General features: G+C 50.7%; 1 protein-coding gene, 1 non-coding gene and 1 pseudogene across 2 annotated transcripts; 2 read left to right on the top strand and 1 right to left on the bottom strand.

The window, feature by feature from the left end:
- Nucleotides 1–3,960: 3,960 nt before the first annotated feature.
- LOC124512079 (GTP cyclohydrolase 1 feedback regulatory protein-like) lies at nt 3,961–4,263 on the bottom strand (annotated as a pseudogene).
- An 11,453-nt stretch (nt 4,264–15,716) lies between these two features.
- Nucleotides 15,717–106,134, top strand: GALNT16 (polypeptide N-acetylgalactosaminyltransferase 16). Its single transcript, XM_047079881.1, has 15 exons — nt 15,717–15,893; nt 75,130–75,287; nt 78,913–79,011; nt 79,940–80,007; nt 80,717–80,782; nt 82,111–82,232; nt 84,473–84,560; nt 86,546–86,630; nt 86,928–87,031; nt 93,155–93,281; nt 94,553–94,645; nt 96,287–96,370; nt 101,575–101,716; nt 102,417–102,539; nt 105,997–106,134. Exons 1-15 carry the CDS (start codon nt 15,717–15,719, stop codon nt 106,132–106,134), a joined length of 1,674 nt encoding a protein of 557 aa, XP_046935837.1.
- On the top strand, nt 91,008–91,080 carry TRNAQ-CUG (transfer RNA glutamine (anticodon CUG)). Its single transcript has one exon. It is a non-coding gene; the product is annotated as a tRNA-Gln (tRNA).
- Nucleotides 106,135–118,669: the final 12,535 nt, after the last annotated feature.

Genomic DNA, 118,669 nt, shown 5'->3' with positions numbered 1-118,669 from the left:
AGAGAGAGGGAGACACAGAATCGGAAACAGGCTCCAGGCTCCGAGCTGTCAGCACAGAGCCCGACGTGGGGCTTGAACTCACGGACCACGAGATCATGACCTGAGCCGAAGTCGGACGCTTAACCGACCGAGCCACCCAGGCGCCCCAAGATTATTACATATTTTAAAAGGATCCTTCTTTCTGATCTTTTGTCTTTTCTGTTGAGTAGTGGCCATTTTTAGAGTACCTAATCCTTTGGGAATACAGTGAGAATCAGTCTTTCTTGGATGAAATAAGCTGAAAGAGGATGTAAGAATGACCTTGTTATGATTGAACTCTTGGTCCAAATAACATACACATAATGCATAGTCCCCTGAATACTTTTGCTTTGGAATTCTGTGATACACTGTATGTATTCACCAAGTTGTCTCCTCGTGCTGGAGCCTCATACCTTCTGCTTGTCCCCAGTCTTGCAGCGGTTTCACGTCAGGTGATGGAGCAGGGCTTATATACAGCCAGATAGCTTACTTGTTCAAATTACCTATCCTGCCAGCCTCCTAGGAGATGTGTTAGTCACCCCCTTTGCTTGAGGCACTAAGGCCCTTGCTTTAATGCCAGGATGTTATTTGGGAGGGTGAGAAGCACATTAGACTGTTATTTCCATCTAACTGGCTCTGTCTGTGCCCCACTGTTGTTGGAGGACCCTGGATACGGTGGGTTACTGGACCAAGTGGGTAATCATTTGGGGGATAGTCAAGAACTGACTTCCTTTGCATCGGAATAGGGAATGTCAGAGGACCTAGTTCACCTATCCTAGGTTGAATCCTCTTCTAATGTAGTGCACGCTGCCTTAAAAGGTCATTCTCTGCTCTGAATGGAAGTAGTTAATCTCCTACCCTCCAGACTGAACTCAGAGCATTTGCTTTCCTTCTGACTTCCTTATTCATTACCCGTTCTTCCATTTTCCTCTTGCGAAATGGGTAGTCTGTTGCCTTTCTGCCTGCATAAGCTCCAAAAGTTGCTGAGTTTGAAGTCAGCATTATTATAAGCATGATGTGTGGTCCAGAATATTCCTGAGTTAGAGAGGCTAGTTATATTCTATTCTAGCTTCCCAAAGATCTTCCTTTTCAGGCTTCAACATGCTGGGGCAGAGTTGTGATTCTGACTATTCAGGCCACCAGAGTATCCATTAAGTCCTGGATAAGAACCAGACATTTGAGCTTAGTAAGCTAACAGCTGAAAAGAAATGGGAGATTAAGACATGGCCAGATTTAAAAGAAGTATGTTTATTTGGTTAGTGGGTTGATGGGGGTGTATCCCATGGACTTAACTTTCTCTTTTGCTTTTCCCTGTACTCAGTTCTGTCGTGCGTTGGCAGGATCAGAAGAGTGGGCTGGTGACCTGGGGTTGGGTTCTGGCCATTAGCCATGTATCTTTGGACTAATCGCTGAACTTTTCTGGACTCCTTTCTTTGCCAATAAAGTTAGGAATTGAAATTATATGTGCTGTAAGGACCCTCCTCACTGTAGCATCCTGTAACACATCCCCCGTTTCTTATGTGGTACTTTCCCTTGGGAGCTGTGTACCTTCTCCTTCGTTGCACACCCTCATCTTGCCCCTAGCTCTGGAAATGGAGACTGTGCATGGAAGGGGGGGGGGGCGGGATGAGGAAAGCAGGATGCTACGCCGTGTCCTCCTGGCCTCACTGACTAGAGAGAAGCCCGCTTCCTCCATCTGGTGCTCCCCCCTGGAGCTGAAATACGTTTCTCACCAGAGATGTGCTGTGTGCAGCCTTAGGGAACTCACATTTCTACTTAGTTCACTATTTAACAATAAAGAAAGAAGAGAAAGCTTTATCTTCAGTCGCATTGCTAGTGCTGTAAAGTTTAATAAGAGATAAGCACAGAATGGAAACGAGGCAACTTCGTCAGGTATCGTAGATGGAAAGATAGTGAGAAAAAAGGAGTGAGTGCTTCTCATTTTAAGGATGGGAGAAATTAAGGCTATACTGTAGAGGATTGAATAGAATTAAGTACTTTAAAAGGCAAACATTAAACCAATAAGTTAAAAATATTCTCTCTTTTTTTATGTTGTCATGACTGCCTAAGAAAATTTGAGGGATCCAAAATGTTAACACATTGTTATCCTTCTGTACGTCCTAAGACATGATCAACTCACGGGGAGACTGCAGAGTTTCTGGGGCCTGAATCTTGTATAACCTGACTTGCCTTGGACTTTGTCCCTCTTACCTCTGCCTGGCCATCAGCAAGACAGACATCTGCAAAATGTGAAGTTTATATTTAATAAGCTTCTGGAAGACATTTCTCTATATATACGTTCCCTATGACCTGGCAGAAAATATATTTCCCAGTTCATCCTTAGTGCTTAGTTTCAGTCCCAAAGAGGGTGTTGATATATTGGCTTTTCTTTGTGTAGCACAGATTTGGACCAAATATGTTAGACTTGCTCTTTTTACAATAATCACCCAGATATAGACATGAACCCCCATGTTTCTACCAAATTAGGGTTATTTTGCTGTTGTGGTTCTGGAAAAAGCAACCAGATGGGAGGCAAAAGTATATTTCTCTGCCCTGATGAGCCCTAACTTTATCTAAAATTCTGACATCTTTTGTTATATCCCACAGAGCCAACTAGAGTCCCAGTCTGCCAGCTTCATTTGTTTGCTTTTATTTTATTTTATTTTATTTTATTTTATTTTATTTTATTTTATTTCTTTCAATATTTTATTTACTTATTTTTTAAATTTACATCCAAGTTAGTTAGCATATAGTGCAATAATGATTTCGGGAGTAGAATCCAGTGTCTCATCACCTACATATAACACCCAGTGCTCATCCCAACAAGTGCCCTCCTCAATGCCCCTTGCCCAGCCCACCCCCACCCAACACCCCTCCAGCAACCCTCGGTTTGTTCTCTGTATTTAAGAGTTCTTAGTCTTTTTTTTAACCAAAGTATGTATTTCTGGCCCTAGGGTTCGGTTGGCCTGAGCTGTAGCCACATACGGCTTCCTCTGAGTGCTTGGATACAATGAGCAGGACTAATGTTGGCTTGGAAAAGGAGCAGGAGATGGCTTGGGGTTCGTTTTTCTTTTTTAAATGTTATACAAGTGCAGAGCAGTTGGCTGCCGTCCCCCTCTCAAACCATCAGCAGAGCTTGACCTTGGCCAAGATTGTGCCTCATCCTCTCGGCATTTTAGCATAGAGTTGCGTTTCAGCCCTGGAATGCTTAACCAAAAGCACATGCTGTAGTGATGGTTTCCAAAGAACGAGTTTTTACAAAAGGTCTACATCATGTTGTCTTCTCAAAACAACAGTTTTCTCTGAACCACCAACCCAATAAACCCCCAAATGGTGATTCTTTGACTCATTTGTTCACAAGGGCTATGGGGTTTTGTTGTTGTTAATAATACTTTATTGAAGTGCAGCATGATGAACATACAATAAAATACAAATCTTAGGAGTAGAGCTCATGAATTACGACAAATTGTATGCACCCATGTAACCCTCCCCTCCCTTCCCTTCACCTCCCCTCTATTCCCTCCCCTCCCTGTCCTATCCCTTCCATTCCCTTCTTTCTCTTCCCCTCCCTTCCAACTTCCTTTCTTTCTCCTTTTCTTTTGTTGAGCAACAACTCATCACAGCCCTTTACTGGCTTGAATTAGCTAAGCAGGACCATCCTGCCCAGACTTGGGGCCATGTTGCTTGGGGACTCCCTGTTCCTGGCCAGGGACAGCCTGGCTCTTGTGGGCCCCTCAGCCTGCCCACAGAACATGATCTCCTCTAGGGCCCTTGGCCAGGCCTGAAGCTGGAGGGGCAGCTGGAAGCACCAGGGCAAGGGCCCTGCCCTCTCCCGCTGGCTGAGGCAAGTTTCAGAAAAGGCCGTTCACTGCTCAGTGATGCTGGGCTAAAGGAAAGTGATGAGTTGGGAAGAGAGGAGCCAGGCAACGAGTGAACGGGGGACTCGGGATTGGAAACCACTCGTAAAAGGAGAGCCCCATCTCCTCCTCAGTGTGAGTCACTTAGTGTGCAGACACCACATCAGTGTCTGGCCCACCTCTGTCATGCTCAGCACATGGGAGCCTTTGCATTCCAGCTTGTCCAGGGCTGTGTGAGGAGGGTCATTGATGAAGTACTCACAAAAGTTGTTTCCCAAGATGCTTTTCTTTGAGGCCCCCAGATCAGCTCTGGATCACAGTGCTCATTGCCCACCATAGTGGGGCCCACCTCCATGTGGATCGGGGTGCTGATGAGCAGGTGGGGCATGGGGTGCGAGTCTGGGCCAGGGTCCCACCCAGGGCTTTGGGCTCAGCGCCGGTGCCAACCCCTGAGGCTCCCGGACTGTGACTCCCGTCGCCCCCCCTCAACCCCTCCCCCAAGTCCAGTTACTCCAGCTCTCAGGACTGGGGTTTCTTGTATCACATGGAACATCTATTCTGACGATGTACAGCCTGGGATTGGAAGGTTGTGCATTCATCTACCTCAGCAAATTACTATAAGACAGCAAATCCAGGTCAAAATGAGATAAAGACTTGGCATCTGAGTCTGGGCAGTTTGTTGTCACATCTACTTGATGTGGTTACTGTAAAGCTTCACGATACTTGTTTTTTACAAGTTACTTTTGAAAATAGGTGATATGTGCACATAGTACAACAAACATTTTTTTTTAATGTGTAATGAAAAGGGAATCTCTCCATCATCCTTTCCCTCCGTGAAGGTAACCACTGTACCTGTTCAGCCTGAGGGTGGAGGCTAGAGCGGGGTGGGGGGTGGTATTTTTTAAGTCCCAGCTCTCTTATTTGGTTGTTAACCAAGAATATGTTTCTCTGCCTTCTCTTTATACTCTAGGCTCTGATGTAGGGCATTTATGCAGAAACTTGGACCTACAGCTTCAGGACGACTAATCCTGTTTGTCCTGTCCTGTTAAGTTCATTCTCTGTATCTGCCATCTGGCTCAGAAGTCCAAGTTTCTCACCGGATTGGCCATGAGCTGATGATTGTTGGAGCTGGGTTTTTTAATATTAGGCTTGCTTCTTTTAAAATACATATTTGAGATTTTCCATAATCAATTTTTTTTAAATTTGTATTTCTTTAGCAGTGGCTCCTGCAACACGTTTATCTACGTGTTTTTTGTTTGTTTGAAAGTAATGTTTAATCGCAACCTACAAGCAGACTATAGGTGGATCTCTAGACAGTCACCCCCACCCCACAGCCACCCAAATCAGACACTGACAATTCTAAGGTTACAAACATGAACTGGAGTAATTATTCACCTTCACAAGCCATTCTTTTCTTTAAACATAGGATTGACCTCAGATTTATTTTGAAAAGCCAGCTTCTCTGGCAGGCAAAATGTGACTTGATTTGTACACTAAATTTTTCAAGAATATAAATGTCATGCAGAGCAGAGAACTTATATTCAGCCTGGAACAGTATTTTACACAATTTACGGGCGCAAGCGCCAGGGAGGGAAGACTTCTCGTTCCCAACCCTCTCAATTGGAGAGAAACCAAAGCTTGATGGATGGATGGCTTTCCTTAGCCAGTTTTAGCTCCCAGCCTTATTTTGTATTCCTCTGTGGCAGGTGGATGAGAAGTCAGGTCTTCCCCAGATTAGAGCTTCCCAAAGATACACAGTCCAGGGAAAGGAGCGAGGCTGTTGGTGTTTTCCAATTCAAGTCCCATATGGTTTCCCTGGGGCCATTTTATCTTTGACATCCTTTGGTGCTCTCTTCTTTGTCTTGCTGCTATCCAGTCACCCAAGGCCTCTTCAGTCCCCGTTGCGACTGTTCCCGCTGGTCAGGGAGCTCCCTGGGAGCAGCCCTTTAGAGCAGCTGTCACAGTTGAGCCGCATCTGCTTTCTGACAAGCTTGAAGACAGAATGAAGGAAGTCATTGAGACTTTCCCAGTGGAAGCGGAGCACACAAGCAGGCTTTGGGACATGGATCAATATGCTGTGCATTTAGGGGGCCTGGCAGCTTGTGTCAGGGGAGAGGGGGCTGATTCCCAGAGGGGGCAAGGATCTCATGGTCTCAGCTCTGTCGTCATGCAGGGTCCTAATGCCGGAATGGTTCCCGGAGCCTTTGGCTCCAGCCTTTCCTGGACAGGGAAACAGACCAAGGCAAAATGCCTGCTGTGTCTTAAATAGATTCTGCTCGCTGCAGCCAATAAGCCCAACAGCTTGGGTGGTGAACGAGCCTTCCCGAGAGATTTCTGTTGCACCATTCCTCCTGCCTCCTGCCCCTCACATACTGCCCCCTCCCAGCCCTCCTGCTCCTCCTCTCTGACCTGATTCTTCTCACAGTTCTCCTGGTGGTTTCTTTTCAGGCCTGTCTGGTTTTGGTATTCATTACACTTTTATTGGTTTTCGATCTCTGCTTTTTCCTTCCCTGAAGCTGTTTTTCCTCATACTCTGTATCTTTTCATCTCTTGTGTCCACTCTGTCAAGTGCACGTCTCCATCTGCTGCTCTTGTCTGACTCTGCCATGGCTTCTCCATTGTCCTCTTGCCTGCACCTTCCCGTGGCCTGCTGGCTGACAGCCTGCCCTCACCAGGGCTTCGTTGACCCCGGAGAGAAGTCGGGTGCAGGGATTTTGAATGGACGGTGGAGGAGCCTACCTTGAGCAATCCCAGTTACGGGGCAGGTGACACCGCCAGTCTGGGTAGTGGACCTCAAAGATGGTGGCCGTTGCTGGGCAGCGTGGCAGTGAAATAGGTAAGTCAGAAGAGGGGAGGTAGGGGACACAGGAGTGACGGCCTGCACCCATCGAAGGTGATAAGAACAGGAGATAGAAGAAGAAGGCCGGGTGGTAGCTAGACGTCACAAGGGAAAGCTGAGCAGGAGCTACACTAGGGGAGAAAACCAGGGGAGCGAGACCAGTGAGAGAGGCCAGCTCTGCCAAACAGAGGCCAGCAGCATGAGGGTGGGGCCAGGAGAAAGGGGAGCCTTAAAGACCCTTCTCCCCATGCATCTCTGGTCCTTTTGTTCTTTTTCCTTTCATGTTCCTGCCCTCATGTTATATCGGCAGAAAACAAAACAAAAAGCAGTCTGTCTTTGAAAGGGAATGGCAAGAGCTGGAGAATTTAAAGCTGGATTCTTGCACTTCCCCGTTTACTGGACTCTTGGGCCCCTTTGCGCATCAGGCTGCTGGAGCCATGAGAGCCAGCCCCTTACTGGAACCCCTTGAATGGAGTCCCTATACCAGCCCGACAACCCAGCCAGAGTGGCGGCAGCAAGGGCAGCCAGCTGTGGTGCGCACCCACAGAACCCTTCCACGCGCATGGGGCAGCCGGGGGGGCAGGGCTGTCGGCCAACCCAGCTGGAGGGCTGGGACTTGGTGTTGGGCAGGGCCTGGGCTGAGGGGTGGCTCTTCCAGGGCATGACGCCGGTCCGTCATGGTCTCCTCTACGCCCAGGAACTAAGCTGCAAAGAGGCCTGTGGTAGAAGAAAGAGAAAGGAAGACTCTTGCTTTAAAAAAAATGTTAAAACTGAAGAGGTAATAAATGCATGTGGCAAAAAATGCAAAAGATACAAAAGAACGTGTGATGAAAAGTCTCCCACTTCTGAAGTTCCCTCTTCGGGCATCCTGGATGTTCCAATTTCTTGCACATTCTTCTAACTTCTCCTTTTTAGGTCTGCTGTTAATCTAGTAGTTTTTAGATTTTTGATCCAATGGAACATTTGAAACTGGATGTATATGTATGTAATGTGTGTGGAGGGACTAAACGATAATAAAGAAAATTGTATCTCGGTTTATGGCCAATAATTCTTGCTGGGGCAGGAATGGTTTAAAATATTCAAATAACTGGGGCGCCTGGGTGGCTCAGTCGGGTAAGCATCTGACTTCGGCTCAGGTCATGGTCTCGCTCAGAGCCTGGAGCCTGCTTCAGATTCTCTGTCTCCCTTTCTCTCTACCCCTCCCCCACTCATGCTCTGTCTCTCTCAAAAGTACATACACATTAAAAAATAATAATAGAGTCTTAAAATGCTAGCACTAGAAAGGACCTTCCAAGACCCTTTGTACCAAAGCCTCACTTCAAACATGAGAAGAGGTCCAGAAAGTGACTTCTCCAGGGTTACCAAGTGAGCTAATGGCACTTTTTAGGTAGTGGCCTCTGGAAAGATACGGATTCCGAAATGAAAGACAAATGGTGGGGCACGGATCTAGAAATTTCCTCTATTGGACACAAATGTAGGGAAAGAAATCAGTCCTTTCCGGGAAAACCCCAAAGTCCAATTTCACACTGAAAAATAGCACGCATATGTGCATGCACGTGTACACACACACACACACACACACACACACAGGCATTGGCAGCAGACAGAAAACAAAAGTCTGCAAAGTCTACTGTCTGTTGTCTGTCCCGCTGAGCTGGGCAGAGGCTGTGAGGGACAGCGTGACCTGGCTCCTCTACTGAGGAACCTACATCCCTTGGACCTCGTGTCATCGAGCTGGAGCCAGAGGCAGAGGCAGAGGCAGGCACTTTTTGTTGGGCAAGAGGGAGGCCTGCCCACCCAGAGTCGAATAAGAGGACAGCCCGTGCACGGACCCCAGGTCGGAGACGCCAAGGGGCGTGCGGAGGTGTGCCTGGCCATGCCACTATGGCGCTCTGGCACCACTGGATCCGTGAGCACAGACAGTCCTACTGTTTACCCCGCCTCCCAGGAAGAGACGCCCCAAGATGTATATGCTGACAAAAGGGCAGCATAATTTTTAAAAATACTCTCTGCTTTGACATTCGCTCCAGACATTGTGAACGATTTCAGTGTCCAAGCCAGATTGATGGGCCTTTTGATGGCTTCAGAGAGAGGGGACATGTATGACTGTAAACACTGGCAGTAAAAACCCTCAATTGCTTTGAAATGGTAAATTTCCAGGCAATGTGGATCTGATGTTACACGCCTCCTGCATTAACAGCTTTTTCTTCCTGTTCAATTATTTTGGCTGGTAAGGGAGTGGAAATTACACTTCAAAATATATCGATGGATATTTTCAGCCTTGCTGAGAGCTTCAAAATATGTACCAATCCCAGGAACATTCCCTTAATTTCCACCCCCCACTCCCCCCCCCTACCCCCAGTTTCCCAGGGAAAATGGAGGTATCAACAGCAGGCACAATTAGACTAAAGAAGCTGCAGGAGCAGGGCTTTTTCACTTCAAATTCTCTCTGGTCTTAGTGCGTAATCTTTGAGCCAAATTTTGCTCCAGCCCTAAGTCTAGGGGTCCATCCTAATATCCACCAGGTGATGGGGTTCTTGAAAAAGAAATGAGCATTCCCAAGAGCTTGGGCCCGGGGTCTTGAAACAGGGCATCCAACGGAAGCAGAAAAAACTGCCAGTTCTCCGTGGCATCATTTTCACCCGAGGGATCCAGAAGTCCTAATCTCACGCACATGGTCCTCTCCTATGCCTAGGTGCCGGGCACATGGGCAGCCACCCAGCAATGCCCCAGTTGTGTTTCTGGCTTTCTCCTCTTTCACTCTTCTTCCTAAGCACCAGACCTGGATTTACGGCTGCCTTTCTGGGCAGACCACAGAGAAATCAAGTTCAGTTGAACATACCTCCCAAATCTGCTCCTCCCACACTGCCCATTTCAGTTAATGGTTGGTTACCTTACACCAAAGCACTTGGCTCCTACACTAGAAATGTACATGCTGTTCTTAATTTCTTTCTCTATCCCCACTTCTAGCTGATCTCCAAATCCTTTTGAGTCTCTCCTCCAGGGTTTCTGCCCTAGTCCAGGCCCACAGCACTGCTTGCTTGGACTATTGCAGTATCATTGTGACCCCGTGCCACTAGTCTCCAGCCTCCTCACTAAAATGTATACCTGATCATGTCACTCCCTGTTTTAGAATCTTGGATGGTTCCCCACAGCTTACCAGAGTAAGTTCAAATTTCCTATAAAGACCTGGAAGACGTCTGTTAACTGGTCAACGCCTACCCCTCTAACCTCATTGCCATCACCACCCCCTCCCCCGTACACCCAACCCCCTCACAATTTCCTGTGCTGCCATTCACTTGCACATCTTAGCGCCCTTCGTTTGCCTCTTCCTCTTCCCAGAATGCTCTTCCACCTCTTGCCTACCTGCCTGTCCTTGAACACAGCTCTCAGATGACTTCTTACTTGAAGAAACCCCCTTTGGGCTTCTATAGAGTTCCATTATATCGTCTTGTGACGATCTATGTGTATCTCCCCATGGTCAGTTACTGGGCTCCTTGGAAGCTGTGATCAGCTTTTGTTCATTTTTGTATCCCTGGAACGTAGAATTGCCTGGCATGGTGAGCCCTCAAGCAGGAAAGGAAGGGACTGGGAACACCCCCGCGCCCCCCGCAGTGGGTAAACAGGCTTTACCGTGGAGCAGGCTTATTGCATTTTCGTGCGACAGAAGGGGGAGTAGCAGCAGCCGGCCACCCTAGGTATTTATTCACTCCTTCGCTCACTGCACAAATATTCAGGGAGTGCTGCCGTGATGCCCAAATACTGTGCTAGAAACTGGTGACACAAAAGAAGGCTGCCAGGCCCTGCTCAGAGGAATTCCCATTCAAGGGTGAGAGACGGGCATGTGACAAGGACTGCCCTGGCATTTGGGGCCATCTGTTCTGCTCTGAGGACCTTTGCCACTCATCTCCCTGGAAGCCGTGCAGAGAGAGAAGGACTGAAGGAGAACATGATAAGAGATGGGGAAGGTCAGGGAAGCCTTGGAAAGGGCTCTGCCCCCGGGACCAATTCTGCTGACCAACTGGCTTTACTTCTGCATCTCTCCTTTGTAGAAATTCCTTGCTGTTAAGAAAAAGCATCTGACACATTTCTAATTAGCCCTCAGCCTCTGCAATCTTATTATTCCCAAATGCAACAGCTGGCTCATTCCATGATCAGTAATAATATTCGGAGTTCCTGCAGTTATCCCCCAGAACCAGGGTCACTCCTCCCAGCTTCTGATGGAACCACAGAGGAGCTCTCACCCCTCCATCCCGGCGCAGCAGCGTTCGGCCCCCATCACCGTGATTGCAGGGTGGGGCAGCACTCCCGAGGAAGCCCTGTTGGGCAGCCCAGGTTACTCACTCCGCTGGCCCGCACTGACCCCAGCCAAGTCGCTTCCTTTCTCTGGGCTCTAGTCCTGCATCGTCTCTCAGGTGCCGGACTCAAGAGAGAACTGCAGGCTGCATCCAGCTACTACGTCCCTCCCTCCCATCAACCCATACTTAATAAGCGTGTACGTGCGGCTATGTGCCAAGTACTGTTCTAAGAGCTGGGGAGACCATGGTGAACAGGACGAGGACTCCTGCCCTCATGCAGCTTACGGTCCAGTGGCAGAAAACACAGTGAAAAGCCAAACAGGAGAATGATGATGGAGTTCCTCTCAAACAGCCAGGTCCTCTCCTTGATGGTTTATGGAGACTTAGAAATAACATTCCCTCAGGTACAGTGGTGCCTTGAGTGTGGCCAGCTGGCAGTGGGCAGCACATGTGCCACTGATCGCTGGGTGACCTCCGAAGGCACCGGCCCAAAGATGGTCCCGCCTTCCTCGTGGGGTCATTGTGAGTTTTCTGCGATCGGGCTTCGGCACCGTGCCTGTTGCATGGTCACACACGTTCTGTCCCCTGTCTCTGCCTCCTTTCCTGCTTAGAGCAGACACGGGGGTCTAACCAGTCTCCCTCACCCACCGTCTGAGTCCCCGCTGTAGCTGTAGACAGGGCAAGAGGCTTCTAAGCCCACTGACTCTCAAGGATACTGGGTATGCTGGTGAGAATGGACGCAGGTGGGGCCCTGCACTCGGCCTCTCCAGGCCGCTCAGCACAGGCTTGGAAGAGGTGGGCAGGCACGCGCTGGTGGGGCAGGACGGTCATCGTTGTTCGGCCTCTCTGGGGTCTGTTCTTCATAGCCCTGCTGAGCAATCTCCTGCACGAGCCCCTCGCCCCAGCAGCCAGCAGCAGTGCCTAAGGGCGGGGGGGCGGTGGGCTGGGGTAAGAGTTTGCCCAAGCCACTCTCCTAATATGTGACAGAACCGGCATTTGAATGCAGGTTGTCTGACTCCAGAGCTAGGCTCTCACCTGAACTCTACTCCCTTTCCCCACTCTGTTATCCACCCCGACATCAAATGTACACGGGCAGAGTTCCCTGGGGCCTCTGGGAGCGCCAGGGGCACACGGCTTTCCCAGCTTACCTGAATGCTGGCTTTGCCCGCTTTCAAAGAGACGGGGACCATGCCGGAGAGTAATGCCACAAGGGAGAAACTGTCCAAAGAACGAGAAGTCCAAAAAGGGCACAGTTAGAGGGACCTCAGAGGTCATCTCCCCGCACGCCTCCTTTTCCGGAGGAGAAAATGGAGGCCCCAGCGGGGAAGTAAGGTCCCTGCGTACAGAACTTCTGACCACCCTACAGACTCCCCAGTGTGCTCAGAAGCCCTGTACTGGGACCCAGGCAGTAGCATGGAGAATGGACTCAAACCCAGCCCCACCTCTTACCTGCTGTATGGCCCTTTGGCAATCGAGAGTGTCACCAAGTCCCGGCATGCGGGTTGTGGGTGCTCCAGAGATCACGTGTGTGAGGGGCCGGCACCTGGTGGGTACCCAGTGAACTGCAGCTATCATTATCACTCTTGTTTTCCAAGTTCAGTGCGTGTTGGGCAACACCAAGTCTCTTAGGTGTTGCTTTGATTCTAGGGTTCTGTTGGAATCCATTCCTAGGACCAGAGAGGAAACAATGCTTACTGTTATCTCTGAACACTGAAATCCATCTCATGGAGGGCTGAGCCTCGGCCCGCACCTATTTAGGATCCAGATCTGGAAGAAAGACCACGGGCTGTAGCTGAGGTGGCAGGTGCTAGCTCCCGGCCCTTCCCAGTGTGCTGTGGCTTCCGGCCCATCACTTAGCCTCCGCCTACGTCAAATTTCTGTTGGCCAAATGAGCGTGGTCGTGACCGGCCTCCCTATCCCCCACCCCACCCGCCCCACCACCGTGGGAAGTTTATTATGTCCATCTAAGGAAGGGCTGGCTCTGAAGTCTAACATCACCCAGAGAGGCGATGTCTCTATGGGGTTTTCCTGGTGGTGGGTGGAGCAGGGGTGGGGGGCAGGGAAACAGCCTTCTTTTTGGGACAGAGCTACAAGTGACAATTGCTTCAGAGGTGTAGCATCCTCACCACTGACCCCTGGAGAGGAAGAGGTGAGACATGTAGAAATCCTGCCAAATTCTGCATCCTCCTTGCCTCCCTCTCCTCATACAGCCCTCCTTCTAGAGCCATCAGAAACCCCATCCGCCTGATTCTGGGTTCTAGCTTCATTCCCCAGGCCTAGGCGTGAGTTTGGAGCTTCTCACTAGGGGTTGGTGCGATGTCTTTGGATCCCACATCCTCTCACCTGGTTTTCTCAAGACCGAAGGCAACTAGACATGCACAGGCCAGGCTGGGCTGAGGGAGGCAGCCTATGGCAGCAGAGGGCCATTGCCCAAGTCTTTGCACCTGGTTGACCTGAGAGCCTGTGTGGAAGCGGGGACACCAGAAGGGCAGTTTCCTTATGTTTTCTTGTTGTTTGGAGATGCCCGTGGGCCTGACCCTTAAGCAACAAACTTTTCTTGGCTTCCCACAGAGGACATGACTACCGGGTCAACCCCATGGCTCCCATGGAAACCGGGCTATGGCTTGGCAGTGGATAATGCTATGGCATTATCTGTGGAAATGGATCCTGGCCCCTAGTGCAACCTAATTAAACTCCCCAGGCGAGACACCTGACAGCAAGGCTGGCCCACTGCTCCAGGGCCAGTGGCCCCTTCACACCCACCTCCTGTTGTCCCTGACTGCTGCGTGGCTTGGGCCTCAGACTCCCTGCTACTCTTTGTGGGACTCTCTTTGTACATTCTCTTTCCAGGGTCATATTCTTGGTAGGGCCATTTTTGGACTTGTGTATGTGTCCTCGTGGTTAGTTTTCTGAGTCAGGAGGTGGGCACTGCAGTTGCAACGATGATCTTTCTGCAGCAAAAAACTAATTAGGGTTTTCTTTCTTCATTTTACTTCATTCCAACAGAAATGCACTAAGCATCTATTACATGCAGGGTTCAGTCCCGCACACTGGAGAAACAGGGGAAAATGAGTGGTGCTGATGACGGGTGGTTGGGGGAAGGCATGAGCTGTCTGACCTCCCCTTTCCTAAGGCAGCTTCATTTAGAGGCCAGGACCTTAAGTGGGTCAGGACCCTATGTGGGAGCCAGTGTCCAGTAGCATAGGCAAGAACTAAACCCCCTGCTAACTCTGACCGTGGCATTCAAGCGCCCAGCCTGCCCAAAGTCGACTCCCACCAGGCCCTTTCCAGCATCCTGGCCCCAGCGATACCAAGCAGCTCTTGTCCTTGAATGCATCAAGGACTGCCATCCTCTGGACATTTGCTCTGGCTGTTCATGAATCTAATACCTCGCCCTGCCCTCCCCCTGCCCTCCCTCTTCAGAATTTATTCAAAAGTTTATCCAACTTCTATGAAAAGCCTTCTCTAAGACCCCCCCTTGGAATACAATATTTCTTCCTCCGTGATCCCTGCTTGGTTTAGGCAACATCTATTCATTGCGAGTCTGCTCTGTGCCCGACACTGTGCTGATCTCCTAGCCCACCTTTCCTTCTGCTCTGGACAAGAGCATTCCACCCGGGATTCTCAATGCCTCCAGGCCTGGGGTAAAATCTCAGTGATGTCTGTGTCCTGTCTCACCACGGTGTTGGCACTTCGTGGAAAGTGCAAACGGAGAGACGGCTTCTAGACTGGGCTCTGACCACTAATTAGTCGCGTGGCCTCTGGCCAATCTTCCAGCCTCTCTGGCCTCCTTTCTTCCTGGTGAAATAGTGGTAATGATATCTCACGGTTGCCCAGGGGACAGGGGAAGGGTCTGGAGGGAAGCCTTATGAAAGCTGGGAGCCCCAGGCCAATGGAAGATGTGGAGGGGTTGTACCCCCATTCCTCTTTCGCTGGCTGTGAAGCAGAGTCGAGTCCCCTTCGCTCTCCTCGAATGTCAAGCGCACCAGCTTCCAATCCCTCCTCGGGGCCGGCCCTCGCGCGGCTCGGAATCCCAGGCTGCGGAGGATTCCCGTGCAAACTCCACTCTCCTCCCGCCCAGCCATCCCTTCCCAAGGCCCCGCCGAACACACCTTAAGCCCCGCGCCAGAGCGCAGTTCGGAGCGCAGCCCAGAACCGCAGCTTCGCGGCGCGGGCCCGGGCCGGGGTCGCGCATCTCCAGCCGGTGACTCAGGGCCGCTCGGGCGGGGGGTGGGTGGAGGTAGGCGGGACCGACCAGGGCCGCGCGGGGGCAGCCGCCGGGCGCTCGGGCGCTGAGCGGTGGGAGCAGAGGCTGTCTCTGGCCCGTCGCCATTCCACCGCAGGCGTCTGGCTCGCCGGGCCTCGCTCTCGCGCCGCTTCGCACCCGCCGCGCTCCCCTGCCGGTGCGCCGCGGCCCGGGCAGCCGGAGGGGACTGGAGCGCGGGGCGGGCTCTGCGCGCCAATGAATGGGCGCCCGGGGGACGCGCGCGCTCGGGGCTGAAGGGCATTAGGACCGTGAGGATCGCTCCGCGCTCCTGTCTCTCCCTATCACCCCCCACCCCCCACCTCTCTCCCTTTTCTGCTCTGCAGGACTGAGCAGCCAGGCGCGAGCGAAAACAAACAGCTGGGGCTGCGAGCGCCCTCACCCCGGCCCCGAGAGCAAGCCGGCCGGGCCCCCCCACTCGGGGCGCCCGCCCGCCCACCATGAGGAAGATCCGCGCCAATGCCATCGCCATCCTGACCGTAGCCTGGATCCTGGGCACTTTCTACTACTTATGGCAGGACAACCGAGCCCACGCAGCATCCTCCGGCGGCCGGGGCGCTCAGAGGGCCGGCGGGAGGCCAGAGCAGCTCCGCGAGGACCGCACCATCCCGCTCATTGTGAGTACGCCCTGCGCGCCGGGCGACCGGCCGGGGAGCCGCGGCGCGCGTCCTTAGCCCCGCGCGGCTGCAGAGGGCGCGGGGCCGGGGGCGGCGTGCCCGCCGCGCCCTGCCGGCTTTGTATCTGTTGGAGCATTCCTGCCCGTTGTTATGGCAACCTCTGTCGGGCCAGCGGGGCCAGGGCGCACGGATGGAGGGAGGGTGACAGCGGGTGGGGGCTGGGAGAAAGTGCTGCAAGTTTGGTGGGCCCGGTGTGCGCGCGCGACTGGGAACGTGGCTCTCTCGGCACTGCGCCGCCGGAGCCGGGGGCCAGGGGTCGGGGACTGTCTGCACCTCGCCGGCCCCGGAAAGGCGGCTGGACCATGCGCGCAGAGAGCCGGCAGCGGGAACCTCGTGTGGCTGAGCGCGTAGGTGGCCGTGCGCACCCCTTCTCCAGTCTCCTGGGGGCAAAGGACGTGGGGTGGGGGCGCTGGGTAAGGCAGGGTGTCTAGGGGCGCAGGGGGCTTTGCGCCCTCTTTTCAACAAAGGATCAACTTGAAACTTGCTTCTTTGGCACGGAAGACTCCCCACTAACACCCGCGGCGTTCTCAGGGTCCGGGAAAGGTCTCTGTACGCGCCCCTCACCCCAACACGAGGGTCCATCACGATGCGTTTGCTGGCAGCGTGTGCTCTAGGTCTGGGAGAGTCCCTCTCTCTAGGTCAGCCCCGCGACATCAGAGCGAGCAGGGAAACAAAGGTGGCGGAGCACGGCGGGGGCCTCCGCGGCGCTGCCGGGGCCCTAGGCGCTCGGGGGACTTAGGCTAAGGCGTGCGGAGCCCCCGCCGCCCTGCAGGGGGCGTGCCTGTCGCCGCCTCCGCCCGGGCCCCGGGTGACAGCTCGGTGTGGAAGGGGCACCTGTTGAGGCGGGAGGCTCTGGGACCCGCGGAGAGGCTCCGTCGGGCGGGCCGCGTTCTTCCGACCGGGCCGGTGGTGGGCGAGAGACTTGGACGACCCCCGGGACGAGCGGCTGGGCTGGGGCAGCTTGGCCAGAAGAGGAGCCGGGGGAGGGAGAGCAAAGTGCGGGGCTGAGGGTGGGTGGCCTTTCTGATGGGAAATATCTGGGCCTGGGGAGGGAGGGGTGTGGAACTCCTCCGGGAGGTGCAGGTTCAGGAGGGCGAAGGCTTGCGTGGACTAGAATCTGGGATATTTGTGCAAAGGCAGCTGAGCCCCAGGAATATGGTGGAGGCGGGTGTTAGTGTGGAAGTGTTCTCATATTCCCATCCTGCCCCAGTTGCCGTGTCTTGTTACCCACCCGGGAAGAAGTAAAAATCTCCTGCAAAGGAACCATATTTCCCAGCTTTGCCTGAGGAGACCTTGGGGTTTATGGGTTTTCCAGCCCCCGCCCTCAATTCCCAGATCCCTGTCGGCTTGAACTCTCTGGGGGTGAGTCTGATTAGGTGGAGGGTTCCCTTCTAGGCTGAGGGTCCCTGTCACTAAGAACTGTTTCCGAAGGACTTGAGGATGTTTGGGCCAAAAGGCTGATGAGGATAAAGCCTCCAGTGTAAAGACCCCAGAGTGTTGGGATCTGGGCAGACTGACAGGCTGGAGTGGGAAGTGACCAAATCGGTAGTGGCCCCAGACCTGCAGGGAGCTTGCACAGCACTGACCCACATAAGCTGCCCCGTTCTCACACCCGGGGAGGGCCAGCCCTGGTCTCAGGGTAGGTGGGCTTGGAGCACCAGGGGAGAAGCAGGCTGGCCGGATGTTCTGTCCTTTGCTATGGTGATGTGTTGGGAGGAGGGTCTGAGCTGGAGGGGGAGGGTCTGACTTGGCAGGGGGAGGAGGAGGGAAGAAGGGAGAGGAGGGGGAACCGAAGGGAAGAAACTGCTGCTGGAGCAGAACCTGAGGCTGGGTCTTCTCACCTTTGTCTCCACTTCAGAATCCTGACCTTGCTCTTGGACCTCTCCCCACTCCTCCTTGCCTTCTGAGATCAGCCTGGAAGGCCGCTCAGACTGAGAGCCCTGGGCTCTGTGCTGGGCTCTGCTGGGGGCACATGGCACTTGTTTTGAGGGGTGGAAATTGGAGGTCATGGGGGGCTCCGGTGAATATCCCCTCCGGCCCTCTCCTTGTTCTCTTGGGGTTTGTTTTGCTGCAGATTAGGAAAGGGCAGTGAACTGGAAGCTAAGTTTCAAGTGTGAAGGGTTATCAGGTAGATCCCAGGGATCCAGGGAGTAGGGGTGCAAGAAGAGAGGGAGAATGGGGGTTTCCCGGGAGTGAGCCACAGACCGTTCTCTGGCCACCTACAGGCATGGCCAGCTACCTCTCTGTTCTTACATTTTAGCCCTGGGTGTCCGTTTTGTAGGCCTTGGTCCCCAGTCACACACCTCCCTGGACACAGCCTTGCATTTTCTTCCTACCTTCCGAGCTGTTTCACTCCAGGGGGGTTCTTAGTCATATATGCCATCATGCAGGGACTATGCTGGAAGCTTCTTACATCCCGGCATCGATGCACACAGCAAGATTTAAGTACTTGTTAGGCAAATCAAGTAGGATTTCTGCCCATCTCTGGGAGCAGCCAAGCCTCACACCCCCCCACCCCGCCAATATTTTGTCCCGAGCTCCAATCTGACTATACCTAAGGAGATGGGGGAATGCGTGTTCATCTATGAACCCTATGTCCAGCCTGAAAGGGGCAGGTGCAGCTGAGGATTACTCTCCCCCCCCCCCCGCCCCCCGAACACTGTGGTGAACCTCTCACAGGTCTTCCTGCCATTCTAAAACATGTCTCTGTGTACTTGGGCCAGGACGCTGCATGTGGATTTTCAAATTCTTAGCGGATGATGTGGCCAGCCCTGCCGACAGAGGCTGAGAAAATTCAGACAAACGTCATCATCACTCCCCTGGGGAACAGAGAGCAGAGCTGGGAAAGGGAGGGTCTGCATAACAGCCTGGGCCAGGGGGTAGTTCTGCCTTTACAACGCCCGGGCTATTCCAAGCCAGCCAAGTTGTTTCTGGACCTTGGAGGCGCTGTTTGGCATTGTGGGGTGTCGGCATGGCAACCGTATGGCCCGGATTTCTCCAGGAGGTCCTGATTTTTAATATTCTGTCCTGCTGTCAGCCCATGTGTCACAAATTGTGATGTGAAAAATTGGTAATGGAATGTGTAAAACTATAGGGAGATACTGACTCCATCCCTCAGTGGCTGCTTGCAATGTGGCTGGGTTTGTGATTTCTTCATGCTGTGTTTTATGGGCAAGGCAGTGGATTTGAGGAAATCCACTCGAATCTGCATTGATGCAGGCTGGCATTGGGCGGCAGCTAAAAAGCAGGCGGTGGAGCAGACACGGCTGGCCTTCAGTCTTCAGACCTCACGGTCAGGAAGAACGGTTGTGATTGACTTGGCACCTAGGTGTTCCATATGCCAGTTCTCCAAGAAGCCTGGGTAGGATGCTAAGGTGTTACACGGAATGTCACTTTACAGACATACGTTTTAAAGGCTGTCCGTTATGAATATTTTCAGGGTAGGGGTACTCATTTGCGACATGTCCTGTTTGGAACCCTGGAAGTTTTAGGCAAGAGTTTTCTTAAACTGGAGTTTCTCACCCTACACTTGGAATACTGCTGATGACCGTGGACAAAGTCCTTCTACCTCTGGACCTTGATTATTTTATGTTAAATTGGGGTTAAATGATTCGTAAGGTTTGTTGATCCTTAGATAAGCTGATGAGAGCCTCATCTCTAGAAGCAGACGAATGGCTTTAGGGGAATTTTCCTGATGCGTGTTGTGAGGTTTCTTGCTTGTGGACGGACGTGGCCCTGTCCGGAGGAGGTCCCGCGGTAACCCTGAGGCCTCGCAGGGATCCCTGCTTACCTAGCGGGAGGGGACACATATGATGGCCGTTCTGGTGCCGTTCCCTGAGAGCAGAGGCTTCAGTCAGATCTGGAGGAGTTTATATTTTATTTATAATGTGTGCATTTTGGAACTTTGGGAATACGGTTTGCCTAAATCACAGAAAAGGATTTTATATTTCATTCATCTAGGTGCCACACACAAGGAAGAGGTTGAGGAGGGAGACGCACAAATACCCACAATTCCCTTTGCCAAAATGTTCAGATTGGAAGGGCCTGGTTTCCTGCCCCTGGGGTCCCATCCTGGGTCATGTTGAGACCTGCTCATAGGACTTGGGGACAGCATAGAGGCACCAAGACTGGTAAGGGCCTGACAGCCCAAGGGTCACCTCCCTGGGAGGCCTGAGGCTTGAGGTCCCAGGATTTGTAGTAGGGAGCTGCTCACTCTCCTAGTGGGCCCCATGTTTCTGTGTGGCATCAGTAGTTCCCCCACTGGCTGCTCCAGGCATCGGGCCTGGCTTCCTTCTCTGGTGGTTTATCAGCTCTGTGAGCAGACGAAGCCCTCAGGTCTGGAAATGCCATTTAAGTAGACATGGAGGGGCACTGATAGGCAAGGCGGGGCTGAATTGCCCAGGGAACTGTCTTGCAGTAATGGAGGAAACCGCCCTGGGGTCAGAGGTGAGCCTGTATCCGAGCAGTTCATTACAGTTAGAAGATTGAAGATTTATCCCCTGTCGGCTTCTGGAGGAGACCTGAAACCTTCCCTGTGACCGGAGGGCAAAGACACAAGGAGGCTAAGTAGACAGGAAACCGAGGGCTTCTGAAAGGAGCGGGGAGCAGATGATGTCAATGATGATCACACTTGGGCAGCGGTTCCATTCACTGAATCAGACAATTTAGTACACTCGCAGATGGTGTGCGACTAGCTCTGGAAACAGTTTCCAGGGGCTTGATCTCTCTCCTCTAAACGGACACTTGTGGTCTTCGATATGTACCCGACTGGCCTCTGTAATGCCCCTTACCTCCGTATGATATTTATAGACGCTCCATTCATTGGACCCTTCGACACTGTGTTAGATGTCTCCCAAACTTTAACTTTTCTGACTCCCCTCAACAACCTAATAAGTGGGTGCTGTTATCAGGTCCACTTAACATCTGAGTAAACTGAGGCTTACTTACCGATGATCAGGCAACTAGGAAGTGCCTTTAAAATTAGGTGTTTCTCGGGGCACCTGGGCGGCTCAGTTGGTTAATTAAGCATCTGACTTCGGCTCAGGTCATGATCTCATGGTTCGTGGGTTCGAGCCCTGTGTTGGGCCCTGTACTGACACTTCAGGGCCCGGAGCTTGCTTCAGATTCTGTGTCTTTCTCTCTCTCTCTCTCTCTCTCTCTCAAAAATAAATAAAAAATGTGTAAAAATTAAAAAAAAAACCTAGGTGTTTCTAGGGGTGCCTGTGTGGCTCATTCAGTTAAGCTTCTGAGTCTTGATTTTGGCTCAGGTCATGATCTCACAGTTCATGAGTTCAAGCCCCGCATCGGGCTCTGTGCTGACAGTGGGGAGCCTCCTTGGGATTCTCTCTCTCCCTCTCTCTCTGCCCCTCCCTCATGCTCTCTCAAAAATAAATAAATAAACATAAACCTAAAAAAAACAAAAAAACAAAAAAACACCAAACCCTAGGTGTTTCTGCCTCTGAGGCTCATGCTGTATCTTCTTTCCCCTGAAGCATCTTTAGGGCAAGATTCAAGTCTGATGCATCCATCGGTGTGTCTTTCCAGGAGCACCTAGGTCAGCACCATGCATTGTGTTTACTCCTTAAATATTTGTTGGGGGAAGAATGCAAAAACCATATAGAACAAAATGTTAGCGGTAGGCAAGTAGGATTATGAGTAATCCCCCCATCTGTCTTTTGGGTTTTTCTACATTTTTTATAATGAACATCTATTAACATTATAATAACAAAGCCCATCAGGATAGTTATTTTAAAAAGTATTCAGGGGCTGAATAAAATCACTGTGGACCCCTCAATGAAAGTAAACATCTTAAGCATGTCTCGCACTTCTGAATCTCCCATCAGTGCTTAGTGTTGAGCCAACAGAAAGGGCACGAGACACAAGCGTATCGAGGAATAGAACTGGGGCCAGTGGGTAGAAGTTGCAGGGGGAGAGAAGAAGGAAGACTTTGTCACTGAACCGTCCATCATTGGAATAGTCCAAAGGCTGACCACACCCCTCTTCAACTGGTCAGCGCTTTCTTCCCGCGGCAGTTGTGAGGGGGTGAGAAAAGGCTTGTTGTCTAGCCTGTCTCCTAAGATGTCAGGCAGTTCCGTAACCGGATTCGAAATAGGCTCCAATTAGTGCGCCACAAGAGACCTGGCGCCCTGGGAAGCAGGGCTGGCTGAGCACACGGAGGCCAAGGAAGAGGATGACTAAAGGACCCATAACTGCCGCTGTGTTGTCCCCTCCCTGTTCCTTTGAAGCCGCCAAGCAGGGAGGGAGAGGGCGCCAAGGCTGGTCAGAGGCAAAGCTGCGGAGTAGGAAACGCTCCTCTGTAGTGTCTTTTCTGCTCCTCAGAACGAGGCTCCCACCAAGGTTTCCTGCCTGCCTGAAGCCCAGGCCTGCCTGTGTCCCCCACACCCTGAATTTCAGCTACACCCTGTAACAGTATCTGCCTGGAGACAGTGAGGCCACCCCGGAGGACTTCTGTGAACATATCAGAACACATAGGCGTGGCAGGCTGGGGTATTTTGAAACAGAGGAGCAAATGGAAGAAACTTTTCGGTTATACTTCTTAGGCAGGATAAGGCTCAGGCCACCTTTGGGGAGACATTAGGGCAAGAGTGCCTCAGATGTAGCCTTTCTACTTTCTTGCACCCATCAGGAAGAGCTTCAAGTGTAGCTCAAGGGCACGGGTGCCTCTTTCCTGCCATTCTATGAAGCGAGGTGTGGCTCAGGGTACATCAGGCACAACATGGTCGCCGAGCTCAAAGGTGGGTGGCATCTCTTAACATGCTGAGTGTGAGACTTGCCATTATGGGCCCTAGCAGGGCCAGGACCGAGCAGGACAGAGTGGCCCAGGATGGAGACAGATGTTGGCTGCCAGGGATCAAGGTGTGAGGGGATGGGGAGAGGATGTAGAATGAAAACCAAGCGACCCGCATCTAGCCCTGCCCCCGAGGGGCTGTGTTTTCTCGGGCGAGTCACTTCCGCTCTCCGAGCCTTAGTTCCTCATCTGTCGGATGAGGGTTGAACTATAGCATCTCCGAGGTGCCTCCCAACTGAAACCATCTTTGACTTTGTTGACCCACTTCTGTACCAGTGAGGTGGCCCCAAGCCAGGGCTCAAGGTCTGATGGTGCTTAGATGAAGGAGAGTAAGGCTGGGGGCTGAGGTGTGCAAAAACCCAGACCACTTGTGTGCAAAAGAGTGTGAAACCTTTAACTTCTCACAGGGAATAAACCGGACCTACCCACCCCCCCCACCCCCCCCACCCCCGTTCTCTTCTCTTAAAACACTGTCGGACGGAGCTATGGGGCTCTCCTTCTGCTAAATCGGAAGTCTGAGGTATTTGTGAGCGTGTCTGGGGATGCTCACAGACACCTATGTAGGAGTGTCCAGTGGGTGGACTTCAGACATCTCAACAATCTGGGAAGATCAGAAGGAAGCCACAGAGAGCCCTGAGCAGAGAATTAATAGTCAAGCGCCCTTGGACGTGACTCCGAAGACAGGCATGGAATTGCCCTGAGGCCGCAGCCTGGAAATGATCATTGTTGGCGATAAAAATCAGTTTAAAGAGTTCGGGAGGTTGGCCTTCTCCCACAACCTTCCGCTTTTCCTGGGTTACAAATACAACAGATTAGAAGCAGCAGGATGAGAGAATTGCTAGGAGCCTGCCACTGCACTGAGAGGTGACAGTTGGCAGCAAAGGACCAACCAGGAAGGGGCGTGGGAGATTGGAGCAACCCCCTCCCCCAACAAGCACACACTGGTCCTCAGTGCTGACAGCATCATTTGTTCCTTCGCTTGACAGTTATTTCCTGAGCGCTTACTATGTGCCCGGACTGTTCCAGGCCCCGGAGATCACAGAACAGGTTAAAAGCCCTGCTCTTGAGGACCATGCATCCTAGTGGGAGAGACAGACCACAAACAGATAAATACACAGTGCATTAGGTGGGGGCGAGTCCCATGAAAATCAAATAAAGCCACAAGAGGGGACAGAAAGATGAGAGAAGGGGGGCCAGGAAAGGCCTCTCCGATTAAATGGCATTTGAGCTGCCGTGTGAATGGAAAGGATGAACCAGACAGGCATCTAGGGGGAGACTGTTCCAGACAGCCAAGGCCCAGGGCACAATGTCCACAGGGCGTGTGCTCGGTGCGCTTGGCTGGGGCAGACCCAGCAAGGGTAAGAGTGACCCGAGGTGAAAGTCCAGATCGTTAGGCCTGTGGGCCGTGGTGAAGAGGGCTCAGAAACATGTCCCTGAGTCATCAGGAAGTGATAAATTACATTCAGTGTACGGGCTTGGTACGTCAGCGGACCGTCAGTCAGTTCAGAACATTTTCCAGAAATATGATCAAATGTAATAGGAAGTGTTGATTCTTAAAGAGGTAAACCTAAGATACTCTTCGGCTGGAACGCTTCATTTCTTTATAATGTGAGATCAGTGAGGTACTTGTGTGTGTGTGTGTGTGTGTGTGTGTGTGTGTGTGTGTGTGTGTCTTATGTGAGAGGGAATGGAGGGTGCTGGTGCCTGAAGAGATTTAAAAGACAAAAGATAATGGGGCCCTTGTTGAAATACTGGAGGGAAGCAGAGTGGGGGAGGGCTCTGTCTCCAGAGAGAGAGTTCTGTGTGGGAAGGAGAATTCCTCCATACGGTGGTCCCTGATCAAGTCCCCCTTTGTTGTTGCCCGGTTCATCGCGTCCTCCTCAGGTGCATTTGGGACTCTGGAAAGGAAGCCTTCTGGCAATGCAGGAACTTGGAAGTCTTGTCCTTCTGTGCAAGCGGTTCCCCTTCTGCCCTCAGTCGGCAGGTTCCCCTTCTGTACAACAGAGCCCCGAAGGCAGAAGCATCCAGGCCCTTCCCCCCAGGCACAGAGGTGGGAGGTGGGCACTGGAGGCCTGGCAGGATCAAGGACCCTGCACAGCTTTTTTTCAGGCAGGCAGTGGATGAAAGGGGCTGCCTTCAGGAGCAAGATGGCTGTGCCGGGGCCTGCCTGAGACCGTGCCCACTGCTGTTCAGCTGGCTTGCCCGTGCCCCGGTGACGGGGACCACATGGCTTCGTGTGTCCCCGGAAAGCTGCCGCTGCTCTCTCTTTGTGGTTCAGGTCACACGCGCTCAATTCCAGACCGCTGTCAGTCATGCCCTTTTAGATGCTGCTTTTCAGAGTTCACATTTTCATCCCTTTATCTTCTCACAGCAGCCCTGGCTCTTAGTTTCTTTCAACCAACTGTTGGGGAGTACTTCTGACATTTCAAGGCCTTTCATTTCACGGGGGTCTGGCCCCGGGAGGCCACAGCCAGAGGGGACCCGAGTTGCCAAGAATGCAGTCAGTTTGGGGGCGGGGGTGGGGGGGTAGCTTCTGGCGTCTCACAAGTCTGTGACCAGATTCTTGGCTTAGAAGCCAAATCTTTCCCCCTCCATGTGAAATTCCTCACTGGGGGGTGGGACTGGAAGAGGCTGAGGGGAGTGGGGGAGGTGGGGGGCATTATCCCAGGGCTTGAGGTAGAAGAACACTGCCTGAGGCTCCGGAGACAGAACGAGTGATCCGGTTAGTGATGTCTGCGGTGGTGTGGGTGCCTTGGAGGAGTGAATTAATAGGAATGAGCCACAGCCCCCAGATAGTTCACCAACCCGAGGCGAGAGGGAGAAAGGGAATCAAGGGACGGAGAACACACACTGCATGGATCAGGGACGGTGATGGGGGGCTTTTTGGAGGCATCAGCCAAAAGGCATTTGCCAGGTAGAGAGCAGAAGCTGCCCATGGTAATGTGTTATTATAGCCTTGGTGCCACCTTGTGGGGGCACGAAAATGGCAGGGGCCTTCTCCCAAAACATGGAGAGAAAATGTCTTGCCCCTGGGTGCTCCCCAATGTTGCCAACCCTTGTTTTTTTGTTTTTTGGTTTTTTGGGGGGGGTTGTCTGCATAGCAGAGAATGAAGCATCACCCACTCAGCCCTTCCAGTCCAGCAGGGTCCCTGAACCATGCCTGGGTGGGCTGGCCTGAGAACCGCAAAGCACGGAGCCCAGGGAAGCTGAAGGCTGATCTGACCAAGTCGGGGGGCAAACCACGCAGAGAGGGTCAGAAAGGGCCTGGGCCTGGTCAGAGAGAGAAACTGGTTGTGAGGTGACAGTTCTGAAGAGCCGGGCCAACAGGTACCCTGAGCGTCATCACAGGGGCTCTGGTGGAGGATGGCACCTGCCCACGGGTAGGGAGAGCCCTGCAAGGCCCAGACGGGCGGTGACCGATACGTGGCCACCAGCCACACGTGCCACGAGCGCTTGAAGTGTGGCCAGTGCAACAGGAGGAGCTGGGCTTTTCGTTTAGTTTCAATTTAACTGATTGAAATTTAAAAGCAGACACTCATTGCAACTCTCGGTAAACTGTTGGGAGTGTTTAAAAGAACACTCTGTGTGTGGAATCTGCGTTTTCAACTGTAAGTTTTATGAAGTCTCAATACAAATCAGGTATTTCTGGTGAAAATTTCGTGTCTAAATTGAAGCGTGCTGTAAATGTAAAATGCACACTGCATTTCAAAGACTTAGTACAAGAGAAAAACAATGAAAAAATCTCACAAATATTTGAAAATATTGACTGTGTTTTGAAATGGTAATACTTGGACGTATTGGGCTAAATAAAATACATTACTGAAATTAATTTTGCCTGTTTCTTTTTCCTTTTTGAATGTGGCTACTAGAAATTTGGAAATTCCTTATGTGGCTTGCATTCCATTTCTTTGGGCTGTGCTGGTCCTTATGTGTGTTCGTGACCCCTCTCCAAAGGGCTACAAGGTTGTAGGCAGAAGGTTTTATATAAAGTAAAGAATATGGCTACATTCCCAGTTTACCTTGACTTTGGGGTAAGTCCTCTTCGGTCCAGCTGCCGCTGAGGCGTTGGTTCCTAACGCACCATCGTCTACGGGCACGGGACACCTCCCAGCATGGGCCTTTGTCCTCGCACCATCATTAAAGCCAAGGTCAATGTTTTCTTGCAGCCTCTTCTCTTTTCAAAATCCCTTCTAAGCTCTCGCTGTGATGAAAATGGGTTTTGGGGTAGGAGGGGTAGGAGGGGCAGGAGCCCTGGATGCAGGGAGCCTTTTACTCCCTTGGAAAGTAGAGGGATTAGTTCTGGTCTGTTGCTTTTGGTGTTTCGTCTTTATCCTGTTAGAGCCAGAATGATAAATAGGTCTCAGCTCTACTGGCAGCCCAGAACCTGTGGAAGTGGCAGCCTGCAGCACTGTGGATTCCCAAGCTGTGTGCAGACTGAGCGGGAAAGAGGAGATCGATTAGCCACGTCTGTAAAGGGCACGGGCTGGGACTGTAGAACACGGGCTTTGTATAGAGTGATCCTGCCCTGATGAAGTTGTCTTCTTTGAGAATTCCACACCCCCCCCCCCCTTTCAAGACCTGATATGTTTTAAGAAGTTGGCCACTTTGAAGAAGCAGGGAGGAGGCTTGCACGGTGTCAGGAGATGTACGGAGGGGAAGCTGGTCATCTCGGTGGAGCAGAACCCTAACCAAGGGAATGGGACAAGAGCTTTAAACCACTGTGCAAACGTTCAGTGGCACTTTTTCACTTACTCAGTAGAGCTGGGTCGGCTCCGGTCTGGGACCAGTCTACTGGCAGCAAAGAGACAGGGCTGTAAACCCAAGGAGCAGGGTAGAAACCTGGAGGGTCTGAGGGAAGAGAAGAGGGTTGGCTCTTTTCCTTTTCCTCTCCATCTTCCCTCCCTTCACAGTGGGCTCTGTGAACTTTGGAACCTTTCCTGCTTCTTGGTGCCACATTCCTGGTTGTGGCTTTGCTCAGGACGCAGCTGGAGAGAGGTCAGGGGCATAGCCACTGGAGCCAGAGTGTCAGCGTTCATGTTCCAGCTCTGCCCCTTACTAGCAAGTTATTGAAACATGCCGTGCCTCAGTTTTCTCATATGTAAAATGGAGCCATTCATATGGCTGCTTGCTCTGAAGGTTAAATGAGTTAATCCCCATAAAGTGTGTACAATCATGCCTTGCACATAGTAAGTGCTATACGAGTGTTAGTACACGAGTTAGTAATGACACTGTAAGTTCTCATCATTTGTTCGTTTGTATGTTACTAATTAATGCTGCATATCAAATCACCCTAAAACCTATTGGCCGAAAACAACAATAATCGTTTGTTCTCTCCCGTTGTTTCTGTGGGTCAGGTATTTGGAAGTGGCCTGGCTCGGGGTTTCTCGGTGAGGTTGTAACCAGATGTCAGCCACCGTCATCCAGGGGAGCGAGGGTGGCTCTCTCCTGTGGCTGGCCGGCTGGTGCTGGCCGTAGGCAGGAGGCCTTGGTTCTTCTCCGTATGGGGGTCTCCCCATGTCTGCTTGAGTGTTTTCACGGTATGGTGGCTGGCTCCCCCTGTGGCAAGCAATCCAGGAGACCAAGGTGGATATGGCAGAGACTTCCTGACCTCACCTGGGAAGTCACACAAGCAAAGAAGTGATGTGCTCTGTCTTACATATTGAGAGACCGCTGTGGCTGCTGGTTTGAGAAGAGACAGGAGGTCTGAACGGGAGGCTTTGGCAAGGGCGGAAGCACTTTTGACCGCCTGGCATGTGCCAGAAACCTGCCAGTTGGGTTTCATATACTTTTCCCTTCATCCGTCACAGCAGGCTGGTGGCCCGAGTGTTACAACCCCCCTTTTACAGGTAGGGAACCTGACTCAGAGAGGGCAGGTTATCTGCCAACAGAGCCAGGATTCACCCAGGGTTGCCTGGCACCAAAGCCTGGGGAGACGCACAACCTCTCAGGACGCCCACCTCACGAAGGGACGGCTTACGAGGGAAAACAGACTTTGTGAGGGATCTTAATTCCTGTATTTCTCGAAGTCAGGATGGGGAACCCAAGAAAGCCAAGAAACATTCACAGGTCAGACAAGGGAGAGGAGCAGGACCCTCTCAGCACCTGCCAGCGTTGGGGGGAAGATCAAAGGGCTGGGGCAAGGTTTGGAGGGTTGGCTGGACCAAAAGGTATGGGCTGGGGAGATTCCCTGCACTTGGCTCAGGATCTCCAAATTAACAGAACTTCTGAGGTCAAGGGAAGCCTTCGTGTTACCTGAGCCCTCGAGAGTTCCATGCGGAGGGATCAGGCCCACCCACCTGGAATGGAGTACCTGGGAGTAGTAAAATAAATGAACTAGATCAATGTGTATCTGCACAAATGGTGTTTAAAACCATGATGTTAGAGGGGGATTGCAGAGGATTCTGTAGGATGCAGTTGTGCAAATTCGAAGAATATAGTTGTGTCTATTGTTCCTGGATGTATGTGTGTATGTGTGCGTGTGTATCTCAAAGTGTAACAACCGACCAAAGAGGATACACAGCACACTTAGAGCAGTGAGCGTTCCTGGAGAGAGACGGAGGAGGGGACCAACAGGGAGTTTGACTTTATTGGCAACATTTTATTTCGGTTGTTTTTTGAAAAGAGAGGCTTGCAGCCAATCTGACAAAATGTTAACAAGTTGTTAATTCTGGTAGCAGGGCAGGTGATTCCTAGTCTTTGTACTTTCTGGAATTGAAAAAAAAAAACAAAAAAAACCAAACAAACCTTGAATCTAAAAACATTTTAAAAGGAAAGGAAAGAAACAGCTGGTCCCCCAAAGTCGATGAGTCTCAGCTGCATGAAGAAGGAGAAGAGGGCTGCCTGGGTGGCTCAGCCCTCCCACACGTGCGCTCTCTCTCTCTCTCTCTCTCTCTCTCTCAAAATAAATAAATAAACATTTATTTATTTAAAAAAATTTTTTTTAATGTTTATTTATTTTTGAGACAGAGAGAGACAGAGCATGAACGGGGGAGGGTCAGAGAGAGAGGGAGACACAGAATCGGAAGCAGGCTCCAGGCTCTGAGCTGTCAGCACAGAGCCCGACGCGGGGCTCGAACTCACGGACCGCAAGATCATGACCTGAGCCGAAGTCGGCCGCTTAACCGACTGAGCCACCCAGGCGCCCCAATAAACATTTTTTTAAAAAGATGGAGGAGGGTAGTGGAAGACTGAAGGCAAGATTCCTGCCCCCGCCCCCCCCCCCCCAGGCCCCCAGAAAGCCTGTCACCCATGCAGCGCTGTTTTCACTTGCCTGGAGGACAGCAAAGTGATTCTCAATCCTCTGTGCTCAGGCGTGTCTTCTGTACCTGAAGATCAGCGGAGGAGGGGCTGGCAGTGAAGGCGGCGGTGGTGGAGACAGCACGTTCTCCAACAAAGCCCGAGTGTTGAGGGTGCAAGGGCCGGAGGAAAAGAAGGGTCAGGTGCCGGGAGCCCAGGCCAGGAGGACTGAGAGCCAGAGCCTGGAAGTTCCATCTGTGAAAGGACATGACTAGTAAAATGGGTGTCTCTCACCCTCTGTCAGGGGTGAAGGGATTGGAAAAGTCTTTTGATAGGAAGGTATGAGACCAAAGGTATGAGGTTTTTCTTCATTATTCTTTTTTCTCCCTTTAGACATAGTACATGGTTAATATACAAAAGACAGGAAATTGAAAAGGAGATGAAAATCACCCCAAATCATACCATTATTAACATCTTGGTGAATAATCAATTCAGATCTTTTTTGGTGGATTTTTGAAAATAAAATCATGCATTTTATGCTGTTTTGTAACTGGTTCTTTTTTTTTTTTTTAATGTTTATTTATTTTTGAGAGAGACAGAGACAGAATGTGAGTGGGTTAGGGGCAGAGAGAGAGAGGGAGACGCAGAATCCGAAGCAGGCTCCAGGCTCCGAGCTGTTGGCACAGAGCCCGACGCGGGGCTCGAACTCATGAGCTGTGACATCATGACCTGAGCTGAAGTTGGACGCTCCACCGACTGAGCCACCCAGGCGCCCCTGTAACTGGTTCTTTTAACACTGTATCATGAACACCTTTCTATGTCATCGTCTTCCAAATATTTTTTAATGGCTGCCTAGATTTTCGATGGGTGAATATTCCATAGATTATATATACCATCACAGTTCATGGACTCTGAAGATTAGATTGCATAGGATAATATGAAATTGGATTGTTTTGGGGTCAAAAATGGTCACTATTGGAAGTTTCATAGGGTTCAACTAAATATGTTTTCCAGTTTTTCATTTTTATAAACAACACAACAATGGACCCTTTGTAGGTGCACCTTTACACATAGCCTTGATTAATTCCTTAGATAAATCCTGGCAATGGAATTGTTGAACACAGTATCAAAAATTCCAATAAAGACAGAATCGGATAGGGCTGGGATTAGGGAGAGGTGAGTGGAGTGAGTGGTGTAAGTCAGGGCCAGATCTGTCTGTATCTCAGATGTTAGTTTCTGTTCATTCTGGATACTTTGCATTAATTTTGATTTTTCAGAATATGTCTTTAAAATATCTATTTTGGGGCACCTGACTGGCTCAGTCAGTACAGCCTGCAGCTCTCGATCTTGGGATTGTGAGTTCACGCCCCACACTGGGTGTAGACATTACTTAAAAAAAAAAAATCTGTCTCGATTTCTGAGTTTGTTTGGTGCCCCCTTACATTTTGCACCCAACATGAGTGCCTCAGTCCTTCCCCCTGCTCCTGGCCTGGGATAGCACTAGTGTTTCCCTCAAGGAATTGTCGTGGTGAGTGAGGCCTGTAAACCACTCAGAACGTCATCCAGAATAAGTGTGCTCAATAAGTATTATGTTTATCTCCTCTCAGAAAACATTTGTCGGCCAGCACGTGACAGGTGCTAAGCTAACAGCTGGGATGCCAGGGTGAGTAAGACCCGGTCCCTGTGCTCGAGCTGCTTGGGCATGTCAGGACGCCCGCCAGCGTTGGGGAAGGTGGAGGGTGCCGTCGCAGGGCACGTCCTTCCTGGGTACAGTGAAGTCTTTGCCTTGTGCACTGGAGGGATGATAATGTGGCCTGAAGTCGTTAATACGAGCACATGCTGGTCCCACAGGAAGCAAAAGGGACATCAGGCAGGAGGTGTGGCCTGAGCCAAGATGCAGTGTGGGAGGCCCAGCTCCAAGTCTTTCTGTTAGTATGGGAGGAGGACTGGGCCAAGGACGGGTGGCAGCTGGGGATCCTGCTGGGCCAAGAACGGGTGGCAACAGGGGAGACACGGGGATCCTGCCCTGAGCCCCATGTCCGCTTGTTCCCAAGCCACGCTGACTGCAGGAAGGCCAGCCTGCGACGGTCCATTCACACTTCCAGGGGTGCTACCTTCCTGTGTAACGTCAATCGTGACGTTGATGCCTAATGTTGATTTCTTTTTGTTGTCTTATTTTTAATCATGGCAAAATATACATAACACGAATTTTACCGCATTAACTATTTTTTTACTGATGCTTTTTTTTTTTTTTAAGTTTATGTATTTTGAGAGAGTGTGAGAGTGCATAAGCATTGGGAGGGGCAGAAAGAGAGGGAGAGAGAGAATCCCAAGCAGGCTCTGCACTGTCAACTCAGAGCCCGACACAGGGCTCGATCCCACAAACCCTGAGATCGTGACCTGAGCCGAAATCAAGAGTGGGATGCTCAACCAACTGAGCTACCGAGGCACCCCTTTATTAACTATTTTAATGGTACACAGTGTCATTAAGTAGCATTAACCCTCACACTGTTGTGCAGCTTACCCCCACCATCCATCTCCAGAACTTTTTCATCCCCACTATTCTACTTCCTGTCTCTCTGAATGTATCTATTCTGGGTGCCTCACAGAAGTGGGATCATACAGTACTTGTCTTTTTGTGACTGGCTTGCTTCGCTTAGCTTGATGGCCTCAAGGTTCATCCGTGTGGTAGCAGGTGTCAGAATTCCCTCCCCTTTTGAGGCTAGATAATAGTCCATTGTATGCCTAGACCACATTGTGTTTATCAGTTCATTCATGGACGGACGCTTGGGTTGCTTCCAAAGTTTAGCTATTGTGAACAATGCAGCTATGAACACGGGTGTACAAATATCTGTTTGAGACCCTGCTTTCAATTCCTTTGGGTATATTCCCTGAAGTAGAATTGCTGGGCCATAGGGTCATTCCATTTTTAATATTTTGAGGAACCACCATACTGTTTTCCTAGTCTTATTATTTTTATTTTTTTCATTTATTTTTTATTTTTTTAAATGTTTATTTACTTATTTTTGAGAGAGCGTGAGTGGGGGAGGGGCAGAGAGACAGGGAGACACAGAATCCCAAGCAGGCTCCGGGCTCCAAGCTGTCAACACGGAGCCCGCTATGGGGCTCGAACCCGTGACCCGTGAGGTCATGACCTGAGCCCAAGTCGGAGGCTTAACCGAGGCACCTGGGCCAGTGCCTGCCCCTAGTGAACCCTGGTTGCCTGGATGAGGCTCCTGGAGGTTGAGTAACTTGCCCAACATCCCACAGCTGGAGGGGAGGTGAGGGGAGGTAGAACACATTCGAACCCAGGCGCCAATCCCAGGGGCCAAAGACTTTATCTCTGGGCTGTACGTGCTCTCCGAGATGGCCTGGCTCCCATCAGTCCTGGGAGAAGTCTCACCATCCCTACCCTTCCCTTCCCTCCTCTTGGGGTAGAAGCTGAGGATACGGCCCTTCGGGAGCCCCACCCCACCCCCCAGCTTCACAACAATCGGTTGCAAAAATTGCCAGTGACAGTCATGACTCTTAAGAAAAGAAAGGGGCAGACAGATCCAATTTCGGTCACCCAAGTTCAGGAGGAAATACCAGCTTGGGCAGCTCATGACAAATAAAAAACTGGGAGTGTTAGGGGCGCCTGGGTGGCTCCATCAGTTAAGCGTCCAACTCTTGATCTCAGCTCGCTCAGGTCATGATCTTATGACAGTGCGGAGCCTGCTTCGGATTCTCTCTCTCCGTGTCCCTCTGACCCTCCCCTGTGCATCTCTCTCTCTCAAAAAATAAAAAAATCAAAAGTAAATAAATAGACATTAAAAAACAAAACAAAACTGGGAGCGTTCGCCACAGGCCAACCCTACTCCCTGAGTGCGGGGACAGCTGCTGCTGTGTCTCAGCCCAGCTGCGCTCTAGATTGCTTTTCTTTAGCTGTTCCTTGCACGCCAGGGGACAGGGTCATCATTTGTACCTGACCTCTGCAGTGTCTGCTCCACGGTGAGCACTCAGGGACTCTGTGATGGTTGAGCCTACAGGGCCTGGAAGACCTTGGATTTAACTCTGTGAGCCACGGACTGTTGACATCTCCATTTGACAGATGAAGAAACTGAGGCTCTGAGAGTGAGTGACTTATTGATGTTTTCAGCCAAACAGTCACAGTGCTGGGATAAGAAGCAGGCGCTGGGCTCATCTAAGGAGAGGGAAATCCAGAAATCCATTTCAGGTCCAGACCTGGTCAGGTTTTTGAGGCTGCCCTGAGGGCACCTACTTGGCTCCCTGGAGTGGGAGGGAGGAGACATGCGAGAGGAAACGGGGCAGTTCCAAAGCCAGTGGACCCCAGCGCCCCCCGCTTGTCTGCCCTCCCAGTTTTTCAACCTTTTGTGAGCTCTGGCGGTGGAAATCCCTCTCCTTTGTTGCCAGCCAACGGGGCTGTGTGGTCATGACAGCAACCCAGCCCTCCATCCCCCTGGGCCGCACGTGCTCATGGGACCCGGCAGAGACGTGGCTTGCTTAGGAACACTGACATCACTCTCCCTTCTCCCAGGACACTGGCCTGTGGCGTTCGCGACACCTGGTGTTTTTCATGCCTGAGGACCGACATAGTCTCCCTTCACTCCAGATACAGTCCTCTGCCCAGGCGTGGGGGGCCTGGGTAGGAGCTGAGCCTGTCCAAACCCCACACCGCTACGATGGTCATTGGAAAAACGATATTCATTCTGAAATTACTTCCCGCCGGTGACTGCTTGCATACAACGAGCACTTCAAAGACCAAGTGTTTGGACTATAACTTTTCATAAGTTAGGTGTTGGGATTTGCCCCAAAGGACCTCTGAGAGGTGTCAGAATTGACAAAGATCTGCCCTAGCCGATTTGTTTTTTCTTCACATGTGGACAACTCAAGCTGCAGGGTGAGGTTTTATACCCTCTAGAGGGCCTTGGAACCCCAGACCGCCCTTGTCCTCTAGAGATGAATTCTGCGAGGTTCCCTTGCACCCTGCCTGCTGTGCATCGGAGCACACGATCGGGCCAGGTTCGAGACCCCCACTTTACTGGTCTCTTTGGTTCCCTCTGTTCGCTGTGCCCCAGCCACACTGCCCTCCTGTCTTTCCGTGGGCGCATCAAGCTGTCCTGCCCCAGGCCCGCAGGCTCTCCTCTGTCCGGGGCCCCCCGCTCCCAAGCTGACCACGGCCGGCTCCTCTCTGCAGCCCTCTCCAGCCCTTTACCTTGTGTCATTGCCTTCCACACAGTTGCCAGTCCAGGAGATGACCTTGCTCTTTGCTATTCTCCATCTCACCTCCTCCCCTGGCCCGTGCAGCCCATGAGAGGAGGGACGATGTGGGGTGCACCTCCCTACACTAGATGGCTGTCAGTATGTATAGTTACCACGGGACAAGTGACCCGACCTCTCGAGCCTCTGTGTCTTCGTCTGTGCAGTGGGCATCATTAGTCCTGAAAGCCACATTAAAAGAGCCCTACCATACACATGGCTTGTGGCACAGAGTAGTCACATCACCAATGACAGATCACTAATGTCATTCCTCCGGGGCTCCTGGAGAGCCAAGAACATGTCTGCCTTGTTGTGCCGGTGACTGGCACCTAATGGATAGGCAGCAAATGTTGACGGACTTGGAGGGAGGCTGACCATTTTGGGGATGGCTGCTGTTTCTTTGCTCACGACATGGCCCTTGTGGGCTGCACCTTGTGTCTGGGTTGCCAGGACGTCAGCGTGTTTGCTAGGTTCACACTTGGCCTCAGGCAGGTGAGGAACTCGGCCTAATATGCCAGGAAGCTTTTCCAGGGGAGGAAAGATAGGGTGATGGGAATCACAGGAGCTAAGACCACGGACTCTGCCAGGGTTCAAATCTAGCTCCACTGCTTACAAGCTGTGTGATCTTGGGCAAGTTACTTAACCTGTCTGAGCCTCAGTACCTGCCTCACAGGGTGGTTATGAGGATTTGATTACTCACTGTGAGTGTTCTCTTAGAATGCCACCTTACTTTTGTTATTATTATCCCTTTGCTTTCTCGGCTTCCCCATGTCATGTCTTCGTTCATTTAAGATATATTCATTAAGCACCTACTGTGTGTCACCAATTGTGCAGGGTGCCAAGGAATCAAAGGTGAACAAGACATCCTGGCCTCTGTCCTCCAGGTGTGGGAATAGGTGGTGACAGGGGCCTGGAGAAATGCCAGAGAAGGACATACTAAGAAGGATTCAGCTCAGCCGTGTTGCCGCTCCTGCTTTGGAAAAATGGGTTCCTGCCTTGGGGTGCTCACTCTTGCCCTGCTGAACGATCTCTGTGGCCTTTTCCTGGGACTAGAATCATCCCGACTTCTCGGAGCTGGCAGGGGCCCTGGAGACCCCGCACCTCTTTCTTATCTTCCACCCCAAACACCTGCTGTGGTTCCTCCAGGAAGGGGTGCCTGCTCTTCAGCCACAGGGAACAGGGGGCTAGTCCTCTTTGATGCTAGCAGTGTCGCTGTCCTGTCACCATCCAGCGTCAAGGGGTCCCCGGGCCTGTCACCATCAGCGAGGACAGATAAACACAGCTGTCCCGGGGAGGGGGTGGAGTGGCAGTGCTGTTCTGGCAGGCACGGTGACACACGATGGGCATAACCGAGGGAGGCCCAGCCCTGGCTCGGCTCCTGGGCGGTGGGGAGCTCTGCTTCCACAGCTCACAGTGAACTTGGGCAAATTATGTGTCCGTCCTGTATCTGTTTCCTCAACTGCAAAATGGGGACAGTGAAAGCAGAGTGCCTCTACTTGAAGAAGACTGCTTTGAGGGGCGCCTGGATGGCTCAGTCGGTTAAGCATCTGACTTTGGCTCAGGTCATGATCTCGTGGTTCCGGAGTTGGAGCCCTGCATCAGGCTCTGTGCTGACAGCAGGGGGCCTGCTTGGGATTCTCTCTCTCTCTGTCTCCCTCTGCCCCTCTCCCACTTGTGCTGTCTCCCTCTCTCTCAAAAAAAAAAAAAAAAAAAGAAGAAGATTGATGTGACGATCAGATGGGATTACACATTAAAACCTGTCCTATTGGACTTGGTTTTATTATCACTTATTATCCTGCTGTCATTTACTATTGTTGTTATCATTTTTAGGGACATTTAGGTCATACCTACAGCCCATGCCACACAGAAATAGAATGGCTGTCATGTAAGAAAGATCCCTCATTTCTTTTTTTTTTTAATTTTTTTAACGTTTATTCATTTTTGAGAGACAGAGACAGAGTGTGAGCAGGGGAGGGGCAGAGAGAGAGGGAGACACAGAATCTGAAGCAGGCTCCAGGCTCTGAGCTGTCAGCACAGAGCCCGACACAAGCCTCGAACTCACGAACCACAAGATCGTGATCTGAGCCGAAGTTGGATGCTCAACGGACTGAGCCACCCGGGCACCCCAAGATCCCTCATTTTCAAAACAAACCATTTTAATATATCATCATTTGCATTCCTCTTTCAGGGGTTCTGTTGTAGTTGCACAGAGAGACCCATCCAGGTTTCCTCAGACACTGGAGACCTGAAGGAAACTGAGGCCTTCCCTCCGGTCCCTCCCTTAGGGACTATGTTGTCCTTTACACAGAGGGTCTGTGTCTCCTGGGTACACACCCCGTGTTCCTCACTAGCCCTGCCTTCTCTGTACTTCTGCTGGCATGTGGCTCATGACCATTGTGACTCTAGCCCCAGATCTACCTTAAGCTCCGTGTCTTTGCCCGGCCAAGGTAGCCTCAGTTTCCCACCTCCTGAGAGAGACTCTGATTGGACCAGGTCGTCCTGCTAAACCTGGCCACAGAGGTTAAAGGTCACTAGGTAACACCCAGATGGACTGCATTTGGGTCAGGTGCCCACCCTGGGCAAATGGCGTCATCAAAGAGCTCAGATTCCCAGGGCACAGAACACACAGATCAAGGCAGTAGGGGATATGGGGATGGAGTGGAGAGAAGGCAGAGTCCTTTAGGAAGGGGTGGACAGGGGTGCCTGGGTGGCTCAGTTGGTTAAGCATCCAGCTTCGGCTCAGGTCATGATGTCATGGTTCGTGAGTTCGAGCCCTGTGTTGGGCTCTGTGCTCTCAGTTCAGAGCCTGGAGCGTGCTTCGGATTCTGTGTCTCGCTCTCTCTCTCTGCCCCTTCCCCACTCACACTCTGTCTCTCGAGAAATGAATAAATGTCAAAAAAAATTTTTTTTAAGGGGGTGGACAAAGGAACTCTCTGGAGTGATACTGATGTTCTGTTTCTTGGTAAAGATGTGGATTACACAGGTGTATGCATTTATCAAAATTCACTTAAAGCTATTCTTAAGATTTTACATCCACACACACACAACCTTACACAAATGTGAACTCTAGTGAATGATAGGCGTGCTGGAAGTATTTAGGGCTGAAATATACTGAAGTGTACAGCTTCCTTTGAATTCACCAAACCATGAAGATGGACTGATTGACAGATGAAAGGCTGGATGGAAGGACAGTTATATGATGAAGCTAATCTAGCAAAATGCTGATGGTGGAAACCAGTTGGTGGGTGTGTGAGTGTTCACTATACAATTTTTTCAGCTTTTCGGGACGTTTAAAAAAATTTTTTTAATGTTTATTTATTTTGAGAGAGAGAAAAAGCACGAGCAGGGAAGGGGAAGAGAGAGAGAGAGAGAGAGAGAGAGAGAGAGAGAGAGAGAGAGAGAGAGAGAATCTCAAGCAGGTTCTATGCTGTCAGCACAGACAGTGTAGGAGCTCACTGAACCAGGGCAGGAACTCACGAACTATGAGATCATGGCCTGAAATGAAGTCAAGAGTTGGACGCTTAACTGAATGAACCACTCAGGTGCCCCACGTCTAAAAATTTTTATGATGAACTGTAGAGTCTTATTTATTTTATTTATTTATTAAACGTTTATTTATTTTTGAGACAGAGAGAGACAGAGCATGAACAGGGGAGGGGCAGAGAGAGAGGGAGACACAGAATCGGAAGCAGGCTTCAGGCTCTGAGCCATCAGCCCAGAGCCTGACGCGGGGCTTGAACTCACGGACCGCGAGATCGTGACCTGAGCTGAAGTCGGACGCTTAACCGACTGAGTCACCCAGGCACCCCATTATTTATTTATTTGAGAGAGAGAGAGAGAAAGAGAGCATGAGTGGGGGAGAGGGAGAAAGAGAGAATCTTTAAGCAGGCTCCACACTCAGCAACGCGGAGCCTGGCTCGATCCCGGGATGCTGGGATCGTGTCCTGAAATCAAGAGTCAGACACTGAACCGACTGAGCCACCCAGGCGCCCCAGATGTAAAAGCTTTAATAGAGAAAGGAAAGGAGCATGAGCAACCAGGCCCTGCCTGGCATCTCAACACAATTTGCTCCTCCTCCAGGGCACTTGTGCCCCAGGCCTGCTACAGAAGGCTCAGCATCACTTAACCAGCACCTCACTCCTGTCAGAAGCTGAGAGGAGTTGCTAATTGAGAGAGTCCCTAGGACATGTGTGAGTCACCCACCACTCCTGGTTTTCCAGACCAGGCCCACATCAAGCCAAGTCCCTGGAAAGGGACATCCCTGGAGGTGATTGGGGATCTTGCTCCCTGTTGGCATTACAGCTCTGTGCCACACCCTCAGTTTTACGGTGAGCATCTTTTGTGCCATCACTGTTGACATCATTGCCGTATTTCCATTGTGTGAGAGTCCCCGAGATAAAATCCTCCCTGTCTCCAGGGTCTCCGGTCTGATTACTTTTGGAGGCCCAGCGCAGTGAGCTCTCCCAGCTGCTCAGTAAATGTTTACTGGTTACATGCAAGGATGGGTGAATAGTAGAATTCAGTGCAGGAAAGAGGCGTCTCTCTGCTGACTGATGGGTAAGCTTTCTTTTAGCAAACAGTGACGACTAAGCAGCTCCTAGTGCTTCCCTTTTGGTGTGGCTAGAAATTCAATACAATGACAGCTGTTCTGGTGGCCTGGGGTCCCTCACTGGGAGTGGGAGGGCTACCCACTCCCTCCCTCAGCGACTCTGGATTTTTTGCGTTCCTATGTCAAATGCTGCAGGGAATACGTAATAAATGAATAAAATCAAGTTCAGTTCTTTCATTTTGCTGTTGAGGAAAATGATGCAGAGAGGTTAAGTGACTTGCCTGAAGGCAAACAGCAATCTGCCGCGCAGCACAGCCAACACAGACCCCCTTCTCCTGCCTCCACAGTTCTTTCTCCTGGACCACCCTGCCTCTTGTGCTCGGGTCTGAGGCGAAGCCACAGCTTGGAAATGATGGGACTGCCTCTGAGCGAGAGGTGCTAACCAAATCTCCTAACTGCAGGGCCCAAATCCAATAGAAAAGTCTCCACTTAATCCTTGCCTGGGTATTGAGTAAATAATTCTGAGGACTCAGACAAAGCCCTCCATAGTACGCGGAGCTCTGAATGGTCCCTGAAGCTTCCTGAGTCCTGAAAGACTCTGGTGCTAAGAAACCAAAATGTTCCTTGGAATTAGTGACCCTGCGAGTCCAAAGCAAACTAGCCGAAGTATCTGCCACTGCCCCTCCCAAGTCCTGGCACCCTGTTTTCCAGTAGGGACTGGAAGAAGGGTCAGTAGGAGGATCTGAGGGAATGACCTGGAAGGCCACCTAGTGATGTGATTTACAGGGGAGGAAACGAAGAGGGTCCCCTGTTTAAAGTCACACAGCTTGTTTGGGTAGACGAGGGCTGGGATCCAGGCCTCCCAGCCTGTGGCCACAACTCTTCCCACTACACCAGGCTGCCTCTTTAGAAAGCCACGGGACAGTTGTTCTGCATTAGGCCAAACCAGAAGGCAGTTGGAACGGGTTGACAGCCAGCTGCAGAGAAACCTCTGAGGCAATTGCTGGTGAACGGATTCAGCAGAGATGCTACAAACCCAACCCACACTAGCATGTCAGGCCCTCGAGACCGTGGCATCCTGCCAGTAACCCTTGCACCAGAGTGTCCCCAAGGCCCAGCAGGGCCAGCGGCACTGCCTCCATTACTTCTGCATTTAATGAACTCCTAGCCTGGCCCAGTGAGTGTGGCCCCAGGAGTTACCCAGACATGATGGGATTCGTAGGCCTTTCACAGGCTACATCCTCCAGGACCAGAAGTTTCCAGTGGGTTTCCACCAACACAGAACTTATGGATTGGAAGACAGTCAGTCTCTACAGCATCAGAAACTTAAAAACTCATCCCAGGGTCTGGGAAAGTCAACACCTAGAGAGTGAAAGAATGCATGGGTGACCCAGGCTCGTGGCTGGGTCTGATGTTGACATGGGCTTTCTTCTCGGCCAGTGGACAGGGGTCTTTAATTACTTTTCCTTTGGGGCCTCCGAGGGATGCTGAGGTGCTGGAGGCCTTGGAGAGGCTGAGAGTGTCTGAGCCCGTGTGGAAGTCATTGCTTTGATGGGAGCGCCGTTTTGGAGTCTCTGGTGGTAAGCATGACAGACTTAAGTCATGGGGGATGTATTGCTAGGATACGTGGAAGGCTGGGAACCAGCCATAGCAGGTGGTCAAAACCTCTGAAGGCTTCACCCTGCTAGAAGACTCACACTACAATTATATCGTTGTGGGGCTTATGTCCTGTGGTTACCCTTTGGCAGGAAGAAGTGGGATGTCTCCAAAAGAGCCTGCAAGGACCCCTTGGGTTTCCGTGGTGATGTTGGAGAGGGGAGGGGAAAAGACCCTTGGATTTACCCTCCCGGTGAGGTTGCGCTCAGAGACAAGAAGCAATTCCTTACAAGGAAACCAGAGACCTCTTCAAAAGGGGAAGTGGATACTGGCCTCCCCAAACAGAGACTGTCTTCCACGCCCAGTGTAGAAATTGTTCTGAGCTATTTTTGTGAATTAACTCAATTGACCATATGCTTTGTTGGCCAGTGTCAATGATGTAATATGTCGCATTCTTAAAAGTGAGAGACGTGCCACAGTGCTAATTATTGTTGCATGCACATACGTGCATCTTTATTGTCAGAACTCACAGCTGCAGGTGCTCTCAAGTTCATGCTTTGACCCACCCCATCTCGCTCGATCTTTGCAAGGTTCTTGGGAGGCAGCTGTTTTATTGCACCCAGTCCTCCCAGGAGAAGGACGCTTTGCCTCGGGAAACCAACATTTTGGATGGCCTTGCAGGCAAACAGGAAGGTGGGGGAAGAGGAAACTGTCCCAGGACATCAGCAAGGAACCCAGGCGGCCTGTGCTGGGATCAGCTCGGCAGGGGTGGACTCCACAATCATCTGTCTTTGGTGCCTCCCCAGAGGAGCTAAGACAAAACATGAGCGTGGACTTTTTTCCTTTTGGTTTCACTGTGGATGATTTGAAACTGACAGAAGCAAATAAAAAGGTTACAAAAAGAGTAAGGTTCTCATTGACCCCAAGATGCTATGGTGGAAAGTGACTGAAAGAGTCACATCAAGAATGTGATTCCAGGGGCGCCTGGGTGGCGCAGTCGGTTAAGCGTCTGACTTCAGCCAGGTCACGATCTCGCAGTCTGTGAGTTCGAGCCCCGCGTCGGGCTCTGGGCTGATGGCTCAGAGCCTGGAGCCTGTTTCCGATTCTGTGTCTCCCTCTCTCTCTGCCCCTCCCCCGTTCATGCTCTGTCTCTCTCTGTCCCAAAAATAAATAAACGTTGAAAAAAAATTAAAAAAAAAAAAAAAAAAAGAATGTGATTCCTGAGAGCACCTTCCAGCACTCAGACCTGCTGAGGAAAATTCCCTGTGCACTGCACCTCTGGGCTGGGAACAAAACAGCAGCCCAAATGGTAATTGTCTCAGAAAATTACCAGCCCTTGGAAATGAGGGTGGGGAATGGAAATGCTATTTCAGCCCTGTCTGGAAAGAATTAAACGCCAAAACCCCCCCATCTCAGTTCCATTATTGATGACAGTTAAATGGGGTCAGAGGAAGCAAGCGTCACGTGGGAAGGCTTCCCAAAGCCTTCCCAGGACACAGGGAGCTCCCTGGCCACCTATGATTCTCAGAGGAGGTGGGGACTACAACCCACAGGGCAGGAGAGGCGGTTGGAGGTCTTCCAGACCCACTGGGGCTCGGTGACCCTCTTCTCATGTTTAAATTCTCAACTTCAATGCTCTTTCCCTTAGGGTTAAGGGATAAGGGAGATTCTTTTTGGAAGGACGGGCTTTTGGTTTTTTCGTTACACTTAATATTTTCTAATTTTACATAGAAATGTTTGAAGTTTGTCTCCAAAGACTCACGGGGGACTCAACTCTAACTGTCCCACGTCTCTACACCCGGGTGACTCCAGGTAGATCAGCCGTACAGACAGCTGGGTTGGCACAGATATAGCTTGGTGGGACCAGGGCCTGATCTACCTGTCCTGTTCTTTTTATTTATTTATTTTTAGTTTTTTAATGTTTATTTATTTATTTATTTTTGAGAGATAGACAGAGACAGAGAGACAGAGAGAGACAGAGCGTGAGTGGGAGAAGGGCAGAGAAAGACGGAGACACAGAATCCGAAACAGGCTCCAGGCTCTGAGTTGTCAGCACAGAGCCTGAAGCGGGGCTCGAACTCATGAACCGTGAGATCATGACCTAAGCCGAAGTCAGATGCTTAACTGACTGAGCCACCCAGGCGCCCCACACCTGTCCTGTTCTTTATGGCCAGGGCAGTGGAAGGGACCGCTCTTTCCACAGGCATATACCAAGCCCGGACCTTGACCCTAGCCTGCCAGGCCTGTGTTTGCTGACTGCTGGGGCCAAACCCTGACCTCTGCCAAGAAGGCCCAGAATGGTGTGGGACAGGAGCTTGATGCTCTGGGTTTCGGGCTCTCTTCACTAGCTGTGGAGCTTCTCTTGAATCTCTCCATTTTTAAATCCATAAAATCACTATATGATAATACACAAAGGCTTATCAAATGAGACAGTCACATGAAGTTACTTTACAAACTGGCCGGTGCCATAAAAGCATAAGGAACCACAGTCGTTACTGTAGTGGGTTCCCCAAGGCCGGCAGTGGGCATGATGCCACAGGCGCTGCTACCTAGGGAAGGTTCAGTTCGGATGTCCCTCCTAGGCACAGAGCGGGTGGTGTCCCGATGGGTTCCTCTTTTAGGCAGGAACCCCGGGGGGGGGGAGGTGGAAGGGGACCTGTTGGTGGCTTTGTCTCAGCCTCCACACTAGCTTCATAACAGCTGCCGTTTGTGGAGCATTCACTCTGTGCCCAGCACCGTGCTAAGCATTTTACACACACAATGTCATTTTCTTCTCCCAACATCCCTGTGCGGTAGGTAGCGGGGCACCGAGCGGTTAAGTAACTTGCCCAAGGCTACACAGCTAGTCAGGGACAGAGCTGGGACTCCCTACCAGGTTGTCTCCTTCTTAAGTTAGTGCTCTTAGCCTGTGTGCCAGGTTACTTCTGTATTTCCCATGATGACCTCTGTCCTGGGACGGAGGGGAAAAGGTGGGTCAGCTGCTTGATGGTGTTGCGGGTGCTGGGCCCTGCTCCTCCTGGGAGAAGAGACGAAAGCCAAGGCATGCGGGGTGGGGAGTGGGAGCACCATCCCCGAGCCCGGGGGAGCATATCTGACTCCTCCTCGTTCATCCCCTAAAGACACCAAGGCGGGGCCCCCTCTACACCTTCACTGGTCTTGTGGCCCACAAGATGTCCTTTATGCTTAACCCTCCCAGGCTCCTGCCCCCGCCTGGACCCAGCCACGCTCTCTCTGCTCTCTGGGGAGGTGGAGAATTACTCCATCCCACCCATAACAAGACTTCTTTTTCCAAACTCACAGATCTACTTCAATCCCTCTCATCCTTTGTCCTTACTGTCTAGACGCCAGCTTCCCCTCACCTGTTTGGTTGGCAGGCACCCTGTGGGGAGGCTGACAGATGCCTCCTGGGGACAACAACGGCTGCAGTTCCTAGGCCCCTCCAGCCTGAGGACAGGGTTGGCCGACTGGGCGGCCTTGACCCAATGTGGAGAGTCGGATCCCAGCGCTGGGAGGCGTAAGTGGGTAATCTTCCTTTACGAAGAGCAATTCTTTCCTAACAATCTGCAAGAGAAATGTACCTGCAGGTGACAAGAAATTTAGAAGACATCCCCTCCATTCGTTAAGCACTAAGTACATGCTACGAACCTCTGTTGATCCCTGTACACGTATTGTAGTCCTCACAGCCCCCAAGCTGGTACTTTTTTTCCCTAACCCGTTCTACAGATGAGGAAGCTGAGACAACAGAAGTTAAGTGTCTTGTCACGGGTCAGATGGCTAATCAGTAGAGGAGCCAGGATCAAACCCCATTCTGTCTTGCCCCAAAGTCTTCGCTCTAAACTCGCCAGTACACTGTTCCACTGCCTTGCAGAGAAACAGACACTGAGGCACACAAGAGGGATTGCACTGACTCCTTTCTGCTGTCTCCACCCCTTTAATGTCTAAACCAGATAGTAAAAGGATTTCTTTATGGCTACTCTGTAGGGTGTAGCACTTTCCTTTCAGACAGACTATTTCTTAAACAGGGTTGGCTGTTTACTGCATAAACATTTCAAAATACAACTGGACAACCCCAAGCCATTTGAATCAATTAGACAGTGGTTTCTTCCTTGGCCAGCATTTATTGAGTACTTACTTTAGATCAAGCATTCTGTGTTAATTATTTTTATTTAGTTCTCATACTAACCTGAGTTAGGTGGTGGTGTTGTGAGTTCAGTACGTGGTTAAGCACCTTGCCCTTAAAATCAGGCTACCTGCCCCGCTGCTTGCTAATCATATGAACTGTGTGACCATGGGCAAGTCACTTAACCTCTCTGTGCCCAGTTTCCTCGTTTGTTTTTTTTTATCTTTTTTTTTATCGTTTATTTACTTTCGAGATAGAGACAGAGTGTGAGTGAGGGAGGGGCAGAGAGAGAGGGAGACACAGAATCGGAAGCAGGCTCCAGGCTCTGAGCTGTCAGCACAGAGCCCGACATGGGACTCGAACTCACAGACCGTGAGATCATGAGCTGAAGTCTGACGCTTAACCGACTGAGCCACCCAGGTGCCCCCAGTTTCCTCATTTGTAAAATGGTCACCACAGGAGAGTTTAAATGGGTTAACAATGTAACGCACTTGGAAGAGTGCCTGGCATTCTAGTAAGCCTCGGTTACTGCAGACCATTTTACAGATGAGGATGTTGGAAGGCAAGTAGTTTGCCTAGCTAAACTGGGAGAGCTGACATTTTAATCCAATGAGTCTGATGCCAGGACCCATACACTTAACCGCTACCACCTCTTAGTGGCCCCAATTCCTTTCCTTTAAACACACACACACACACACACACACACACACACTTTACTGGGGCACCTTGTTAGCTCAGTAAGTAGAGCATGCAACTGTTTTTTGTTTTTTAATGTTTTATTTATTTTTGAGAGAGAGAGAGACAGACAGACAGACTGTGAGTAGGGGAGGGGCAGAGAGAGGGAGACACAGAATCCGAAGTGAGCTCCAGGCTCTGAGCTATCAGCAGGGCTTGAACTCATGAACGGTGAGATCAGACCTGAGCCAATGTCGGACGCTTAACTGACTGAGCCACCCAGGCACCCCTAGAGTGTGCAACTCTTGATCTTGGGGTTGAGAGTTTGAGTCCCATGTTGGATGTAGAGATTGCTTAAAAATAAAATATTCAAAAAAAATTCTTTTTAATTCCAAAACCCACTTTACTGAGGTATAATTTGCATACTATAAAATTGACTCACTTAAAGTATATTTCAATGACTTTTACTAAATTTATAGAGTTGTGCAGCCATCACTATAATCAAGTTTAGTACATTTGTATGATCCCCCAAAAGATCCCTCCTGCCTATTTGCAGTCCCAGCCCCACCCCTGACTGGGGCAACCACTAACCTACTCTTTGTCTCTATGGGTTTGCCTCATTTGGGCATTGCATATAAATGGAATCCTCCAACAGGTGGTCATGTGTCTGGCTTCTTTCGCTTCCCAGGATGCTTTTGAGGTGCTTTCACATAGCAGTTGATATTAGTAGTTTGTTTCTTTTTATTGATGAGTAGTATTTCATAGTATGGATAGACCATATTTTGTTTGTTCGTTCTCTGGCTGATGGACATTTAGATTAATTCTGCCTTTTAACTATTACGAAAACCTTTTAAAGTTTAATAATTTATTGTGAAAAATGTCAACCATGCAGTGAGCCACCACAGACCCATCAACCAGCTTCAACAGGAGCATTAACACCCGCCATTATTCTTTCATCTAGACCCTTCTCAGACACCCTATCATCTCAGTCAGTCTTTAACTTCTTCCTTTAGGCAAATGAGTTTTTATTTAATTTTGAATAGGTAATGTATTCATAAGATTTGAAGAGTATAAAAGATATACAGTGAAAAGTTTCACTCTGGAAACTTCTATCCCCCATCTGCTCAGTTTTCACTCAGTGCCTTCCAACTACTGTTATTTTCATATATTTTACCAGAAGGCGTATATAAGAAGATATGAATATATAGTCTTTTCCCACTTTTCACACAAAAGGTAGCATATATTATTATACTGTTTTGCACCTTGATTTTTGTTCACTTAATAATATAGTTTAGAAGTCTTTTCATATCAGAAGATAATTTCCTTACCCTTTTTTTAAAAAAAAATTTTTTTTTAACGTTTATTTATTTTTGAGACAGAGAAAGACAGAGCATGAACGGGGGAGGGGCAGAGAGAGAGGGAGACACAGAATCGGAAGCAGGCTCCAGGCTCTGAGCCATCAGCCCAGAGCCCAACGCGGGGCTTGAACTCACGGATCGTGAGATCGTGACCTGAGCTGAAGTCGGACGCTTAACCGACTGCACCACCCAGGTGCCCCCTTTTTTTTTTTTATTTTTTTAGAGCTTCTGTTATTCCATGGTGTAGAGGTACCTTAACTTATTCAGCCTGCCACCCACTCTGGACATTTGGGCTGTTTCCGGTCGTCTACAGCCAATGCCATGGTTCTTAAACTTGTACCTACATCATTTCTCACTTATACCAGCATGTCTGTAAGATAAATTTCCTAAGAAGGAGTTGCCGGGTCAGAACATATGCATTCATAGCATTTGTAATTTTCATTGATTTGCCCTCATTGGCAACAGTACCAAGTTACACCCACACCAGCAATATGTGCAAGCACTTGAGTCTCCATTTTCTCGCCAACAGTTAGGACTTTTTAACTTTTGCATAATAGTCCAGATCTCGCCTCATTTTCTCTCCCTCTTTCTTTCTTTCTCTTCTTATTTCGCTTTAGTTTATACATTTTTATGTTCAGAGTCTTTGAATGGGTTATTCCCTGCCCACCTTGAGTCATTTTTTAAAGCATTTTTGTGAACAGCTCTTTGGCGACGTAATTCACATACCATCCAATTTACCCGCTTAAAGTACACCCTTCCATGGTTTAGTCTGTAGCTCATTTTTAATGCTTATCTCTAACCTTTTAAAACAGTGTTTTTTCTAATACAGAAGCCATACCTGTTTAGTTCAGAAAACTTGGAAAAAACAGAAAGCCCCAAGAAAAATAACGTAGTGCCATCACCCAAAGGTATCCATTGTTAACATTTCTTTTTAAACAAAAATGGTATGGGGAGCCTGGGTGGCTCAGTCGGTTAAGCGACCCAGGATCTCACGGTTTGTGGGTGTGGGGCTCGCGACGGCTCTGCCCTGACGGTGCAGAGCCTGCTTGGGATTCTCTCTCTCTCTCTGCCCCTCCCCCACTCATGCTCTCTCTCCCGAAATAAATACATTTTAAAAACTTTAAACAGGGGCGCCTGGGTGGCGCAGTCGGTTAAGCGTCCGACTTCAGCCAGGTCACGATCTCGCGGTCCGTGAGTTCGAGCCCCGCGTCAGGCTCTGGGCTGATAGCTCAGAGCCTGGAGCCTGTTTCCGATTCTGTGTCTCCCTCTCTCTCTGCCCCTCCCCCATTCATGCTCTGTCTCTCTCTGTCCCCCCCCCCAAAAAAAATAAATAAACGTTGAAAAAAAAATAAAATAAAAAAATAAAAACTTTAAACAAAAATGGGACCTAATGTGTACGCTCTGCTGAGGTTTGCTTTTGTCTCAGTTCCTTTATGTCTCTCACTCTGGTCCTCAACCTCTAGGCTGCAAATCAGCATAATTACCATCGTGATGATAACAATTGCAACACTGGTGAGAATACGCCCCGCTCACGGTGAGCTTGCTGGGGGCCAGTGGCTGTGTGCTGCGCACTTTATGCGCTCGATCTCAACCAACCCGTGAAATCATTTAGCAACCTTGGTACTGCGCTCACCCCATTTTACCGCTGAAGAAACGGAGGCTCAGAGAGGTTAAGTAAGCTGACTGATGTTAAACAGGTAGCAAGCGAAAGGAGCTAAGGCTTGAATTCTCATCCGTGTGACTTCAGAAGTCCTGGCCACTAAACTATACGTCATACGAAAGACACTCAGGCCTGGTTCAAAGAAACCAGCCCCTCTCTCAGGAAGACAGAGGCCTCCAAGTGACCAGATGCCATCCTTAATTCCTGGTCCTCATCTTTCTCTTCTATCAGCCGCTTTTGACACTGCTCTCTCAGGAGGGCCCGGGGGTTACCGCCCCTCGAGAGCAAGCTTGGGGCCCACCAACACCACCTCCAGAAGGCCCACTGTGTTTGGGGGCAGGGCTGCCTCAGGGTCAGCGCCCTTCTGCATTTGCAGGATTTTCTGGTTGCGTGTGGACCCTCTCTGTCCCTCTCTGCTCCTTTAGCCTGCAGAAAGGGAGTAGAGGGAGTGGGGCACCTGTTGCTAGAAGAGTGGCCTACATCACAAAAAGATGTGGCGACCCCTCCGGCACCAGTCAGTTTATAGCTGTCCCAGCCCCAACCTGTTGGTGGAGAATCACGGGACAATGGTAAAAGCGCTGACCTCCGCCCTTCATGAACACCCTCCGGTTCCCCTCCCTCACTTCCCACGCCCCCCCACCATGTTCCACCCTCTCCAGCACTTTGGGGGTATCTTGCCCTGAGTTTGCTAAGCCAAATAGCCAGCGGGAGGCCCATGGCTGTTAACTGGAACAGCAGGCTGGTTGCTTGGTTGCCATGGCAACAGCTGTTGTGAGTAAGTGGTCCTTGTGGCAGAAGACGATGTAATATACCAAATTTGGGGCCCCCGTGGGCATCTGCTAGAGGCTTTATTGGGTGCCTTCTGTGGCACTGGGCTGCACGCAGGGGCTGTGACTGAGGAGGTGCCAGCCCAGAGGTGCATCCTGTGTCCCGAGACCCAGCTCTAGACATCACCCAAGGCCAAGGCCTTGCACTTCTGCTCCCAGCTATGATGTATGAGAGCAGCCCTCCCGCTGAGAACAGCCGGAAAATCTGGACAAAGCATTGAAAAGTCTGCATGAGGTTGCAAATGAGGTGGATAGGGCAGATGTCCCCCCCCCCCAGGGACCCATTTTGGCGTGGGCACAGTGGCCCTGTGCTGCTGTTAAAATAGCAAAACTCCTGCCAAAAGTTGTCCAGGCTTGCTGCTTGCCTTCTCTCCTTCCATTCCTCCTTGATGCACTCCAGCCAGGGTTTTGTCCCTACCGTTCCTCTAAAATGCTCTTGTCAAGGTCACCAGTGACCTCCAAGTGACTAGATGCCATCCTTAATTCCTGGTCCTCGTCTTTCTTTTCTATCAGCCGCTTTTGACACTGTGAGTCACTCTCCGGTCTCCTGTCACTCTTGGCTTCAGGGAGACCAGACTCACCAGCTGTTCCTTCTCCTTGTCTGTGCTGGGGCTTCCTCTTCCCTGACCCTTGAACCTTGGAGGGCCCAAGAGCTTAAGGCTTGGTCCTCCGGTTTGTTCAGTCTTCACTTGCTCCCTGAGGGATCTCACCTAGACTAGGATCCCAGGAAACAGGCTCTAAGCCGGAGATTTGCCTCGGGATGAACACCTGTAAGAACGCAGAGGCACCAGGTGACCTGTGATGCTGTTGCAGGAAAGGCTTCAGCCCACAGTGCTGGGATCTGGGGAGTGCCAGACACAGTGCTGTGCAGGAATTAGCTCGCTAAAGCCCTCGCGGAGGAGGTTGTGTCATCGTCTCCATTCTGCAGGTGCAGAGGTGGAGGCTGGATGAAGTTATCCAGCTTGCCCACCATGAGGAGTTGGGATCCGACTCAGTCTGGTTTCCTCCCAGCACCCTACCCTCCTGCTGCTCTATAGAGCTCCAGCAGAGCATGCTGGGTAAACTCCAGGGCCAGGTCCCTCGGAGGCCCCCTGGAATGCCCACTGCAGGGCTCCCTGGGCCTGTCCTCACCCTGCTGAGGAGAGGAAACGTGTCCCTCTAGAGGTCTGGGCCAGGGCTGGAGGCCATACAAAGCTGTGGCAGTCTCTTGTTTCACTCAAAGATGCATGAGAAATTTGTACCTGCTTCTTGATCATTAGAAAAGTAATATCCAGGTGCACCTGGGTGGCTCAGTCAGTTAAGCCTCTGACTTTGGCTCAGGTCATGATCTCATGGTTCTTGAGTCCGAGCCCCGAGTCGGCTTCTGTGCTGACAGCTCAGAGCCTGGAGCCTGCTTCGGATTCTGTGTCTCCCTCTCTCTCTCTGCCCCTTCCCCACTTGTGTTCTCTCTTTCTCTCTCTCTCAAAAATAAATAAATGAACTTAAAAACCAAAACAAGAAAAATAATGTCTGATCTCCCAAATATTTGAACAAAAGGAAGAAGCACTGTGGTTACCTCATGTCTTTGTGTTTCCCTGGATGGATTACCTCATATCCTTGACCCCTTTATCCGGTAGATGTGGGCACTGAAAATGAGGACAGAGGAACAGATTCTGCTTTCCCACCACCTAGGCCCGGAGCACACCCCCTCCATCTTTCTTTCCTTTCCTGCATTTTCTCCAGGTGCTATGACTCACAGCCCCCTGGGCTGGCGGCCGTCAGGCTGGGGGTGGGGGTGGTGGAAGGTGCTGCTAGGGAGGCCCCCCTCGGATTCTGTCCCTATCTGCTCCTAATACACCAAGGCTGCTGCGTTTCAGGATCTGACAGAGCTGTTCTCTGTTGGTGAAAGAATTCAAGCAGCCCCAGAGACAAGATGAAGGGATGAGGACCCAGAGAGCCAGACCTCTCTTTTCCCAAGTCCCCTAGTGCCCCCTCTCAGCATACAGCGTGCGCACCTCAGGGAGCCACGCGGCACAGATGGTTCTGGAATTTGAAGAAAAAAAAAAAATCAGTGACCAAATAAGCAGATCTCTAAACTTCGGGGATGAACCCCTCTGCCTTTCTGAAGAACTTTTATATGTAAAGTGTACGTGTGTGTGTGTCACACACACGCATATATGCTCCATACTCACGAGCATGGCCCTGTCCACACAAAAGCTTGTACCCGTGTGCAGATGTAAGCACATCGGCACTACCCACACGCGGGCCCGTGCACACACACACAAGTGCACCCACACACTCCTGCAAGCAGCCGCACCCAGAACTGGAAACCCTGACGGGGTCAGGACTGGGATGAAACTGTTCTCACCCTTGATGTTGCTGGAGCCACAGCTGTTGGCTGCTGCCGTGGCTGCCAGGGCCACCTCCAGAGTTGCTGTTCCCCAGGGGCTGGGTGACAGTCTGTGGTCTCTTGGAAAGCCATTCTTGCCTTTGCTAGTCAGAGCCCAGGGTGATGTTTAAAGCGTGCAGGAGACGCTTCGAGTGTAGGTTTGGGGGACAGCCATTGAAGCACCTGCAGAATTTTCACAGCATCCACCCTGAGGCTGGAGGGAGAGTAGAGTAAGTTGGCTTTAGATGTGACCTCCTGGGTTTCTCTGACTTTTGAAGTGCTGGGCATCAGTTTGGGGCCCACAGGAGGAGGGCTGAAGACGGGGCTCTTAATGGGTGATGGGAGTTGGAGGCGGAGGAGGGGCACTGGTCTAAGGTGGAGTCCCTGGGGGTGGGGTCCTGCCCAGACAGGGGAAGGAAGGAATGACTGGCCAATGGCGGAGGCCAAGGACATTGGGTGGTCAGTACCTGAGAAGGCCAGCTAGCAGTGCTCAGTGTTAGGGCTGCGGCTGTGCCCCTAGCCTTGGCCCAGCCAGACAACTCAGGAAGGACCGGAGCTTGGCAGATCCCTGAAGGGGAACAAGGGCCACGTGGCAGGCATTGTCCCCATTTTACAGTGAAGACATCAGGCCAGACAGCTCATGAATGGCAGAACCAAGAAGGAAAGCCCATGTTCTTTCTTTAAAAAAGATGATTCGATTTTTAAAAATCACAAAAGCTACACATGCCAGTTTTAGCAAATGCAATAATACAGAGCTATCTAAAGAAGTGAACACTGGGGGCGCCTGGGTGGCTCAGTCGGTTGAGCGTCCGACTTCAGCCCGGGTCACAATCTCGCGGTCTGTGAGTTCGAGCCCCACGTCAGGCTCTGGGCTGATGGCTCAGAGCTTGGAGGCTGCTTCTGATTCTGTGTCTCCCTCTCTCTTTGCCCCTCCCCCGTTCATGCTCTGTCTCTCTCTGTCTCAAGAATAAATAAACGTTAAAAAAAAAAATTAAAAAAAAAAAAAAGTGAACACTGTCCTTCTGCCCCTTCTCCCCACCCCACTCCAATACCGTCTACCCGAGCTAAACATTAACAGCCTGCCATGCAATTTTCTTTTCCCTGTGATCACAGAAATGCACACACACACACACACACACACACACACACACACAGCTAGCTCTCTCTCCCTGGCTCTCTCCTTACACACAGAAAATGGACTCTCACCCTTATAAATGATCCATCCAGTGTCCCTTTCCCCTTAAAATACTGGAGACATCTCTCCAAGACAGGGTGCTTAGGTCTACCTCATTCTAGAGGATGGCCTTACCACAGTTTGTTTAATGGACCCCCACTAATGGACACTCAGGGCGTTTCAAGGCTTTGCCAACATAATACGCATGCTAGAAGAGACACTCATACGTACGACTTTATACACTCATGCTTTCTTTCTGTTGTGTGAAGCTCCCACACTGGGATTACTGCTCAAAGCTCTATATGTTTTATTTCTTTTTTTAAATTTGTAAAATATTTATTTATTTTTGAGAGAGAGACAGAGTGCAAGTGGGGGAGGAGCAGAGAGAGAGGGAGACACAGAATCCAAAGCAGGCTCCAGGTCTGAGCTGTCAGCCCGGAGCCCGACATGGGGCTCGAACCCACAAACTGTGAGATCATGACCTGAGCCGAAGTCAGACGCTCAACCGACTGAGCCACCCAGGTGCCCTGTATGTTTTAAATTTAAACACACTTGGAGCACCTGGGTGGCTCAGTCGGTTGAACATCCGACTTCGGCTCAGGTCATGATCTCACGGGTCATGGGTTTGAGCCCCACGTCGGGCTCTCTGCTGTCAGCCCTGAGCCCGGTTTGGATCCTCTGTCTCCTTTTCTCTGCTTTCCCCCCACTAGTGCATGCATGCACACACTCTGTCTCTCAAAAATAAACATTTTTTTTTTTAAAAAGGATCTTCCTTAATGTTCGGTTATTCTACTGAATTTTCTTACAATATTTTTTTCATATGTATATTTTAAATTCATCTGGAATTTGTTTCAGTATCTGTTGTGAACTAGGGACTAATTTTGTTTTCTTCCATATGATTAGCCAGTTATGCCAACACTAATTATGCCAAACTATCTTTTCGTCACTGAATTAGAATGCCGATTTGTCATATACTGAGTTCTTGTATATATTATTTCTGGATTATATCCTGTTCCTCTGATCTTTTTGTTTTTTTTCTCCAGCCAGCACCATATCGTTGTGATTACAGAGGCTTTAGGTTAGGTTTAATAACTGGTGAGGCAAGTCTCTACTGTTGTTGTTGTCTTGTTGTTGTTGTTTGCTTTCTTTTGGGGGGGAGGGGCTGGGAGAGAGAGGTCTGCGCCCTCTTCAGATGTTTGTTCTTCCAGAGGAACTTTCCAATTTTGTTGTCAAGATGAAAGCAAAGGTGACTGGTATCCCCACTGGGAACGGCATCTGTGTCGGCCCTACGTGTGTTTGGAAGCCCATGGTCCTGTCACCTTACGGGGCTGTCGTTGGCACCTCCCGGCCTTGTGATCCCTCGATCACATAGGAGAGCAGTGAAAAAGGTAAAGGCAGCTTCAGCCTGAGCTTGGAACTTCCCCTCTGCAGAATATTGTTGTGCTTTCCCTCGGAAAAGAGATGCAAATTCATATCACGTTCATCGGGTTTGGTGATTCCGTCTTGGTTTAACACCAATAGTGGCTCGGAGATAACTTAGTGCTGCCTGACATGCTGCAAAAATACCCAAGACCAGTGTTTTGGGGTATGTAGGTAAGTTTTGTTTGTTCGTTGTTAAGAGATGCCAAGAGGCAGAGTTGCTAGAAAGGAGGGCGTGTGCATTTAACGCAGCACTAGCTCCATCCGGATTGCCCGTGGCACCCCCCCTTGGGGCTGTCCTCCTGGGCTCCCAGCTGTCTCTCCATCTTGTCTCCCCACCTTGTCGTTGGCCCCTGCTTGGTTCTTGGGGGAGTGCGTAATTGGGGTTGGTTCACTGTGCAGCTGTTTAGGAGAGCTACTAAAGGGAGTGGGCAGCAGACCCAGAGCTGACACAATACTCCTTTCTCCGCTGCCTCCTCCCTGCCCCTTCAGCCATCCCAAAGGCCCAGATCACACAGGTAAGAGGCACCGACTCTGGATTCCCTTCTAGTTCTTCTCCCTGTCCGCGGGACCCCCACCAGCTCTAATGCTTCCTTTCTCTGCATCACATGAGATGAGACATTTCAGCAATTCTTCCTCTGCATCACATCCCCCTCCATCCCCCTCCCCACCCTCCCACCCTCCTCCCTCCCACCCCACCCCCCTCCTGCCCCATTGCTTTAGAAGTGCTTGCTGTGTGGCAGTGCCCTGGGAGTGCTGAGCTAGATTTGATCCCTGGCTTTGTCTCTTTTTTTTAAAAATCTATATTTAACCAGTTTGTCCCTAAAGGGAATTAGCCAAGTCAGGCCTTCAGTGAGTGCCAAAGGCTTGGGATTGCACTAGGAGTTCTGAACCTGGAGTCCAAGAAGGGACCTCAGGGAGTTTGTGCAAGTCTGAAGCTGCCCACAGCAGCACGTGGGTCTATGTGTGCTTTATTTTCTGAGGAGAGTCCTTAGCTCTTAACAGGGTCTCAGAACAGATGTGTGACCACTCCCCTCCTCCCCAAAAAGAACCACCACCAGGAGGACAGGGTTAAGTAGCTTTATAGGCAAGCAGAGTAAAGGAATGGCATTCTAGAAAACGAGGGAAGGGTCTTAACAAGAAGGGATGGGAGGGGGAACTTTGTATGCAAAGTTTTGTGTGAGTATACCTTCTGAGACTACGATACAGAGCTTTCATTACATCCCCAAAGGGTTCATAAGTCCCATATTTAAGAATCACAGATACAGAGGCTCAATGACATTTAAAGCATTAATGTTATCTGAGAAGATAGATACTTCTAATAGAAATTTTTTTCAAAATGTAAATGCATTTAATTCATCATAGAACATCTGAAAAACTCTTCAGGGAGTCTTCTAAAATTCATTTATAATCCCAATGCCACTTTTTTTTTTAAGATTCTTCCAGAATGTCTGCTCTCTATCTATCTGTCTTTCATTCTCTCTCTCCATGTATGTGTATATGTATGCAAACTTAGAATCACAACGATTTTTAACATGATTCTTTCTACTTATTTTATGAGCACTGTCACCTGTTGTTAGTTTTCTAAAAGTGTTTTTCAAACTTCTCTTAATAATAGAACACTTACTTTCAAACCAAATCTTATGCAGAGGTCCAAAATATGAAATAAAAGATGAGAAGTTCTAGCTAAAACACAGGGAGAGAAGAAACCATTTGAAAGCCACTGGTTTTAAAATGAGTTTTAATGGCTACCTATTATTGTATCATATGTATGTGCAGTGTGGCCATGGCTGGATTTAGCAAATAAAAATACAAGACATCCAGGTAAACTAGAACTGCAGATAAACATTGAATAATTAAAAATTTATTTTAATATTTATTTTATGTTTTGAGAGAGAGAGAGACAGAGAGCAAGTGAGGGAGAGAGAGAGAGAGAGAGAGGGAGACACAGACTCTGAAGCAGGCTTCAGGCTCTGAGCTCTCAGCACAGAGCCCGGTGTGGGGCTCGAAATCACCAACCACAAGATCATGACCTGAGCCAAAGTCAGACACTTAACCAACAAAGCCATGAAGCGCCCCTAAACATGGAATAACTTTTTATTGTAATTATATTCCAATTTGAATATCAGAGAAACAATGAATACTTTTTTAGAATAAGTATATCCCATGTAATATTTGGGACATACTTACACTAAACAGATTATTCATTGTTTATCTGGAATTCTAATTTCACTACGCACCTGTATTTTACATGGCAACTTTATGTGCCCTAGTTTATCTGACCAAGCTCCCATTGTTGGACATTTAGATAATTTCCAATGTTTTGCTAACTAAAAATTACTGAGCAGTGTATCTTTGTACCCACATCTTCATAGACTTATTTTATAATATCCTAGAATCAGAATTGCTAGACCAAAAGTGGTAAACAGTCTAAAGGCTTTTTATTTATTTTATTTTTTATCTTTTTATAGAGAGTGCAAGTGGGGGAGAGGGGCAGAGAGAGAGACAGACAGAATCTCAACGCTGGGCTCGATCCCACGACCTGGGATTATGACTTGAGCCGAAGTCAAGAGTTAGATGCTCAGCCAACTGAGCCACCCAGGCGCCCCTAAAGGCTTTTGACACATTTGCCCTGTTGTTTTCCACCAAGGAATATATTCTCAAGAGCCCTGCATGCAAGCATCTGTTTCTGGAGGAGTTAAATATGCATCAACCCATTATTGATGATTAGTGTTAGGTGTTGTTCTGCCCTGTCCAGACCCTGAGGCAGTAAGCTTCAAGGGGGGCAAGTTTGATCCTTGGGGTCCAGGATAGCCAGAAGGGCCTGGTTAGTCCAAGGGCATCTAGGTGCTTGGGGTCAGCAGTCGGGGCTGATAAGAAATGGGGTAGGGGTGCCTGGGTAGCTCAGTCGATTAAGCATCTGGCTCTTGGTTTTGGCTCAGGTCGTGATCTCGTGGTTCGTAAGTTTGAGCCCCACATCGGGCTCCATGTCGACAGTGGGGAGCTTGCTTGGGATGCTCTCTTCTCCCTCTCTCTCTGCCTTTCTCTCTTCTCTGCCCCTCCCCCACTTGTGCGCGTGCAGGCTCTCTCTCAGAAAAAATAAATAAACTTTTTTAAAAAGTGCAGTAAGAAATAGGGTAGAGATGTGCAGGCCATAAAAGGAGAAGGGGTCACCGTGACAGACTTGACCCAGGAGAAGTAAAAGTAAGCTGTAATGAACGAGGCCTGTTTTAAGGCATTATTTTTAGTAAGCAGGCTTGCATTCCATAAAGACAGCCATTCCAAGGAGGGGAGAGGCTACAGAGGAAAACTTCTCAAAGGAGGGTTTTTTCCACTTAACAAATAAAAATTACATAAACATAGTAATAACCGAAAGGATAGGAAAATCATCCATAATCTCCCCATCCTAATAGATCACTGGGTCTATTCTTAGGTAGGCCTTTCTGGTCAAGCTCCATAATTTTCACAAAGCTGCAGCCACCCAGCGTATACGATTTATATCCTGCCCCTTCCTCCCCATTACCATGCGAGCATTTTTCTGTGCCGCTACAGAGCTTTCAGAGCGAGGACTGTTGACGCTATTTTTTCTTGATCTCACAGGTAATAATTATTCATCAAGACAGATTAGAACATCCAGAAAAAACAAAAATGGAGTCACAATGCACATATTAATTTGTAGCTTGCTTTTTTTTCACTTAGCTTTGTATGGTTCGAGAAAATACATTTCTACCATCTTTTTAAATAATCGCAATGTGTTCTATGGAAGGACTATACCATGACTTATCGAACCAATTCTCTGTTCCCGGAAGTCTAGGGTGGTTTTTTTTTTTTTTCTCCACAATCTTTTGCTATTATAAATGGAGCCTATTTTAATAATTTCCTTAGGACAGATTCCTAAAATTGAATCATATGTATACATCATTTTCAGCCCCTTGATACATACTGGTAAGTTTACCCCTAGAAGATTTATACCAGTGTATATTCCCTCTAATAAAGCATGAGAGTACACTCATTTCCCCACAGACTCGAACAATTATTCTAAATGGCTGCTAAATATTCTTTTCAATTGGTGGGACATAATTTACTTACTCTTTTCGCTGATGCTGACATTTAGATTGTTTCTAGTTTTCATTCTCATAAATAAGACTGTTGTGAACATCTTTGTGCCTAAAATTTGTCTATGACTAATTAAGTGATTAAAATAGGAATCCTGGATGAGAAGGCATATTTACACAAGTTATTCCTTCTTTCCAAAGGTTAAATTTAAACCTTCTGGATATATGGGAGATTTGGGGCCCAACTGGCACCCTGCCATGGCTTGGGGAAGATAATGGATAGAATAAACCAGAAAAGGCTGTGCGCCAAAGGATATAGCACTAGAAATGTACCGCCAGACTGTTTTCCAAAAAGGTACCGATTTAATAACCATTCTGGTGGCTTAAAAACAATTTAATGTAATATTCAAAGATATTAGTCAAGAAGAAAAGCACTATCTACCATTAACCCACAACAATGTCATTCCCCACAGAGGACTCTTCAACTGCAATAAAACACACATTTCTGTCCCTCCTGGCCCCAGAGCTAGCATGCCCATCTGCCTAGCTCATGCACTTGGCAGGAGCCACTGGTGGGGCTCCAGGTTAACCCTCTTCCCGCAGCTTCCCCATCCTGGGGAGCCTGTGCCTTCTTACCTCCTGTGCAGAGCTCAAGGAGGAAACACTTTTGTGCCACTCAGAGCTGCTGAGCACTCCTGCAGCTCTGGGGCACCATGTACACCCCTTCTTGATGTGACAGACATCTCCTGAGCACCTACTGTGTGTTGAGAACAGCTATAGGTCGCATGCAAAGAAGTTCTTGGCTCTTTAGAGATGCTCCAGGATCTGCAATAGACACATAGGGAAGAATGATGGGGTGAGTGGATGGATGTTACAGATCATTTAATGTTCAAGAGGGAAGGGGCCTCAGAGAGCCTTTTGCTCAAAACCCTCTCCTTCTTAAAAAAATCGTTGAACCTTTTCTTTTTAAGTTTTTATTTAAATTCCAGCTAACATACAGTGTGATATTAGTTTCAGGTGTACAACATAGTGATTCAACACCTCCAGACGACACCCGCTGCTCATCACAACAAGTGCCCTCCTTCATCCCCGTCACCTATTTCACCCATACCCACTCCTCCCCTCTGGCGACCATCAGTTCATTTTCTGTAGCTAAGAGTCTATTTCTTGGTTTGCCTCTTTTTTTTTTTCCTCCCTCTTTTGCTCACCTGTTTCAACCCCCCTCCTTTTACGCAGTCATCGCAGTCATGGAGAGAAGGCCTCCAGTGGATGCGGTGCCATGATTATTTAAATGCACTCACAACCCCTGGGCGGTAAGCATCATTACCTCCTTTCTGCAGCCTTGGAAAGTGCTGTTTGCAGAGGTTACCTCAGGCCTCAAGAATGGCTTGTGGGCTAGCCTGAGGGACTTGACTGACAGCACTTTTCGGCTCCCCTTGGCCTGCCCGCCCCTTTCAACCAAGTTACTAAGTTAAGCACTCCATCCAAAGCACTTTACAAAACGTTTTTTAAAAAAAGTGAAAAGTGGATAAAATGGCAGAGGAAATACCTGAGTACCACCCCCTTCAGAGTATTCTGTGGTCGGTGCCTAGAGTACAGGTGAGGTTAATGGCCCTGGACCAGCGCTTGGCTTCTTGGCTTCTTACTCCCCCTCCCCCCATACCCCATTTTCAACTGCGAGGCTTGTGCTTTGGGGAAGAATCGGGAGCCATCAAGCTGGGCCTCCCAGCATTCCCTGAATGTTGAATTCACCTGCCACAACACCCACCCACACACTCCAGGACTCAGCAGCCCTATACTGCTCCCCTCTGCCTCCACTTTGAAGGGTAGCACAAAGCGCCACCTCAAAATATGCCACTTTGGTATATTGATTATTTTGAGCTGTGGGCATTTGAAAACCAGCAAATGCAGGGAGAGGCTTTCTCTGAACTCCCATCATCTGCCTAAACACAGATCCTCCAAAAAGGAACTCGTTGGTCTTATTTATGATTTATTTATTTAAATTTTATTTAAATCCAAGTCAGTTAACGGATAGTATAGTAATGGTTTCAGGAACTCACTGGTCATAAAACCCCTTCCCGTGAGTTTCAACAACCAAGGAAGATGGACTGTTATCATGGGAGAGGAGACTAGAAGTCAATACCACATCCAGACAAACTGTCACAAACCATCATACCTCCCATCTGTTCTTCTAAGGGACCATTCATCTTCCTAAAAGCCCTTTACTTTCCCCTAAGAGATCCACGTCCCCACCCCCTTTCCCTATTAAGATGGTGTATAATCCTGAATTCTAAGCGCCTTGGGGAGTTACTCATTTTTCCTTGGGCATCTTCCATGTATGCATGTTAATAAACTGTTTTTCTCTTGTTGACCTGTTGCTGTTTATAAAAAATGCAGCTTTGGTCTTAATCCATGGTGCCTGGCTCATAGCCCTCAAACCCTTGGAATTTCCTGAGTGATAAGAGCAATTGGAGCATTTTTTATTATAATATTGGGTCTTGTGTCCTCTGTTATGTTAATGAGGTGACTTTGGGACGGGGGGGGGGGGTGGGGGGTGGGAGGGTGGGGGGAGGGGGGCGCTGGTTGCCAGGGGAATGAATATTTTGACCTGTGAATAGAGGGGTGGACCTTTCAGTCCCATCCCCTGATTTCCAGGGAGAGGAGAAGGGGCTGAAATTTGAATCAATTGCCAATGACCAGTGATTTAATCAATCATACCTATGTAATATGAGGCCTCCAGAAAAGCCAAAAGGAGGGGGTCTGGAGAGCTGCCCGGTTGGGGAACCAGAATGCTTTCATGTGCCGCCCAAGTTCCCCTAGAACAGAAGCTCCTTTGTTCCGGATTTTGCCTACTGAATCTCTTCATCTGATTGTTGATTCATATCCTTCAGTAGCCTCTGTAATAACCCCATCATGGAGTAAGCTCTGAGTGGCTCTTGCATATTAATTGAACCCTAGGAGGGGGTCATGGGTTTTTAGCCAGTTTGTCAGAAGCACAAGTAACAACCCTGGGCTTGTGGCTGGCATCTGAAGTGGTGGACAGCCTGTGGGACTGAGCCCCCGACCTGTGGGATCTGAGCCTCTCTCCAGGTAGACAATGTCAGAATTGCGTTGAACTGTAAGACACCCAGTAGGTGTCTGAGAATCACTTGTTAGTGGTGTGGGGGAAACCCTGCCATGTTGGAATTGGGTCCCAGACCCTTTATCTGTCTTTTAGTGTAGGAGTCTCAGCTAAGAACTCAGAAAGGTAGAGGGAAAATTATTTTTCTTTCTCATAACTTCTCTTCCCCTCCTCTCCATTAGGAGTAACCCGTTCCTGGCTGGTACTTCTGCCCCCAAATGTTACAGATGAGGAAGGGCTTACTTTTCATCTATTTATTCATATCTGAGATTCATCCGGGAGATGATGATGTTGAGGATGACAATCATTTAGCTCAATTCTTTTATCTTAGATAGAAAAGTATTAAGGCACATGTTTTTAAAAAGAAATTTATTGTTGGGGCGCCTGGGTGGCTCAGTTGATGAAGCGACCGACTTCTGCTCAGGTCATGATCTCGCAGTTTGTGAGTTTGAGCCCCATGTCGGGCCCTGTGCTGACAGCTCAGAGCCTGGAGCCTGCTTCAGATTCTGTGTCTTCCCCTCTCTCTACCCCTCCCCTGCTCACACTCTGTGTCTCTCTGTCTCTCAATAATAAATAAATGTTAAAGAAAAAAACTTTTAAAGAATATTATTGTAAAATAATACTTATTTATAAAAAAGAAAACAGGCTTGTATAAAAGAAAAGGTAAAACTCTTTTGTCTTCCAGCCTACTCTTGTGCCACTTTTTTGTTTTAATGTTTATTTAATTTTGAGAAAGAGAGACAGAGACAGAGCACGAGCGGGAGAGGGCAGAGAGACAGGGAGACACAGAATCCGAAGCAGGCTCCAGGCTCTGAGCTGTCAGCACAGAGCCTGACACAGGGCTCGAACCCACGGACCGTGAGATCATGACCTGAGCCGAAGTCAGACACTTAACCGACTGAGCCACCCAGGCGCCCCACCTGTGCCACTTTCTGGAGGTGATCACTGTTTACCGGCTTGCCGTGTATTTTTCCGGGTATATCTGTGCATTTACATATGCATGTATTATGAACTGTTTGTACGAAATGAATCATAATAGACATACATAACTTATTCCTTCTAACATTTATTTAGAACTCTACTGTAATGATAAGCTATAATTTAGGGATCATATAATCTCTTACCTAAACAAAGACAAATTCTAATTCACAGGGGCTCCTGAGAACACAGGTATATACTGCGACTGTCTCAGGAAAGTCAGGTTTATGTTTACCTACAAATGGAACTTCTATTGAGTTGAAAGGTAGTATTTAAAATGATATTGTGGGGCGCCTGGGTGCCTCAGTTGGTTAAGTGTCCGACTTCAGCTTAGGTCATGACCTCACAGTTTGTGGGTTTCAGCCCTGCGTCGAGCTCTGTGTTGACAGCTCGGAGCCTGGAGCCTGCTTGGGATTCTGTGTCTCCCTCTCTCTATGCCCCTCCCTTGCTCACACTCTGTCTCTTTCTCTCTCTCAAAAATAAGTAAGTGTTAAAAAAAATGAAAATGATGTTGTTGAACAGTCTTGGTCACACCAATTTATAATCTACTGACATATAAGGCCTCCTATTTCTTCAACCTTTCAAAATACTGAGCATTATACATATTATTCTTGAATTTGCCAAATCTGTAAGAAATTGTATCTTACTTTAATCTGCATTTATTTAATAATCAATGAAGCTGAATATCTTTCATTTCTCATTGGTCATTTTATTTCACATTGCTATGAACTACTTGTTCGTATCCTTTGTGTCTATGTTTCTGTTGAATTATTGGTCCTTTCTTCTTGATTTGTAAGAGCTCTTTGCATTTTGTTTTTTTTTTAATTTTTTTTAACTTTATTTATTTGAGAGAGACAGAGACAGCACAAGTGGGGGAAGGGCAGCTAGAGAGGGAGAGAGACTCCCAAGCAGGCTCCGCACTGCCAGCACAGAGCCCGATGTGGGGCTCGAACGCACAAAGCCGTGAGATCATGACCTGAGCCGAAATCGAGAGTCGGACACTTAACCAACTGAGCCGCCCAGGCGCCCAGCATTTTAAAGGAATTAGTTATTTGTTTGGCCTATATTTGGCTAATATTTTTTCCCCAGCACGATGTTTGTATCTTGACTTTGGGGTATTTTTAGACTTATAAGAATCCTAAGTCTTTATGTAGTTTTTGGTCTTTTTTGGTGACATTTGGATTTTATATTCAAGATTGCAAGAAACAAGAACAATGGGAACAAAAAGTAACTAACTTCTTCTGCATACTTTTTAATTTCCTTTTTAAATTTAAATTTTAGGACTCCTGGGTGGGTCAGTTGGTTAAGCGTCCGACTCTTGGTTTCAGCTCAGGTCATGATCTCACCATTTTGTGATTTCGAGCCCCGTGTCTGTCTCTGAGCTGACAGTGCAGAGCCTGCTTGGGATTCTCTGCCCCTCCCCCACTCACACTGTCTCTGTCTCTCTCAAAATAGATAAATAAACTTAAAAAAAAAAGATTTAAATTTAAATTTTGAGCCGCCTAGAATTTATTTTGGTTTAAGAAATGAACTCAGTGTTATTTGTTTCCATATCATCTGGTCACTTTTCCTAACATCATTCACAGAATAGCATATCTCTCCCTTCTCCCTCCCATTGGAAATGCAACTGTGCCAACCCTCCATATGTACTTGGTTCTATTTTTAACCTCTCTGTTTTCTTTTATTGATTTGTTTGGCTTTATACCAATAGTATCTTGCTATATAAAGTCTGCAGTCTTTCATATGTCTTAATATCTGGTAGGTCTATTTCCCTACCTTCATTTTTCATTTCTTCAGATTTTTCCTGATCACTCATGTTTAAATTCTTCTGGTTGAATCCTCCTCTCCCCAGCCCCCAGCCCCCCACCCCCCACCACCCCCCCCCCCCCCGCTGCCAACACACAGGATTTCACTGAATTTATAGATTAAGTCAGGGAGGAGTTATACCTCTGTATCACTGAGCCTTTTTCAAGAATGAGCCACATCTTCCCTTTAGGGTTCTGTTTAACCACAGGGTGGCCATCAAGGAAAAACATGGACGGACATATATACTAAGTGGTTTATTTAGATTACATTACAATGCATGACATGGTCATTGTGTTGTTGCTCATTAACAACGTATGGTTTGGTGCACTGTGCGAAACTGCAATGAATGAGGTGCATAACACTACATTTCTATTGATCTCAGCCATGATCAGATTATTTGTGTCTCTGATTTCTGCTTGAATACCACTGCAGCTTTAGCATATCCTAGCAGAACTAATCAAGAGAGCTCTATCCATTAAAAAATTTTAGGATTATCCCCGTTTCCAGATTTTTTGGCCACGTTGTATATTGCCCCTGGGTAGAATGCTGGGCTGTGGGGGAGGTGCCCATCTAGGGGCACGGTGCTGCTGTGGAGACATGTACTTGCCCCAGCAATGGAGTGCCCCTTAAAGAAAGTCACATGTGCTTTTTTTTCCCAGTTCCCCTTCCCCTCCTTTTTCTTTTTGCTTAATTTGATTTTTAAAGTCCGCCTTTGTGTAGAGCTACCTTACCATCCAGCAATTACACTATTAGGTATTTACCCAAAGGATACAAAAACGCAGATCGGAAGGGACGCATGCACCCCCATGTTTATAGCAGCACTACCAACAATAGCCAAGCTACGGAGACGGCCCAAATACTCACTGACTGACGAATGTGTAAAGAAGATGTAGAATACATGGAATGTTACTCAGCCATCAGAAAGAATGAAATCTTGCCATTTGCAACCACTTGGACGGAGCTAGAGCGTATTATGCTAAGCAAAATAAGTCAGTCAGAGAAAGACGAATATCATACGATTTCATCATAGGTGGAATTTAAGAAACAAAACAGATGAACATATAGGAAGAGGGGGGTGGAGAGAAGACAGGGAAACAAACCACAAGAGACTCTTAATGATAGAGAATAAACCGAGGGTTGATGGAGGGAGGTGGGTGGGGGATGGGCTAGATGGAGGATGGGTATGAAAGACGGCACTTGCTGTGCTGAGCACTGGGTGTTGTGTGCAAATGATGAGTCACCGAATTTTACTTCTGAAACCAATTATGCACTGTAGGTCAACAAACTAAAATATAAAAAAATAAATAAAAGTCTGCCTTTATAATGCTCTCTCCTGTTGGTGGGTATAACCTAATTATTTAATTCTATTAATTAGAGTATATATGAAGCACAGGTAATGTACCTCTAAACTTGATCTACAGTGTCAATAATGTACTGTGCCAGTTCACTACTCTAATTTGGTTTTTTTGTTCCAAAAAGTGTTGCAAACTGAGGCACCGGCCCATGATCAGGGCCTTGCTGAGTTCTGATGGGTTGGACTTGAACCTGGCCTCGCTTTGAGCCTCAGTGGGTGAGGCAGGAGGCCGTTGACCCTCTTGAAATAGTCATACTGGATGTGTTCTGTGTATTATATGGCCCATTATTGCTTTTATTTTTCTAGTTAATATCTGACAGGTTCAAGTTCAATGGTTTCTGAATATGAAACACCAGAAGTGCAATGGTAACTCACAAACACTGACACATTACACTTGTGTGATCTGCACCGTATGTTGGCCAGGAGTGTGTTTGTGGGGGCCCGGGGAGCCCTGAGGTGGCCCTGTCTTGGCCATTCGTTCTGCTCCCTTCCTTTCTCAGTCGCAGAGCTGTGTCGTTTGGGGGCTTGGTATGGTCAAGCAGACAAGAACCTGAACAAGAATCGGCTTTGTCCCCCTTTGCTGTGACTGCTGCTGAAGGTCACTAGGGCCTTGAGGACATGCCTGGCCGGAAAGACCGAGGAGGGCCAGGACTGACCCAAGGAAATTTAGTTATGTGCTGTTTTGGTCTGAGTAATACAAACTCTTACACTTTTCATTTTTTCCATGTCCTTTCTAGCCAAAGCAGAGAAATGTTTCCATGCCTATGTCAGGCCAACAGATGACAGCACTGGGCAAGTCCCCATCTGAGCCATGAGCTGATGCTCTGAACCCTGAGCCCAGCGGGGAGGCAGCCTCCAGCCTGCACTTGTCAGGGCCTGGTTGTGTTCCGGGCACCAGAGGCCAGCTTGTTTGGGAGCTGAGGGACTCAGTACTGGAAGGGGCCGCCAAGCACATCTGCGCCCGGGAGTAGTCTGAAGACACACAGAGAAAGCTTTGTGCTTAGGCTCCGCAGCCAGACAGCCTCAGTTCCAGTCCCAGCCCAGCCGCTCAGCAGCTGTGTGACGCTGGCGTGTTATTTTATCTCTCTGGGCCTCGGTTTCCACTTCTGTAAAATCAGGATCAGAAGAGCACCCACTCGGCAGGACGACTTGAAGCTGGAAATAAGCACCTAGTATAGCATCCAGCTCATAGTAGGCCCTCAGGGAGCTGTTGGCATCAGCTCATTACTGCAGCGGAGACCTAATTGTTCCTCACTCTGCAGCAGCTGCAACAGACTTGGGGGGGGGTGGTTGGGGACAGTAAGGCAGGGTTCTGGGACCCTTCAGAGACCCAGGAATGCTCTACTCAAGCCGAGTAAACGGGTAAGCAGCTGGGAACAGAGCTATCCCACCACGCGTCCCTAGCATTGCCCACCCTCAGAGTCCCTCCATCCCTAGATGACCTCTGGGCCAAGCAGAGTGTGGGAAAGGGGACCCAGGGAGCTTGGTTGGACCTGGAATCTCCCTGAACCTGAACAGAGACCATCTGGGGAATGCACTCCCCTTCTTTCTTGGTGAGACAGCTGAGTTCCAGTTGGCTCTGCTGATGGTGAAACAGTACAAACGGAGGCCAAAACCCAGACCCATGACGAGGCTCCTTGGAAAGAGGGTCAGGGGGGATGACCTCCAAGTCCCTCCTAGTCCTCCGTCCTGTGATTTCACCAGCCCATGACTAGCACTGGTTCCGTCCTGCCTCGATATAAAGCAGCGTCTGAGCCTTGCTAGCACCTTGGAACACCTGGAGAGCTTTAAGAACTCCTGATGCCAGGCTCCCACCTCCAGAGTGTCTGATTTAATTGGTCTTGGGTAGGGCCTGGGCATCGGGACTTTTTAAATCTTCTGATTCTTCTGATTCTAATGTGCAGCCAAGATCGACAATGACTGGTAAAAAGGCAGGTGAGCTAATAATAATGAATAATTACAGTGTATGTGCCAGAGACTGTGCTAAGCACATTATCTACATCATCTCCTTTAATTCTCACAATAATCCCCATTTTCCAGGTGAAGAAGTAGGCTCAGGAAGTGACTTCCCAAGGCCAGACAGCAGTCAACACTGGCATCCTAGCCCAGAGCCCTCAGATTTCCAAGGCCAGGCTGGTAACCCTTATGTAACTGCCTTCGAGGTCATGTGAAAACAGAAATGGGGACGTGTCTGGAGCAGGCCCCTGAGGGCCCCTGAATACCCTAGGCGAGTTTCCCTGTGCCCACGCTGAGGTGTTCGGCCCTGTGCCACCCCAGCATCTTGTCTGGTTGGATAGGACCAAGCGGGGGTTGGCTGCTTCCCCAGAACCCAGCGGCTTGGGTTTGCCGGCAGGGAGGCCCTGTGGGACCCGCCTTTTCATTTGGGAGCCTGACACCTTGCGCTCAGAGCTGGTGAATCATGTGCTTGGTTTCCCAGCCCTCCTGATGAATGGCAGTCTTTCAACTTAGGACACAGCATCAGATGAGATTTTGTTCCCAGGGGAGTGGGGAGTGGTTGGGAGCACATTTTGTTCGCCAGGTGTTTTGGGTTTAGAGCAGACTCAGACAAAAAGTCAGGAGCCATCCATAATATAGAACCAGAGGCTTTTTATTTGCAGTTTCACTGAAATTTAGTGAAAGGCAAGCCCAGCAGGTACCTGTTTTACTGGCAGTAAAAGGAAATTAGACAGCAGTTATTTAAAAGGAGTTTGAGTTGTTCAAATCTTCAATCTAGGGGTACATGTGTGTTTTAAAAGAAAGTTTACAAGGCTGGGGGATTTGGGGTTGAACTGTTTTTTGCTAAAAATGATGTGGAAAATATTTTCCTTTCTTATTTTCAACCTCCCCTTTTGCTGTTTGTTTCCTAAATTTAGCAGTCAAGAAGAAGTAAGCAAATCTAGCTGGAAAAAAACCTGAAGCAGGTCAGGCAGGATTCAAAGTTTAATTGAAGTGATGGACTGAAAATAAAACTCTCCAAAATGAGAAATCATTCTTCCCATTTTATAGAGCAGACTCATTATTTCAGCTTAAACAATTTCAGATGTGGTTGACCTTGTTGGACGTGGAAGTGCTGGGTTGGGCACTTCCCAAAAGGACAGACTGGGGAGGAGGCCACCGTCTTTAGACGTCAGCCAAGAGCTGTTGGAGGAGGCTGGAGGGCTGTGGGAGGCCCAGGAAGCTGTCACTCACCATCTCCCAACCCTCCTTCCTCACCCGGGGAACTCCAGGGGGCTCTTAAGTTATTGTCCAGATGGAACCCCCACCCCCACCCCAAAGCCTGACCACAACCCTGCCTGCTGGGGAAGGCTGGGCTTACCCCTCCTGACTCTGGGCTCAAGTCACTCGGCCAGATTCCAGGGACCAGCCTGATGTCTTGGAATGGTTGGCTGCCACCAAACTGTGTCATTGCCATTGGTGGCTCGTTTTTTGGTTTTGGTTTTTGATTTGTTTCTTACTTTTGGAGAATGGTTTTCTATCCATCGAAATGACTGAGGGACTGACATCTCTGGATTTTTGGTTATTAGAGAAGGACAGTCAACTCAAACTAGTTTATGCACACACACACACACACACACACACACACAAAGGGACAGATAGGTAGTAGATAGACAGGTAGGTAGGTAGGTAGGAAGGTAGATAGACAGATAGATATAGACAGATACCAAAAAAAAAACCCAAAAACCCAAGATGAATTTGAATCAGATATGACTAGCCCATGAGGAACCCCAAACAACATCACTATAGAGCTTTCTTTCTGTCTCTTGGCTCTGATTGTTTCTTCTTGGCTTCCTTCTCCAGAGAAAATTTCTTCATGTGGTAGGCAAGAAGACTTTGCCTCCCAAGCTTAGCAGTGATGATAAAAAGAGCTCATCTTTTTGTTTTAAACCTGCCTATTGTATGAATGTATGTATGTATGTATGTATTTTAATGTTTATTTATTTGAGAGAAAGAGAGCACACATGCACACGTGCAAGCAAGAGAGAGGCAGAGAAAGAGGGAGAAAAAGGATCCCAAGCAGGCTCCATGCTGCCAGTGCAGAGCCCAGCATGGGGCTCGATCCCATGAAAGACCATGACCTGAGCCAAAATCAAAAGTCGGACACCCAATCAACTGGACCACCCACCCAGGCACCATAAGAGCTCATCTTACAGAAAGTTCTCAAAATGGGGGCACCTGGGTGGCCAGTCAGTTAAGACTCTGACTCTTGATTTCAGCTTAGGTCACGATCTCACGGTTGGTGAGATGGAGCCCTGCATGCATCTCTGTGCTGACAGTGCGGAACCTGCTGGGGATTCTCTCTCTCTCTCTCTCTCTCTGCCCCTCCCCTGCACTTGCATGTGCGTGCGTGTGTACATTTTTTTCCTCTCTAAATAAATAAATAAACTTAAAAAAAAAAGTTCCAGGATGGATTCTGATTGGCCCAGATTGAGTCGAGTGACAATTCCTTCATCCATCCCTGTGTCCGGGAGTGCACTCGCCTGGGCCTTGTGCCCATCCCCGTGGTGGAGATTGAGGTGTTGGTAGGGCAGGAGGACAGTGATTAACAGCTCAGCCAGGAGATAGGAGTGGGAAGGAAATCCCCAAGGCAAGCAGAAACTACCCTGCCACCCACTTTGGTCCATCTCAGCTCCAAGTAATGTGTTAGCCAAGTACATGTGTGTGGGAGGGGGAAGGGGGACGAGTGAGGTCATGACAGCTCATTGCTCATGCGTTCATTAGCCATTGATCTTGAAGCCTACCTTCACACAGGCACTGTTCTGGGTTTTGGGGTCCAGCACTAAACAAAACAGATGGCCCCTGCCCTTGTGAAGCTTCTATTCTCGTGGGGAGAAGCCGTCAAGAAGATAAAATAAACAGAATACACACGTAGAACACCAGATGACACTAAGTGCCATAAGGAAATATAGAACAAAGAGGGAAGTTAGGGGGTGTGAGCGTGGGGCTGAGGTCATAGTGTTACCGGTAGTGGTTGGGGAAGGCTCACCGGAGAAGCAAAGTTTGAGCAGAGCCCTGCAGAAGGGTGAAGGAGGGAGCCACGCAGAGACCTGGAAGAGCCTTCCAGAAGGAACAGAAGGGCTGAGGGGAAGGGTGCCGGCAGGCTCAAAGAACATGAGGCTAGTGTGACCAGAACAGAGCCCGGGAGGCAGCAACGGCAGAACCCGAGTCCGGTGTTAACTGGGCCCCCACTCACGGAGCGTCCTGGGCCACTGTGCCTGGGGGGAGAGTGAAAGCCACTGGAGGTCACAGGATGCGTCAAAGAATCCCATTTGTTCTCTGTGTTTTTCTCCCCTGTTGATTATACTTGAGACAGGGACAATATTTAGGTATTCATTCCTTTGCTCATGCATTCGTTCCTTTATTCAGCAGACATCCACTCAGTACCTACCACGTGCCAGGTGCTGGGAGCCCAAAGGCGGGGAGCTCACCTTCTAGTGGAAAGGAAAGAGAAGGAAAGCACGGACATCAGTGTCACGTGATGCAGGAATTGCACAAAGAGCTCCAAGTGCCTTCGTCCCCTCCAGAAAGGGCAGCAGTACGCCTCCCATCCAGAGGCTCCAACTGGCTCCAAGCCCAGGATCTTGGGTCTCTCGGGCTGGTCCAGATATAGCTCCCCATAGTCCTGAAGCCTAGAGCCAAAGGATGCATTTACCCCTCGCCAACGTGCTTAGTAAGCAGTGTGGGTGGGAAAACAGGAGAACAGCTACACACTTCCCCTTTAGAAGAGGGGAGAAGGGGAATAGCATTCACTGGTCACCAATCCATGATGCATGCGCCATCTCTGGACTGTTCCAGCTAGGCTTGGGATGGGATGAAGTTCCTTGGCCCATGCTCCAGCTACCCGTGATCTGATTGAGGGTGGGGATATTTCTTCATGATCTTCCATGGCCACGTCTGGCATGGGGTGGGGAGCAAGGAGGGGTGATCTGGACTCCTAGATTTCTTTTCTGGGGTCCATACTGCTTTTTGTTGATTTCTATCTTCCCATCCTCTTCCACAGTGTCTGCACGTACTAGACTTTCAGGAAATATTTGTTGATTTAGCACTAGCGGTACGCCCATAGGACACCACTGTGGATGCGCAGGGCAGGGGTCTCAGTCAGGCTGTGGAGCATCAAGGGGAGGGGCACATCGGGGATGACCCCTGGATGTGTTGCCTGGAGGACCAGGGGGTTCGCCCTGCCCCCCTCTGCAAAAGGCAACGCAGGAGAAGCAGCAGCTTTGGTGATCAGTGAGGAATTTGTTTTGAGGTGTTGGGTTAGAGGTACCCATGGGACATTCAAAGGTCTGCAAGTCTCAAGATCAAAGAACAGGGCCACAGGAAATGAGCTGCGGGTGTGGGCTTGTAAACGGGGGTTAGATACCAGGTAGAAGAGTTCTGGGTGGTGCCTGCCGGGTAAGGCCAGGGAGGCGCTGGATAGAGGAAATTAAAGCCCCGCAGAGGTCACATCCTACCCTTCCTCAGTGTCTCCTCCACTTCGGCTGACTCAGAGCCAACTAATGTTTCAGCTCCCGGCCCCAGAGATGCTGGGTCAACGTGAAAGCAGAGCTAAGACCTCTGGGAGGGAGCAGGAACTGTGTTTCCATGGCACCCCTCTTCACAAGGTGGCTCACAAGTGAAGGGTCTAACCATGGAGGACAGTTGGAGCAGCAGAGGCTATGGATCTGCTGAGGGAGCAGCAGGCATTTCTGGACATCTTTGAGGGTGTCTAGCTTAGTTTTGAGGCCCTGAAGGGACTAAGCCCTTTAAGGCAGGAAGGTAGCTGGCTGGGGATGGGGGAAGCACCTCTTCCTTCTGGCACACGGGATTGCTCAGTGGCGCTCTGCTCAATGAATGGGTGGCTAGATGAAGGAGTGAGTGAATTCAAGCGTTCTTAAATGAATGAATGATCAGATGGGCCTTGGAACTTGCAGAGGGGTGTCCCAGTGCCTGGTAGATGGGCCACTCTTAATCAATGTTTATTGGGCGATGGGTGAGTGTGGGATGAGGGCTCAGAGGTTTCCTGAGCCCGCAGAGTGGCCAGAAGTCCTAAATAAATAAACACGGTTATTTCCCACAGTTGACTTGCAGGATAATAAAGCGGCATCCTCTCCCTTCGGGAGCTTTCTGCACTTCTTTTATTTTGCCTCAGCCATCAACTGGAGGCTGCTTGCCATTTCTCTGACCTGTGCTGGGAGGGATGCGGGAGGAGGGTGGGGGGGGAGGCAGAGTTAGCACCCCACCTTCTCCCAGGTGGGAAGGACCCAGAGCACCTCTTGTGTTCCCTCTCAAAGTTGGACATCCTTCTAGCAATCCAAGACTCAAGTCAGAACAGTCTCCCCTGCCCTCTCCCTCCCTCCTTCCATCTTTCCTGAAATGGACTTCCAGTCCAGGGGGGCTGTGCCACATCTGTCCAGTCCCTGGCATGGCGCCAACTCCGAATACCGCAGTGGCACAGCTGTGGTCACCATCCTGAGCATGTGTGCGTAGCGTGGGGCTGGGCCCAGTGGACACGAGGAAACCTCCCTCACTGGCTCTGCCCTTAGGGGGCTCAGGGACTGGCTCCCAGGACAGGATGAAGCTGGAGGCTGGAACCCTACAGGGAGGCAGCTTTGATGAAGATACTCCTGGAGGCTTCTGCACTCTTGTGTCGTGAGGCTGGGGGCTAGGCTCCCAGGGGGACACAGAGGCCCCGGGCCACTGTGGATGTGCTCCAGAATCACCCAACACCTTGCTCTCCTCTTCCCCAGGTCCGGCCGCCTTCCAGGGACCATCCCTCTAGAGCTAGACCTGTGATGGGGTCCTCATGCAGAGGGTCTATGTATGGGCGATCCTCACCCACCTTCCTGCTGCCTCTGGGGGCCCACAGCTCCCGCCCAGGCTGCCGGTCAGGCAGAAGGGTTGTAGTTGGGATGCCTCATGGTTGGTGATATTTCAAAGCACGCTGGGAAACATCCGGCCAGCAGCTTGGTTCAAATAATGAGATGTCAGGATCCATCTATCTATCCATTCATCTCAGATGTGTCCTTCCCCCAGGTCTTTCGTGGGGGGACTTTGGGACCACATAGTGGGGTGTGGCTAAGAGGAGAGAGGCTGGGCCATGGCATCTGTCATCCATCACTCCCCAGCTCTTAGCACCTGTGAGCCAGGAGCTCTGACACAGGGCTACTCCAGCAGCACCGCACAAGTCCCCGAGAATATGCATCATTGTCTGCGTTTGCCTTCTAGCAGCTCTGGCATGAGCCTGGAGGGGCCTGCTTGTCCTCACAGGTAGTTCTCTGTGCAGCAGCTTGTCCGAGCTCTGGGCGTTTCACCGATTAGGCACTTCCTACATGCTGAGCCGGTGTCAGGCCCAAGTTCATCCATAGGAGGCCGCAGGCTGCTTGACAACCTCCAGCTTGTTTGGTGGTCCCCTCAGGACCCCTCATCCTGGGAGTCGCCTTCTCCAAATCCCGCAAAGAGAATGACCTTCAGGGTCAGAACAACCAGTTTGAATCCAGAACCTGTGACTTACTAACACTGACCTTGGGTTTAGAAAAAAAAATAGATTTCTTTTTTTTCCTAGAGCAGTTGTAGGTACACAAAACTAAGCAAAAAGTACACAGAGTTTCCGTATGCTCCCTGTACACATGAGGGTACTGTTTTTTAACTTCTTGAGCCTCAGTTTCCTTAGGCTCAAGAAATAACGGGGGAAATAACGATCTCCTGCTCACAGAGTTGGGATAAGGCACAGATGAGGCAACGCAGTTAGCTCCTGCCTAGTAGTAAGTACTTTGCACACAGTGGCTGCTTTTTCCTCCTGCCCGGGACCTCTCTGATGCTGACCTTTGTCTCAGGTGACAGGAACACCCTCCAGAGGCTTTGATGAGAAGGCGTACCTGGCAGCCAAACAGCTGAAGGCTGGAGAGGACCCTTACAGGCAGCATGCCTTCAACCAGCTAGAGAGTGACAAACTGAGCCCCGACCGGCCCATCCGGGACACCCGCCATTACAGGTAAGACCTCCATTGTGCCAAGGGAGAAAGAAAGGTGGAGGGAAGGGCCAACACCACTTAGCTTGCTTCCTTTTGGTCATGTGGATTTGAGAAATGAGAAAGATTTTGGACGCCTGGGTGGTTCAGTCGGTTAAGTGCCCCACTTCAGCTCAGGTCATGATCTCATGGCTCATGAGTTCAAGCCCCACATCAGGCTCTGTGCTGACAGCTCAGAGCCTGGAGCCTGCTTCAGATTCTGTGTCTCCTCTCTCTCCCCCTCCCCCGCTCACATTCTGTGTCTCTCTCTCGCAAAAATAAATACACATTTAAAAAAAAAAAAAAAAAAGGAATGTGAAAGATTCCCTCAGACACTCAGGAGACTCAGAAACCCAGTCTAGTTACTGAGACACTCAAACCCTCACCCTCCGTTGTTTCCCTGACTCTTCTGTTTCACTGACCTCCTGAGGGCCTGAGAAGGCCAAGGAAACTCAGCTGGGGCTGGGGAAGCCCTTCAGCACCTCAGTCCAGCGTCCCAGTGAGAGGGACCTGCCTGGGGACCGCACGGAGGACTGAGGGGGTGGCCGAGCCTGCTGGTGGTGCCTGAGGTGGAGAGGTGCCACCAACCGTGCCCACACTGTGCAAACAGTGCAGTTCTGTGCACTGCCCCATCGACATCCCTTCCCTTCTCCTCTGCTGCCCCGGCTTCCACAGCAGTGGAAGCATTTCCCAGAAAAGCTTCCCAGCCTTGCTCTTGGTTCTGTCAGTATGGTAGGTGGGAGAGGCCCCAGAGCAGACCAAGGACGCCTTCCATGATGATTCTCGCTCTGATTCCACCCGGTGTGAGTGACCGACCTTGGGGAAGTCATCAAGCCCCCCTCCTTGGTTCAGGTCCTTGACGTGTCCTGTCTAGATTATAGTCACCACCTCCAGCGCCCTCTTCCTGCCCTCACCTATGGGAACAGTCTGAGCCCCTCCACCCGAAGTGCAAGCCACCCCTGCTGACCCCGAGCCTCTGCTCCTTTTCCCCCTAGCACTTAACGCTCCTGCAGTCTGATACCCTCCTGCCCCTCTCCCTGTCTGTGCACACTCCACCGGAACCCCCGCCCCCACCACCTGCACCTTCACGACTCCCCTCAGTGTCCTCTCCTCGGGGCAAGGCTCCTTGCCAACCCAGGCTGGTTTGGGGGCTTCCTCTGTACTCCGTGCAGACAGATCAGCAAGGGCCTGTTGGAGCTGACCACTCACGGGCCTGCAGTTTTGAGTGACCATCATGGGCTGGGCTGGACCTAGCTGTGTACCCAGGGCCGGGCTGGTCCTGATTTGAGGGTAGGTGAGGATGACGCGGGCCAACATTGCTTTTCCTTCTGAAGCGGCTGCTCCACAGCACAAAAGGTGTATGAAGTAAGGGTGCAGAAGGGGACAGGCTTCTAGCACCTTCCTTGTCGGTCATGGAGATGCGCCTGAAATCCAGTGGGCTTGCAGCCTGTCAGAGTGAGATGGATGTTGAGTTGGGGGGCGGGGCCCAAACTGTCCTCGCTGTCCTGGAATCCCAGCGCTGCCAGCCTCCAGAAACTCACGCTGCCAAATAGGACAATAATCCTGCTACTTGGGGAGACCCCCACCCAGGTCCAGGGGCCAGCTCAGGTCTCAGAAGCTCTTTCTTGGTCCTGGTGCAGAGTCTACCTGCACTGTGGGGTCTACGAGGCCATGTCCACACAGCTCCACTTGGAGACCTTCCTTGGAAGCCCTGGCCATGGCCAAGGCCTAGAGGTTCTGCAGACCCAAATCTCTGAACTGACCCAGGGTTAGCCTGGATCACCTCTGTCCTCCCTCCCACCAAGCCCCCAACCCCCACCTTCTCAGGTGTTCACGGAAGAACTTAAAGGAGGAGTTCCTCTTGGGACGACGCGTGTTTTAAAATGAGACTCTTCAAATCCAAGGCAGGAGTGGGTTGGTGAGCGCACGCGTGTGTAAGGGGAGCAGCCAAGGTGCTGGCTTTCGTGCACTGGGGTGAGCCACGCTCTTCTCCTGGCCCTCCAGACTGCAGCTTCTGCTGGACTCCAAACTGTCAGGCTAGTTCCTAGCCCAGCCTCGATCTCCCTCAAGGGGAGCAGAGAGACCAGGCAGGGCAGACCTACTAGCATCACAAAGAAAACCCCACCAGCCCCAAACTCAAAACGTAGGCATGGAACAAACCTCTTCAGAGGCTCTTGGCTCCTGGGAGCCAGATTAATCCCCATCCTCATAGTTATAAATCCCAGAGAAATGCAGAGTGGAGAGGGTTGGAGGGGGCGGGTGGGGAGGGGGTCAAGTTCATCCCCCCAGATGGGGTATGGGGAGGTTGGCCACTTTCAGGTGAAGAATGGGCATCACTATCCAGGGTCTCTGCTTCCTGGGCACAGGATAGTTAGGGTTCACAGTGAGAGACCTGGCCCCCTAGAGGTCAGTGCCGGGGGGGGGGGGGGGGGGAGGGGGGGGCTGAGCTGGGCACCCGGGAGGTGGCTACTTCTTCCAACACTCCCCAGCTCAGCAGGCCAAGCCCACCCCCAACCCCAAATCCACATGCCTCTGGGAGGATGCACTTGGAAAGTCTGGCTTCTCAGGGGGGCAGGGGTGAGTCTCCCTACCCCTCCACCCCTCCTACTCCCCGCATTGCTTCTCAAGGAGAATTATTTTAAAGCCTCACAGGATTCCTCCCAGGGGGGTCCCAGGCTGGTGGAACTCCTGCCTGCCTGACCCAGTCCGCTCCGGCAGGGCAGGAAATGGGCCTGGGAATTCGACTATAAGCTGCTGTCAGTGGAATGAATGCTGGAATAAAAAAACAGTCACTGCCGAAATAGTCAGAGAGCAATTGTAATAAAGAAGAAGATTGCCATGAAAACCAACTGCCTTCCCGCCGGCCCCAGGAACACGAAGAAAAGCATTCGCAGTAGCAACAGGGCTGAAGGCTGGCAGGAATGGATTGTTTTAATTCCTTTTCCTGAGGAGGGGGAAGCCAATGCCTAAAAATGTGGGAGAAGGTGAGCCCAGAGCTGTGCGGGGAGGGAGCGGGGTAGCAGGAGCTGCTTATGGTGTCTTCTCAGAGGCTTCTGTTTGCTCCAGAGGTCCAGGGCTCGGGAGGAGGGAGGCTGCTCCCCTGCCGGGTGTCACCGGCCTGCTGTCAGTATTGGGCAGTAAGTATCGGGAGTCACATGCGGGCAGAATGGGGGTGATTCCTCTCCAGATCCCACAAATGTCATGAGCCAGGAGAAAGAAGCGACAGGTGCCAGGCACAAAACAGAGGCTGTTCCCTCTTGTCCCCCATGTCTCTGTCTCTATCGGGCGGGGAGTTCTGTCTGCTGGCCCCAGGCTGGGGCCCGGAACGGTGCCTGCACATGGTGGGTCAGAACCCTCATAAACGCTTCACTCCTAGGTCTTTGGCAAAGGTGACTGGGCCTGGGAAGGTGCCCCAACCTGTGGCTCCAGGGTGGGCTGCGTGGGCACGGAGGAGCACTCCGTGGAGGGGCAGGCTCGCACCCTGGTTTTGGCTAGCCTTCCCAATCCCACAGTGGTATTCCAGGGGGCAGCAGGCTGGACAGAGAGAAGCCTCAAGCCTGCCCTGAGGAGGCTCTCACAGTGCCCTCTGACCTCTGTGCTCCATTCTCAGTTGCCCCTCTGTGGCCTACTCCGCCGACCTGCCAGCCACCAGCGTCATCATCACCTTCCACAATGAGGCCCGCTCCACCCTCCTGCGCACGGTGAAGAGGTAAGCCACCCCTTGGGACCCTCATCTCAGTAGTGCTGCTCCCCGAGGCCTCAGGGAGCGCTGCCAAGCCCCTGGCAGGGGGGCACGGGGGCAGGGGGGCACAATGGGACAAGGTGCTGGGCCAGGCAGCATGAAGACCGTGGCCACTGGGAGGGGGAGTCCAATCCTTCTGAGAGGCTGGGGCTGGGAGACCCCAGAAATCCAACTGATATCGGGATGCACAAACACAATGTCAAGTCCCCAGGACAAGGGCAAACATTCTAGGTTCAGGGGCCAAGGGAGGCAGGGATGGACATGAAGCCTCAGGTGGATGAGTGGCAGGCCAGTAGGTGTCTGTCAACAATTCAGAGGGAGGTGCTCCTCTGTCCTCCTAAACTTGGTCCTGTGGTCCAGTACAACTCCTACTCACCCCATTTCTTTAATGAGAACAGGATGTGGAAAGGAATGCCCAGTGGTATTCCAGGGATTAAGGAAGCATGGGTTTCTTTTACCAGGGAGTGGAGGAAGAAGAAGGACGGTGGGAAGGAAAGTGGGAAAGGGCTTCCCTGGGAATACCCCTGCTAACCCATCGGGCCAGGAGACTCGCTAGCTTTCTAGGCAGGCAGTTCGGGGTCCAGCTGTGTATTGCCCCCGGGCAGGGCTTGTTAAGCCTAAGCAGCCAGGGCAGCTACAGGTCCTGTCTACACTGGAGCAGTTACCATCACCTGTCCGGCACAAGTCCCCGCAGGTGCAGGGGCGGCCGGGTCTCCGGAAAAGCCCGGAGAACACATTGTTCCTCAGCCGCTGCTCAGGGCCCAGAAGGTTTGCAAGCAGCTGCCGGTGGCCAGTGTGCTGGCCCCTGAGCTGGGTGGTGGGGGAGCTCTGTGGCAAAGAGAGGTAAATGGAAGGTGGCCCCTGAATCCGGGATCCTCTGTCCCCATCCTTCTAGTGTCCTGAACCGAACTCCAGCCGGCCTGATCCAGGAGATCATTTTAGTGGATGACTTCAGTTCAGATCGTAAGTTTGCACTTTCTGTTTTTCGCATCCCTCCAAACCCTCCTTCCCCCAGAATGTGGAGGCCAACTCTCCGGAGGTCATCCTGGACCTCACAGGCAGACCTCTGCCCCCGACCAGATCTTCAGTCTTTTCTGGGTGCCCTCCCTGACTCTGCTCCCAGGTGCCAAAGGAGGGGAAAGAGTGGTGTTTTGTTTTGTTCTGTGTTTATTTATTTATTTATTTAAGTCATCTCTACACCCAAAGTGGGGCTCAAACTCACCACCCCGAGAGGAAGAGTCCACGCTCTTCTGACTGAGCCAGCCAGGCATCCCAGAGTGGTGGTGTTTTTGGATGGGACACCCCAGAGATGACCTTTTTAACAACTGAAACAACACCAGTATAGCATCCTTTGTTATTACAACTGCCATATGCTGAGGATTGTCCCTTCAGTGTGGCTATGCTGGTGTTGGCCCTGCGCCCTACTAGTGCTCTCTGGCGCCCCCTGGGGGCAATCCCATTAGTACAGGCATTCCTCCGTCTGGCCTGGGAGTGGGGCACAGGGCAATCCTTTGGCCATTAGAGATGACCGTGCTCCTGCGTGCCTCCCCAGCCCCAGCCCCTTCCCTGGGCTCGCCATGGGACACCTTCTGGGCAGTTCCAGGGGCGACCGAACCCCTTAGGGCCTGATGCCCCTGTCTGAATGAGCTTGCTTCCTTCTCCTCACCTTCAGCTGAAGACTGTCTGCTCCTGACCAGGATCCCCAAGGTCAAATGCCTACGCAACGATCGGCGGGAAGGTAAGTTCTTGAACCCGAGGTGTCACCGCAGACCTGTTTTGGCCTAGACCTCCGCCCCTCCCCACTCCCTTTTGGAGCCATGTCACGGTAAGCCAGCACGCGCCTGCCGCATTCCGGGTGGCCAGGAGCAAGGTCTGTGGAAAGACGCTTCTTTCCACAGCCACGGCATGACTGTAGGCGAGTTGCTCTACTTCTGGCTGCCTCGGTTGTCTCTTCTGAGAAATGGAGTCAATAATTGTACCCTTTCTTCCTTGCATGGCTGCTGTAAGGATTAAATGGGATAGGCCATGCGGAAATGCTTTGAGAAAATCAAAGGGCACTATCAAGCAGATGTAACCTCATTTCCAATCAAGAAGAGTTTTGGAGCATCGTCCACAGCACAGGATTGTACATGGCACTCTAGGAGGCACTTTGTACTTCTTCTGAAGTATGAAATGTGGTCCCTGCCCTTGGAGAGCTTATTGTAAGGCCAAGGAGTCAGAATCTACCGCAGGGACAGGCTGGCCATGATTATGTGGGGGTAGAATGGAGACCGCAGGACAGGGGAGGGACCGGGGAGTGGGCCTTGACTGGGTGAGGACGTTGTGAGACAGGGGAGCGGGAACGGGCAGGGGAGTCCGGGCTCGAGGACACTGCAGGCACTGACGTTGGTCTGGCACAGGTACACATGGGATACTAACAGCCCTTTTCCTGAGTCCTCCCCGCAGCAGACAACCACGTTGCCTGCCTGCGTTCTCACGTTCTTGCATTCACTCCACATAACAGCCCATTGTTTTGCACATAAGAAAATGGGGCTTAAGGAGGTTTAGGAATGCGCCCAGGGTAATGGGTAGAGGAGCCAGAATTCCAACCTGGAGGAGGGACCCCACCCTTAACCTCCCTTACCTCCTCCCTGCCAGGGAGAATCTGGGCCTGGTCAGCAGGGGAAGTGGTGGGGTGAGGATAGATGGCAGAGGACCTTGGAAGCCAGAGAAAGGCATTTGGACTTGATAAGGCAGGTAGGAGGGAGCCACTAAAGGTTAGAGAGAGAGAGAGGTGAGAGGTGTGATTAAGAAAGAACTGTCAGTCTAAGGAGACCTTCTAACTGGCGTGGAAGAGGCCAGAGAGAGACTTCTAGCAAGCACAGGGCTGTAGGTACCTTTAGGCCTAGGAATATATTGTTTCCTGAGGGATTTGCCCAACACAGGTGTCAACTTTTGATTACAATCACAGTAACTCAGAGGAAGCCTTGACCCCTGAAGGGTGCAGAGCCCTGAGACTTTTGAGGGACGGGGGGAAAGCAAATCGGCCCAGTCCCAGTTACCAATCCCTGTCCATTCCCATTGCAGGGCTGATCCGGTCCCGAGTCCGTGGGGCAGATGTGGCCACAGCTGCTGTCCTCACCTTTCTGGACAGCCACTGTGAAGTGAATACCGAGTGGCTACAGCCTATGCTGCAACGGGTAAAGGAGGTGAGCCTGTCTGTCCCTACAGGATCTCTGTCCCTTGGGATGTGCCCACCATGTTCTTGGCATGAGGGCATGTGAATAGTCTTTGAAGTTGGACAGGCAGAGTAGGGGCCTAAAGAGTCTGCCCCCTCCGGAGTGACTCCATGTTATGGAGCTTTCTCCTCTGAAAATGGGGGTAATTGTAATATTTGTCTCATGAGGTTGTTGTGAGAATTCATTTGGATGAGAGCTTGGGTGAGCTATAAAGCTCCTATTCCTAATGGTGTTGTTTTCTTCCTGGGGGAGACGGGTCCTGTGCTGGGGCAAGAGGTATTTTCAGGTCAAGGCTGGGAAGCCTGAGAAGGAAGGAGAGGGGGATGGTGTCCTCAAGGAGAGATGAGGGCAGGGGGCCCTTACTACATGCCAGTTTTATGCTAGAAGGCAAGGGTAGGAGAAATGGAGGATAGGATGAGGTGATTACAGATCAACCATAAAAAGACCACCCAACTTAAAAATGGGCAAAAGATTTGAATGGACATTTCTTCAAGGCAGATGCAAATGGCCAACAAGCACATGAAAAGATGCTAAAAAGAAAAGAAAAGAAAAGATGCTCAACATTATTAAGACTTGAGGGAAATGCAAGTCAAAACCCCAGTCAGATACCACTTGATACGTACAGGATGGCTGTAACCAAAGATGGACAGTAACAGGTGCTGGCGAGGATGTGGAGAAGTAGGAGCCTTTTCACTCATTGCTGGTGAGGACGTAGAATGGTGCAGCCACTTTGGAAAACAGTCTGGCAGTTCCTCAAAAGTTTAAACATGGAGTTACCACATGACCCTTGCAGCTGCTGGGTGTATACCCAAGAGAAATGAAAACATACTCCACGCAAAAACTTGTACAGGAGTGTTCAGAGCAGTATTATTCAGAGTAGCCAAACTGTGGAAACAGCCCAAAGTCTGCCAACTGATGAATGGGCAAACAAATGTGAGGCAGCCATGCAATAGGATATTAGCCATAAAAAAGAATGAAGTCCTGATACATGCCACAATAAGGATAAAAACATTTCCCTAAGTGAGGGAAGCAGGTCACAAAAGGCCACGTATTATATGATTCCACTGATGCGAAGTGTCTAGAATGAAACAAAGCCACAGAAATAGAAAGGAGATTAGCAGTTGTGAGGGCAGGGAGAGGCGGTTGGGAAGTGACCGCTAACAGGCACAGGGGCTCTTGTCGGGGTGATGAAAATGTTCTGGAATTAGATAGGGGCGGTGGGTGCACAATGTTGTGAATATACTATAAGCCACCAAACTGTATACTTTAAAATGGTGAATTTTATCACATGTCAATTATGGCTAATAAAATTGTTATAAAAATGGGAATTAGATCTCAGGACAAAAAGGTCTTTAAAAAGGAGACGGCGAGGCCCCCGCAGGGCTCTGTGAGAAACTATGAGTGGTCTCCCCTGCTCCGCCGTCTCCCAGGCTCTTGTGGTCCTGAGATGGGATGTAAACTGAGGGGCAGAGCTGGGTTCCAAGTTGCGGACAAGAGGATTTTGAGGGTCCGCGCAGAATGCGTGGAGAGAAGAGGCTCTGTTCTGTGTCCCTCCACGGAGGGAGAGAGAAGAGAAGGCTGATGGCAGTTGATAGTTTTGCACAGGGTATATGACATGATCCACCAACACCATTACCCTTGGATAAAATTAACATTACCCACCAATGGGGGTGGATTCGTGTCTTGGGGGATGAAGGGTTCCTTGAAGTGGATGTGGCATAAGAGAGTGACACCCAGGTTGCACAAGGACCGCGGAGTCCCTGCCCTCAAGCTGCTGGTGGTCCGATTGGGAAGACTCAACGCAAACGTGTACAAAGGTGGATGACAGTTAATAGAACCACAGTTCAAACCAGCAACAGAAGAGCCACGTCAGTGGCTCAGTGCCCCAGGAATTGTCTGGACTGTAATTGTGAGAACAGCTCAACAGAGGAAGAAATCCCCAGCCTGCAGCCATCAGGCAGGGCTTCATTGAGGAGGTGAGATCCCAGCAGGGCTCAACCTGGTGTGAGAAGAAGAGGCTGGGAGAGCACTGTGCCCAGGGAACCCAGGTGGGACCTTCCGGGAGCCTGGATGTGGTGCTGCAGGACAGGCTTCCGGGAACCTGACATGTTCTGCAGGAAGGGCTGGGTGCTCCACGCCTTGAAGAGCAGGTGGCTGGGCCTTTCTTCGAGGAGTCCCTGGCCTCACACCATCTCTCGTTCCTCGCCTAGGACCACACCCGCGTGGTGAGCCCCATCATTGATGTCATCAGTCTGGACAATTTTGCCTACCTCGCTGCATCTGCGGATCTTCGAGGAGGTGGGTCTGGCCCCCGGGGGGGGGGGGGGGGGAGGAGCCGCAGGCTTGAAAGAGGCAGGTGAGGGCAACCTAAAGCCCTGGGTTTGGTGCTCTTCCTCCTGGTGTGCAGGAGCGTCTCACTCCACCCCCTTACCTCCAGAACATGGAAAGGGATAGTGTAGAGCCCCGAGGTTGGGGACAAAGCCCTCTGGCACAGTCAGTGATAGCTCCAAGCTAGTCTTTTGTCTTTCTCTCTCTGCAAACACTGACACATCCTTCCCCAATGCTGCCAGCCCTGGGACCATGGCCACAGGCCCTGGCAGAAGGCATGATTATGACAGTGTCTTGGGCGGGGAGGGGAGTCCTCAACCTTGCATGACTTCTAATACGTATAGCTGGAGGTGGTGTGGACACGGGCTGTCTAATACGGTAGCTATTAGCTCCATTTGGCTATTGAGCTCTTCAAATGTGACCAGTCTGAATTGAGATGTGCTGTAAGTGTAAAATACACACCAAGTTTCAAAGTCTTAGTACGAAAGAATGTGAAACATCTCCTCACGGGGCGCCTGGGTGGCTCAGTCCATTAAATGACTGATCCAACTCCGGCCCAGGTCATGAACTCACCGTTCATGGGTTCGAGCCCCACATAGGGCTCTGTGCTGACAGCTTGGAGCCTGGAGCCTGCTTCAGATTCTGTCTCCCTCTTTCTCTGCCCCTCCTCTCCTTGCTGTCTGTCTGTCTCTCTCTCTCTCAAAAATAAATAAACATTGGGGCGCCTGGGTGGCGCAGTCGGTTAAGCGTCCGACTTCAGCCAGGTCATGATCTTGCGGTCCGTGAGTTCGAGCCCCGCGTCAGGCTCTGGGCTGATGGCTCAGAGCCTGGAGCCTGTTTCCGATTCTGTGTCTCCCTCTCTCTCTGCCCTCCCCCGTTCATGCTCTGTCTCTCTCTGTCCCAAAAATAAATAAACGTTGAAAAAAAAAATTTTAAAATAAATAAACATTAAAAAATTATTTTAATATCTCCTCAGTGATTTTGTATATTGATTACATGTTGAAATGAAAACATTGGATATATTGCACTAAATATATTATGCAAATCAATTTCATATGTTCTTACTTTTGAATATGGCTACTAGAAAAATTTAAATTACGTATGTGGCTTGCATTTCTGGCTTGCATCTTATTTCTTTTGGACAGCTCTGGTCTAGACTTCAGAGTGGTGCTGTTCAATAGAATAGCCATATTTGGCTACCTAAACTTAAATTAATTAAAATTAGGTAAAATTCAAATTTACTTCCTAAGTTGCACTAGCCACATTTCCAGAGCTCGGTAACCACGTGTGGCGACTGCTTACCATATTAAACAGTGCGGATACAGAACATGACCATCATTGCAGAAAGTTCTATCGGACAAGCTGCACTAGACAATCTGTTGCTAGGAGCTAGTGGGCAGAGTGGTTTTCCTATTTGGGGCCCAGAGTTCCAAAAAATGGATACAGCAGTTCCTTAGATCCTGGGAGTTGAGTGGAAGTCTGAAGGGAGCCAGGCATTTCTCCTTTAGGAAAATCACCTCAGGGCCTTTGCATTTGCTGTTCCCCCAGCTAGAATTCCCTTTCCCCAGATATCTCCATGAATCAGTCCTTCATTCAGGTCAAATGTGACCTCATTAGGGAGTCTTTCCTGACTACCCTTACTAGAATAGCATGGATACCTTTCTTTCTTTTTTTTTTATTTTTTTTATTTTTCTTTTTAGCACTTTCCCCTTCGACTAGCAGATTATGCTTTTATTGATTTATCTTTGTAGCTCTGTCTTTCCCAGTAGATTGAAACTCAATGAGGACAGGGGCTTGTCTCATTCTGAGTGAAGGAACGACTGCATGAATTGCCCAAGGCCCTCTATGAGCTGGGCTCTGATCAAGGGAGACACCAAGGGCTGGCAGAGCGAGGGAGCAGCCACCGCCAGTGGGCTCTGCCCAGAGCTCTGTCCTCACCCTGCTCTGTCCCTTAGGATTTGACTGGAGCCTGCATTTCAAGTGGGAGCAGATCCCTCTTGAGCAGAAGATTGCCAGGACCGACCCCACCAAGCCCATAAGGTCAGTGCAGCTTTGGGCTCTGCAGAGACCCCATCCTTCCCTGGGTTGAGGGCCTGGGAGGCAGCTGGGGGGCCGTTTAGTTGCTGGTGCTCCTGCAGGTGTGCGATTTAAGTGCTGACTCAGTTCCAGGTCTCAGGGACAGAGAGGACAGAGGCCAGGGAGCTGGTCAGATATCCTGCCCCTGTGACTCTGCAAGCAGGTGATTGTGGGGCAAATGGCCCGGGGTTCTGGAACCACCTAGAAGGGCTCCCAGCTTCTCCAGCTCATGCATTGCCTCTCTCCTCTCCTTGCTCCTAGGACGCCCGTCATAGCTGGGGGAATCTTCGTGATCGACAAGTCCTGGTTTAACCATTTGGGAAAGTATGATGCCCAGATGGACATCTGGGGGGGAGAGAATTTTGGTAAGTTGGAAAATAACAATAGCAAAAATAACAATAGATAACCTGCTCGAGCACTTTCTATGCACAAGGCCCTGTTCTAAACATGTATTAATGTGTTTTATCCTCACAACCTCACAACAATCTGAGGTAAGTACTATTTTATCTCCATTTTATTTTATTTTATTTTATTTTTTTTTTAAATTTTTTTTTTTTCAATGTTTATTTATTTTTGGGACAGAGAGAGACAGAGCATGAACGGGGGAGGGGCAGAGAGAGAGGGAGACACAGAATCGGAAACAGGCTCCAGGCTCTGAGCCATCAGCCCAGAGCCCGACGCGGGGCTCGAACTCACGGACCGCGAGATCGTGACCTGGCTGAAGTCAGACGCTTAACCGACTGCGCCACCCAGGCGCCCCTATTTTATCTCCATTTTACTGATAAAGAAACTGAGAGAGAGGTTAAGTAATTTGTCCAGAGCCACACAGCTAGCAGCCAGAGAGATTTAGGTGGTCAGGGGGAGACTGTGGCCGCATGGCTAGACGTGTGTGAAAGAACACACAGACTTGTAGCCTGGACTGCAGCTTAAACACGCGGCAGCTTCTCTTCCAGAAGAGCCAGGCGGGGGCAGAGTGGACTTTGGTGGTCAAATGTAAGTAATGGGGTCAGATGGCCTGGGTACAAATACTGGCCCTTCTACCTGTGAGCTGTTTGGCCCTGGACAAGTTAAAGCCTCCCTAAGTCTCTTTCCTCAAGAGGCCGGTATGAATACTAAATGAGAGATGAGTTAAAAATGTTTGGTGTGGGGGGCGCCTGGGTGGCTCAGTCGGTTGAGCGACCGACTTTGTCTCAGGTCATGATCTCACGGTCCGTGGGTTCGAGCCCCGCGTCGGGCTCGGTGCTGACAGCTCAGAGGCTGGAGCCTGTTTCGGATTCTGTGTCTCCTTCTCTCTCTGCCCCTCCCCCACTCATACTCTGTCTCTCTCTCAAAAATAAAGAAATGTAAAAAAAAAAAAAAAAAAAGATTAAAAAAATATATGGCATGGTGCTGGCAGCCATTATCATTACTTTTGGGGCCATGGGAGCCCTCTCGCTCCAGCAGGAAAGGCAGGAGCCCAGCAAACCCCCAGGGTCACCCGTGAGGTTCAGTTAGATAAAGGCCCAGTACAGATGGAACACCCAACATGGGTAATTTAAGGGGGGTTACTAAAAAGGCAGTTCACACAGTGCAGGCAAGATACAGACAGCCGCAGGGACAGTACTAGGCTGGGCTGGTGGCTGCTATGAAGTGTAGCCACCCTAGGTCTGAAAGTCAGGGAGGGAGTGCCCTCTGACAGGAGCTGTGGTCTTGGGACACCTGTAGCCAGCCCACAGCACCGAGGTAGAGGGTGTGGGGGGATGAACACCCACCCTCACTCTCCCCTCTCCTCGCTCTGACCGACCCTGCCAGCCCACAAGATGGGAGCCTGGTGGTGCGGCCCACGCGGCAGGGAGTGGGGTGAAGGATGGGGAGTGAGTGCTCGGGGGTTTCCAGTTCTTGCTCCTGTGGTGACCCAGTCCTTTGCAGAGCCCTCTGTTCCCTTCTTCATCCTGACCAGGTTTCTTGCAAAGTAAATATGGCTGGTGGTATTGCACCCATTTGCCAGGTGGGAAAACTGAGGTGGACGCCGCCTTCCAGATTTCAGTCAGGTTGCTCCACGTCTGACGGGGGTATGGAGTGCCTCTACCAGAGCCCTTTAAATGTGAGGTGTGATCAAAGCAAATGCTGGGTTTCTGAGAGGTGAGGAGGGAGTCTTCCTTCGCTCTCCCTGGTCAGGACACGGATGAGCAGCGGGGCTTACAACAGGCCTGATCCCAACTCAAAACCAACTGGAGTGGAAACAGGCGTGGAATGTTCTCCCCTTTGTAACTTACTCTTGGAAACCGTTTCCAGACAGGCCTTTAGAGGAGTAAATTCTGGGAACTAGGGTGCGTTGACCCTTCCGTTCTGACCTCCTTTGCACATGTTTTTGGCTCAAGTGGCCTCCTGTGTGTTCCTGGGAGCTTTGGCAAAGCCAGTTTCCTGCAAAGATTCTGAGGACTAGGAAACTAATGGTCTCTCCTGCATCCAGGAGCCTTTTTCTTTTGTCTTTTTTTTTTCTTTTTTTCAAGGCTGGTGATTGACAGAGAAACAAGTGACTGATCAAATAGCTAACTTCAAACTCTGCCTGAGGCAAGGGCTCAGTGGTTGGGGAACTTGAAAGGTGAACCACAGAGTGTTTCTGGGAAGGGTTTTGTTTCTTAGAAGAAATTCAAAGAAATTTCTAGGATAGCCATGGTGCTCAGATGTTCAGCTGCTGGGAGCAGTTTTGAGCCAGGAGAGGCCTGCCGCTGGTGGGTTTGGGCCTTTCGTTTTATTCCTTTGTTGAAGGAAGGGAAATGTCCAAACTGAGACTCATTCCCGCGTCCTCAGAGAGCCAAACTCAGAGCCCAGAGGCCACCATAAGGGCAGGTGACAAACATGAAAACCCTGGGATTCCCATTAGAGAGCCTTTCATTATTTTTTCTTTTTTTTTTTTTAATATGAAATTTATTGTCAAACTGGTTTCCATACAACACCCAGTGCTCCTCCCAACAGGTGCCCTCCTCAATGCCCATCACCCACTCTCCCTCCCTCCCACCCCCCATCAACCCTCAGTGTATTCTCAGTTAGAGATCCTTTTATTTATTTTATTTATTTATTTTTTAACGTTTATTCATTTTAGACAGAGAGGCAGAGCATGAATGGGGGAAGGTCAGAGAGAGAGGGAGACACAGAATCTGAAACAGGCTCCAGGCTCTGAGCTCTCAGCACAGAGCCTGATGCGGGGCTCGAACTCACGGACCGCGAGATCATGACCTGAGCCGAAGTCAGTCGCCCAACCGACTGAGCCACCCAGGCGCCCCTAGAGATCCTTTTAAAAGACAGTCCCAGGGGCGCCTGGGTGGCTCAGTCGGTTAAGCGGCCAACTTCGGCTCAGGTCATGATCTCGGGGTCCATGAGTTCGAGCCCTGCGTCGGGCTCTGTGCTGACAGCTCAGAGCCTGGAGCCTGTTTCAGATTCTGTGTCTCCCTCTCTCTGACCCTCCCCCATTCATGCTCTGTCTCTCTCTGTCTCAAAAATAAATAAACGTTAAAAAAAAAAAAAAGAAAGAGAAAAAGAAAAGCTCCTGGAGGCAAATATCACAATATCTTAAAAATAAATAAATAAATAAATAAAATAAAAGACAGTCCCATCAAGCCAGTCCCCTGCTCCTCTGCTCGTGACCCTGCAAGGACTCCCTCAACACTGACAGCAAAACCCAAAGTCCTCGTGCCTTGGGTCCTTCCCCCACAGCACACTATCAGCTCTGCCCACATCTCCTGCCTCTCTCACCCGGCCTCACTCCACTCCAGCAGCTAGCCCCGCCAGGCCTCTTTGCCACCACCTGCAACTTGCCATGCCTGGGACTTACCACCTACTCTAGCCTCTACTTCTTTTCCCTTGCTGGTCCCTCTGCCTGGAATGCTTGTCCCCTAAAAGCCACACGAGTGGCTTCCTCACCTCCTTCAGGACTTAGCTCAAATGTCCCCTTCTGAGTGATAACTTCCCAGTCAGTCTAATTAAAACTGTAGCCCCCCCACAACAGCTCCCCCTTCTTCAGCCCCACCTGCTTCCTTTGTCTCCATTGTACTTACTACCGCCAGATAGACTACGTATTTTATTCATTTTCTGGTCTACTTGTCGTTTTCTTTCTTATTTTAGTGAGTCCCTGTCTCCTACCCATCAGTGTAAGGATTCTAGAACAGCATACAACACATAATGAACAGGTTCCCGATAAAATTTTACTGAATGAACGAAAGAATCTGTTTCAAACAGTGCAGCTTGCTGGACAAAATGTGAACTTGACATTGTAATTCTGCAGCAGAGTGTTTGGGTGATCTTGGAGAGGTTAAGATGTTTGAGCTCCCCAGTCCTGATTAGGAACATGGGGATAGGGGTGCCTGGATGGCTCAGTTGGTAGAGCATGTGACTCTGGATCTCAGGGTCATGAGTTCAAGCCCCACGTTGGGTATGGAGCCTACTTAAAAAGAATAAATAAATTTACAAAAATAAAACAAACAAAAAGCCCATGGGGATAATAATACTAGCTTCATCTGCTTGCTGTGAGAATTAGACCTGGCATGGCACATAGCAAGTGCTCAGTAAATGGGTGATGCTTACTGTTCATTACTGCCTTGTGGATAATGACAATAACAGCATGGACAGTATGGCCTGGTGGGATGAAGTGACTTAACTAGCATAACCAATCTAGTCTGGCAGAAATGGAACTAGAAAGTAACTCCTCTGTCCCCCAGGTCTGCCCCTAGTTCTAAATCTCAGTTGTTGAACCAGTTGCAAAGCTCATCCCGGGAGAAGGGACACAAGCCCGGCAGTCTGCAGGCCTACCTAGGAAGCCCATTAACATACCCAACCATGAGCATGGGTCCGGATATGCCACATGTCCAGTCCTCGCCCCTGGCCTGTGTCTGGAAGCTGCCTGCTGCACACAGTCTAGCCAGAGGTGGGTGTTAGTCGCAGCGAGGGGGCTTGGGCCCTGACCATCTGTGCCAGGTGAGAACCCCCAGACCTGGCCAGGGACCAGTGTCTGTATGGCCAACTGGGGAGTGGGAGATGGACCAAGTCTAGAGCTCATGAGAAAACGGTCTTCCTTTTTTTCAATTAAAAACAAACAAACAAAAAAGGATTATGTATTTTCTGGGACAGGAAAGAGGTGTTTTAATGTCACAGGGTGCCCACCTGCAGGGTTAATATGAAAGAGTAATCAGAAGAGATGATGTGAGGTCCAGCAGGCTGCCAAGATGGGTCCTTGCCAGAAGTGACGACTGTTGAGTGTAGAGTAGAGTAGGCAGGGGCACCTGAGTGGCTCAGTCGGTTAAGCGTCCGACTTCAGCTCAGGTCATGATCTCACTGTTGGTGGGTTCGAGCCCCGCGTCGGGCTCTGTGCTGACAGCTCAGAGCCTGGAGCCTGCTTCCAGTTCTGTATCTCCCTCTCTCTCTGCCCCTCCCCCATTCACACTCTGTCTCTCTGTGTCTCTTGAAACTAAAATAAATGTTAAAAAAAAAAAAAAATTTGAGAATAGAGCAGGCAGCTTGTGCTGTTCCCTTCCGGGAAGCAGAATGGCCACCTTCTTGCATCTCTCAGCACTAAGAGGGACCACAGTCACATGCAGAAGCTCATTCAGCATCCCAACCACTATCAAACAGAAGTGTGTCTCAAGAGGGCCAGTGGTAGCCTGTGCATGGAGACCACCTGCGCCAAGAGGGAGGTCCGGGGCCAGAAAGAGTGGCCCGTGGCCTGATTGGTGGCGGGTTTTCCAGCCTCATGGGTGTCTAGGACTGACTGACGAGCAAATGCATTCTTCTTTAGCAATGTCTGGATGGGGCTTTGTAGTCAGAGGCTGGAAATGATACTGCATTTGATTCGGTTTTCCTTCTGCTCATGGTCTTGGTGTTCCTTCAAAGCTTTTCCACCTGGGCACCTGGGTGACTCAGTCCGTTGAGCCTCCAACTCTTGATTTCAGCTTGGGTCATGATCCTGGGGTCATGGGATCGAGCCCTGCATTGGGCTTCGCCCTGAATGTGGAGCCTGCCTAGGATTCTGTCTCTCTCTCTCTCTCTCTCTCTCTCTGTCTCAAAAAAATAAAACAAAACAAAAAACCTTTCCTCTCCTAGGGCTCAGATACGGGCAGTGTGTATGGGGAGCATGTAGGGAGGGTGTGTATGTGTGGTAGGTATGGAGGGGACGTGTGTGGAGGGTGTGTGTTTGCGGTGTGTGTGGAGGGGGGAATGTGGGTCAAAGGGGTGTATATGGAGGGTATGTGTGTGTGTGGTGTGGGTAGAGGGGGTGTGTGTGGAGGGGGCATGTGTGTGCTGGGGGGCGGGGGTATGTACATGCACGGAGCGAGCGGTCAGGAACATGTTCAAGGTTGGGCATACCCCATGTAAATAAATGGCCCTAGGAACCCTGAGCCCAGCACATGCCTTCAAAGAGACACCAAAGGCAAGGGAGGCTAGCTCCTCCCGGCCTTCACTCAGTGGGGACCTGCCAGGGGCTCTTCCCTCCTGACAGCTGCCATTTCCTGCAGAGCTCTCCTTCAGGGTGTGGATGTGCGGTGGGAGCTTGGAGATCGTGCCCTGCAGCCGGGTGGGCCACGTCTTCAGGAAACGGCACCCCTACAACTTCCCTGAGGGCAATGCCCTCACCTACATCAGGTAGGTCACAGTGCAAAGGGCACCAGGCTAGGAGCTAAGACACCTGGCTTCTAGACCCCAGCCCAGTCAGTTACTCGTGCGACTCTGGGCAGCCACCCCACCTCTCTGGGCCTCAGTTTCCCCATCTGTTCCCTCCAATTCTGGGATTCCAGGTACTTTCAAGGGTGGAAGGATGAAACCGAGTGTGGACGCCAGGCCTCCCTTGTCTTGACTCTCTTTGCCCGGGAGTATATTGGAAAACTGGCCCAATGCCTACCTGGGAGCTGCCCTCCACTCACTGGGCCCCAAGTTCTGGTCATGGATGCCATGTCCTGACCCTGACTTGGTCAGCATCTGCCCACCCATGTCCCCAGCCCCAGGATGTGCTTGGTCTTGAGGGGGAGCGGGCAAGGTCCTAGAGACCAGCCATCGCCTGCTCTCCTGGAGGGGGTGGAAGGGGAGGCGGGGAAGAGTGTCATGAGCACCCCCTTTGAGGACAGTTTTTTGGCTTGTCAGGCCCGTGCTCCCTTGTTTGTAGCAGTAGCTCCCCAGTGTAGCTAACCGAATGGCTTAATATTTCGGTTTGCTTCTCCCCCACCCCTTTTTGCGTTGTCTCTATAATGATAAAAGTAACACGTGTTCACCGTAAAATGCAAGATATTATATATACATATCTGTCCACACATGTGCTTTTACTCTTTACATCACATGTGGAGAAAAAAGCAAAAGTCCCTTTTACCCAGTCTGACTCCTATCCCCCTTGGCTCTCTCGAAGTAACTACTGGGTATAGATTTCTGGTCTCTCATTTCGGCCCTTTGACTCATTTTCATGCACGTACTTTAGGTGGAGGGAAGCACACATACCACAACTTTGTGTTTTACGTACATAGGGTCAAGTTGTGTGTTCTTTCTGCAATGTGCTTTCCTGCTGCTCACACTAAATTCTAGACATCCTTCCATGGCGCGTACTCCATCCTGGAGAAGTAGGGGTCATTATGCTCCTATTGGTGAGCATTTAGGTTGCCACCCATGTCTTACTAAACAGATATTTGGTACATGTCCTTTTGCCCCCATGTAGGTATTTTGGCAGAACAGATGCCTCAAGTGGAGTGTCAGAGAGCATACAGACACGAGCTGATGGACGTTGACAGATTACATAGTCATTTATACCATCAGTATTATTTCACGCACACTCCTGAGATCCTCAACACCCTGTGCTGTGCAGAGCTGATCTTGGTCCTAACTCTGTGACCACCCTGGTGACTTCGTTTTGCTCCTTCCTCCCCTTTTAGGAATACCAAGCGCACTGCAGAGGTGTGGATGGATGAATACAAGCAGTATTACTATGAGGCCCGGCCCTCGGCCATCGGAAAGGCCTTTGGCAGGTGGGCCCCCTCGACCAGCCCCGTTTGCCTCCCTCCGCCCACGTTAGCACAGCCATAGCAAAACACAAACCGTGGACGCCAGGGAAAAACTCACTGTCTCCTCGGCAACTGAGCCCCTCCCCACTGGGCTCTTGGGAGTCGGGGGATATGGTAGGATATGCAATGTGAGATAGGACTGGGTTCTTGAGGAGCATGCAGCCTCTTGGGGAGAAATAAGCAGAGAGGGCTCGCTTACAAAGAGCTGCCCGTTCACAAGCTGCCTGCAGGAAAAAGGACATCTGTGGGAGTACTTAGTGTCCTGCCCGACTGTCTGCGGAAAACACTTGGGGTTTTGCCGCCACCCCCCCGCCGTTAGCCTGTTTTCCTGTCCTGGACTCGTGTGACTACCGTCTAGTTAAGCATTTTCAAAATGTAGATTGGTTATAAAGTCGATTTCGTGGGTCGTGACAGTCATTTAAAAAAAAAAAATGATAGACCTAGAACACTATAGATTAGTACAGAGCAGACTAGAAAATAGCACTTGATTGCAGTTAAGGCTAAGTATTGTTCGGTGAAATTTATTTCAGTTATATGTGCGTGTGTGTTTAGCCGTATTTGCACATGGGAATACTCGATCACGGTATAAGATGTATTTATTTCTTACTTAAGGTTGTGGTCAGAAGACTGAAAACATTAGCAATCATCACTGAATCTTCTTGCCTCTGTTTACGCATACCTAGCCCTTTAAAAAAGAAAAGCTGTGTCACTATTTCTGTTAGTGGCAAACTGACGTTTACTGACTAACTACCCTATGGTAGGCTCTTATGCCCTCTTAATTCATTTGATTCTCCGAAAACCTTCCGAGATAGGTAGTCATGTCCCCACTTTACCAGAGAAGAAACCGAGGCTCGGAGAGGCAGTGAAGGTCATCTGTCAGTGGCCATTCTGGTCAGTGAAGCTGAGGAAGCTGGGGAGATCAAACTGTGGATCCATGGGCACATCGGAGGGTTCTTATTTGCCAAAATTCCCCAAAGATGTTTAAAGCGTGCTTGTCTTATTTGACCTTTTCTGCTAAAACTGGAATGCAGGAAAGGAAAGCTTGGAGTTCACTGAGGCTCTGCTCTCTGTGAAAATAAGGACTAGGGAGGGGGCACCTGGGTGGCTCAGTCACTTAGGCATCTGATTCTTGATCTCGGCTTGGGTCATGATCTCACAGTTCATGACATCGAGTCCTGCATCAGGCTCAGAGCTGTTAGATTCTCTCTCTGAGCCGGGATTCTCTCTCCTTCTCTCTCTCTCTCTCTGCCCCTTCCCTGCTCATGCACTCTCTCAAAGTAAATACATTAATAAACTTAAAAAAAAAAAAACCCAAAGGACTAGGGAGTGCTGAGGTGTCGAGGAGTGAGAAGCCAGGATAAAGCAGGACCCTCCGTGGGTTGCCCTGATCCTGCAAAATGAGTGGGAATTTGAGGAAAGAAATGAGGAATCGCCAGGATACTTGGAGTGACCTTGCAGGTTGCAGAATGATTTATGGCTGGAGGGCAGGCTTGGAAAGCCGCTGGTCCTGCCCAGCCTGGGGGTAGGCGGACAGAGGGGGCTGGCCTCCTGGGGCTTCCTCCCTGGGCCCCCTTGCCAAAGCCTGAGCCTTTCTTACTGTTTCAGTGTAGCCACACGGATCGAGCAGAGGAAGAAGATGAACTGTAAGTCCTTCCGCTGGTACCTGGATAACGTCTACCCAGAGCTCACGTGAGTGTAGCCCTCAGCTGGTACACCCAGCCTGGGTGGGGCCAGCAGCTAGCTTGGGGGACCCACACTCTGAGATCTCCTCATTGCGGGCAGTCTGGCTCTTTCTAGCTCTCAGTGTGTATCTTCACACGAAGGCTCTGGGGGAATAGGAAGGACACCGCTGGGAGTTAAAAGTGAGATGTGGTAGGAGCCAAACTTTTAACAGACTGGGTCATAGCGCCAGAGATGGGCTTTGTCCCCATAGGAAAACAACTCTGCATTACGTAGCAAAAGCCACAGAAATAAAGATTCATCCCCTTCGACTCTGTTCCCTCCCTTCTGGGAGTTTATCCTAAGGAAATAAGAACAACCAAAGCAAAAAAAAAAAAAAAAAAAAAAACTATTGACAAGCAGATGTTTGGTTGTAGGCTTCTCTGCTGCTGTGAAAAATCGAGAGACAGCTAATAATAGGGGATTGGTTTACTGAGTCCCAATTCCTGGGTCTAAACAAATACTATGCGTCCATTAAGACTACAACCATAAAGACTGACAAAACACTGGCAAATGTTTGCTCTGATAGACTCGAGGCAGAATGCAAATGGCGTGCCCGCTCGAGCCCTAGGGCATCTGAGTGTGTGTGTGTGTGTGTGTGTGTGCACGAGCTGAGCTCCCGGACTGTGGGTGAAGCTGTAAGGCAGGGGTGGGGCAGTGAGGATTCCTTTTTTCTCGTTGCAAAATCCTTTTCAGCAGCTTAACTGCATCCACATGGCTCATGTCCTCACCTCCTTCAGGTCTTGACTCCAATGTCCCCTTCTGAGGGACACCTCCCCGAACAGTCTCTGTTTGAAGACCGCCCCTCCCCCCAGCATCCCCTGCCTAGTTCACCCTCATCACCATCCAGTGCCTGTGTGGCCGGTTAATTTTGTCGTAGCCTCCCTACACGTGACAGTAAGCTCCATGAGGGTAGAGGTGTGCATCTGCTTGTTCACTGCTTTAGCTCCAGCCCCTAGGACAGTGTCTGTCACAAAACTGACACTCAGCTCGATAAATATTTTTAACTGAATAAATTGCGTGGTTAATAAGCCTCAATAGTAATAACTTGGAAATTAGCATTCTCCCTTCTATATAGCTGTCACCTTAGGGAACGGGTTATTCCATTACTGCCAGCTTTCTCCCAAGGATGCTGCTTCGCTTTCCAGAACACTCCACCCCTCAGAGCCTGCATGTCCTTGAAAAAGGCAAGTTGTTGTTCTTTGAGTGCAGATTTGATTTTTGGAAAACAGCTGTATTAGGTGTCGCCAAGTCCAGTGAATAAGGCGATTACCCCAGATAATGGATCCTGGGTCCCACACAGAGCATGACAAGGACTGAATCAAGTGTCAAGAATGAACTGATTCTGGGGCGCCTGGGTGGCTCAGTCGGTTAAGGTCCGACTTTGGCTCCAGTCATGATCTCGCGGTTTATGAGTTTGAGCCCCGTGTCAGACTCTGTGCTGACAGCTCAGAGCCTGGACCCTGCTTCAGATTCTGTGTCTCCCTCTCTCTCTCTGCCCACCACCCCCACCCCCACCCCCAGCTCACACTCTGTCTCTCTCTCTCAAAAATAAATAAACATTAAAAAATGTTAAAAAAAAGAATGAACTGATTCTGGGAGCAGATTTAAAAGAATTTGAAAACAATTTGAGCAACAGCAGCATCCTTGCAAAGGGTCGGCGGCCTAGAAAACCCAGCTCTCCCGACGATGGCTGTGAAGGGAAGAACATTAATTTATAAAAGTATAATAAATGAACCGCTTTTTCCAGTGGCCACTCTTAAGGGGAAAGTTTCATCCAGACGTATCATTTCTGAGGGAAAAAGCAGTCTTCCCTTTACCTCCTGTCAGGGTTCAGACAACGCTGGGCTGGAGCCACGGGCTCTAGGCCTCGCGCAGGAGCTGGGAAGCCCCATGGGATGCATCGGGGAGGAGCCGGAACGTGCCTTTCCTCCCCACGCCCGGTCCCCACACACATTCTCCCATGTCATCCCCGGAGGAGCAGGAGGAAGAAGGATTTTCTAACACTCAGAAAGCTGGATCCATCACAAGACAGGAGAGAGGCTGAAACCAGCCATGTTAAATGAGGAGCATGAGTCATCTGTTCTGGCACTGCGGGGACGTTTTAAAAAGCAGTTTCGTTGGTCAGATAGAAACTACGCGCCTCCTTCCTGTCCAGGGTACTCATCCTCGGTCCGCTGTTCGCGTCCTGCCTCGGTTCTCAGGCTGAGGGGCCAGGAGCGCCTCGGGTTGGTTTGGAAGGCCATGTATACACCCAGGGATACCAACGTTCCTCCAAGCAGGGGACCCTCATGGTTGGGCCACACTTGCAGATGGTCAGTGGGGAGACCAAGGAGACCGAGGAGGCCGAGAGCAGCAGCCTGTGCTTTCCTAGGCCCGCCTGTAATCCCAGCACAGCCCTGCCTGTCCCCTCTCGGATCCGAGCTCTGCAGCGGGCCTCAGCAATTGCTAATTTATGACTCTTATTAGGATGGTCAGGAGGAGTTGTACAACTGTGCACACCGTGTTTGCAAGGGTGCCAGTCACACAGTAGAGATTGTACATTTATTACAACACTTCCTGGCAGATGGTGGCAAAAGTCTTCCAACAAAACCAGTATATTATGACAGTTTTCTAACAGATGGAAGGGAAACGTCTTGAGGAAGGGACGCCTTTTGCTATTTCTGCAAGGGCATCTTAAGGGCTAATGGCAGCCCAGCTGGGAGGAGACCCACAGAGAGGGAAGCGGATGCTGACGTAGCTGAGCCTGGCTTGGCCAGGGAGCCGAGGAAGGGTGCCGAATGGTGAAGGTGGCCATCCCAGCTGCTCCAGGGCTGTTACCACACACACACACACACACACACACACACAGGAGCCGCATCGGGTTTGGAGATTGTTGCCCGTGCCCCCGGTTTCCTCCTTTGTGCCGGGGCCATTGCCATGCACGGTGGTGCCCACCTCAGCTCTGAAAGCGGATCGCCCTGCACATGTCCCATTCCTTAGCACAGCTCCAGTGGGGTCTTTGCATCTCAACGCCCTTGCACCTGGCAGGGGTTGCAAGTTCAAATCCTACACTGATTCTATGGGTGATGCAAATCAATCAGGTGGGCAGCAATGAGACACTAGGGAGTTGTAGGGACTGTGGCAAACTGGGATGCAACCCCACCCCCTGCCATGCGGCAGCTGCTACCTACCACCGTGAAGTAGCACCTCTCTGGAAGGCGAGCTCAGTGTGGCCTGATCTTCCTATTTTCTCAAGAAAAGCTGGATTCAGATTTCTTTGTGTAACCCTCAGGGTTTTAATATTGCCAACTAATTAACAGCAACGACAACCATACTATGCAGGTCAGACGGAACATGTATGGGGCCAGATTCAGCTTGGGGGACAGTGGTTTTCAACCTGTGGTCTAGAATTATGCAAACTCTCAAGAGGGGCCTCGAGGAGGTGGATGCTCCTGCCAGGGGCGTGCAAGAGAAAGCGAGGTGTCTTCCTGACGCACCGAGGGAGTAAGTCACAGTTTGGGGGTTCTGGGAGCTTCCGGCCAGCCCTGAGGAAGGGAGACTTGGTTTGGTCGAGATCCTGCAAGTGTCCACAACAAAGAATGCCGGAAGTGTTATGATGCCCCCTCCGCTGCCCACCCGGGTTCTCTTCGGACAGAAGTAACAAGAGGTGGTTAAGATTAGGCCAGACTCTAAGCCCTCCTGGTTCCCCTAACCCTCTGGGGCCACAATCCAAGAGGGTATGACATTCCGAACCCAGGAATATAAGCCTGCATCAGCTGGGGCCAGCAGTCTCCTTGGGTTTATTATCCACAGAGTAAGACGATGTGTCATTTGTGTGTGTGTGTGTGTGTGTGTGTATAATGTGTGTATAAGCATATTTTCCTGGGCATAGCAACATTTCAATAATACAATATTTTGAACTATGCCTGTTTTACTTAACAGTACGTTATAAACATTTTTCCATGTTATCAGATACTCATTCAGTCATTTTAAATGGCTACCGGGTTTTCATTACTACAGATGAATCAGAATTTATTTAGCCCGTCCCTACTGGGGGATATCTATGTTTTCAGTATAAGCAATCACTCAGAGATGGATGTCTTTTAAATTTAATCTCTGCAAACATCCGTAATTATTGAGGCAGTGTAATAAATTCCCAGGATGAGGATTGGGATCGTTAGGTCAAAGGTATGCACATTATTTTGGGGGTGTTTTTTATTATTGGAGTACAGGTGGCATACAATGTTGTATTCATTTCAGGTGTACAACACAGTGAGTCGATAATTCTGTATACATTATGCTGTGCTCCCCATGAGTGTGCACACCGGCCACCATACAACGTTATTACAGTATTATTATATTATTGACTATATTCTCTATATGCTGTACTTTTCTTCTCTCTGACTTATTTTACAACTGGTGGTTCATACCTCTCCACCCCCTTTATCTGTGTGTGCACATTTTTAAGGCTTTTGGTACATCATGCCGCATTGCCCTGCAGAACCATTGGGCTAAATTTATGCTCTCGCCCACAGGGTGTGAGGAGATCCAATCCCGCAGCAATTGCCAACACTGGGGATTGATATTGATTGGTGTTGATATAATTGTGGGTATATCATACGTTTTATATAAATCGATATGTTGAAATAATACATATTTATCACACATTATATTTTATGCACATATATATGGTAAACAAATACTGGTAACTCTCTAATATGTATTTCCTTGATCGTTAGTGAGATCGAATGCATTTTTATATTTGTGGGTGTTAAATTTGCCTCTCCAAAGTGACTTCTTCCCTGTCATTTTGAGATTGCCTTTTGAGTCTACATTTAGACCCTAGCTTCTCCCCAAACTTTCTTCTTTCTGGACTGGGGAGCCCTGGGTTTCTGATCTGAGCTCTCTCCCAAGGGTCCTCCCAAGGCATGGCCTCTGGGGCGGCCCCTGGGGCTCCCAGAGCTGCTCAGACCCAGTGGGCGAGGCTCAATCTTCCCAGCGGCATCCCTGCTCTTTCCCTGTCCCTTGCCCTCCTGCCCCTGCTGGCGAGGGCTGCTCCCCAAGGCCCCTTCCCGTGAGACTGAGGCCAGACCTTGGTGCCTGGGGAGCTGACCAAGTGCTGCCCTCTGGTTGAAGGATGAGTGAGCCTAGAGGGAGCAGAGGACAAGCCTGACCATTCGCTTTTCTCTCAGAGTCCCAGTGAAGGAAGTGCTCCCTGGCATCATTAAGCAGGGGGTTAATTGCTTAGAATCCCAGGGCCAAGACTCAGCCGGAAACTTCCTGCTTGGAATGGGGATCTGCAGAGGGTCCGCCAAGAACCCCCCAGCACCGCAGGTAAGCTGCTTAGGGCCTTGAGGTCCAGACCAGGACGGGGAAAGGAGCCATGGTCGTCATCCAGGAGTGGGGTGTGGGGCTTCCCTCTGCTCCTTCTCATTTTCTCTCTGCTTGCTCCCTCCACAGGGGACCATGCACATTATCCCCTCACACGACTCCTTGGCTCTGCTCCTGCCACATTCCCGTCCCCTTTCCTACACTTTGCACAGTTGCCCTCTGTGAACCACCCACTTTCTCCTTGCTGAGGGAGAAATGCTTCCCAGGAGCACCCAGTTCTCCCCCGGGATGCAGCCATGGCCAGCATGTATGATGGGCAGCAGGGCATCCCAGACTCCTGTGTGTGCATGCATGTGCCACCTACGAGTGCGGGTGCACCTATGTCAAGACTAGTGCAGGTCATGGAAACCCCCCGGCTGCCCTGGCCCCATGTCCTGTCTTTCTCCCTATCCCCCCAGCATCCCTTGGTACATCCCTGATTGCCATTTTGGCCATTCCAGCTAAGCTCCCCCTAATACTTTATTATGAAACTTTTTAAACATACAGAAAAGTTGAAAGAATTATACGGTGAATACCGTGCACTCCTATTATTTGTAGAAAATTCTACCAAAATACACAGTATATTTGTTTCATCACCAATCTACCCATCTATCCATCCATCACTGAGCATTTTGACTTGGCCTTTGATGTCCCTGCCTTGTAGGCGTGGCTGTTCAGTGACCATCTCATCCAGCAGCAGGGGAAGTGCCTGACTGCCACCTCCACCTCCATCACCCCGGGGTCCCTGGTCGTTCTGCAGGTGTGCAACCCAAGAGAAGGCAGGCAGGTAAGCCTCCTCGCCCCCAGGGGACACGCAAGGGGGTGGCAGCTCCTAGCAGGGGAGCCCTGGGTTGAAACAGATAGACTCAAGTAAGCCCTCCAGAGTAAGAGTCACTGTAAGTCAATATCTAGGTCAAATCTCTTGTTTCACTCACCGGGAAACACTTCTTCAAGTAAATGTCTGTTAAATGCCAATCCTGCCAGCCTGTGAGCTCCATGAGGGCAGGGACTGTCTGTCTTGTGTCCCTACAACACTATCCCTAGCCCCTGACAAGCACCACAGTCAAACTCGTGTTGGCTTTTACCAAGAGCCCATGCTAGGAGTTTTACAGATTATCTCATCTAATCCTCATGCAGCCCAGGGACTTGGACCCTAGTACTATCCACATCTTATAGGTGAGTTACACTGAGGTTCACTGAATTTAAGGGACGTGTGTCAGATGAAACACAGCTGGGAAGGGGTGGAGCCAGGATTCAAACCCAGGTCAGTGTGACCCCTAAGCCCACAGTCTTAACCCAAAACACAGTAGATGCTCAATAACTACTTCCTTTCCTTTCTTTTCTTTTCTTTTCTTTTCTTTTCTTTTCCTTTCTTTTCCTTTCTTTTCTTCTCTTCTCTTTCTTTTTCTTCTCCTTATCCTTCTTCTTCTTCTTCTTCTTCTTCTTCTTCTTCTTCTTCAGAGAAAAAGAGAGTACAAGCAGGGGAGGGGCAGAGAGAGAGGGAGTGAGGATCCCAAGCAGACTCTGGGCTGTCGGCATGGAGCCCCATGCTGGGCTCTATCTCATGACAGCGAGATCATGACCTGAGCCGAAATCAAGAGTCAGACACTCAACTGACTGAGTCATCCAGGCGCCCTTCAATAAATATTTCTTGATTGTGGCTGTTGGGAAACTGAGATCCAGATACACTGATTTCCAGGCATGAGCACTGCTTTTTCCATTTGTCAAACACTCACCCACCCTGTTTCCATTAATCCTGGGAGACAGGCCAGGCCCACCTGTTGAGGAAGAAACCCATGTTCAGAGAGATGACATCACTTGCTCAGAATACACAGCAGCCAGTGACAGTCAGCCGGCTCCCTTCCTGGCTGGGAGGGTGCCCCTCTGCCCGAGGAATGGGACACAAAGGCTGGCGGCCTGCTCTGGCCCTTCCTCTGCCCACCAACCGCCTCCCCTCTCCCTCTCTGTGCCTGACCCTGGCCAGCCAGCGGCACAGTGCAGGGACGAGGAGAGCGCCTAGCTCTCTGACTTGGCCTGCAGGGCTTCCTCCCACCCTTTTCCTGTTTGCCTGGGTCAGCTCTTTCTTTAAGGATGACTGGCAGTTTGCTATTCCATTCTGGAAAAGCAGCCAGATCCTCTCCTCCAGCCTCTGGGTGTATGTGAGTGCAGGCGTGTGTGTGTGTGTGTGTGCATGCACACGCGTGTGAATTGTGTGCCAAGATCTGCTTGCTGAGCCCGAGGGATACTTCTGAGGAGTTTCTGATTGGCAGATGTAGTTTGTCCTGCCCCCTCAGGCTGCCTGCCCTCTGCCCCTGCCCTGCAGGGAGGGAGGCCCTCAGGCTCTCCTTCACTGGGAGCCTCAGACCTTTCTGAGGACCAGGCTTTGAGCCCACTCCCATTCCTCCTTGCTGAGGCCGAGCTAGGAAGTAGCTCCCGGGGAGGCTGAATATTTCTCTGGAGCTGAAGCATCCTTTCCCCTCCATGCTGACCCAGCCCCAGGGGCTTGTGGGAATTTCTCTTGGCCCCATTCACTCTGCTCCTACAAGTCTTGCCAGGCCCCCAGCAGTGCCCTGGGCCACTGGGGCCTCTCCTCCAAGAGGACAGGATGAGCAGGTCTCCCACTGCTGGTGCCTTCTCAAAGCTAGGCCACCCTCCTTGGTCCCCTTTTGGCCTCTAAGGCCACTTGGGTATCATGTATCTAAGAGGCCCTATATATTGGAGCCAGTATGATGGCATTGGCAGACCCCAGCCCAACCACCCCTCACCTCTCCGAGCCTCTGTCTCCTCCCTGCCTGCCTTGCAAGGCACCTGTAAGAACAGAGGCTGAAGAGATGGGAGAGTGTCCAGGGCTGAGTGGCCAAGAGAGTTGGAAAGGCCCTGTAACTGCCCGATGACGGCATGGGTAAGAAGTGAGAATCCTGCAGTTTGGGGACCGCCTCCAGTGATGGGATGATTCATTCCTTCATGCGCACATTCATCCTTTGTAAACACTGTGCTAGGTGCCTACCTGTGCCAAAGGATATCCTTTGCCCAGTAGGGGCGAGTGTGGCCAGCCCCTTCCAGGAGGTCAGGGACTAGAGGGGTACAAAGCAACTGATGCTGGGAATTCCAGAGGGACCAAGGCCTTGTCCTACCCACTGCCCCAACTTTCAGGCCAGGGACCCCTCACTGCTGGGGCCGCGTGGGCACCCCACAGGCCTACATTCCGAAGGGGAGTCTGCAGCCTGCAACTTCCCCCCCCCCACCCCCGGTCCACCTCCCAAGTCAGTTCCCTTCTCTGCCCACCTCAGCACCTGCAGCCCTAGACCCGGCCCTGTAGCTGGGTACGGCTCAGGCCTTCTGCTGGCACTCCAGCTGAGTGTGTGACCTCACCCTTCAGAGCCCTGGGGGCTCCATGTGTGGGTGAGCATTCCCTACCCCCTTGAAGCCTGGGCCAGCCTCTCTCCCCTTCTCCCGATGGTTCCAAAGGACACACCATCCTCCACCCAGGCACCTCCAGATGTTCCACAGGAACACCTCTTTTCCCCTTTGTGAAGCCTGGGGAAAGGGAGGCACAGGGTGGGCACTGGGATGGGGACCCCAGGCCTCCTACCATCCTGCTGGGCTCACTGAGTCATCACTGCAGAGATGGCGGCCGGTTCCCACTCAAGGGTGTCGGTCACCCACCGCACAGTTACAGGCCAGGTCAGACCCTTAGAGCCGCAGGGAGAAGAAATCTTGTTTGAAGAAGCAAAAGATGCACCAGGCCAGGCCCCACAGACTCAAACGCCAACAGGGAGGGGCAGGCTGTGCTGGAGGAGAACGTAGGGACCGGGCAGGACCTTGGTCAGTGGACAGCAAGAGTCCCAGCTGCAGCAGGGGACAGCCGCTCAGCCCCAACCGCCTGATGCCACATGAGAAACTGGGCCCACGTCTAAAGGGAAGCTGGAAACACAGAGTTTCATGTGATGACCAAGCCAAAGCTTAAACACTATGCAGGCCAAACAAAATACATCCCTGGGTTTGATTCATTCAGCCCGTGGGTCTCCGATCTAGACTGCTGAATGAGGCAAGAGTGCATCAGAAGGGGAGGGGGTTAAGGAGGTGTGCGGGGTCAGGGAGCTCTTGGGTAGGGGACAGTCCGCTTCAAATGAGGAGGGTGTGTCCTAGGTATATTCAGGCCACTTACATACATGTGAAATGGACTTCTGAGCATTGTTTCTATTTTTAATCATTGTGTTTTCGTCATCCTCTTTCCCCCCCAGAGATGGAGGAGAAAAGCCTCTTTCATCCAGCACTCGGTCAGCGGCCTCTGCCTGGAGGCCAAGCCCGCCCAGCTTGTGACCAGCAAGTGCCAGGCCGACGCCCCGGCCCAGCAGTGGCAGCTGTTGCCCCACACATGACGGTAGCCTGGGGCCTCCTGTACCTTTTGCATGAGACTTTGGGACTGGAAGCGGGTTAGGGTGGGGGAGTGTAAAGCAGGCCGTTCCCATCTCCTCGCATTTCTGCCGGAATCATCAGCAAACACCCCCTGCCACGACACACGTTTCTCCAAAGCTTGTTCCGGGGGGGCCACGGGGGAGCAGGCCCCGACGCCCTGGCTGCCGTCCCGGCCTCGCCCCAGAAGAGGAGACGGTCAGGATGCAGGACTGCTGCTGGGCTGAGACTGGGCAGGCCCCCTGGCCCTCTGTTCCCTCCTTTGCCCTCCTGGGGTTCCGGACCGTGTTTTGGGGGCCCTCGCCTGTTGGCTGGGGAGAACAAGGACAGAAGCCCACGCAGGGCCCCTGCTGGGTCACAGGGCCCGCCTGTGGGGTCAGCGTGAGAGGCGAATGTGGGTGGCGTGGATGGGGAGGGCGGGGAGGGGGCAGCCTGAAGGCAGGGAGAGAACAGGGAGGAGGTGAGAAGCTCAGTGGCCTGTACCAGGCAGGTGCTGGGTTGAGTGTGGGAGAGATGGGATCTGGAGCAGAGGATGATGGGTCATTTGCAGAAGGACATGGATGGAAAAGCAGCGAAGCACCAAAAGAGTGACTCTCCTCCCGACAGCCCATCCTTCCTCCCATGCTGTACCAGTCCCCGGGCGCCGTGCCCTGCACTCTGGTCTTCACGCTCTGCACAAGAGGCTGCAGGGGGCTGTTCAGGGGCAGCCTTGGGACACAGTTTATTAAACAGATCCCACTTCTGGTTGGCCGTGCGCCAGGCCAAGACCTCTTTCTTGGACCTTAAGACCAGCTGATGCCCTGTCCCCTCTGCCTGGGTCCATGGTGATGACCCTGTAGGGACAGGCGGCCGCCCCGCACTGCTGAGCAGCCCCATCCTTATTCAGACCTTTTGACTCCTGCCTTCTCAAAAGCCTTTGCCTCTGTAAATACTGTATCATGGCATTGAGGTGGCTGGGATGAGCACGACCTCCCTTCTGGAGCTAAACATTCCCTAAGACATTAGGGAAGAAGTCGTACAGCCTAAGCCTCATCCCCGCCCCTCTCCACTGCAAGAGGGAGGCCTGAGAGGGTCAGTCCCCGCAGTGGGCCGGGAGGCCGGCTGGCAGCTCCGGTTTGTGTAGAGAGCCCCCTTCTCACAGCCACTGGGCCCACGGCCTAGTCTCAGAAGGGCTTCTGCTATTCCCCATCTCCTCTTGCCCAACCCCACTGGCTCAGGCAGCGTGATCTTCAGCAAAAGACCAGTGGTACAAGGACCCCTGGGAATCCCCCCTCCCAAAGCAAATCAGCCTGGGCCCCCTAGAGAATTCATGGATTCCAGAGGGCCTAGGAATCCTCTGAAATTGTCCCCCAAATAGTGCGTGTGTGTGCATATATGCATTTTCCTGGGGAGAGGGTCTGTGGATTTCCCCAGCTTCTTACAGAGGTACCCGATCCCCAAAGGATCTGAACTTCTGCTCTGGATTGGCACGACCACCCAGCTGAGCTGCCGTGTCCCTTCTCCCTCCCTGGTGTGCCTAAACTGCTGGTGTCCTCTTCCTTGCTGTCCTCCGGCCAGCAGCCCCACGGTGGGGGGTTCTCAGTGGCTTCCTCTCACCGCCTGGCTCTCACCGGGCCCTCTTAAGCAGTGCTTCTGTGCTCCAGCAAGGGACCACTGGCCCCCAGGGCCACTATCTTCCGTCCTCTGCCACTACGTTTCATCCACCCCCATCTCTGTCGTGCGAGTCCGTCCCACAGGCAGCGCGAACCTTGGGGGAGGGGGGCACGGCTTCCCTCGTTGAATGTAAGAGGACTGCCGCTCAGGGAAGCCCCTGAGAAGCCGTTCCTTCCCTGTGGTCAGGCTGCACTTGTCAGCCGTCCTTTGTGGGACTCAGCCCTGTTCTGGTTTTGCTTTTCCTCCTCTTGACCAAAGCATGTGCCACTAGCTGTCCCCGAGGGCCTTGTCTTTATGAACCACACATCTGGAATAAAACCACTTCTCACACGTACACGTGCACCGGTGCCTTCCTTTCTGATGCCAGAGCTGCCCTCCCCTGCCTCATGGAGGGGAAGTTGAGGCGTCCATTCTGCCAAGATGAACCACACGGGGGTCTAACCCCCTCCTGCACCTGACAGCTTGCTTCTCGGCCTATGTGCCCCCTGGTACCCCAAGGAGTCCTGGACGACAGACTGGCTGCTCCAGGGGAGCCGGCAGGTGGCCCTGCTTCTGGAGCAGGCTGGCACCAGAGGCCAGGTTCCTGTGACCTCGTGGACCCTCCTTGGGGCCCTATGTGGGGCTTTGGAGTGGAAACCAAGGGGTTTTTTTCCAAATTCTTGCCTTTTACCAACCCTCTCTCCTTCCCTGGGTGATAGCCCCAGCCCCTCAGAACTGCTCTTCCCCACCCTTACCACATAAGAAGGCAGCAGTAAAGTGCAGGCAGGACATCTCCCGAGGTAGGCGCAGCAAAAGAATTCCAGAAAGAGCCCTATCAGCCTAGCCTTGTTGATCCGATGGCAGATGCTCGGCCTAATGTTTCCATGGAAACAACAGAAAGCCCCCACTGCTTCTGATCACAGAAGTCGAACCTACCCAGGTAAAAAGAAACGCTGCTTCAGTGCATAGATGAACTGTGGTGGGCAGGCCAGCGTGCAACTAAACCTGTCCGGCACACAGCCATTTCTGCTCCCACCCCCACTTCACCTCGGGGCTGCTCGTCTTGGGCCCCCCAGAACTGCGGACCGCCATGCCTGACGGGCCCGGAGCAAAGCCCTGGCTGGTGAGTGTGGCTGCAGAGCCCAGCTTGGGCTAACTGGGTGCAGGGCACAATTCACTGCAGAAGTCTTTCTGTCTGTCCATCCTCTCAAGGAGCGCATCCCACTGCCCACTGCCTTCTCCGGCCTCTCTCCTAGCCAGGCTGGGCCAGCTTTCCACCTTCCGTCTGTTCTCCTTCCCAGCCTCGAAGGGCTCCAGTGCTGCTTCTCCTGAGTCGTGCTTTCTTGCCTTCCTCCAAACCTACCTCTCTGGAGGCCCAGTTTCTCTGACCCTTTTTTTTTTCTTTTTTTTTCTGGAAAGTAAGACTGGTAGCCTTTAGTCAGCTCTTGGAGGGGTGAGCAAAAGCTCTCAGGTTGGCCCTTAGCAACAACAGACCTTACAGAACCCAGCAGAAGAGTCTCGAAGAGCACACAAGTGGGGAGGGCAGGAGGGACGTGGCTGTGAGGCCAGCCTCCCATTTGTTCAGCAAGGAGGGATTCCTCCATCCCTGAGCCTCTGTGACTTGGCTTCAGTTTTCTCTTCTTTTCTTTTCTTTCTTTTTTTTAATGTTTATTTATTTTTGAGAGAGAGAGCACAAGCAGGGGAGGGGCAGAGAGAGGGAGACACAGAATCTGAAGCAGACTCCAGGCTCTGAGCTGTCAGCACAGAGCCCAATGCGGGGCTTGAACTCCCAAACTGTGAGATCGTGACCTGAGCTGAAGTCAGAAGCTTAACCGCCTGAGCCACCCAGGCGCCCTTGGCTTCAGTTTTCACAGAGGCTCTGTCCTGTGTCCCTCAGGAGGGGTCTCTCCATCTGCAGTTGGGAGAAATAACGTGGGCAATACCTGTCTCCCAAGGGGTCCGGCAGCCCCACGCCTGTGGAGAATCTTCCAGCACCAAATGGGGTTTGAGGGAACAGGAAAGGAAAAGCTACAGGTCATGATACCCACAACTTCATTCCCGACTATGTCCCCAGTGTCCCTGGTATTGCTGTATGTCCCCTATAGTGGTTGAGTCCATTTCCTCCAGAAGGTGAGGGGCGGGACAGGCAGCTTCTCATCTTAAAAAGTCTTCACTGGTGGGCACTTAGCAAAGACCTCAGGTGTGGCAGGCCGGGGCCACCCTCTCCTGGGCCCGCAGCCGGACTATGTGGTCACCAAGCAGGAAGGAGCCTCCAAAGCCATCTGAGGACAGCCCTCTGTCGTGGGACTCGATCCCTTTATAATACAAAGAAAATAGGAGTGTGGGCCTCAGGCCCCTGTCAGTCAGTCTGTCCCCGCTCTGCCACTTACTGGTCATGGGGTCCTGAGTCCCTTACTTCATCTCTCAGCCTCGGTTTCCTCACGTGGAAGTTGGGGGTACTCATAGCACTGGAGGGGTTTTGCGAGGACTGATCTACCTCACGAGTGCAAAGCATCTTTCTAAAAGCTCAGTAAACGTGTGTGAGTGCTACTACTAATAAGCAGTGCCTTTCGGGGTGCCTGCTACATGCCAGGCACCTTACCAGGGGTGAGGACACAGACGTAAAAAAAACAGAAATATTCTAGCAGGGGACATGGCCACACAGGCCATCATAAAAGCCCCAGGGAACTATGGGAGCAGCAAGGAGGGGCCTCTCGCTGTGGCCTTCGAGCCAGGGAGTCCCGATGCACTCTGGACCATGCCTGCCTCGGCTGGGCAACGGGCTGGATGAGGCCTGGCAGACCCTAGCCACACCAGCCCGAAGCTCGGCAGGAAGTGGTGAGTGGCCCAGACTTGTTACCCCAGTGCGCACAGCATCGTAGTGATGCAGACCAGCCCGTAATCATAGAAGGATTTCAGAAGGAAGCTATGGCAGCGGTTTAACTCCAACAGACAAACCCTTTGCTTCTTAAGCTACTGGCCATTCCTCCAGGGCTCACTTTCCTTTATTTGGTGAGGGCAGAAGAAAGGACGGGGAAATAGATGGCCTGAAAATTTTAATGACTCTCATCTGGCAAGAATGAACACAAATGACCAGGAGGTGTTCCAGAAAGACTTGTTTTCTCCTTCCTCCTCGGTTCAGGTTATCTCTGATCCACCCAAACCCCCTGAAACCCAAGCCTGTCTTTCAACAGATTGCCTTTCAAATAAGTGTCTCTCAAAGTTTGGCCCAGATCACCTGCTGGAATCACTCGAGGTGCCTCGTAAGCATGTCGGTTCCCAGGCTCTGACCCAGACGTGCGGACTCCGAGTTTCTGTGTGTGCCCAGTGGCCTAGGTGATACAAATGCACCTGAAGTCTGCAGCCCTCTGAAGCAGGAAGGAGAACTGGAGGCCCGGGGAGGAGAGGCCATGCAGGGGAGACTCAGGACGAGCCTGAGCTCTTCGGGGATGCCTCTCATGGATCATGCAGTCTCTCACACCTGCGGCGTATTCACCGTGAACATGACCGAGCCCACGATGATGTGCTGAGCACCTACCCCAGAGTACAGACAATGAGAGTCCTGCAAACCACCAATGGTCAAGGCTGTCCCTTGCCAGGCACCAGACCACCAGGCCAACCTCAGCTCCCACCCCGTGTCCTTCACCCTGGGATCCAGCCACACTCACCTATGTCATTTCTTGAAGTTTCTTTCTGCCCTCTCTTGACTGTGCTTGCTGTTCCTTCCACTCTCTACCTTGTTGTCTCCATGGGTCGCTGCTACCCATTTTTTCCAGACAGATGTCGCTTCCACGAGCAAACGTCCCTGGGTCACCGATGTGTCTGAGGGCACCTTTCCAACCTGTCTCTTCAATGTCTTGAATGTTCCTCTCCAGCCATGCTGGCCACCTTCCTCCATGTGCTGTGATAAGGACTTGTCTTCTCTAGTCCTTCTTTGTCCCCTCTTTGCCGTGGGCTGTGGCTCTTGGATAACAGGACCCGTGTCTGCTCCCCATAGCTGCAGCACAGAGCCTGGCTCTCCGAATCACAGTAAAGTCTGGCTTGCCCCATGAATGAGCTCACAGATTCCAGCGGGGCTGTTTTTTATTTTGTTTTGCTTTGCTTTGTTTCGTTCTGTTTTGTTTTGTTTTAGTGACAAGGCATTTCTACTTTTAGGAAATAGGACATTGCATACAGAAAGCACTCAGTCCGTATTTGTTCATTTTTCCTCTCACTTGTCCCTAAAAGCTCAATATCTTCACAACTCCACCCTTCCTACTTGTATTTTCAAATTGTCATTTTTATGTTTCGTTGTCTCTAAGCCCTCAACAGCAATGCATTGGTAATGCCGAGGGCTAACATGGATCATTTCCCAGGTACCCTGAGCTTGAGATGCCAAATGTGCATTCTTTCATTGCTCCCCAACACCTCTCGTGAGGTAGGTTCTGGTTTGCCCACTTCATGGATGGGGGATAGGGGTGGCTCAGTCAGGAGAAGAAACTTGCCCAAGGACACATAGCGAGGTTTAAACTCAGTCCCAGAGAAGTGTAAGTTGTGTGGTCCCACGGACCAGACGCGTCTGGGAACCTACTAGAAATGCAAACTCTCGGGCCCCACTCAGACCTACTGCGGCGGGGCTCAGCGCTTGTCCTCACGCACTTGCCCGGAGTGTAACCGGCCCCCAGAGGGTTCTGATGCTCACTCAAGTTTGAGAGTCACTGGTTCTGTGACTGGGATGGGTCCTGGTCCCCTGACCGGAGGGCATGAGTCACCGCCTGGCACAGTTGGCTCGGAGAGCCGGTGCTTGGGCTGCGGGTCGTGCTCTCTCTGCTAGGCAGGCTGCCTCCCGCAGAGCCCTGGGCTGTGACGGGTCTCTCTGGGGCAGAGGCTGGGTGGGTATGAGACCGAGCCAAGGTTTGCTGCTGAGCCAGATGCCGCATGCCAACCTCGCTCTATGTGATTGATGAGTTTCTTCCCCAACACCAGCCACAGATGGCTGACATGGTTATAGAAGCGCTCTCAGCCTAGAAGACCCATTAATCAAGGAATCAGGACTGCACCCCGCAGCCTGCGGGACAGGCCTGCGTTTCGCCATGAGTTACGCGGCCAAGTCCTTCCTACGGATCATCTGACTGATGACATTCATAGCCAGTCCTATCACTTAGTCGCCAGTCACCGAGCTTCGCACATTTTAGCTTCTTGAATCCTCGCAGGAACTCTGTCAGGTAGGTGTTTTCATTATCGCTCCATTTACAGACTAGGCAGCTGGGGCCCAGAGAGGTTAACACGCTTGCCCAAGATCACCCAGCCATTAGGGGTAGAGCCAGGATGTAAAATCACAAAGTCTGCAGGGCCTGGGGGGCTCAGCCGGTTAGGCGGCCGACTTCAGCTCGGGTCATGACCTCACAGTTTGTGAGTTCGAGCCCCGTGTCAGGCTCTGCGCTGAGAGCACAGAGCCTACTTGGGATTCCTTGTCTCTCTCTGTCTCTGCCCCTCCCCTGCTCATGCTCTGTCTGTCTGTCTCTCTCTCTCTCAAAAATAAACACTAAAAAACAATTTTTTTTAAAGAAAAGAAAATCATGAAGTTTGAACCAGGGTCCATATTCTGCACTGCCCTTTATCGCCCTTCACATATGACTTCATATCCTCCTACCAACACCACAAATAAATAATGTCGATTTATGTTGAGAGAGAGAGAAGGAGAACATGGGGGGGAGGGGCAGAGAGAGAGGGAGACGGAATCCCAAGCAGGCTCTGTGCTGTCAGCGCAGAGCCCGACACGGGGCTCGATCTCACAAACTGTGAGGTCATGACCTGAGCGCAAATCAAGAGTCTCAGCCACCCAGGCGCCCCCAACGCCAACACTTTTGCATTGTTCTTTCCCCATCTTGCACATAAGGAAACTGAGGCCCCATGCAAAGCTCTCAGTCTCAGTCCAGGGCCCCAACCTTGTCCCCCGCCAGCCAACATCTCTTCATAGCCGATTCATAGAAGCCTGAGAGGGAGGGGTGGCCGGGGTTGACTCATCATCTACAGATGTAGAAAAGGCTGAGAGGCCACAAGCCCCAAGCCACGGGGCAGGAAATGGGGAGCACCGGGACTCAGTAGACCGGAGAACACAACGGTCCACATCACGGTGACAGAAGCACTTGCCGATGGCTCTGCCTAGTGCCAGCTGTCTTCTCTGGAGCTCAGGAGGGTGAGACCCTCTGAATGATCTGGCCCTACAGGCAGAGGGCTACTTTGCTGTGCGGTCTGCTTTCTCTCTGAATGCCGGCCAGGACTAGTGTTTTCCAAAGGCATTATTTTTCCTCGACAGCTCGCCTTGTGCTTGTTCGGGTGGAATCTTCTGCAGACCTGCCGCTCTGGCTTTGTCCACCTATGGCGGGGATTTGAGGATGCTTCGTGGAGCCCAGGGGTTCACTCTCAGTGTGAACCAGAAGCCTGGGTCTTTGCGTGCTCATCAAACGGCTGGGCTTATTTTAAATGTATCATAACCAAATGTGTCCATGCCAGTTATTTGGGGGCTGGTTTACTGTGTGCCGGCAGGGGTGGAGGAGGAGAGCTCTAGCCTTGCAGTTAGAGCCTTGCTCCAGCCCTGGCCCAACCATTCTGTACTGGGTGACCTCTGGCAAGCCACTTAGGCTTCCTGAGCCTCAGTGTCCTCCTCTGAGAAATGGGAGTGACATAGGGAAAGATCAGATGAGAAAATGTGCCTTGTAGATGGGAAAGCATGTGCAGCAGCCTGGGAACGGGGAGAGTGTCTCTGCCCCTGGGGCAGGCCAGAGCTACTAGACCCCCAGGCTGAGGATTTTCCAGATGCTAAGGACATGCTCCAGCCATCAGAGCTCAGTCAGGGGGACCCAAGGGGGTGGGAAGCTGCCTAGGAAAGAAGGGGTGCGGCATCCAGGGTCCCACCTTGTTCCTGCTGATGAAAAAAGCCTATGAAAACTTTTTTGGTGGCACTTCCTTTTCCCTTTGAGAACCAAGAGTAGTAGATCCAGCAGGGGACTTGATGTTACAAGAAGGCTTTGAAAACCTTCAGACTCCCGGGGTAAACCAGGACGGGAGCCGGGAGGGAGGCTAAGGCAGGAAGCGTAGCTCCGTCTGGGGTCCCTCTCTCATCTGCATCCCTCCACCCCACCCCTGATATGGAGTAGGGTTCACTGGGCCTGCCCCAGGGAGCAGAGGAGATGACTGTCCTAGGCCGGGAGCCTCTGTCTGTGGAGGACACATAGGATGAGGCCTTGCCTCTCTCAGAAGGCCTGAGGGCCGATGCCCAAGCCACACCGTTGAGAAGGCCCCAGAGATACTTATCAGTGACACAGAGGAAGGCATGGTTGGGCAGCCCCTTCTCGGCCCAGGCTTCACTCTGCCTGGCAGGGCACAAAGAGCACGGGCTGTGGAGCCAAACCTAGAGCTGAAGCCTGGCTGTTTCTCTTAGTACCTGGGCGACATGTGGCAAGTTACTTGACCCCTCTAAACCTCAGTCCTCTCACTGGCAAAGCGGGGATAATACCGCCTACTTCTTAGGGATGCTGTAAAATCTGAACGGGCTGACATTTGTGGAGGGGTTGGCCAGAGGAGGGCCCAAACTCTTTGAGGGGCTGTTTGTCTTGTCGCAGCTGGACCATCAGACCTTCACACAGGGAATGGGATCAAGAGTGTGAGTGAATGAATGAGTGAGTGAATGAATGAATGAATGAATGGAGCTCTGTGTGGGGCAACTGAGTCTCCCTGGGAAGGCCTTGACTCCAACCTTAGCCCCAGCGCTAGCTCAGGGTCCCCAGGACTCCCAAGGGGGGCATGTATTCAAGATAGATACATGTTAGGCTCATTAACTTTGTGGACAGAGGAGACTGGCAGGCAGGGAGCTGAGAGATGGACGAATGGATGTAATTTATGGGCAAGAATGCCCGAGAGCATCCCTGAGATTCTCCACCTCCATCCCTAGTCCTAGGGGTTCCCCGAGTGCCCATCCTTTCCCCTTCTACTGTGAATCAGGGTTGTATTGGAGTTGCCTGTACTTTTCTATGCTCCCACTAGATTGCAAACTGCATGAAGAAAAAGACACGTCCACAGCACCTCGGACAATGCCTGGCACATACACAAAGATGTGTGTCAAGGGAGTAAAGGAGTATAAAAAAACTGCTATTCTCCCTCAGTTCTGAGAATGTCTGGTCTTGGAACACAGGGTTCTCAGCTTTCTTTTCTTTTTTAATGTTTATTTATTTTGAGAGAGAGAGAGAGAGAGAGAGAGAACATGAGCCGGGGAGCAGGGCAGAGGGAGAGAGAAACCCAAGCAGGCTCCACACTGTCAGCACAGCACCCCACGTGGGGCTTGAACCCACAAACCATGAGATCACGACCTGAGCAGAAATCAAGAGTCGGGCGCTTAACTGACTGAATCACCCAGGTGCCCCTCAGCTTTCTCTTCTAACCTGGCTGTTGATTTGGGTTTTTAAGCAATCAGATGAGGTCTGACCAGGGAAAATTCCTTTTCATCAGGCCCAGGAGACCCAGCATTTGCAAGTTAATGCCAAATCAGTGCCTGATTAAACAATGCATGTGAGAACAAGGGGAGACAGCAGAGATGATGCAGCAAATACAGAGGGAGAGGCACCTGCCTGGTGGGAAAACTGCCTTACATACTAATGAATGTGTCCAAGGCTAAGGCAGCGACAACTACAGCTTTGGGATGATCTGAAGTTTTAGTTTAAACTGGCAGCAGGGAGAAAGGACGAAGGCTTCTCTGTGTACTAAGCTGTGGCCTTCTTGCAGTGTTTGTCCAGGGCCAGGTCTTGGCTCAGGAGCTCAGGATGCAGGAGTCTTTATTTGCATACAAATTGCTAACATCAACAAAGTCTTTGCTCAAACAATTTTTAGGTAAGATGTTATTGCTTCCCTGAAGGCCATAATTCCTTGGTTTTTCTCCTCAATATTCTCCTCACTTAAAGCCACTCACATTGACCCAGATCTTCCACCCCAGGAGCGTGGAGGGAGAGTGGAGGGAGCCAAAGGAAGGGAGCATGAAGAAGGGAACAGGTGGTTGAGCAATTGGACCCGCTTTCAGGATGCTCAAAACTTGACCTAAGGGTTTTAAGTATTTTAATCCTCAAGCCAACTCTGAGGGTTGGTCACTATTATCATCTCCATTTATAACAAGGGAATCGAGGTCAGGAAATGTTATGAGTTGCTCAAGATCCCATAGCCAGGAAATGGCAGGGTCTGGACTCACAAGATGTCTGGCTCCTAGAATTATGTTCTTTTTCTTTTTTTTTATGTTTATTTATTTTTGAGAGAGAGAGCAAGAGCGAGCACAAGCAGGGATGGGGCAGAGAGAGAGAGAGACACAGAATCCGAAGCAGGCTCCAGGCTCTGAGCCATCAGCACAGAGCCCAACCCGGGGCTCAAACTCATGAGCTGTTGAGATCATGACCTGAGCCGAAGTCGGATGCTCAACCCACTGAGGCACCGAAGCACCCCTCCTAGAATTATATTCTTAAACTATCTCTGTAAATCACTTACTCTTTACATCTCTTTAAATATATTAGACAGTCCTGTTAAAATTATTGATGGTGTGCAGGGGTTACTGGCTTGTCCTTGAACTGTTTTCAGCTCTGAGAGAGCTGGGGAGCTTTCTGGAGTCATCGCCAGGGTAGGGCTGGCTACGTAATTTGCAGGGCTCAGTGTAAAATGAAAATATGGGTCATCTAATTCATAAATTATTAAGAATTTCAAAAATGACGACAGCAGAGTGGGTCCCTCAAAGCCCTGGGCCCTGTACAACTTTTAAGTGCATAGGTTGTATGCCTATGAAGCTGGTTCTGAGTCAGGGTTCTGGGTAGAAACATGTCTGCTTTGTCCTGGAACTTGCCATCAGGTCTGGCACACGATAACCATTAAAAAACTACTGGTTATGGGGTGCGTGGGTGGCTCAGTCGGTTAGGCTTTGACTCTTGATCTCGCAGTTTGTAAGTTCGAGCCCCACGTAGGGCTCTGTGTTGGCAGTGTGGAGCCTGCTTGGGATTCTCTTTCCCTCTCTCTGCCCTTCTTTCGCTTGTGTATGCTATACTCACTCTTTTCTCTCTCTCAAATAAATAAGTAAGCTTTAAAAAATTTTTTAAAAAAAGAACCAGAGAGATGAGTCTAAACTGGTGAAGCTTAAAGACTCTGCAGACAGCCGTATTGCCCACTAAGTGGAAGAAGCTGATCTTTGGGACAAACGGAGCTGACACATAAAGGGGGACAGAGACCAGAACTGGTAGGCATTCCTGACTGCCCATGTTTCTGGTTTTGTTTGACCCGGAGATTCATCTGTGTTCTGGCTTCTCCTGCAGTTTGACATATGACCCAATAAGCCACACCCCCTCTATTGCTGCCCGCGCAATGGCTGGTTGGCAGCCCTGTTTAAGACGGGAAGGGCTGTTTTGGATGGGGTCAGCGGGGGGGGGGGGGGGCGACGAGTTCCCTCTGGAACTGGCCTGTGTTTTCAAGATGAGTGTCTGGTCTTAGGGAACAGAAAAGTTAACCCATCTACAGGAGGAACATTCATGTGTGGGCCTCCTTCGCTCTGACCACGTAACCAACTGATACAATTACCCGCACTCGAAGCATATTTACTCTGTAGAGAAAGACCTAATTTTGCAAACAGGCAATGATCACAGTCTCCTCGGGGACTGGTGGTCCTCACTTAGGAAGCGACTGAAGTTAGCAGGACAAAATCAGCTCTCAAGTGTCAGCCTAACGAGTCCTTCTGACTCCTAGCACATGGTGCCCCTGTATGACAGCTCACCTCCCAACCAGACTGAGGAAGATTACGGAGAGGGGCCGAGAAGCTTGAAATTGGGTATTCAGAAAACACATTTGCTTTCCTCTAACAGGAACGAC

This window comes from Lynx rufus, unplaced genomic scaffold, assembly GCF_022079265.1.
Source record: "Lynx rufus isolate CCGP_SWC_20201006 ecotype Redwood Valley unplaced genomic scaffold, mLynRuf1.p SCAF_17, whole genome shotgun sequence".
Lineage (NCBI taxonomy): Eukaryota > Metazoa > Chordata > Mammalia > Carnivora > Felidae > Lynx > Lynx rufus.
Note: the sequence above shows the minus strand (reverse complement) of the source record. Positions and strands in the feature narration are given on the sequence as shown.

Bases quoted from the DNA above. Each gene is read 5' to 3' on its own strand.
- GALNT16 (XM_047079881.1), top strand. From the start codon at position 15,717: ATGAGGAAGATCCGCGCCAATGCCATCGCCATCCTGACCGTAGCCTGG. The intron at 86,631-86,927 runs GTCAGTGCAGCT...CCTTGCTCCTAG, and splicing joins GACCCCACCAAGCCCATAAG to GACGCCCGTCATAGCTGGGG. The intron at 102,540-105,996 runs GTAAGCCTCCTC...TTTCCCCCCCAG, and splicing joins ACCCAAGAGAAGGCAGGCAG to AGATGGAGGAGAAAAGCCTC.